Source organism: Musca domestica, unplaced genomic scaffold (genome assembly GCF_030504385.1).
Source record: "Musca domestica strain aabys unplaced genomic scaffold, Musca_domestica.polishedcontigs.V.1.1 42, whole genome shotgun sequence".
In the NCBI taxonomy this organism is placed as follows: Eukaryota; Metazoa; Arthropoda; class Insecta; order Diptera; family Muscidae; genus Musca; species Musca domestica.
Genome location: NW_026712329.1, coordinates 923 through 145,101, shown reverse-complemented (window position 1 = coordinate 145,101; position 144,179 = coordinate 923). Strand labels below are relative to the sequence as shown.

General features: G+C 34.8%; 3 protein-coding genes across 6 annotated transcripts; 2 read left to right on the top strand and 1 right to left on the bottom strand.

Annotated features, from left to right (window-relative positions):
* Nucleotides 1-43,479: 43,479 nt before the first annotated feature.
* Nucleotides 43,480-106,765, bottom strand: LOC101892572 (la-related protein 1). Of its 4 annotated transcripts, none has more exons than XM_020038158.2 (7): nucleotides 106,042-106,765; nucleotides 101,520-102,548; nucleotides 52,865-53,123; nucleotides 50,343-50,404; nucleotides 49,239-50,272; nucleotides 46,797-49,105; nucleotides 43,480-46,519 (listed from the first exon to the last, which is right to left on the bottom strand). In XM_020038158.2, the coding sequence occupies exons 2-7, from the start codon at nucleotides 102,336-102,338 to the stop codon at nucleotides 45,789-45,791; spliced, it is 5,214 nt and encodes a 1,737-aa protein (XP_019893717.1). In that variant the 5' UTR covers nucleotides 102,339-102,548; nucleotides 106,042-106,765; the 3' UTR covers nucleotides 43,480-45,788. The 4 variants fall into 4 exon arrangements, with proteins under 4 accessions (XP_019893717.1, XP_019893718.1, XP_019893719.1 ...); XM_020038159.2 differs by lacking the exon at nucleotides 106,042-106,765 and adding an exon at nucleotides 102,654-103,138; XM_020038160.2 differs by lacking the exon at nucleotides 106,042-106,765 and adding an exon at nucleotides 102,674-103,138.
* Nucleotides 106,766-110,840: 4,075 nt separating this feature from the next.
* Nucleotides 110,841-113,721, top strand: LOC101892230 (glutamine--fructose-6-phosphate aminotransferase [isomerizing] 2). The gene has a single exon (XM_005187407.4). It carries the CDS (start codon nucleotides 111,347-111,349, stop codon nucleotides 113,387-113,389), a length of 2,043 nt encoding a protein of 680 aa, XP_005187464.1. The 5' UTR covers nucleotides 110,841-111,346; the 3' UTR covers nucleotides 113,390-113,721.
* A 7,403-nt stretch (nucleotides 113,722-121,124) lies between these two features.
* Nucleotides 121,125-129,881, top strand: LOC101892402 (peptidyl-prolyl cis-trans isomerase G). Its single transcript, XM_005187408.4, has 8 exons — nucleotides 121,125-121,640; nucleotides 123,651-123,738; nucleotides 124,616-124,645; nucleotides 124,715-124,854; nucleotides 124,923-125,064; nucleotides 127,411-127,519; nucleotides 127,584-127,763; nucleotides 127,825-129,881. Exons 1-8 carry the CDS (start codon nucleotides 121,316-121,318, stop codon nucleotides 129,637-129,639), a joined length of 2,829 nt encoding a protein of 942 aa, XP_005187465.1. The 5' UTR covers nucleotides 121,125-121,315; the 3' UTR covers nucleotides 129,640-129,881.
* Nucleotides 129,882-144,179: the final 14,298 nt, after the last annotated feature.

The window sequence follows — 144,179 nt, the reverse complement described above, 5'->3', positions numbered from 1 at the left end:
TGCCTATTTTTTCAAACTTGGGGTATTTCAAACACTTCATGCAGACCAGATTCACTGTTAAAATGGAATATAGTGGTCCATTCATTGAGGTACCTTTTCCACAAATAATAAAGCTTTGAAGCATATTAACACTTCATAATATTTGTGTAACAGGTTTAAAAATGGATAATATCGTCCCATACATTCAAGTACCTCCTACATAAATGAGTTGTCAGTCTCTTAAACTTTCCCTCTTCACGATCTGTCAAGCAGTCGCTCTATAGGTCAAAATTATAGATCGACGGAATCATCATAATTTTCAGTAGGGCCAGAGTTTAGGACGGGGAAGAAGTCTACCATTTTGGATGGTTATTGGTTAATATCTAGCGAGGGAAATGGACCATAATAGTTGAAGGAAAAAATTAATGGGAAATTTCCATTCATTCACGAATATTTTAATAACTGAAAGTACATAAAAGTGACACACCTGGGCCTCAATTCTTATTCTATGAAAATGTAAAATGAAAACTTTTATAAAGGAAAGAAATGTCAAATGAAAAATTTTACAAAGAAAATATTTTTCATTTAAAAATATTTCCTTTATAAAATTTTTCATTTGACATTTCTTTCCTTTATAAAAGTTTTCATTTCATATTTTCATAGAACAAGAATTGAGGCCCTGGCCTCTACATTGATGCCGATTTCGTTGTTTTATACAGTCACATATCGGATATATAGCAAAAAATATAAAGAAATGAACATTTTCAAATAAAATGAAAGAGGGCGTTAATATTGGGCATTTGCAAAGAAATATAGCATAGTCTCGTCACTCCGCGGATAAAAACATCCGATATTTGAATTTTATTTTTAATTACACTATGTAAATTCATACTAAAAGAGTACAAAAAAGGTACTTACAATTGAATGATTAATGGTAAATGTACTAAAAATTGAATGATTTGTTTTGGACAAAAGAAATGAGTTGACATTTGAAATGAGAGTCACTACTGATGAAGTGCAGGATAGATGTACCAAAGAGTTAGAAATTCGAACTTTAAGCATTACATTCCAAGCAGGGGAGGAACCGCACCCAAGCAGGGAGGAATCCCGCACCTCCGAGCACAAACATCGTAATTCCTGATAGCGGTCAAGCCACCAACAACCTACGACCGCTTTATCTTCAAATCGTCACCCGAACGCAAAATCGTGATTCCCCATTTTTCTGACGAATCCACATCCGACGGCCATCCGCGAGTACCCAATCACCTCCAGATCGTCGGCTAATCATACGTCACATCAACCACCCGAGTACCCAGTGTGAACAACCCGACATCATCGTTCCCGATCTACTATTCGTTCAATTTCCTCTTACATCGTTAACGTCAAATTCCCGATCATCGATTAAGCCACACTACCTTTAATTCCCGATATGTAGATTATTTTGGATACCAAAGTCCATTTGTCATCCTATATTCGATATTCATCTTATCGTATTTCAAGCCGAGTATATTGTAATTTAATATTAAAAATCAATAAATCACCAGATGTTTCACCCCAGCAGAGGGAGAAATCTACTCTTATTATTTCATAAGGTTTACTGGGTCCTTATGGAGACCCTGGGTACAGATGAGCTTACTTCGGCCGACGAGAAAACCACGTTACATGGTCCAGCATTTGGAACAAATTGGTAAGGGTGACCGGATGAAGCTGAAATTTTGAAATTATTTATTGGTCGTAGGGTTGTGATAGAGAGGTGGTTTTAGAGTACTATATTTGGTATTGGGAGAACAGATAGCACTTGAGATCTGAAATTTGTTATTAGAGTTCATGTGCAGCCTGGACATAGGGGGGTGGTTTCGGAAATTTGTACTATAATTGTACGAAAAGTACTAAATTTGGTATTGGGCGAAGGAATAGAGCTGAAATCCTGAAAATTTATATTTAGATAACTGTTGGTATTTGAGGTTCCGATTTGAGAAGTTCAAGAAGTACTTAATTGCACTAATTTTGGATCACTATTGGTGTCTAAGATATAGAGAGATAGAAAATTTTGGATATGCGTACTAAATGTTACTAAATTTGGTATTGGGCGAAAGGATAAGGATGAAATTCTGAAACTTGATTTAGACTACTGTTGGTATCTGGAATTGATATATGGATATGGAATAGTTTTTGGAAATTGCACTATATTTGTATGAAGAGTACAAAGTTTGGTATAGGTTGAAAAATTGGCCTGGAATCCTAACATTTGATATTAAGGTCTCTGTTTGTGTCGAGGGTTGAGATTTGGAACGGTTTTGGAAATTAGTACTAAAACTACAAAAAAATAACTAAATGGTACTTATTTTGGTGTCTCATTCTTGGATATGCGTACTAAATGTAACTAAATTTGGTATTGGGTATAAGGTTAGGGATGAAATTCTGAAATTTTATTGTGGGGTCACTATTGATCCCTAGGGGTTTCTTATGGATATGTTGAAATAGTTTTGAACAAAAAAATGAACGTGGATCCCTTGTGCAATGGTTTTACAAATGTACTTCTCGGTAAACTTTGAAATAAAAGATTTTGAATTTTTTAGGTTTAACGGGTTGGCATTTTTATACCCTACAACACTATGTGTTGGGGGTATTATAAGTTTGATTGGGCCAGAATTTATGTAACACCTCGAAATATTGGTTTCCCATATAGGAAAGTATATACGGATCTTCCTATCTCGCCGAGCTGAGTCGATCTAGCTATGTATGTCCGTCCGTCCGTCTGTCCATGTTAATTTGTAATCACGCTATAGGTCGCAATTATGGCCCGATCCTAACGAAATTTTGCACGAAGGTGGGGTTAGGGTCAGAATAGAACCCTATTTCTTTTGGAGATGATCGCCAAACGTTTAGGGGTTAAAATGGACCAAATATTGAAAAAATGTCGGATTTTGAAGTAGCTATACAGGTCGCAATTATAGACCAATCGACGCGGAACTTCGCATGTAGCTAGAGTTTAGGGCGGGGAAGAAGCCTATCAATTTGTTTGGTCGTCGGATAATATTTAGCGGGTAAAATAGACCATATCTTTTGTGTTGAAAAAAATTCAAAATTTTTCGTTAAACCGCGAATATTATAAATCCCGGCGAAATCACAAAGCCATGACAAGGTTACTTCTGATCTTTACATTGATGTTAACATCCAACAAATCGGATATATAGCAAAATATGTGCGATATATATGTCTATCAAAGAAGATATGCTTGAAAGATCTCTTATATGCCGAGAACGGCTGAACTGATTTTGACACTTCTCATTAATTCAGAATGGCCTCTTGGCAGGAAAGAAAAAACGTCTAAAAAAATCGCATAAAAATATCTCTCAAAAGATGAAAATATTGATTTTGTAAAATTTTCTCATATTTTTTCAATTTTGTCATATTTTTGGCATATTTTCATTTTGAATTAAACATTTGGTAATATTGCTACAGCTAACACAACTAAGTAGTTAGGATATCAGGATATCATATACAGATCGATTCTCACGAAATTTTGCATGGGGACAAGATGAGGGTTAGAATAGAAGCCTACTCTTCTTGGAGATGATCGCCATATATTTAAGGGTTGAAATGGAACAAAAACTGCAAAATTGTCGGCAGGTCGTAATTATCGCCCGATCCTCACGCACATTTGAATGGGGGTTACCGGTCATTGCAAAAGCCAAGCAGTTTCGGATGGCCATCCAAAAATATTCAATGTGTGAAATAGTTTGCCAACTTTTGTAGACAAAATACGAAAATGTCCATTCCAGTGACTTTTTGGAGAATTCACAAATACAGGAAAGACGCACTTCTGACTATTTCGTTAACGCTGATTTCGTTGAAGAATATAGTCAAATGTCTGTATCTTATATAGAAGCGTTTCAGTCAAAAACCAATAATAAATGTTAATCTTTTGCCACTTCTGAGAGATTACAGGTCTTTGGGAAATATTGGTTCCAGATCTAGAAAGACCATTTAAGTGCAACATCTACCAATAAATAGAAAATGAGCAAATTGGTTTAAGTTGCCTTTATTCGAAAATTAGAGAACGAAACCTGATGGTTTTCTTTTATTATTTGTCACAGTATCTTGTGGAATTCTTTCGAGTATCTCGCCTATATCAACTGTATCGTTTATTGTAGTGTTGTAGGGTATTCAACGGTCGGCCCCGCTCGACTGTAGCCTTTGCTTACTTGTTTACTATTATTTTTTTCGAAAAAGGAAAAGCTTGAATAATTATAAATTTTTAACAGTCTCAAAATTAAGCAATTTGGCGAATATTCTGTACTTAAAAGGCATAACAGGAACTATTGGAACCATCTAAAATTTAAAAGTGGACTTTTCGATGACGAGGTAAGGGGTGCATGCTAGGATAGGATATACCAAGAAGTTTACTAAAATCAAATTTTCTGCAGTGTGGAGTTCTATATTTCCTCCTAGTAGAAATTTGCCAAAAAATAAAGTAGAACAATAACTAGAATTTTACAAAACTAACTTTAATTTTTATCCCACTGTCACGCTAATGCTGCCTCATGGTTAAAGGTAGCAACAGCGAACAGAAACCGTTGTACGTGTTGTACCTTGCAAGTATTAAAAGGCTACCACAAAATCAGAGCCATATTTTAATACGCTAGCATGGCTGAAACACTCTTAACATCGAACACTTGATGCTCGCAGCGGCCCTGTAATTAGTTTCTCTCATTTATTAATATAAACAAATACATTAACATCTATCTGCGTACATCGACCGTCCATGTACTGCCACTTTTATTTAATAACGTTCCCATTTGCTACTTTCGGCCAAATCCTTTGTTGTCTCAACCGAACCACAGATATATGTTTATATTGTGGTGCGTGCGTGTGTATGTTAAACATAGGCTACTTATATTAATGTTAGCATGTGTGAACTGTCTGAGGTTAAGTGTATGTATGAGCTAGCCAGGAGCAGAAGCGTAAAATTTTCCAGACTTATTGCGTGGACACCAATCCAGCTGTCATTTGTCATTTTGGATTTAACTCCGTTATGGTCATTAGTTACCTCAGCTGTGTACCTCCTGTGTGAGTGTGAGTTGTCTGTCTTCCGTTGTCTATTATATTTACCTATTCAGACTTTTATAATTGTGCCTTTAAGTCGTATTTGTGTGTTTGTTCCCACAAAAACTCAAAATTTTCGAAAAATAGCTCACTAAAGTTACGGGTGGCACTGGTTTAAAAAGTTCGTGTACATTTCGTGTTTTGTTTCACTGTCAAACATCTTCAGTGTTGTTTATAATTTAACCATGAATCTTATTCAAACAAACAACTCATACAAATCATTGACTTCTATTATCAAAATGCGTGCTCTGTTAAGAAAGTTCTGCCTCAATGTATACAAAAAAAAACGAATAAAAAAACATTAAGTTCGTCCGGGCCAAACTTTTAATAAATTCACCTTAGGGTAAAGGAAACATTAGAACCCATTATGACCCACAAATACCAATTTTTAGACATATTCATGGAAAAACGTGGCAAAAATCATGAAAATACCGAATATCTGGAGGTATACAAAAAACTTGGACCTATGCATACAATGTTTCTCTACCAGAGCTAGAACCCATTCTGACCAACAAGTACCAGATTTTAAACAAATCCGTGAAAAAATGTGATATAAACCATCAAAATACCGAATATCGGGAAGTACCGTTATATGGGGCTATACCAAATCGTGGACCTATCAATACAATGTTTCGCCACTGGAGCTAGAACCCATTATGACCAGCAAATACCAATTTTTAGACAATTCCGTTATAAGGTGTGGCAAAAATCATCAAAATACGGAATACCAAAATGTGGGCCGATAAATCATTTCCAATACCAACCATCCAAAATTAGTTCTGCTATTTTTTTTACGCTCTGCGTCAAATAATGTAAGCTATATCGTAATTTCAACAGAGAGACGGAAAGACAGACATCGTTAAATCGACTTAGAATTTTATGCTGATTATGAAAATATATACTTTATAAGGTCTACGACGAATATTTAGGGATGTTACAAACGGAATGGCAAAGTTACTTTACACTCCATTCCGAGATGGAGGGTATACAAACAGAATTGTCGATTTTGGAGTGAAGATCAGCCAGAAGCAGCGCAAAAGCTGCCAATAAATCCAGAAAAATTCACTGTTTAGTCCAGTTTATGGACTGGCCTGTACTTCTTCAAAGATGCTGGGAATCGTAACGTAACTGCAGTGGCGAGCACAATAGGGAGACCCCCTAATATAGTATTATCATAGATGTCAGCCTTCGGAAATCGCTCCAGCTTCGGAACAAAATGAGGTAGGTTGACAAAATTTTATTAAAATGTGTGTAAGGTCAGCAGGACTTTTAGTATTGAAAATGGGCTTAATAGGTCAACGTTTTTGTATAGCCGTACCGAGAGATTTAAGGTTTTTTGAGTTTCAGTCACAATTTTAACCCGAATTTGCTGTAAACTGCAGCATTATATAAGAAACGTCATGCATAGTACTGTCAATGGTCCCCATATAACGGTACATCCCTACATTCGTTATTTTGATGATTTTGTATCAAATATCGAATTTTCCTAAAATAAAACTAAAAGACTAAAAATTGCCTATGCAGGCCACGTCTTAGTATTTGAAGTTCGGTATCTGTTCTACACCCTATGAAAAAAAATTACTTAGAAGAACCACCTCTTCGTATATCCACCATATAAGGGGTTTAATTTTTTCCTTTTTTTTTAATTTTTTCAAGTTCCTTCAAATTTGTGGAGGGCATTAATGGTTGGTCCCGGCCGAACTTAACTGCTTTTTTACTTCTTTTGGTTTTATTTGCGTTAACAAAGAAATCTATCTGTAGGTTCAGCTGACCATGAGGAAAATCAGGACCAACAAAGATTGACCAAATTTTTTTTTAGTCCAAATTCCGCCACACTTTCCCAAATTTTATATATGGGAGCTACATCTAACTATGCACAATATAATTTTCATATTAATTTTGGAACCAAATTTCGTTACACATTCAAATTTTCTTTAAAATTGGAGATAGGTGTTTGGTGCCGAGTATGGCAGCTATATCGAAATCTGAACCGATTTTAATATAATTTGGTAAATTTATTGTTGTTCCATATTTTGTCACTCATTCCGCATTTCATTGGATTCCAAATTTGTTGCAATCGAATATAGATATTGTGTAATCGAATATAGATATCGTGTCCGCCGTTCGCTGAAGCATAAGTGAATGCTACTGGAAGCGTCCACGGATTGCGGACAGTGTAACACCCGATAGATATATCGGGTAGCTGCGAATTAAAAAAGCAGTCGGGGAAAGTTCTGCAGTTTCCGGGGGAAGAGTCTCGGACTAAATACCAGAGACTCGACGAGGCGAAGCTACTGACGCCCCCTAACTATCCAGTCGACGGACCAGCAATGGACTCCCTAACGCTGGGATGTTACATAAACGGTGTCCATCAGCGTTCCAAGGTTTGCAGTCAGGGTACCGACTGTATTCGAACGGTTGCTTCGTCGATACCTGGCCGTCTCGACGAGTAGACCAAGTTTAGTTGTCAAGTCCTTACTATGGTAGGGAGGCTATGTCATGGTGGACATCGTCACCTTCACAATCCAAAAGTTTTATGGAGAACCATAGACAAAAAAAAAACAAAAGCAACAAAACCAAATCCAGGCACAGTTTAAACCGCCTCGTTGAAGGCATTAACCCAGGACACGGCCACGGACATGATTATAAATGGGGTTGGGTATTCGACTCAACGTACGTATGTGAGAACATTCAAAGACTTGAAAGAATCAGAATCCTGAGGTTTAGCCACATGAGGAGCTCGACGTCACTGTCATACCCTCATCTCAGATTAATCAACCCAAATCGTTAATCATTTATCGTGCTGAGCCGGGGGAAAACGGGGAAACTCGGTGGATGTTCATTGAGAACCGTCTGAGGTCCCAAGAGGTGTCAGTTCGGCAGCGCCACCCTCTTTAAAGGAATGAAGGTCATCTGCAGCGAAAACGAGGAGTCCAGAAACTTCCTTGTAACCGCAGTAGCTGGCTTTCACGGACTTTGGGAGGGGAGCGCGATAGCAGCTTCATCCCTGAAGAAAATACCCTGTAGAAAGGTATTATCAGCATGGGTGCCTCTAACTCTACCTCCAACAGAGAAAAGATTAGAACGTGTATCGTCGCTAAAAAAGAATTTAAACTTAATCTTCCTTAAAAATTTCAGCTGTGGAGACGCCACGGGGGTTAGACTGGAGACACGATCTCTCTAAAAATATGTTTACCCTGTTAAACGAGACGAGACTTTTCAAAAAAAAATCTTTACAAACATGGATGAATCTCTCGTACTGAATTGGAGGGTTTCCACCGAATGCTCCTGCTCGGATCATCGGAGGATTACATATCAAATCTCAGTAGAGGGATGCATTAGAAACCTCATAGGAATCGTAGAAAGGCCCATCGAGCCAAACCAGAAAGAGTGGACCGACAGATATCGACCACACCGGAAAACAAATTTTGGAATGGGTGGAATTTGAAGTAAATTGGAATCTTATTTCGTATTTAATGAGTGATAAAATTATTATGAGAGATAAAAATATAAAAATTGTAAGGAAGGTATCAGAAGGAGCCAATCTTTACAGCGAATCTTGTGTTAGTAGAAATATTAGGCTGTGTGAAATTTGAAGAGAACCGAATGCTTATTCTGCAATTTATGAGAGTTTTTACTATTCAAAATGGTATGGATGGTAGCAGAAAGAACGGGGAAGTACTAGAAATAATGGACCGATATTTCCCATCTCCAAACTCGATCTAAGTTTGATAGTTTGGACCATATTGGATACTTCCTTCGGTAGTTATGTTGCACTGTAGACAGACAGATACACGGAAGGACCCCCTTAGATCTACTTTGGATTGAATTTGATCCAAAGAGACCTAGGGTCTAAAGCCGTTATTGCAATGAGGCACATTTTGACCATATCAAGTTATATATACCCTCTGTAGTCATATGGCTGAGGGTATAATAAAGTGTTCATTTTACTAGATGTAAGCAGTAAAGAATTTTGACAAAATTCCAAAAACAATTCTATTCCAAAGAGAACATATGTGTTCGAAAACTGAAGTATGTCATCAGCAATTTCCACCTTTAGGATTTGTTAATATATTTAACGAGTATCTATTGTGTACATAGCCGAAAACAAGTTGTAAAATATGTACCTGGAGGCAGTACCACATTTTGTGAAATCTTTTAGTTGTTATTTGCTGTCGATGTTATTTTTGCTGCCACCCTCAGGAAAAGTAGAATACATAATTTTAGAGTGACCCTTTACGGATTTTATAGATTACATTAAACTAAGAGCAATTTAAATACAATTCAGTTGTTCTTAGACAACAGAGGTGGTATATGATTGTCAGACACCTTATATCAGCACTCTACCATTGCACCCAAATGGAAGAAAAGCTCCGTTTATGGGCATAAAAATGAACCAACCCCAATTTCAAATCTTATTTCACATATTGAAAAGTTTCGGTTGGACTGGCAACCCCAATTTAATGTTCTATTTGTATTTTTCGCCTTTTCAAATATTTACATTTTTACCGAAATTTTAGCTATTTTATTTGCATGCGTTCTATTGGTATTGCCTCCACTACTGTTGTTGTCGTTGTTGCTATTGTCGCTGTCGTTCCTCCGCCGGCCGTTCGGTCATTTGATTATGATGTTGTTTATAAAGCCAAACGATTGCCTCAAGGATTATTTGTTGGATTTTTAATTACAAATAGCATTTATGGCAAATTACGCGGCCGGGCGCTGTGGCATGTTTAATTCATAATCTATTGAAAAATTTACCAAAATACAAAGGCCATTTCCAAAATGCGCTACAAAAACTAAACCAAATAGAAAGCAGCGTAAATTTCAAATTCTAGAATTTTTAAAGTAAGTACATTAAGAGTGAAATTTAAATTTAATGCATATTTCAAAGCGACAAAAAATTAATTCCAAACCAAAAATTAAAAATATGGAAAAATAATTGTTAACAACATTAGAGAAAAGTGCTGAATGTTCACATATTTTACCAATTTTCTTCTCATTTAGAAATCTGCTGACTTTCATAGTTCAAAATACATTTTTTATACCCTCCACCATAAGCTATATCATATTGATTCTGTTTTCGATACCTCGAAATATTCGTCGAGGACCTCAAAATGTGAGATAAAAAACTGCAAAAAAGTCAAACGCCATAATTTTATTGAATGAAAATGTCGGATATAGCATCAAGTTTTAGAATTAGTTTAGATTTGTTCGAATTGGTCACCATTGGCAAGAATTATGGCCTTCAAAGGTCAATGAAACCGTCACACGCTGCTCAAACGCTAGCTTGAGGTGATCGAGAAACCTCATTGTGACCAGTCTTAGGTGGCGCGTCCTGTTGGAATGTCCAAGGTCTGCCGCCAAATTGTTTTTCTGTATTTCAAAAATTTTAGTCACAATTACCAACCAAATCAGCTGCAACTTAACATTTGGGGTTCTCCCTGCAGAGATCCATTAATTGCCGTAGCTCCATACAACATTAACTCCCAATTTTCGGTATTTTAAAGGTTTCTGTCACAATTTGCACAAAAATTAGATGGTAATATGGGTTTCGGGTTATATACCCCCAGTCGTAGACCTACAGAGGGAATATATAATTTTATAGGCCAAAACCTCATCGATATAACGGTTTTATACCCTAGGTCTCTTTGAATCAAATCCGTTTCAGGGCATTTGGAGTCGATCTAGGGCTGTTAGTCCGTGTGCATGATAACTGTCGAAGGGAGTATCCGATTTGGTCCAAACTTAGTACATCGTAATATAATTATGAAACTTAGATCGAGTTCAAAAATGGACAACATCGGACCACTTCTTTTGGTACGTCCCCCACTCATAGATCCTTCAATTTTGTTCACACTTTGGACATACTAATATTCGTATTAGCTCTAGATCCTTTGCGAAAATGGACAATATCGATCCACTCCATCATATACCTCACCCAAAACGGATTGAAATATGAATAATTATATCTCATAATAAAATGCAGAAAAAGCATCTGATTTATTCTAAACTGCAAACATCCCAATATTTCTACAAATGCAAGATCTGTTTAGAAGCTGGTAGATATTGGCCCACTCCTTCTGGTACCTCGCCCACTAAGGGGTCAAGATTTTAAATAACAAAACACTCATAAAAGCGAAATAAACATTTCCCATATTCCAATATTTCTACTAACACAGGATTTGGTGTGAAGTTGATAGATATCGGCTCTCCACCTCTGGTACCTCCATCACTAAGGGTCACAATTGTCAGTATTTTTATCTCTCATTGGTAAAAGTCAACGATTCAAACTTAGTATTTGTAAATATCTCTCAATTTATTCGCATAAAATTGGAAATAAATTTTCTATTTTCTTTCAATTTTGCTCTTACCAATATTTGTATCAGAATTAGATGAAGTGGAATACTTCGGTCCGTTATATTTGGTACCTCACGTATATTTCAACATTTTATAAAAATTATCACATTTCTTAAATAAAATGTCAACGAAAGAGTTAATATAGTCCAAATCTGGAATTGTCTGAGAAAAGAGTTCCTTTGAGTACTTAACCCCCTGGGAGAGAATTGTCTATATAGGTCCCCGATATATTGTCGCCATTCAACCATACCCCCGATATTCGGTATTTTAATTATTTAAGGACATTATCCACGGGAATTGTTTCAAATTTCGTATTTAGAGGCCCCAGACCCAATAAGATTTTAACCAAATTTTTAGGGGATTCCAAATTCGTTTCAAATGGTGGAGGGTATAAAAAGTTCGACCTGGCCGAACTTTGCTGTTTTTATTCCCTACAACACTATGTGTTTTTAACACCTCGAAATATTGGTTTCCCACATAGGAAAGGATATATGGATCATCCTATCTCACCGAGCTGATTCGATCTAGCTATGTATATCCGTCCATCTGTCCATGTTAATTTGTAATCACGCTACAGGTCGCGTGATCGTGACCATGTCGCTACAATCGCATAAAAAGATGCGAATAATGATGATAATATAGATTTTGTAGAATTTTGAAATATTTTTTATTTTGTTTCATATTTTTTATCGCATGCGATTTTTTCAATTTGACTTATAATATTGAAGTGTACATTTTGTAATATTTATAATAACCCAAACCTGTGTTGGGCTTTGCAATTATCGTCCGAACCTCAGGCTCAGAAGGGCTAAGCCTATTGTTTTCAAAGATGTCCCCAATATATTTAGGGGTTGAAATGAACGTTATAAAGGTCACAAATAGAAACCAAAGGACACGAAATCTCACATGATGTTAGAGTTTAGGATAGCGGATAGAATAGACCACTACTGTGAAAAAATACCAACAACCCCATTCTACAGAAACGCTGATAATAACTTACAGGCGAGATTCAAAATACCCAAAAGGCGAACTTCTGGCATTTATATGCTGATTACGTTGACGAATATAGATGGGTCTAAATTTGGAGATACACAGGAACCTCTTGCATTTGGAGATGATCGCAAAATATTTAGGGGTACAAATGAACTAAAAACAGAAAAAATTTCCTGATCACACAATTGAAACCAATCGACACGGAATTTTGCATGAGAAGAGCATCATATTTTAGAATAAGTTTTGATTTTGGCACGAATTATGGCCTTAAAACGGCCAATGAAACCCTCACACGCAGCCCGAATGTTGCTCTGCTGTATGCCAACCTTACTTTCCAAAATACTCCAGACCCAAAAGTCCAACGGATTGGTATCCGGAGATTTTGGTAGTCATTTTGCGCTGGAAATGAACCGAAGAACCTCATTTTGTAACCATTCTTGGGTGGTGCGTGATGAGTGCGGTCTGCGGCCCAAATGTTTGCGTGCCCGAGGCTTTAATACTCCCTCCATTTATTCTGATGCCACGGTCGATGAATACGGGCGGAGAGCGACCGTCGGATGTTACGGCGGCCTACACCATCACCATGGCCGACGCTTGAGTTCTGGTGGACAACCAAAGGTAAAACCAAATTCGGCAGTTTACCACTTTCGGCCAAGCGAAGCAACTCTTTAGCTCGTTTTAGTCTATTTTCTTTCTGTTGCGGTGTAAGTTCGTGCACTTTTTGGAATTTCAATGGCTTTACCTCGAGCTCATTTTTCAATGTTTTCCGAATGGAATATTGCCATATGTTTAGCTCACGAGCCATTTTTCGGCCACTACGACGCGGGTTTCGATCAAGTCGCTTCTGTACTTTTCGAACCATTTCTGCTGATGTTGCTGTTTTAATCCGTACACTTTCTTGACGTCGGGCTACGCTACCAGTATCACGGTAACGAGAGATGGTACGAGACACAAAAGATTTATTCACATTTAAATGCTGGAGTGCTCTAACGATAGCCACTTGCGGTTTTCCAGCCAAATATAAAGAAATCACAGCATAACGCTTGAATTCCATGAAGAATATTTTTTTTTTTTTTTTTTTTTTTGGAAAATTCTCACCATAATGCTTTTATACGCTTGTAAACAATATAATGAGCTGTCACTGGATTAATTTTAACAGCTGTCGGACGAGTCGTTTAGAAATGACAACAATCTGAAGTTGTAGTTTGCAGTTTTTTCATCTCACCTTGTACTTTTAATAACGTTTAAATTACGATAATCTTCCCTTAAGGAGTGAGAACGCTTCTTGGCATGCTCATATTTCAAAATAGATGAATGTAACATGTGTTTCTACTTGCCCGATTCTATGGCGGTGATAACTTATCTTTTCATTTCTAAGGATTCGTTAGCATCGAGTGCTGTCATTTGCTTCCTTATTGAAGGTTTAGGTAAGAATACATTACTGATCATTTTGTCCATTCGATCATTATTATTATTAAGACAATCCATTTCCAAGCCATCCTTTAGGGAATAAATAGCTGAATCGCCTTCAAAATTATTACTTTTCCGTGCTGTTCTAAATTCCAAATTATTGAAAAGTGTGTGGAACAAAGAACGAATTTGTTCTCGCTAAATATTTTATTGTCGAATTAGCAAAGTATGGATTGTAAACAATAAAGCAATCGATTATTGTTATAAATTATTGTGTGATTCCATGAATTGCAAAAATAATATTTCTAATGTTTTTACATACATCGATAGAATGTATGTCAGTGTATGTATGTTCGTGAGTATTGGCATTACCGCTGCAACTATCCCAAAATAGTTGTTGACAACAATAATACTAGTTTTGGCACCGACACCTCAAAACGTAGAATGTTCGTATCACAAATGTAAAAATATGCACATTTCCTCCCCCCTCCCTTGCCATTCATTCATGCCATTCCGATATTGAATCTATTCGATAAATATCGAAATATTCATATTCCGAGGTAAACCAAGGTATTCATTGGCAAAGGTATGCATGTTCGTATATAGTTTTTATACCCTACACCACTAGGTGGTCAGGGTATTATGTCTTTGTGCATTTGTTTGTAACAGGCAAAAGGAAACGAGATAGACCCACAGTTCCTTTTGATGATCTGCATAGAATCACATTCTGAGTCGATTTATGCATGTCCGTCCGTCCGTCCGTCTGTCCGTCCGTCCGTCCGTCTGTCCGTCTGTCCATGTATTTTTGTAAACAAAGTACAGTTCGCATTTATTGCCCTATCCAGATGAAATTTTGCACAAATCATTTGTTTGGCCCAAGGACGAACCCTATTGAAATTGGAGATAATCGGTAAAAATTTAGATATAGCTCCCATATATATCTTCGTCCGATTTGCCTTTTATTGTGCACCAAACGTGTAATATCAGCCCGAATAGTATGGAATTTTGCACATACAACCAAATTAGGCCTGAAAATAAGTATGCCAAATTTTATCGAAATCGGTTCAGATATAGCTATAGCTCCCATATATATTGTTCATCCGATTTGTTATTTTTGTCCTCCGCAGCCGTAATATGCACTCTGTAACAACAATATTTGGGGAAATATATCAAATGCAGCTCAGAAATACCTTTGCTAAATTTTATCGAGATCGGTTCAGATTTGGATATAGCTCCCATATATAACTTCGTCCGATTTACCTTTTATTGTGCACCAAACGTCTAATATTTGTCCAAATGGAATGGAATTTGGCACTTACTACTGAATTGAGTCTAGAAGCTAGTATGTCAAATTTGGTGAAGATCGGTTCAGATATAGCTATAGCTCCCATATATATTGTTCATCCGATTTGTTATATTTGTTACCCACAGCCGTAATATGCACTCCGTAACAACGATATTCAGGGAAATATATCAAATATAGCTCAGAAATATCTTTGCCAAATTTTATCAAGATCGGTTCAGATTTGGATATAGTTTCCATATATATTTTTATCCGATTTCAAATTAATTTCGCACCAAATGGACAATACAAGTCCGAATTTAAAAGATACAAATGCTTCGGCATATTTAGTCCTTTGAATTTTAAATTATAATTATAATCATAGGATGTATGATTGAATTCTCCCATAAAAACTTTTAATTATTAAGTGGAGCTCAACTAAATTAGCAAAGTGGTGTAGGGTATCATAAAATCGGCCCCGCCCGACTTTAGGACTTTCTTTACTGGTTTTGCATTGCTTTTCTGTGGGATCGGTATGGCATAGATGATTGTGCAATGTTTATGAATTATTTAATTTAATTGCTTCAAAAATGCATTGAGCTTATAATTGGGGTTAGCTCTGTTACAGCGAACACATGGCGAACGGTGAGATTGACCATTGATATTAGGATTTATTAGGGGTGGTTATATTTTGTTATGCCCTCAGCTGTATGACAATGGAGGGTAAATGAATGGATTTGATCTAAAAGGGGCTCATTCAAGACAAGGGGCTCGTTCAAGACTGTAGAGTCCAGCAACACACGGAAGACCCTTCATCTGACTGATGTACAGAATAAATATCCATGGTTGTATCTGAATTGGTCCAAACATTACACCAGGGTAGCAGAGTTGAGGACGAATGCTATTTAATTTTGTGGTATTCGTGCGAGATTTATATAAGCCATACATGCCCAAATTAGATGCATTTTTGTAGATAAAAACAATTTCATCCTGGAAGAAAATATGTCAAAACTGAAAATCGGTTCAGATACCGCTATATCTCCCATATATTTGTTAAACCCGATTTGATACATATTGTGTATATATCAGTATAGGAAACAGCCTAGGTATACCGTTCTAAAGGAACATGGAAACAGCTCACAAGTTCACGGTGAGACGAAAAACTGCAACCAACTTCAGACTGCTGTCGTTTCTATGCCACTCGTCCGACAGCTGTTAAAATTATTTCAGTGACACCTCATTATATTGTTTACAAGCATACAAAAGCATTTTGGTGAGAATTTTCCAGAACAAAAGTTTGTCGTGATGGGTTTCAAGCGTGATAGTGTAATTTCTTTATATTTGGCTGGAAACCACAATTGGCTATCGTTAGAGCACTCCAGCGTTTAAATGTGAATAAATCTTTTGTGTATCGTACCATCGCACGTTACCGTGAAAGTGGCAGCGTAGCCCGACGTCAAGGAAGTGGACGGAAGAAAACAGCAACATAAGCAGAAATGGTTCGAAAAGTAAAGAAGCGACTTGATTGAAACCCGCGTCGCAGTGGCCGAAAAATGACTTGTGAGCTGAACATATCGCAATATTCCATTCGGCAAATATTAAAAAATGAGCTCGGGGTAAAGCCATTGAAATTCCAAAAAGTGCAAGAACTTATACCGCAACGGAAAGAAAATAGACCATAAAGAGCTAAAGAGTTGCTTCGCTTGGCCGAAAGTGGTGAACTGCCGAATTTGGTTTTCTCTGATGAGAAAATATTCGTTGTCCAGCAATTTGTAAGCATTCGAAAAAAATTATCGTGTTTACTTGCCAAAGGGGTCAGCTGAAAATGTGCATTTTCGGTTCGCCACCAGAACTTAAGCACCGGCTATGCTGATGGTGTGGGTCGCCATAACAGCCGATGGTTGCTCTCCGCTCGTATTAATCGGCCTTGGCATCAGAATAAATGCCAAATATTATTGCGAAAATATCCTGGTGTATTAAAGCCTTGGGCACGCAAACATTTTGGCTCAAACCTTGGACATTATAACAGAACTCAGCGCCATTGCACGCACAACCCAAGAATGGCTAAAAAATTAGGTTCCTCGCTTCATTTCCAGCGCACAATGGCCACCAAAATCTCCGGATACCAATCCGTCCGTTGGACTATTGTGTCTGGAATATTTCGGAAAGCAAGGTTGGCACTAAAAAATACGAAAGTGTCGATCAAGCAAGCGCTTCGCCGGGAATGGGCCAAAATACGGCAGAGTAACATTCGGGCAGCGTGTGACGGTTTCATAGGCGGTTTGAAGGCCAATGGTGACCAATTCGAACTAACTTATTCTAAAATTTGATGCTATTTCGATATTTTTGCTTTCATTCAAAAAGTTTAAAAAAGTAAAAGTTATTGCGTTTGACTTTGACTTTGTTGCAGTTTTTTTTTATCTCACCCTGTATATACCTCTTTTTCAATCCCAAAACGCCTGCAGACCAAACGCACATCTGAGTAAAAATTTTATTAATCTACTTCAATTCGATCGGAATCTAGAGTGATTTCCACAGACGGACAAACTGTCGGACATCGTTAAATCGACATTGAATTTTATGCTGAACAAGAATATAGTTTGTGAGGCCTAAAATGTATATTTCGAGGTGTTACAGACGGAATAAACAAACTTAATATTCCCTCCATACCATGGTGGAGGGTATAAAAACATTTCCTTAAACAATTCAAAATAACATACCCTAATGTTCATTCTTATGTCCGTTTATTTTGGAACACATAACCAAATTCTATACAGTAGCCCAACAAATCGATTTATGTTTCATTTGGTTTTTGGGGCTAGGTTTGCAGCTATTCAATACGGATGACACAGAATAGATTCCGACCGACCATCGTTGATGGGTTCAGAGGCAACACATTTAAGTGGAGTGTCAAGAGCAATTGTAACAAAACCATTATTGGCAAATTTGGTAATAGTTGAAAATAAGGTTTTCATTCTGAGGTTTATTCATAGCAACGATAAATAACAAATACCAATGGTCATCACAGTTAACAATTTAAAGGGGTTAGGGTATGTTTGTGTGTGTGTGTGCGTGTAGTATCTAGTAGTTTGGTGTTCAAGCATAACACTCCAATGAAGTGTTGTTCAATTTCGTTATTTTATTAACATTTTTTTCAAATCTATCCAAATGTAGGTTAATTAATCAGGTATGGCGTATTTACAGTCTCTTGGGCAGCTTCGATAAGTTTCAATCTCATATCACCTTATATTAATAATAATTTCCTATTTCAAAGATTCTAAAGTAACCCCCTTCGGAACTTCCTGTAGCATAGCGCCACATTTCTGCTGGAATTTGTTAAAGGAGAATCTATATATTTTTTTCTGATTTTCGATAAGGGCCTCGTTTCAGAATTGTATGTAAGACATGCAATTGCCCGCTACTTCGTCAGCGAAAAATCCATCTTAAAATTTTGATTCATTCCAAGAGTTCGTGTCAGGACTTTTTAGTACTCCAAATGCATAATATTTTGTATCTAATTTAGTATCATTTAGTACACTTTAGTACAAATTTCCATAACTATCTATCATTTAAAATTCAGGATTTCAACTCTACCGACTTACCCAAAATTTAAATTGTACTAAATTTAGTAACATTTAGTACACATAAGTACGACTTTCCAAAACTACCTACATACCTCAGTCCTACATTGCAATAGTTATATCAATTCAAAATTTCAGGATTCCAAACTCTATGGGTCCTCCCAAAATTTAAATTGGACCAAATTTAGTACAATTTAGTACACACAAGTACGAATTTCCAAAACTACTAACATACCGTAGACCTACAATGCAATAGTAACCTTATTTCCAAATTTCAGGATTCCAACGCCATTGGTTCTCCCAAAATTTAAATTGTGCCAAATTTAGTACCATAAGTACGAATTTCCAAAACTACTTACATTCCTCAATCCTAGAATGCAATGTTATTCTAGTTCCTAAATCTCACAATCCCATCTCCATCGGTTCGCCCAAGTCGAAATTGTGCCAAATTTAGTACCATGATGACCTGATGCAAACTTCAAACAATTTTTATACTCTCCATTATGGTATGGATATTCAGTTTGTCACTCCGTTTGCAAGACCTCAAAATGTCGATTTAGCGATATCCGTCTGTGGAAATATCTCCAGGTTAAATCTCCCGGTTTCAGATCTATCCCTTCACCCAGTACCAAATTTAGTACTTCTCGTACAAATATAAGACGCGTTTTCAAACCACCGCCAAATCTCAACAGTTTTCTAAATCTCAAATTACAGAATTTTATATCTATCCCATGGTAAAATTAAGAAGGTAAATTCTTTTCAAATGAGCATTTTCTGTAATTTACCTTGTCAAATGTCACTGCATAAAAAATAAGTTCTCACCTATGATTTATGTATTTAAATTGCACCATGATCAATGTCAATGATTGTACCATGATCAGCCAATACCAAATCCACCTCCTTCTCTCAATCCTAGACATCAACAGTTATCGCGGAATATAATTTACGGTTTCAGCCCTATCCCAAACTCATCTTCAAATCTAATCCTCAGATACTAAAAGTTATTTAAATATTAAATTTCAGAGATTTATCACTATCCCTTCACTTAATATCAAATATAGTACCATTCAGTACTTTTCGTACTATCATAGTACACATTTCCGAAACCACCTCCTCCACTAAATTTCAGATTTCAAGTAGTATCTGTTCATCTAATACCAAATTGTACCAAATATAGTACAATTTAGAATTTTTTTCCAAACAACTCTCTCTTTATCACAAACCAAGCCCCAAGAGGGAACCCAATACAAATTTTCAAAATTCCAGCCTCATTCGTTCACATTTTCAAAACCACATTAATATATTAAACTTACTTTACATACCAATTTCAAGTTCCAGCTCTGTCCTTATACATAATACCAAATAGTACTATTTTAGAAGTTAAGTACCATTTAGCACTTTTCATAACGTTAGAATTTCCAAAACCCCTTTTGTACAGCTATTCTGCACTGCATTAAATTTAGAATTCCAGCTCATTTCTTTTGTCCAATAGAAAGTATTACATTTTTAGTACTTTTCGTTCCCTTTTAGTATATATTTCCAAAAAATATTCTAACAATTTTTTTATCGTTAAAGCTGTAAGGAAAGGTCAATAGTCGGGTGGGCCAACTATATGATACCCTGCACCACCATCCGAATTTAGAAGAGGTCGCGTAACAAGTAGATCATACTTCGATAAAGATTATATTAAAAATATTTATTGGAGCAATAGGTATACCAGACCGAGTTTCATTAAATGCTAAAATTCGGTTGAATATGAAAAAATCTATTCATTTTGGGCTGATATAACATATATGGTGAGCAATAACCATAAAATCGGATGAAGATGTATATCGAAGCTGTATAAAAATCTACACCGATCTCGATAACATTTGGGAGAGGTATTTTCAAGCAGTATCTGATGCCCGATATCAACTGTCATTGTTGTGGAGTTCAAATTAAGCATGTGAGGAACTTAGACACCTAAATCGGATGAAACATATGTATGGGAGCTATAGCTATATCTGGACCGATTTTCTAAAAATTTGAAGTACTTGCTTTTAGGCTGAATTCCGTCGAAATTGCCAAAATTCAGTTCATTTGCTTTGATATTAGCCAATATGATATTTGGTGCACAAAAAAACTGAAATCGGATAAGGATATATATGGGAGCTATATACAAATCTAAACCGATCTTGACAAAATGTAAAACATTTATTCCAGCTCCATCTGTTGCTCCAAATTTAAATTGTACTAAATTTAGTACCATTTAGTACTTTTCGTATACATAAGTACACACTTCCGATCTCCTTACATCGACTCTACTCCTCATCCGTGATTCCCATTCCAGATTTGACATTTTATGTTCTAACCATGTTAGCGATGCGAAATGGTACCAAATATAGTTCATTTTAGTTATTTTCGTACACTTATAGTGCAAATTTCTCTGATACATCCACCATACACTCCATCAGTGACCCTCATTCCATATAGAAAGGGTATTATATTTTATACTTTTTAATACTTTTCGTACCGTTACAGTACGCATTTCAAAAAAATGCTGCCTTATCTGACCCATTCGAACCAAGAGGAACTCTCACCCAAATAATTAAAATACAGCGCGAGTTGAAAAAACTGCAACCAACTTCAGACTATTGTCATTTCTAATCCACTCTTCCGACAGCTGTTAAAATTATTCCAGTGACAGCTCATTATATTGTTTACAAGCATACAAAAGCATTTTTTTTGAGAATGTTCCAGAAATTCGTGATGGAATTCAAGCGTGATAGTGTGGTTTCTTTAAAACTGGCTATCGTTAGAGCATTCCAGCATTTAAATGTGAATAAAGAAAATAGACTCGAAAGAGCTAAAGAGTTGCTTCGCTTGGCCGAAAGTGGTGAACTGCCGAATTTGGTTTTCTCCGAAGAGAACACATTCGTTGTCCAGCAGTTTGTAAGCAAACAAAATTATCGTGTTTACTTGCCAGCTGAAAATGTGCAACTTCGGTTGGCCTCCAGAACTCAAGTTACGGCCATGGTGATGGTGTGGGCCGCCATAACAGAGGATGATCGCTCTCCGTTTATATTATTCGACCGTGGCTTAAGAATAAATGCCGAATATTATCGCGAAAACATTCTGGAGGGTGTATTAAATCCTTGGGCACGCAAACATTTTGGCCGCAGACCTTGGACATTCCAACAGGACTCAGCACGCGCCACCCAAGAATGGTTACAAAATAAGGTTCCTCGCTTCATTTCCAGTGCACCGCACAATGGCCACCAAAATCTCCGAATACCAATCCGTTGGACTATCGTGTCTGGAGCAAGGTTGGAAAGCAAGGTTAGCATTAACAAATACCTAAGTGTTGATCACCTCAAGCAAGCGGTTCGCCGGGAATGGTCAAAATACCGCAGAGCAACATTCGGGCAGCGTGTGACGGTTTCACTGGCCGTTTGAAGGCCAAAGGTGACCAATTCGAACAAATCTAAGCTTATTCCAAAATTTGATGCTATTTCCGACATTTTTTGCTTTCATTCAATATAATTTAAAACAAGTAAGCAAAGGCTATAGTCGTGCGGGGCCGACCATGTGATGACCTACAACACTGCAATATGTTAGAAGCCCCTTATGTCCAAATCCATTTTAAAAGGCTTCGCTTTTCAAATTATGTCACTGAGCACTACCCATATTAACGAATTCTGTCGCTCTCTTAGTTGTTGTGGTCCATTTTACAGATAAATATAATCCAATGGTCATCCAAATTGCTAGAATTCTTCCCTGTTCATAACGCTCTTTTCAGGCATGTCGATTGGCTTCAATTGTGTGATCAGGAATTTTTTTTTCTGTTTTTGGTTCAATTGAACCCCTAAATATTTTGCGATGATCTCCAAAAATTTTGCGATCATCTCCATTTTATGAGATTTCTTTTAGATATTATTTTTTTATGCCATAAGGGCATTCTGAATTGACAAAATTTGTCAAAATCGGTTCAGCCATTCTTGAGATATAAGCATTCTAGCTAACAACCCCTTCCTTTCTATATAAACATTGTATATATTTCGCTATATATATCCGATATATTTACTATTAGTATCTACGTAATGGTCAGAATTGACCTGTTCGTCTATTTGTGATTTCGCTGGGATTAATAATATTCGCGGTTTAATGGAAAATTTGGCCTATTTCACCCACTAAATATTACCCGATGACCATAAAAATTGGAAGGCTGCTGCCCAGCCCTAAGCTCTAGCTCCATGCTAACTTCCGCGTCGATTGGTCTATAATTGCGACCTGTAGAGCAACTGCAAAATCAGGAAAATTTTCAGTTTTTGTTTTATTTCAACCTATAATGCGATCATCTCCAAAAACAATAGGGTTCTATTCTGACCCTATCGCCACCTCCATTTTTAATTTCGTGATGATCGGGCCATAATTGCGACCTGTAGAGTGATTACAAATTAACATGGACAGACGGACGGACGGACATACATAGCTAGATCGATTCTGCTCGGCGAGATAGGAAGATCCATATATACTTTCCTATGTGGGAAACAAATATTTCGAGGTGTTACATACTTTTTGGTCAATTAAACTTATAATACCCCCAACACATAGTGTTCTAGGGTATAAAAAATGTAAAATTATGGCGTTTGATTTTGTTGCAGTTTTTTTTATCTCACCCTGTATATGTTTCCTCCGAATAGGTGTTTGAGTCTTTCACTTTCGTATAAATTCCCATTATGCACGTTTATTTCTTACGGATAGCTTTACTAAATATGCATAGTCTTGCGGGCATCATACATATAGTCGGCCATGTCCGACTTTTGACATTTCTTTACTGGTTTACTTTATGTCATCCTTTTGAGTTTAGCCTGTAATTTCACATGCAAATGATTATCCAAAAATAACTAATACACTCACACAATTTCGCTAGCAAACTCACTCAATTCAGTTTATTTGCCGTAAGTCACTTCAGCTTCCAACATTGAAAAACTTCCGTAAATAATTCCACTCAGCCAACACTAAAATGTTTTGTAATTTAATTAAGCCCCATCGTAATCTTATCAAAATTTATTAACTAATAATTCTTTGCCATGGACAGCGCTGGCCGACCACCACCAGTTAAGTGAAAGTAAAAGAATTAACTTAATTTTCACTGACATCATTCTATTATTATTCATGTTCGTTCTTCGTCTTCTTCTCTTTGGTTCTCTGTAATCTTAATAAAGTTTATTTTGGCGACTATGCCGTAATGGTATGTCAAGGTGTGTGTACGTGAACATATACGTGTACACGGTCATAAAATTAGATATATGCATTTGGATACGTGCCCATCAGGTATATCGGCCATAATGAAATTGAAGGCATCTATTTTCCGTTAACAGTGGCAAATTATCATCATAATCATCAAAACAATCATATCCATAACAACAACAATGAGGATGTCGCTGACGATGATGGCGATGGTGACAACAGCAACACACGCACCAACATCGCATAACCACTAACCCTAGAAGAACTATCGCCGCCACAATTTCAAAACCGTTGTCATTATCGAAATCCTTAAATATCGTGTACGAACATGTCCGAACGTCCAAAAATCTATATTCCATCTCACATTTGGTAAATTGAGTTGTTCAATTAGTCGGTGTGTTGAAGTGGCATAGGTAGGTAGATGTTATATAGGGTATATGAACTTTATCAATTACACTCAAACGATTGCGAACTGTTCGAATATAACGGTGAAACAAGTAAGAAGTAAACAAGTAAAAAGCAGCTAAGTTCGGCAGGACCGAATTTTTATACCCGTCACCATTTGGAAGGAACTTAAAAAATGTCAAAAAACTTCCGGAAACTACCACTTAAATGAAAACTGTTATATGACGACTATACGAAGACGTGGACCTGCTTACAAAATTGTTTGTCATAGTAAATAATGTCACTTGAATCATAAAAATACCGAATATCGGGAGGTACCATTATATGGGGGCTATAAGAAGACGTGTGAGCATGGTAATGCGGCTAGGACCTTTAGAAAATTTCGAAACCATGACCTACATTCATAATTTTCAAATATCAAATTACGACACCCTCATGAGACCCGAGCAGATACTGTCAAAATGATAGCACCATATATATTGTAATTTTTTATACCACCACATAGTGGCATGTAATATGGAGAAGGAAGCGAGATAGACCCATACTTACTTTTGACCCATACGTCTGTCCGTCCGTCTATCCATGTTTTTTGTGAACAAAATGCAGTTCCCATATGTTATCCGATTGAGATGAAATTTTCTATACAATATTTGTTTGGCACAAGGAGATCCCCAATTGAAATAAGTGAGAATCGGTTCAAATTTTGATTTAGCTCCCCTATCTTCAATTGATTTCGGGTTAATTGTGCACCAAATGACCAATATCAGTCCAAATATCCTGAGTTTTGGCACATCCGACCGAATTCAGTCTAGAAGCAAGTATATCAAATTTGGAGAAAAACGGTTCAGATAAAGCTATAGCTCCCATTTAGGGTGAGATAAAAACAAGTAAAAAACTGTAAGTTCGGCCGAGACGAACTTTGAATACCCTCCACCATTTGGAACGAATTTTGCAATTCTCAAAAACAATAAAGTTCGTTAAAAATTCTGTTAAATTAATTAATTAAATAAAAAAAATCTGTTAAATTAATTAATATATATACGACGACATGGACCAGCATAAGTAACTTTTGTCAATATTCAAATGCGAAACTTAAATAAAAACGGGGAGTAATGGAACTAAAATCAGCAAATACGGAATATCGGGAGGTACTGTTATATGGGGGCTATACGAACACGTGGACCTGCACTGACAATTTTCTATCTGAGAGTGTAGTATCCGTTTCGACCATCAAATACCAAATTTGATGATTTTAGCGACATTATTCACCGAAATTGTTTCAAAAAACCGGGGAGTATTTGATGGTTGAAATGGATACTACAGCCTATGACAGAAAATTGTCTGTGCAGGTTCACGTCTTTGTATAGCCCCCATATAACGGTACCTCCCGATATTCGGTATTTTGACGTTTTTAGCTACATTATTCACCGATTTTTTTTTAGTTTCGCCATTGACTTGTTTTTTTTTAATTTTATTAAATGAATGCAAGAAATGTCAGAAATAGCATCAAATTTTAGAATAAGTTTAGATTTGTTCGAATTGGTCACCTTTAGCACGAATTATGGCCTTCAAACGGCCAATGAAACCGTCACACGCTGCCCAAATGTTGCTCTGCGGTATTTCGGCCCATTCCAGGCGAAGCGCTTACTTGATGTTATTGACACTTTGGTATTTTTTAGTGCCAACCTCGCTTTTCAAAATATTCCAGGCACAATAATTCAACGGATTGGTATCCGGAGATTTTGGTGGCCATTGTGCGCTGGAAATGAGGCGAGGAACCTCATTTTGTAATTCTAATAATAATAATAATAATAATAATAATAATAATAATAATAATAATAATAATAATAATAATAATAATAATAATACGGAGGCCACAGTCGATTAATACGAGCGGAGAGCGACCATCGGCTGTTATGGCAGTCCACACCATCACCATTGCCAGCGCTTGAGTTCCCGTGGCCAACGAAAGTGCACATTTTCAGCTGAACCAAAACCAAATTCGGCTGTTCACCACTTTCGACCAAGCGGAGCAACTCTATTGCTTTCTGTTGCGGTGTAAGTTCTTGCACTTTTTGGAATTTCAATGGCTTTATCCCGAGCTCATTTTTCAATAATTGCTGAATGGAATATTGCGATATGTTCAGCTTCAGAGCCATTTTTCGTCCACTGCAACGTGGGTTTCGATTATGTCGCTTCTTTACTTTTCGAACCATTTCTGCTGATGTTGCTGTCTTCTTCCATCCACTTCCTTAATGTCGGGCTACCAGTACCACGCTAACGAGCGATGGTACGATACACAACGATTTTTTCACATTTAAATACTGGAGTACTCTAACGATAGCCACTTGTGGTTTTCCAGCCAAATATAAAGAAATCACATTATCACGCTTGAATTCCATCACTAGTAACTTTTTTCTGGAAAATTCTAACCAAAATGCTTTTTTCCGCTTGTAAACAGCTGTCGGAGTGGCTTAGAAATGACAGCAGTCTTAAGTTGGTTGCAGTTTTTTTCATCTCACCCTGTATATGGGAGCTATATTCAAATCTGAAGCGATTTTAATATAATTTGGTAAATTTATTTTTGTTTCAATTTCCGTTACGCATTCCAAATTTGAACAATGCATCTGCAATCGATCAATAGAAATGTGCATATAAAATTTAAATTTTTGGGAGGTACCTCCGATTCTGATGCCATATCTCCAGTTACAAAGGGAATTTCAAAAATGTGTATAGCCTATGTTACTTTCAGGCGATGTTGTAGCATACCTGGAAACTTTCAGGAAAATCTGTTCAGCGGTTTTCGAGTACATAAATTACAAACAAACATATTCCTCTTTTATAGATATAGATTTCAAAAAGTCCTGCAGACCTAAAACACATTTGAGTAAAATTTTATCCATCTACGTTATTTTGTTCGGAAGCTAGAGTGATTGCTACATACGTATAGAAATATTGTTTTGAAGATCTTGATCTTTTGTGGAAGAGAGATTTTTTCTTGAGTTTAAAAACTCAAACACCGCCCTGTATAAACAAGAGAAAACGCATTTGGATGAGCGCGCTATATATGCGTGTATGTGTTTAGGCATTTGCGTGTGCTACCTGATGTATAATTGATATTAATTAATGACGATTCCTCTTTTCGATGTACTTTGCATTTTCAATCGAAAATTAAAGATGCTCCAAAATCATGTTTCCGAATATCACAAGTGTATTTCCACTTAAATGGCCATAATCAGCCGTGGTGCCCGCCCGCTCGTGGTTAGCCTGTCATAATCATCAGCATCGTCGATGTCATCAATGGCATAACTCTAACATCATTGATGGCATGGCAAGGCAGGGATCAAATAAAGAACATTTTCATTAAAATTTCTTTTGCTGCTACGGTGTAATGTGAACGAACAGTGAATGCATTCTGATTAGATGAAATGTTTACCTGAGGAAATTTCCGGAAACCGATGCAATACACACGCGCACATTCGAACTAATTAACAGATTATTAGGATATCATTAACAGTTGCATTTGAAAGGCCTCTCTATATATTCTAACTAGACGCAAGGGAATTGGTTTACGACCATAACTGAAGGTATCTGCAAAATTGTGTTGAACACCATTAGGATGAAGATCGTCATTTCCCATTCCAATTCTTAATAGTAATTCTCATATATCACAGCATATAATCTTTTTCAATTCAATGCCATCGATAAGGCAAATAAATATCAAAACACAACTAAATTACCACACCGCTTCAAATGCTGTCCATGTCCACAAAGCCCAAAAAAACTATTTATAAGGAAGAACTAATCCAAAGAATATGTACACACAAAAATCCTGTTACAATAACAGAATGTTAAAATATCAATAAATTATCCGAGGACAATTTGTCAAACAGATGATTCCTTGGCAATTATAGGCACAATAAAAACAACAAGCTAAGCATTGTACACCGAGGAAAAAATAGGTTACTCTATTTTTGATGACGACATACATTTCTCTTTTCAAAGAGAGATAAAGAGAGAGAACAAAAATGCATTGAGTACTCCACAATATTTCTTATACTCTGGATGGGGTCTCAAATATATTACAGGGTGAGATAAAAAACTGCAACAAAGTAATTTTTATACCCACCACCATACTATGGAGAATTCATTTTGTCATTCCGTTTGTAACTCATCGAAATAATGATCTTAGACCCAACAAAGTATATACATTCTTGATCAGCGTGAAATTCTAAGACGATTTAGCCATGTTCGTCTGTCTGTCCGTCTGTCTGTTGTAATCACGCTATCTTTCGAACGAATTGAGATAGAAGGCTAAAATCTTGCACACATGTCTATTTTGCCAGTAGGCAGGTTAAGTTCGTAAATGGGCCATGTAGGTCCACGTTTTCATATAGCCCCCATATAACGGTACTTCCCAATATTCGGTATTTTGATGATTTTAGCGTCATTATTCACCGTATTAGTTTCAAATTACGTATTTAGAGTTCGTAATGGGAACTACAATCCGTGAAAGAAAATTGCCTCTGCAGGTCCAGGCCTTCGTATAGGCCCCATATATCAGTACCTCCTTATATTCGGTATTTTGACGATTTTAGGTACAATACTCACCGAAATTGTTTGAAATGTCGTATTTGAAGTTCGTATTTGATGCTGTCTATGCAGGCCCAGGTCTTCGTATAGCTCCTATATAACGGTACCTCCCAATGTACGGTATTTTAATGATTTTGGCTACATTATTCACCGTTTATTTCAAGTTTCGAATTTGAATATGGTAATGGCTTGTGACAAACAATGCCTATGTAGCTGCAAGTCGTACAGGCCCTAACGGCTATATTAACTATATGTTAACTGAATTTTTGGCGAATGTTATCTTTTTCGAAAATTTTCAAATTCGTTCTAAATGATGGAGGGAATTCAAAGTTACTGCTTTTTTACTTGTTTTAAATTTTATTGAATGAAAACAAAAATGTCGGAAATAGCATCAAATTTTAGAATAAGTTTAGATTTCTTCGAATTGGTCACCTTTGGCACCAATTATAGCCAACAAAACGGCCAACTTTGGTATTTTTTAGTGCCAACCTTGTTTTCCAAAATACTCCAGACTCAATAGTCCAACGGATTGGTATCCGGAGATTCTGGTGGCCATTGTGCGCTGGAAATGAAGAGAGGAACCTCATTTTGTAACCATTCTTGGGTGGCGCGTGCTGAGTCCTGTTGGAATGTCAAAGGCCAAAATGTTTGCGTGAGCCCAAGGCTTTAATACATTCTCCAGAATATTTTCGCGATAATATTTGGCATTTATTCTGATGCCACGGTCGATTAATACGAGCGGAAAGTGCACATTTTCAGCTGACCTCTTTGGCAAGTAAACGCGATCACTTTGTTTGTTTACAAACTTCTGGACATCGAATGTTTTTTCATCGGAGAAAACCAAACTCGACAGTTCACCACTTTCGGCCAAGCGAAGCAACTCTTTGGCTCTTTTGACTCTATTTTCTTTCTGTTGCGGTGTAAGTTCTTGCACTTTTTAGAATTTCAATGGCTTTACCCCGAGCTCAGTTTTTAATATTTGCCGAATGGAATATTGCGATATGTTCAGATCACGAGCAATTTTTCGGCCACTACGACTTGGGTTTCGATCAAGTCGCTTCTTTACTTTTCGAAACAATTCTGCTGATGTTGTTGTTTTTTTTTTTCGTCCTTGACGTCGGGCTAAGCTGCCAGTAACACGGTAACGAGTGATGGTACGAGACACAAAAGATTTATTCAGATTTAAATGCTGGAGTGCTCTAACGATAGCCATGGTTTTCCAGCCAAACATAAAGAAATCACACCAGTACGCTTGAATTCCATCACGAATAAATTTTTTTCTGGAAAATTCTTACCAAAATGCTTTTGAAGGCTTGTAAACAATATACTGAGCTGTCACTGGAATAATTTTTATAGCTGTCGGACGAGTGGCTTAGAAACGACAGCAGTCTGAAGTTGGTGGCAGTTTTTTCATATCACCCTGTATTTCTTACACTCTGAATGAGGTGTCAAATATAATATATGGACGAATTTAATGTTGATAAATTCCTGGCTCATAAAATCTTCCTGATTGTTACATATTTCTCCAAGTGTACTAAAACACCTCCCCCCATTGCCATTACTGGACAACAGCAACACGTTTCCGTTTATTGTTACTCCCCCGCCCACTACCAAACATAATTTATCTTAAGAGGTTGGACAGGAAATAGAGGCCGCCACGGAGGAGCAGAAATAAAAATGCCAACGTCGCAAATCATGGTCAATTGATACATTATTTATTGGCTAGCTGGCTGGCTGGCTGACTAATGTTGGTGGGAGTTCATTTATGGACTCCGAAAAGAAAAACACCGGACTAGTCAATAGTGGATAAATACTTAAATAAATAATTGTCAGAGGGCGAGAAAATGTGTAATTGTTAAAGAGGTGAGTAGAACTTAAAAAACAACTCCCAATAAAGTTACCCATAAAGGAAACTCTATGAGCCGAATAAGTCATTACAAGGTAATGTAAAAATAACCTATTTTTGCATAACACATACGTTGAAAATTATTGGTTATTACTTAAAAAAAAAAACAAATTATATTCTTTACTCGCAACCAAGTAATAAGTGTACCGAAGTTTGTGAATTTGAGACAAGTAACAAAGAAGCTAAGTTCTGCCAAACCGAACATTTAATATCCTCCACCATTAGAAAGGCACAAAACAAAACAAGTAAGCAAAGGATATAGTCGTGCGGATCCGACAATGTGATATCCTACAACACTTCAATATGTTGGAAGCCGCCTTATGTCCAAATCTATTTTGGAAGATTTCGTTTTTGTACTATGGTTAATTTTACACGCTAAATACTGTCCGATGACCTTCCAAATTGGTAGGCTTCTGCTCAGCTCTAAACTCTAACTCCATGCCAAATTTCGATCGATTGGTCTATAATTTTGGCATGTAGAGCAACTGTAAAATCAAGATTTTTTCAGTTTTTGGAAATTTACATGGAGTTAGAGTTCTGGCCTACCAATTTGGGCGGCCATCGGACAATATTTTGTGGGTAAAATAGACCCTAACTTTTATGTTAGAAAATAGGAAAATTTTCACTAAACCGCGAATATTTTTAATCCCAGCCAAATCACAAATACATTAAAAGATCACTTGTGACCATTAAAGTGATGCTGATAGCCAAGAAATCAGATATATAGCAAATTAGGAACAATATATATGTAAAAGGAACAGATCTTATTTATTCTGCTTATAAGTCAAGAACCGCTGGACCGATTTTCACAATTCCCATCAACTCGGAATGTTCTCTGGCCAGAAAAGTATAAAATCTAAGATAATCGCGGAAAAATATACCAATAAAATAGTGAATATCTTTTGTTCATTTTTTCAATTTTTGTCATATTCTTTATCGCCTGCGAATTTTCCAATTTCACTTACAATTTTGAATTGTAAATTTTCTAATTTTGAACACCCCGCACCATTACGTTTTGAGGGTATTATATGCCAGTATCGTCCGATTCTCACGAAATTTTGCATGGGTGTAGGATTAGTGTCAGAATTAAAGCCTACTGTTCTTAATATTTACATTTAGAGGTTCAAATGGACAAAAAAAATTGAAAAGTAATCGCTACGGAATTTCGCATCAGAAGAGAGTTAAGGACAGGGAAGAAGTCTAGCATTTTGGATGATTATTGGATTATATTTAACTATAAAATGGACCAAAACTTTCGTATGGAATAGTTTTGAATACATCACAACGGAGTGCGTAAATATTGGGCAAATTCTCCGGGTTAAAAACCTAAGGGTAACATCTGAGCAGGGATCTTTGACATTGTTTCAAAAACGAAAACTTCCAAAATAGATTTGGATGTAAGGAGACTTCGAACATATTGTAGTGCTGTAGGGTATCACATGGTCGGCCCCGCACGATTATAGCCTTTGCTTACTTGTTTGGTTTTTATTTTTCTATCAGACGCATAGTACCTATTCTCAATTGCAAATATTGTATTTGTTCTGCAGGACTTTTGGTATTGAAAATAGACTATATAGGTCTAGGTTTTGGTATAACCCCCATATAACGGTACCTCCCATTATTCGGTATTCTGATGATTTTAGCTACATTATTCACCAGAATTTTTTTTAAATTTGGCATTTTTAAGTTCCTAGTGGGTACTGCATCATATAACAGAAATTTGACTATGCAGGGGCTGGATTCTTGTTCTATGAAAATATGAAATGACATTTCTTTCCTTCATAAAAGTTTTCTTTTCACCTTTTCACAGAACAAGAATTGAGGACCAGGTCCACATCTTCGTATAGCCCCCATATAACGGTACCTTCCTAATATGATTTTAGCGGCATTATACATCGGATTTGTTTCGAATTTCGTATCTGCAGTTCGTAATAGGAACTACAGCCTCTGATTTTTTCTATGCAAGACCAGGTGTTCGTATAGCACCACCTTCTAATCGGTATTTTGATGATTTTAGCGAGATTCTTCACCGGAATTGCTTTAAACTCCGTAATCCGATAATTCGTAATGGGTACTTTAGCCTGTGACAGAAAATTGACTTTGCAGGTTCACGTCTTTGTATAGCACCCATATTCGGTATTTTGATGATTTTAGCGCCATTATTTATTGGAATTGTTTCAAATTTCGTATTTGAAATTCGTAATGGATACTACAGCTCGTGACAGAAAACTGCGTATGCAGTATCACGTCTTCGTATAACCCCCATATAATATTTTATAGCATATAGCATTTTCCAACTTTTTTTTTAGTTTCCAAATTCCTTCTAAATAATGGAGGGCATTCAAAATTCCGCCCGAACTTACTGATTTTTTGCTTATTTAAAATATGGTTAAAAACTTCCTTTAAACTGGTCCTTTTAGGCTTAAAGACGTACTTTATGTGAGTTTGTGCATATTTATTTAAAACAATTATTTGCATCAATGTTCGCAAAAAAATCTGAAAATGTTCCCTAATTTTTGATCAAATTTTCCTGGGAATTTTTACGAATTGACACCTGAAAGTGACATAAATTTGCGTTTTAGGTGAAAAGCTACAAAAGAATAATTATTTTAGACAAAATGTCACTATAAATCTAATCTCATAAATCTCTTTTTCCCAATTCACTGAAAATATTCTTATAATTTCACTTGCCAGTCTGGGTTACGGAAAAATTCCAAATGGACTTGATAGATCAAATCCAAAAGGAGTTCTGGGATCTTAGTCCAAAGGCTAAGGTTTTTACGTATATAATGGTACCCCAACATTTTGACATATATTTCGTAATATTTAAGATAGAGCATTGAAATTTTTCAAAGATCTTTGGATTACACCCAGAATCATTGGTACTGAAAATGGTTCACTTTTTGGAACAGCCCCCTCGTGGGGGTAACTCCAATTCCAAATATATTTTTTTATGTATTGGTAACATTTTCCATTTTATTTTGCAAAATATTGGCATTTTGAGTTCTTATTATGTAGAAACGTTATTTAAAACCAATTTAAAAGGTACATGTCGGTTTTGCCGACAGACATATACCCTCAGCCTATGTACATTTAGTAAAATATAATTTGTTATATTTTATAATTATTTAAAATGTTGACCCTTTATAGCGGAGTGTGAGCCAATATTGTCTATTTCGCATCTAACCTTAGTCATTTATAAGTATTGCAACGTATCAGATTTGAACTGTAATGACTACTTCCTTCACTTTACATGATTCACTTTTTTGAGCGTTTTGTTTTCCAAACTCTTGAACCCTATGTGGGGGAGGTACCAGAAGGAACGGCGCTATCTCTACCATCTTTATAAAAGATCTTGTGTTGATGGAAATATTAGGATGTACCAAGACTGAATTGAATCTTTGTTTTATGAGCTTCGAGTTTTATGAGCTTCATGGATAGGTTTGTTAGTTTTGAACCTTTGTGGGGGAGGAGTGAACCGATAATTTCCATCTTCACAGCAGATCTTGTGCTAGTAGACATAATGGGATGTGTGAAATATGAAGCGAACTGGATGCGTATTTCAGATTTTATATTCGTATTTGGCTATTTGTGCTACTGTGATAAACAATGATTTGGCCAATTGTGTGGAAGGTACCAGAAGGAGTGGGCCGATCTACACCATTTTCATATCAGACCTAGAGATGGTAGGATTATTCAGATATAACAAATGTAACAAATTATTCGAAATTTTGACCCTTTATGGGAGAGGTTCCACGAGCATTTGACAGATATTGAATTAAATTAAATTTTAGGTTGAGAGTTTTAACTGTATTTAGATATTCAATGCATAAAAAGTAAAAAAGCAGTAAGTTCGGCCGGACCTCCACCATTTGAGACGAATTTGAAAATGTTCAAAAAAATATCATTCGCAAAAAATTCTGTTAAAATCTTAAAAATACCAAATATAGCCTTTATATTGGGGTCCATACGAAGACGTGGACCTGCATAGGCAACTTTTGTCATAAGCCACTACAATATTGAAATACGAAACATGAAAAAATCCGAAATATATAATATATAAATATAAATACCGAATATAGGGAGGTACTGATATATAGGGCTATACGAAGACGTGGACCTGCATAAGCAATTTCTGTCATAGACATTACGAATTCTAGGTACAAAATTTGAAACACCACCGGTGAATAACGTCCCTAAATTCGCAAAATATCGAATATTGGGGGTACCGATGTATGTTGGCGATACGATATCGTGGACCTATATAGATATTTCTCTTCCAGGGAGTAAAGTTCATGAAAAGAACTTCTAGTACGGATTTTTAGTCATCCGTAGAAAAATGTTGCTAAAATCATCAAAATACCGAATATAGGGAGGTACCGTTATATTAGGAATATACGATACCGTGGACCTATATAGACAATAATCTTCCAGGGGATGAAGTACTCAAAAGGAAATTCTTATGAGGATTTTCAGACAATTTTATTAAACGATATTGATATCGTAGACATATATAGACAGTTCTCATACAGGGGCAAAGTACTCAGAAAGAACTCCTTGTGTGGATTTTTGACTATTCCATTGGAAATGTGGCTAAAATCATCAAAATATTGTGGCTAAAATCATCAAAATAGGCTGTAGTATCCATTTTGGACTCCAAATACCAAATTTGAAACATTTCCGGTAAATAGTGTCGTTTAAATCACCAAAATACCGAAAATAGGTAGGTGCCATTATATGTGGGCTATATTAAAAAGTGGACCTACATGGCCCACTTAAGAACTTTACCTGCCTACTGGTAAACTATGCATGTATGCCAAATTTTAGCCTTCTATCTCAATTCGTTCAAAAGATAGCGTGATTACAACAGACAGACAGACGGACATCATATCTCCCGATACTCGTCATTATTTACCGGAATTGTAACAAATTTTGTATTTAAAGTTCACAATGGGTACTACAGCCTGTGACAAAAAATTTCGTATGCAGGTTCACATTTTCGTATATTCCCCATCTAATTGTACCTCCCGATATTCGATATTTTAATGATTTTGGGGACATTATTCACTGGAACTGTTTCAAGTTTCGTATTTGAAGTTCAAAATGGGTACTATCGCATGTGACAAAAAAATCGTAAGCAGGTTAACATTTTCGTATAGTCCCCATATAGCGGTTTTCAATTAAGTGGATTTTCGGATTTTTTTTTAATTCAAGTTCCTTCCAAATGTTTGTACTTTTCTACTTGTTTGTTTCTCAAAACGTCTGTTTGACGGGTACGACTTTTTCGTCAAACCTAAAATTAACAAACGGAAAGATATTATTTAATTATTTGCTTCTTTTATCTAATGATTCATTTTGGGATTTACACTCTTATTTTTTAATATATTTATTTTTCGAACAGTGTTTGGCTTGCTTGTTTGGGATACCATAGTATTTTGTTGTTGCAAAATCGTCAGGCTAAATCCCATTATTGTTGTTTTTATAAAAACAACGTTTGTTTATGAGTGGAGAACGATGGTAATGTTTACCAGGGGGTAAGGCAGGGAATACCTAGGTTTCGGAAAGAGCCACCAATCCTCATCAGTTCCCTTGTTTCTTGTCTGGGATATTCTCCCCAGAAGTTATTTAAAAAATAACTTCTATGACAAAAAACATTTTTTACCCAAGTGACGAGATCGTAAGCTCAATAGAAGAGGAACAAAAGAAACATTACCATCGTTCTCCACTCATAAACAAACGTTGTTTTTATAAAAACAACAATAATGGGATTTAGCCTGACGATTTTGCAACAACAAAATACTATGGTATCCCAAACAAGCAAGCCAAACACTGTTCTATTAATAGACACAGGCACGGTCGACGAAGGGGTTTTTGTTGTAACAGACAAAACAAACTTACATGGTTATGTTACTTCGTTCAGGTTGAACGAAAGCATAACAAGTGGAGAAAGATGTAAATGTTTATAAGTGCGGTTGTAAGATTTAGAAGATTTTCCAAAAGAATTTTAGTTTTATGTAATTCTTTTGTTCCTCTTCTATTGAGCTTACGATCTCGTCACTTGGGTAAAAAATGTTTTTTGTCATAGAAGTTATTTTTTAAATAACTTCTGGGGAGAATATCCCAGACAAGAAACAAGGGAACTGATGAGGATTGGTGGCTCTTTCCGAAACCTAGGCATTCCCTGCCTTACCCCCTGGTAAACATTACCATCGTTCTCCACTCATAAACAAACGTTGTTTTTATAAAAACAACAATAATGGGATTTAGCCTGACGATTTTGCAACAACAAAAAAATTTATTTTTCTATTATTTTTTTATTAATTTATTTAACAACAAAATAATGTCCCATCTTTATTTATCTCATATCTTCGGTCTTTTTAGTTTGAATAAAAATCCTCCACTATATCAAAATGAAGACACAAAAGCGACACCTTGTGTTGTATAGTTATAAATAAGGTCAAACAATAGGTTATTGTCTACATTAGCACAGCAAATGTCTTAATACTACCAGACATGTACAACGAGTGATGTAGATGGCGTAGCTCTTAATACACGAAAACTTAAATTGGAGACATTGATATTTGTGGAGAGAATGATTCAATACGAAAATCCACTTAATGATGGACAAACGGTTGAATGAGCTGCAAAATGTATTGTTTGTACCATCCTTTTTATACCCTCCGCCACCTCGAAATATGGATGATGATGATGAGAGAGGAAGAGGGAGAGAGAGGAAAAGGGAGAGATAGGAAAAGGGAGAGATAGGAAAAGGGACAGAGAAGGAGAAAAGGTCAATGACTTCTTGAGATGGGGTCCATGACCTCTTGACCTGGGGTCACCTGGGGAAAGAAGTAGAGGGAGAGAGAGAAAGAGGAAATATGAAGGGAGAGAAGAAGAGACCCATTGACATGAGGGGTCACTGACCTTTCGACCTGGGATCACCTGGGAAAGAAGTAGAGAGAGAGGAACAAGGAGGAACAGAGAAAGTGAAACAGAAAGAGGGAGAGTGAGAGAGGAAGAGAGGAGAAGAGGGAGAGAAGAAGAGAGAGGAAGACGGATAGAGAAAGAGGTATAGTGAGAGGGAAAAAGAGAGAGAAAGAGAGAGAGAAAGGGTCAATGATCTCTTGACCGGGGGGTCAATGACCCCTTGACCTGGGGGCCAACGACCCCTTGACCTGGGGGCCAACGACCCCTTGACCTGGGGGACAACGACCCCTTGACCTGGGGGCCAACGACCCCTTGACCTGGGGGCCAATGACCCCTTGACCTGGGGGGCCAATGACCCCTTGACCTGGGGGCCAATGACCCCTTGACCTGGGGGTCAATGACCCTTTGACCCGTGGTCATTGACCTTTTTTCTCTCTCTCCCACCCCCTCTCTCTCCCACCCCCTCTCTCTCCCTCCCTCTCTTTCTCCGTCCATCTATCACCGTCTTCCTCTCCCTCTTCCGCTCTCGCTCTCCCTTTTTCCTCTCCCCTTTCCTCTCTCTCTCCCTCCTTTTCTGCTCACTCTCTCTTCCTCTTTGTCTCTCTCTCCCGCCCTCCTTTTCTCTCTTTCCCTCTCCTCTCACTCACTTCCTTCCTCTCGCTGAGGAATGACCCCTTGACCTGGGGTCAATGACCTCTTGACCTGGGGTCACCTGGGGAGAGAAGTAGAAAGAAGAAGAAGAGGGGGAGAAGAAGAGAGAGAAAATGGGAGAGAAGAAGAGAGAGGAAGTGGGAGAGAAGAAGAGAGAGGAAGTGGGAGAGAAGAAGAGAGAGGAAGTGGGAGAGAAGAAGAGAGAGGAAGTGGGAGAGAAGAAGAGAGAGGAAGTGGGAGAGAGAGGAAGTGGGAGAGAGAGGAAGTGGGAGAGAGAGGAAGTGGGAGAGAGGAAGTGGGAGAGAGGAAGTGGGAGAGAGAGGAAGTGGGAGAGATAGAAAAAAGGCCATGACTCCAGGTCATTGTCCCTCTATCACCGTCTTCCTCGCTCTCTCTCTCTCTTGGTAATAGAATTTTTTGCTGGATACTCACCTATGTTTGCAGTTGTAATAACGCACTAATAAAGTAAAGCATACAAAAATGTATTTAAATATTTTTTTTCTGTAATTTATTTCTTCTTACATAAATATTCGTTTTTTTAGTTTCATCCATCATTTTCATATTTATCTCTTTTCGTTAAATCTAAAGCAATAAGTATTTCAATAATAAAAAAGAAACGATTTCATTTAACTTTTATAATTAGTAATATTGTATTGGTTTATGCATAGATTTACTCTTTGATTAATTATTATTTTTGTTCATATTTGTTTTAATTTTTTATTTTAGCCTGCTGCATTGTCGTCATCTTAGGTGTTTTATTAAAAACTCTACAAATATTTGTATTTTGGTATACTTAATTGTTTTTCTTTTGCTTTACTGTATGTATAAAAATAATATATAAATAGTTAATGAGAAAGTCTTTTTTTTAAGTTAAATATTTTTAATTTTTTTATTATTATTATTATTTTGGGAGAGAGAGAAAGTATTTTTTTACGATCCAAGTTGAATCGAATAAGAAAGGCAGATCAGTGAAGAGATAGTCATTAAGTAATACTTGCTGCAACTTCGTAATGATATATCTTCATTGACCTTGCACATCCTTAGGAGAAGTACTCTTATTCGATTCAAAATTCGCAGTAGCTTCTGTGGATAATATTTCATAGGTCCCATAAATCACTTGTATAGTCTGCCACTGTCTATACAACCAATTTAAGGAAATGTAGGTAATTTGTTTTTTTTTTTTATTAGGTTGTGGATATTTTGATCAACGGTTTAGAATTCATTTAAAAAATGGAGTAACTTTTAATTAGTTTAGAATGTAAAGAAAAATCAATGAATATTTCCTGATTATATTTTATTTTTTAAACTAAACTATAATAAAAATTAACTTAAAATAGTATGTAGTTTATTTTTAATGTTGGTCAATTCACTCCTAAAAGTATGCAACATGTCGGTTGTTATATGGCCTAGGTTTTATACGGAAATTTTGTTCTTTGCTGTTGGACTTATTTTTTATATTTCTACAAGTCCAAATTTAGACAGAGGTGAAATTATTAGCATAGGCTGGCATTTCGTTAAATTTTTTGGAGTGTAAAGATGGCTGCAAAAGTCCAAGCGCGTACATTAAAGCAGGGAATTCCCTATATTTGTTTTCTCTACTTTCATGTTCTTCAGACGACATTGAGATATTTGCCCAGGTGGCTAATTCTACGGTCATGACGACGGATCTTATCATATATGTCATACAGGGTGAGATGAAAAAACTGCAATCAACTTCAGACTGTTTTCATTTCTAAGCCACTCGTCCGAGAGCTGTTAAAATTATTCCAGTGACAGCTCATTATATTGTTTACATGTGTACAAGCATTTTGGTGAGAATTTTCCGGTGTGATTTCTTTATATTTGGCTGGCAACCCAAAAGTGGCTATCGTTAGAGTACTCCAGCATTTAAATGTGGATATTTTTTTGTGTCTCATACCATCGCTCCTTACCGTGATACTGGTAGCGTAGCCCGACGTCAAGGTCGTGGACGGAAGGAAACAGCAACATCAGCAGAAATGGAAAGTAACATCAGCATAAATGGAAAGTAAAGAAGCGACTTGATCGAAACCCGCGTCGCAGTGCCCGAAAAATGGCTCGTGAGCTGAACATATCGCAATATTCCATTCGGCAAATACATATTGAAAAATGAGCTCGGGATAAAGCCATTGATATTTCAAAAAGTGCAAGAACTTACACCGCAACAAAAAGAAAATTGACTCCAAAGATCTAAAAAGTTGCTACGCTTGGCCGAAAGTGTTGAAATGCCGAGTTTGGTTTTCTCCGATGAGAAAACATTCGTTGGCCAGCAGTTTCTAAACAAACAAAATGATCGTGTTTACTTGCAAAAAAGGTCAGCTGAAAAAACCTTCGGTTGGCTACCAGAACTCAAGCGCCGGCCATGGTGATGGTGTGGGCCGCCATAAAAGCCGATGGTCGCCCTCCGCGCGTATTAATCGACCGTGACATCAGAATAAATGCCGAATATTATCGCGAAAATATTCTGGAAGGTGTATTAAAGCCTTGGGCACGCAAACATTTTCGACACAGACCTTGGACATTCCAACTGGACTCAGCACCATCGCACTCAGCACGCGCCACCCAAGAATGGTTTCAAAATGAGGTTCCTCGCTTAATTGCCAGCGCAAAATGGCCACCAAGATCTCCGGATACCAATCCGTTAGACTGTTGTGTCTGGAGTATTTTGGAAAGCAAGGTTGGCACTAAAAATACCAAAGTGTCGATCACCTCAAGCAAGCGCTTGGCCGGGAATGGGTCAAAATACCGCAGAGCAACATTCGGACAGCTTGTGACGTTTGAAGGTCATAGTTCGTGCCACAGGTGACTAATTCGAATAAATCTAAACTTGTTCTAAAATTTGATGCTATTTCGAAATTTTTTGATTTAATTCAATAAAATTTTAAAAAAATGTAAAAATTATGACGTTTGACTTTCTTAGAGTTTTTTTATCTCACCCTGTATGTGAAATATGTAGATGTGGAGCATGGCAGAAGAATACAGGTAGATGCATCAACGCTTGGGAGCATTGATATGTCAAAAAATTTTAAATGTTTTTTCAAATATAAGTAGATTTTTATATGTTTTCTTATACTACGTCCTTCGGAGGCTATTATAATTCGCGTTTTTTAACAATTTTTACAAATTTAAATAATTTTTCATTCAACATTTTCAATTCCAAAATTGGTTTGACAGTTCATTGTCCCAGCAGCTGTGTCGACGCGTCTACCTATATTCTTCTACCATGATGTGGAGCATGCATACGCATGACAACTAATTAGGAACCTCCATCTGAATTAGGCAACTAATATTATAAAAATAGCTTGCACATTGAACCGATAAAAATCAGCGAATTGAACCAATAAAAATCATAACATATAATTTCTACTACCAGCGCCATCTATTGAATCAAAACAACAATGGAATGTCCCATCTTAATATATTAAATGCCTCTGTTTGTACGCTCAACATATTTCACTAGCACTCATTGCATGTAATTCAATTCATGTGGTGGAAATCGCAACAACAAAAACAAGTAAGCAGAGGCTATAGCCGTGCGGGGCCGACCATGTGATACCCTACAACAACAACAATATGTTAGAAGCCAATAATTTCTAAATCCACTTGGGAATATTTTGCTTTTTAAATTATGTCATGGAGCCCAGATTTTACCCTTAGCATTTTGACCAGGGACGTTTACCCACTTTAATATTATAAGTCAAATTGAAAAAATCGCATGCGATAAAAAATGTCACAAAATACTACAAAATCTATATTAATATCATTATTGGCATCTTTTTATGCGAGTTTTTTTAGATTTTATACTTTTATGTCAAGAGAGTATTCTGAATTGACAAAATTTGTCAAAATCGGTCCAGCCATTCTTGAGATATAAGCATTCAAGCTAACATTCCCTTCTTCCTTTGTATACACACATTGTACATATTTCGCTATATATATCCGACATATTTAATATCGGCGTCAACGTAACGGTCAGAATTGACCTGTTCGTCTATTTGTGATTTTGCCGTGATTAAAAATATTCGCGGTTTAATAGAAAATTTGAAATTTTATTTTACACAAATGTTATGGTCTATTTCACCCACTAAATAGAAATCCATCAAAATAGGAAGACTTCTGCCCAGCCCTAAGCTCTAGCCACATGCTTACTTCCGCTTCGATTGGTCTATAGTTGCGACCTGTAGAGCAACTGCAAAATCAGGAAATTTTTCTTGGCCCAATCAAACTTTTAATTCCACCAACACATAGTGTTTTGGGGGTAAAAATATGTGTGAAGATATAAAGACAAATAAGGAAACTCAAAGTTCACTCAAAAAATAATATCGATAATAATGAAACAAATAATGTCAGGGAAACTTGTGTGGAGATTATGGTAGGGGTAAATAAAAAAATATTTTCGTAGGTAAAATAAAAAAATAACAAAAGCGATATTCAGAAAAAAATACTGGAGCAAATATAAACTAAAAATAAAAAATAGCGATGGTTTTGTTTGTTTTTTAAATCGGAATGAACATTGTTCCGATATATGATAGATTTTTTATTAATTTAAAGTTATAACCTTAATGCACTAATAACAAAAATTCAAAATAAATTTAAAGTTTTCATATATATGTTTCTCTTTTTTGTTTAAGCATATTTCATAATCATTAGATATAGTTGGGGTTATAGTTGATTTAGGTTAGTTTCAAAAAAATGTGTTTTTTGCTTTAACTAAAAACAAACAAAAAAAATTATTTTAAAAATAAAATATTTACAAGAAAAAAACAATTCAAATGATTTTTTCTTTACATTCGTGGTGTGGAAAAAATATTGTTATATATATATGTGTGTATGTTGTTTTACTGCTGTGTCACATTGTATTTTGTCAAGAATATTGTAACGAAGCTTTTTTGTTGATTGGCACTGGGGCTACAGTTTTTTGTTTTTTTTTTCTTTTGGTAATTTCTATGTCCATTATTTTCGTTTTTAATTTCAGAGTTCACATCATGGTTTCTTGTGTTTTACATATTTTATAGTGTGTGTGTGTTAGTGTAATATTTTTGTTTTTTTTTGCAATAATTTTTGTCATATTTCTTCTTGTTTCATTTAGGATATTTTTCTTTTTTTTATATCTGTAATTCAATGTTGATATTTGTTTTGCTAAAGCTAAATAAAAAAAAAAAACAAAAAATATATAAATTTATTTAATATATATATTTTTTTTAAATTAATTAAAATAATAGGAAAAATAAATGTTAATAAAAATAATGTAGCTAAACAAGAAATTAAAGCGGGAACCACCTAATAAAAATGATGCCATGTAAGCAAATATAAGGGCAAAGCAGTACATTAAAAACAAAAGAAAGGGAGAATGTTTACCATAACAAAATTAGAGTTTAAATTTGTTTCCCCTTTTTTTGAATTAAATTTTCTTTTCAGTGAGATCTTAAATTTTAACTATGGGTGTTAAATTTTTTATCATTTCGAGCAGTTTTAAATGTTTTAACAAAAAGTAATTAAAAATTGACAAAATTATTTGATAATTAATAGGATTTTCTAAGACTCTGTTTTGGTAGATTTCTTAAAATATTCAAGAAAGCAAAAAAAAAATTTTTTTTAATTTTTTAGAAATGTTCTAATTGGTAGGAATAATTAAAAATATGTATGCGTTCTTTAAAAAAAAATGGTATATATTTTGTTTTGATCCATCGAATTTTTGTATCTGACACTCTAAGAAAGCAAATAAATTTCTTATTCTTTTTTCATTTTTTGAAAAAATTTTTTAGAAATGTTCCAATTGGTAGGAAGAATTAAAAACACGTTATTTTGAAAAAATGCTATATATTCAAAATTTTTAAATTTTGAATAAACATTTTGTTTAAATTTTGTGAAAATGCTTTGTTTAAGTTTTAGAAAACTATAAATCCTTGATTTATAAAAGAAAACTTTATTGAAAAAAAAAAAAAAATAGATTTTAGGTTTATGTTTTTAGAATAAAACAAATCAATAAACATTTTTTAAATGGGTCACAAATGATTTCAATATTTAATTAAAATTTTAGTGGTTATTTAAAAATATTTTGGATTTTTTCTTTTATTAAATGTTTATTTAATAGTTAATATCCATTTAAAATTAAACGTATCTTTATAATTTTGTCGCAATGATTATTTCTTCGAAATGTTTAAAACACCTCCCCACTAGAAACATTATTAACTTTATTTCATTTCTTTAATTTCCCAATGAATTTGTTACAAATATTTTATTTAGTTTTTTTTTTCATTTGATTTTAATTTAAAAAATTGCTAATTTGGTATTTTTCTGTGGGTTTTAGACAATTTCTCCCCTTTATAAAGAATAAATATGCAATTGTAACTGCTTTTCTCCCTTTACGAGAACTTACAAAAATGGCCCATACGAGAATTATTTTGGAGGCCCATAATTTCTCGTACGAAAAAAACATATATTTCAAATCCAGTTTGTTTTTGTTTTTTTTTCTTCTCGGTCCCTGGTAGCTTTGCCATGGCTTTTATTAATATTTAATATATTTTAAATTTATACAAAAAAAGAAATTAAATATAAAGTCACTTTTAAGCAAATATAATTTTAAAAAATATAATATTTTTGGAGAGTTTTTGTTTTCAGGTTTGTGTGTGTGTTTTTTATAACATCAATAATGGTTCGAAAAAAAAATAATAGTTGTAATAAAAATATAAAGAAAAAAAAATCAACAAAGTTTTAGTTTTTAATGATCTGGGTTTTGAGCATTTTCAAATTTTGGGCTGAAAGGACAAGTAGGTTTTTTTTTTTGTTTCAAAAGAAAAGATATTAACAATAAATAATAATAGTTATAAACAGAAAGTAAGTAAGAAGAGAAGAGAAAAAATTACAAAAATTATTAGTACAAGAAGTTCTTTCAATTTTGGGTGTTGGGATTTTTGTTTAAGAAAAAATATCGTTTCTGCAAAAAATATTCTATTTTTTGTTTACTTCTTTTTCGTTTATCAAATGGACAAATGTAAGCCTACAATCTAATAAAGAAATTTATTCATTTATCATTATTTTTGTATTTTTTTTTTTGTGATTTTAAAATTTTATAAATTTTTTTGGTAGGATTTTTTTAATTTCTTCACATTTTTTTATTTGGTTTTTTTGTTTTGCTTTCTTGAAAATACCCAAAATAGAAATTATTTTTATTTGAAGAAAAAAAAATGTTTAAAAAATATTTTTTTTAGAATATAAACTAGTGTTGGTTTTTGCTTTATATAGAAAATAGCACTTAATATAGAATAAAGGAAAGAAATAAAATTATTGTTTAATAAAAATTAAAAATAATAATAAAAATAGCAGACGTAAAAACAAATGAATTTTATTTATCCGCCGCTACAGACGCTGTCGTTGATTTTTTATTGGCTGGTTGTTGTTGTTGTTGTTCCGAGGATGATGTTGATGGTGCTGCTGCTGCCGAAGCTTGTTGTTTATTGGTAGAAGCCGCAGCAGCTGCATCTTTTTGTTGTTGCTGTTGTTTCTGTTTTTGCTGTTGTTGCAATTGCTGTTGCTGTTGACGTTGGTTACGATTTAGACCGGAATTACTGCCACTGCCACCACCGCTGCGCCTTAGCTCATTGGGAGAGCCATAGTGATAATTGCGATTGGCAATTTGAGGTTTATTACCCAGTGAACCACTGCGTACACGTACAGTGGTACTGCCAAAGGAACCAGTGCGTCTACGATTATTACCGCCTTGGTTGTGTTGCTGTTGTTGATGCTGTTGTTGTTGTTGTTGCTGTTGTACTCTATTGCCCACATAATCGCTACGATTGGTAATTGTGGTATTGGGCCGACGATTATTACCACCGGCCACAATGACTTTGGTACCATCACTTTCCGATACACTACGATGTCTTTGGAAATTACGGCCACGATTCAAACTGCCCACACCCTGTAACATTTCATTAATTTCGGGTTCGACAACACGGAAATCTTCAATAGTTTTGAAACGTTTCAAATATTCCTTCAATGTGGGTTGTACTTCCAATTTATCGGCATTTTTATAGTATTTAAGGAAAGCCCAGAATTTCTCGAGACCATAGAGTTGTCCTGCAATGAAAGTTAAAAAAAAAAAGTACATCAAATATTATTGCCAATTCTATATCACTTTTTTTTCAATTTTCAAAATATTTTCTAAAAGACTTCTAATAACCAAAATAGCCAAGACATACATTTTTATAAAAATTGCCAAATAAAATGGAAAACTAACTGTCAATAGTTAAGATGTTATTTTAATTGTAATTTAAATTTAAACCTCTAAACCTTATAACTAATCTAACTAAACCCGCCCCCTTATCATTCAATATTTCATTTGTCAAATGCTTACCAATCTCATAATCGGCTATTGTTTCTTCCTGGAAGTCTTCATAGATATGAGGACGGAATTTCTTTTCCAAACCGTACGAATAGAAACGGAACAGACATTCCAAACCATAACGGAAACCGTTGCTAGCATCTTCCAAGGCCAAGGAGCGGAATTCATTGTACATGGTCTTATTGAAATTTTCACGCAAAAAGAATGACCAGAAACGATACAATGTGTTCATCTCTTGCGATTGGCCATAACCCAGACGACGTCTCTCTTTAAGGCAACGTGAATGATACTTATGATATGCTTGCTGCGTGAAATTGTTCTCCTTGAGTAGGGCATGTGATGGATGCTGGAAGACGGGCAACGATTGAGGTACTGATGAACCATACGACGATGTTGTGGGCGACGTACCCGCCGACGAACCCATCGATGTGGTACGTGGCCTGTGTTCAACGGTGTCGAGCAACCAACCAACGTGAGCCTCTACCGGTGGATTGGATGAATGGCGGGTCTTGCGTTTACGTGGTGTACGCAAGTCGAGCGAATGATTATTGGGCGCGGCATAGAAACGGGCTCTACGCGACTTAATTGTGGAATTCAGTGTGGAGTTCAGTGTGGTATTCAATGTCGAGTCTTCATCGTCATAGGCGGGTGGAGGTGGTGGCGGCGGTTGTTGGTTACGTTGTGATCTACCAGCATTGCCGGCCAATTTTTCAAAATCTTCTTGGGATATCAAATTTACAGTGCGATAATCCTTGGCCGTGTTTGAGGTAATCCACAAGTCTTCTTCGTAATTGACCAGACCATCGTTAATCACATTCTCCAAGTCCTGAGTAATTTTAGTTCTCGATGTGTAGTCGGCAGTGCGATCGTAACCCTCATGTTTGGGAGCCCTGTGTACTTGGGAGACAATCAGCAGTTTGTTAATATCACGGTCGGCAAATTCGTAATCGGATTCATCATCGTCGGAATAGTGGTCGGTGAAGTTGTTGACGCGTCCAGAGGCAGGTATAGGATCCATAAGCTCTTCATCAAACTGGAAGTCTAATTCTTCCTTCTCGACAGGCTGGTGGCCACCGCTGGTGGTTGTGGTGATTGCAGAGAATGCAGCTGTTTTGGAGGAGGTAGAGGAGGATTTGATGGTAGTGGCGGTGGAATTGGTGGTGGAGGAAGTGGAGTTGTTGTTGTTGACAGAGGAAGCATTTGATGTAGTGACATTGGAGGATGTTTTGTTTGTGGAAATCAGGGAGTTGGTAGGAGTGGTTTTTGTATTGGTGGTCATGGTGGCGGATTGGTTTGATGTGGATGCGGAAGAGGTGTTGGCGAGTGGCAATTGTGATGATGACGATTGTGTCGAGTTGGTGGTAGCTGATTTAGTATCTTTATAAGCATTTGATTTTGAGCGTCTCTTTACCTCTTTCCACATGCCATCGGCAGCTTCGCCAGCACTCGCGGTTGAATCAGCACTCTCAGAGGTAGCAGCTGGTGCTTTGCCTTCAGTCGTTGCTGGGGTCGCTGTCTTCTTCTTTTCCGGAGTCGATGTGGAGTTTGGAGCTTTCACAGCCGTTGTCACACTCTCAGCCAAACCACTCAAATGATCCGCCAACTGAGCCACAGCTCCACCCGTTGCCGTTTGCTGTTCAGCTGCCGCGGCAGCTTCCACCTTTTTGGTGAGAGCACTGATGGCATTCAATGCAGGGGTGGCAGGTGTTTGTCTCTCTTGTTGCATCAAAATGGTGGGTAGCAGATTTTGCGAATTACGTGGCACCGGTGGTGGTGGTATACAACTCAAAGGCTTTGTAGCCATGGGTGAGGTTAAAATCGGTGGCAGAGGCACTTCGGGAACATAGATAATATTTGGTGAGGTATTGTTATTTGCAGGAGTAGCAGTAGTATCAGTGCTTGTAGCTTCTTGAGCAGCAGGTTTAGCATTAGCTTGACTCGTTACATTATCTTGAGTTTGGGAAGTGGTGGTAGCAGCAGCAGTAGTAGTGGAGGTGGTGGTGGACGCTTCGGGCGTACTTCCAGCAGCAGCACCACTTGCAGCTGCAGTTGCCGCCAATTTAAGTGGGTTACTAACTGTATCCACAGCTTCCTTAATGGGCCATATGGTGGGATTTGTCTTTGTGCGCACCTTATAGCCCTCCAAAAGTTCAATTTTATCGGATTCCTTAATGGCTGTAATGATTAGAGCCACATCTGTGGTTAGAGCTAGAACCCGATGGAACGAAGCGATTAAGGTGACAGGGATGCAGCCTTCGTCATCCATTTTGCGGCGCAAATAGAAATCGCCGGTAAGGTTTTCTTCGCTAAAATAATATTCACTGTAAACAGGATAGAAGAGGGGAGAAAGAGAGAAATTAATTATAATGAAGCAATTTTAATGGCTACACACAAAACCACAGGGTAAACAGAGAACACACATTTTATAGACGCATTACAGGCATGGATACTTACACTTGTTTTTTAATAGCTTCTTTGACGCTTTGTGCATCCATTTCAATATATGCAGCAGGCATGGGACCATAATAATGGGTACCCATAAGAACAAATGAGGGATCTGCACCGGCGGCATCCGCCGGTAGGTAACTTGCGTACTCGCCATTGGCTAACAGATGGCGTGGTATGCGATTTGCCGTACGACCTGGTCCCGATCTTGAGAATCCGCCACCACCCCGGCCTTGGCGCCCGCCCCTGTAGGCCGTGCGGTACCGCCGTTGGCTGCGGGCTGGTCGTTGTTCGTATTCACCGTCACGTTCATGCCGATTGGTGCCGCTGCCGCTACGCCAGGAATCAATGCGTTCACCCACATTGCCAGATTTTGTTTTGTTGTTGACAGCATTGTTGTGGCGTTCACCGCCACGTTGAGACTCTGCATTGTTGGCAGAGCTGCTGCTGTTGTTGTTGGCTGAGCGTCTTTCAGCGTTAGCTTCGTGGCCGCCGACAGTAGTTTGGGCTGAGCGATTGTTGCCACCGCTGCGATCTTGGTAGCGTGATTGGGAATTGATACCTCTTCTGGTGGGACGACCAATTGATTTGGAACGACTAGATTTTGCCAAATCGATTTGTAGAGGTCTCCATTTTTGCTTGGGTATCTTCTTGTTGATGCCATTTGCTGTGTTTGTGGTGGCATTATTTCCATTTCCGGCATTACTGGAAGATGCTTCATTGTTGTTTGCTGTTCCGCTAGTTGTTGCTTTGGGATCTTGGTTTTCTTTGGCAGCACTTGAACTAGTGCTGGATGCTGATGACGATGTGGTTGCAGCTACCTTATCGTTAGTGTTGCTGCTACTGTTAGCAGTTGTCGATGACGATTGTTGCTGTTGTTGACTATCAACTAAGTTTTGGCCTTCGGTAGTTTTTACCGTGGCAGCGTTTTCTTCTTTGTGAGCGTTGGAACGTTGTTTTCTGTTTGAACGTTTTGTTTCGGTACCGGCTGGTTTACCACCAATTAACATTGGCCAATCACCAACGTTACTAAAATCACTAGCCTGCAAGAGGAGGAATAGAATGTTTAGAAATTATGGAAAAAAGGGTATTTTTATGATATGATCTTCTTACTTTTTGGTTAACCTTCTTTTTGTCCTTTACCACGGCAGCATTCGCATCACTTTTCGAGACGACTGTAAAGAAGAAAGACAACGTTTAAGATAATTTTGTTAAATTAAAAAAATAACAGTATTTATGTATAGAAGTTTTTGGAGCTGTTCCTGGCCCTATGGGCTAGGATACTGCACAAATTGAAATAAAAAATAAGAGAAACGGAAAAAAGTGCATATAATAGGTTTTTGAATTTACATTAAATCTATCAGGTATGTTAAAGTTCTTTTTAGTTGTATGTAATATATATATGCTTTGGTATCTGGAATGAAATATTTTTTGCTTTTTTTACTATCCTTACACCAAATGGTACCAATTTTTGAAAATTGTGGAGAAACCAATATTCATTTTAAAAGAACAAGATATTTACATGAAAAATATGAACAACCTTCTCTGGCTGCAGTGGAATTGCTATTAATCGAATTTTAAATTATATTTCATATTTTATGTTTCTTCTTTTTCTTTGGAATACAATTTTTACAAAAATCTAGATTACAAACATGAGGTTATCTAGGTGTCAAACTATTTATAAAAGGCAGGCATTCTGGATTACAATTTAATTTCCAGTCATAACTGGACATCTCTTTGTGTTCGAAAAAAAGTCCATTCCGATGCAAAATAAGTTCATTTTTTGTAATCTTCTAAGCTAATCATCACATGTGTCTAGAGGAAAAGATTACAATTTTATTTTCATTTCTTACATGAGCTACCTCGCCACCCCCAACCCCTTCAAATTGTCATACCCCCTCACAAATGATTGTGACTCTGGCTACATAACAACAAAGATGTGGGGTTTAAAAGCTTATCATTTTTAAAAGCTTATAGTTTTATTTTGTTCAAGTATTGGTAGAAGCACAAAACTATGTGTGTGTGTGTGCTTTTCGAAAACCCCAAAGCAGAAAGAAGAAGGAGAAGAAGAAGAAAAGATCATGCCATTTTTATTTTAATTATCGAAGAATAAACATAAACTGTTTCGTTTATTTATAGAAGAGAATACACCATAACACACTTCAACTGCCAACCAGATACATATAGGATGACGACGATACAGGCATGTTTTCATGACACGCGTCATTTGTTTTTTCAAAATAACACAAAATTTGAGTTACACAAATGTACAGTGGGGGGATACCCAATAGGAAGGTGACTTATAATTTGGGAGCTTTTTCCCAAGGTGTATGGGAAACTCAGGTCCGCAAAGTCAGAAAATCAAACTATTATTGTGAAACGTTTAAAAAGTTTTCAAATTCAATCCCTCCCTCTACCCTTTGAACATTTTATACCCACGTCACCCCAAATTTAATTAAATCTTGTTATGATCTTGAAAATACGAAACCATTTGAAGAATGGGGAGATTTAAATCCCACTGTTAGAAATATTTTAATTTGTTTGCCTTCATCATCATTGGTGGGGAAAGTCGATCTACATATATTTTTATTTGTTTGCATAAAACAAATTTTGGAATTTCACAAATTATTGGTCATGTTTATAATTCAATAATTAATATGGCAAAAGTCAATTCTATACCTCAAAACAAAAAAAAAAAAAAACACCTTGCTCTATAATATTTAAACAACGCAGTTTAAAATTCCACACATAATGGCTGGATATCAGCACAAAATGCCGGAGCAATAAACAAAACAGAACAACAAAAAAAAAACAAAGTTCTTTTATGATGGGAATTTAAAAATAAAATACAACTTGAAGAAGAAAAAAGAAACAAAAAACAAATAATAATGGCTAAGCACGAACAAAGCTAAATCAGTTTCTATACTAAAAGGCCAACTCCCCCCTTAGCTCCTTATAAGCAATTTGCCAAAATGTTTATGGCACTCATAAAGAACTCGTAGATATTGAGTTGAATATGTGAGTTTAAGAAACTCCCTACTTGGAATTGTCGCTGGAGTATTTTGGAAAGCAAGGTTGGCACTAAAAAATACCAAAGTGTCCAGATACCAATCTGTTGGATTATTGTGTCTGTAGTATTTGGGAAAGCAGGATGGCACTAAAAAAATACCAAAGTGTCGATCACTTCAAGCAAGCGCTTTGCCGCGATTGGGCCAAAATGTAGCAGAGCAACATTCGGGCAGCGTGTGAAGGTTTCATTGGCCGTCTGAAGGCCTCAGTTCCTGCCAAAGGATGTAAATCCTCCGAAGTGAAAGAAGGAATTTTTCTATAGGAAAAAATCGCCAGTAATCAAAGTTGGGATCGTTTTTTATATCCCCGCCACATGCCACTCCTTATGGTACCTCACCCAGGAGATGGGCAACATCGGCCCACTCCTTCTAGTAGCTTCCCACAAAAGGTCCAAATTTGAACATATCTAAAGTTATTCTAAAATTTGATGCTATTTCCGACATTTTTACATTCAAGCAATAAAATTTAACAAGAAATGTAAAAATGATGGTGTTTGACTTCGATGCAGTTTTTTTAGCTCACCCTGTATATTTATTGTTTTTCATTTATTTGGTTGCCACACTTACCTATGGTTGTAGACTCAACTTTATTGGCCTGTGTCTTATTTGGATTCTCTGCGTTTGTGTTCGCTGTAGTATTGGAACTGCTGGTATTGTTTTGGTTGGTAGTATCGCTAGTTGCCGGTTGTTGTTTTTCGTTTTGATTCTGTGCTTGCTGTTGTTGTTGTTGCGGTTGTTTCTGCTGTTTAGGCTGTTTGGGTTGCAAGACACGTTTGTCCAATGGCGAAGAACTTGTTTTGGGACTTGAAGCTTGTTGTTTTGATATCTGAAAAAGTAAAGAAAGAGCAAAACATTAGTATTTTTGTTTTTCAATTATTATGGACATATATAAAAACTAATACATATACAAATATATATGTAAAAATTAATGACTAAAATGCTTAGAACCCTTATAGGGGATATTTTATGGGTGTCAACAACACCAGAAGTTGGAATTTTAATCAACCACTAGGGAAGAGAAAAATTATTAAAAAGCATAGCGTATTTCAAGTACAAGTCCTAAAAATTAAATCTGACTTCGATTAGCGAGTATTGCAACATGGAAGAAAATGAGAGAATCTAGAAACAGCACACTGTTCCAGAGCTATGGGTTTGTTTCTACATTTCCCTTTCGGGTCGGGTTTAAGATTAGAAATTAACCAATTATATTGTGTTAAAATTGGATATTTCTGTCCATTCCATCATGATATTGACGATTTGAGTATCGAACCCATAATTTCCATTTACAACATTTTCACTTAAATATGAAAAAACAGACATATCATCCCTTGCACGAAATAATAAAAGTTTCATCAGATGTTTCATCAGAATTTTCTGTATTAGGAACAGGTTTGCCGACCCACACCAAGAGCTGCGCCCTCCTGGGCGCCGTGTTGAATGTATACGATGTTAGTTGCAAATACTTTGCGTGTGATGAAATTTTCTTTTAGAGAATATATCATAGAATGCGTCATGGTTACAATTTTGCATGGTATACTCAAAATGCTATGGCGAGGGTGAGTATAGTATGGCGTGCTTTTTTTTGGTGACTAAGTCGTTTTATCCTTTCTTTTTGGTATATTTTTCATAACAATGCACCAGTGATTTCATTGGTCAATAAAAGCATGGGAATATGACCTTCAGGGAGAAAGAGAGGAGCTCAACAAGAGAGAGAACTAAAGGAACTGTTGTGACATGTTTTGCCATAACTCTCTTTATGGCTATTTTGCGAGAGTTGTGTTATGTTGTTGAAAAGAGAGATGGCCTGGGAAACATATGTACCTATGACAGTGTATTTTCATATTTTGTTTTGAAGAAAATTTAGGACAAAGACATGGAGAGGTATTGAAAGTATTTTTAACATTTTTGCTCGTCTGATTTTTCAATAAAAAAAACAAATCTAAATTAATATTTTCCGGTTTACAGTATTTGTTGAAAACATTTTGTTTTCAAGGATAACTAAAAATTTGATAGCAGATTTACGATATGTGTAATATAGAATAGCAATTTTTAATATAACTTCTCAATCATAAAATTTGTGGTAATGAAAAATTAAAAATTTTTGAATCTTGGATCCAAAAAAAAAATCATTGAATGTTAGAATATGGGAATTATATTTGAGATTTTTGTGACTGTTTTCAACCCTAATGAGAATATGAAACTTGAATTTGTTAATATTTAAATTTCTATTAATTGTTTCCATTTTCTGGAACCTAAAACCGACACCTTCCTAAGAAAATGTGTTTTTTTTTTTTTTTTTTCTAAAAACGTATAACGAAATTTCCTCATGAGATATTTTAAATGTGTCTCGTGAGGACTAACGAAAAGAAAACGGTTGTCAAAAAAACTAAACATAATATTAAATGATGTCAAAAGAAACCCTAAAAGTAACCTCACCCACACCCACCCAGATGTGGCGTCGTACTTGGGAGTGTGTGTGTGGTTATGACTGACATTTTTTTTCTTTTTTTCTGTGACACACTACCAATTAGAGATAATTTGTGAAAAAAATTGAATTTTCTAAAATTTAAAAAAATTAATTTTCTAACATTTGTGTCAAGAAAATTTGGATTTCCGATTCACACCAAGTCATCATCGATCATATTAAATGCACAAAATAAAAAAAAAACCAAAACACATGTGGGGGGTCGGTCATCTGTTAGGTTTCATTCAAAAGACCTCTAAACTTATGTTGCTTGGGAGATTAGTTCTTCCTATAGTTGATTAGTTGTTGTATTTTGTCAGATCGATAATTTGAGTATTCTTTTGTGGACTTTCAGTATATCTTTTGGTTTATTGGTCAATTAGTTTTATGTGTTCATAGAACATGTTTTTTAAATGCCGGGGAAAAGTAAAAAAAATACCCTCCACCATTTGGAACGAATTTCACAATTTTTCAAAAAACAAAAAATAAATAAATAAAATCCGTTAAAAATTCTGTTAACATCTTAAAAATACCGAATGTAGCCAGGACCTGCATAAACCATTACAATGTCATAAACCATTACAATATTCAAATGCAAAACTTGAATAAAAAAATTCTGTGAATAATGTAGCTAAAATAATAATATTACGGGTTTTCGAAGACGTGGACCAGAACAGACATAATTCTCTCATAGGCTGTAGTATCGATTACGAACTTCAAACACCAAATTTGATAAAATTCCGGTGAATAATGTCGCTAAAACCAACAAAATACCGAATATCGGTAGGTACCGTTATATGGGGAATATACGAAGACGTGGAACTGCACAGACAATTTTCTGTCATAGGGCTGTAGCATCCGTTAAGAACTTCAAATACCAAACTTGAAACAATTTCGGTGAATAATGTCGCTAAAATCATGAAAATACCGAATATGGGGGGCTATACGAACAAATTTTCAATTTTTGAAATATATTATATAAAATGGAGATTGGTCATACCTCTTTGTGATGAAGCTAATAGTTCGTCGTTCATATACTCTATGGGGCTCGGATGGCTGGATGGATGGCTCTTTTCATTTAACGACAACAGAGTCCAACAATTGGCGTTTATTTCACACACACGTAAAATAAATTAACGAAAAATGTTCAATCAAAATTGATAATAAAATAATTGAAAATCAACACAAAATGTAAACCCAAAAAAAAGTTTTTATGTTGAATATTTTTTCCATAGGATGGGTTGTTGGTTGGTGATGGTTTGCTTGTAGCTGATTTTTCTTATAGAACAATACCACATTGATGTTGTTGTTGTTGGGTGTGTGATGATTTCACTTCACTCTCGACTTGTTTTATTTTCTTTTCTATTTTCATTCAATTCTTCAGACTAAATTGTGTCCAAAAAACATTGTCTTATCTTCACTTTATGAAATTTTCGAGTGTTATTGATATTTGTTTTATTAATCTTATCATTTATTGAAATGATAATAATGTTTTTATTTTTCATTTAAACACAATGTTCTGGGATTTGAATTCAAGAAGAAAATACTCCTCCTCTTCTTCGTTGACAGTAAATTATAAATAAAAACGACCCCAAGTCGTTTTTTTACGAAAAAAGAAAAGATCACTCAATGCCGTTTTTTATTTGTTTAAAAAAAACGACCTATTTTTCTTTCTTTAGAATTTTATCTGAGGTTAGATATTTGTTTTATGCTTCTTCACTTGTTTTATATTTTTTTTTCTTCTCTATTAAGAATAGAATACAGAATTTTTGGTTTTCTGTGATATTCCGCGTTTGAAATTTTTAAGCGAGCGTCTTGTACGACCGTTCAAGATGTTCTGATTTCATTTGGTTTGGCGCAGTGTCTGATTATGAATTTTTACATTGCCGGTTGGGTGGGAAGGTTCATTTAAATTGAGAGATGTATTTATCTCATTACTAATGTAGAGAAAGAGAGAGCCCGAGAGAGCGTCGCAAAACCAAAACAAAAACCATGTATACGTGACATGGCCGCAATACACTATGGAAACCTGTATTGTGTGACAATCCAATAATAATATCAAGGAGAGAGAGCAGAGCACGAGAGAGTACGCATCACACAACAGTGACATGGTAGCCATACTATGTACAGAGGTTTGTTGTTTGGTTATTGACTGGCAATAAACAGTGATAAAAACAACAACGACATCCATCCGCGTCCACCACACCACATGCAAGATTATTGGCCCCAAGGTAAAAAACAATGTCGAAATTTATCTGTTTTTAAAAACGTTAACATAGCAATGAATTAAGGAACGATAGATTATCAAGCATTTGTATGCAATGTGTTTTTATATTTGCCGCGATTGAAATGTTGACCTGCTTTTGTTGTTGATGTTTTGTTTACCCGCACATCATTTGGGAATGATGATGCATCACTCGAAAAAGAATGAATGAATCCTTATTGTTGTCACCACATGTGTTAAATGTAAAATGCATTTTAATCACTGCGCACTTGTCGATTTCTACAAAATCAATTACGCTTGAAGTGGATGCGGGAGGATGTCCCATATCATATTTCATTGGTGTCCTTTATGTTACACTGTGGTTTATCAAGGGAAAATATGAAGAAAAGCCATTTGCTATTTTATTTTTAAATGGTTTAAAGAATATTCCAATATTCGATCTTAGACCTTAAAATACAATTTAAATTTGAATGGAAATTGTCCTGATTTTCGGTATTTTGTTGTAACATCCTGATTTTCGGTATATTGTTGTAAATTGATATTTCGATTTTTTTTGTTGCTAATTGAAATCTTCTCACAAAATATTCAATAAAAACTCCATATTTTTGGAATTTTGACGTCATTTTTACTTGTTCAAAATTGAAAGATCAAAATATCCAAATTAGTTTTGGCTTCATTTAAAAGTAGTGATTTTGGGATTATTTGCAGGTATTGTGAGTGGCCCGGACTATACAAAAAAGTGGATTTCGGACTGTTGTATGTTCTGGTCATTTCTCGGGAACTAAACTTAAAAGAGAGGTTATTTTGACACAAGAGCTAAAAATGCTCAATAACGTCTGTTAAATAACATGCTATGTTCAATTACAGAATAGGAAGTAGAAATATAACTCGATAACATCCTTCAGTCCTTGCGATTTGTTTACTTATAAGGGTTAACTCTCCGATTTTTGTGCCAACGATCCTCTTACACTACTTAGTTTGCAATATATCAAGTTTCCCATCTCGCCGAGTTGAGTTGGTCCAGTTATGTGTCCGTACGTCTGTCTTTCCACGTTAATTTTCACTCTATATATAAGTCGTAATTATGGCCCTCACAATTTTTTTTGGCAATTGTAGCAAAAACCATTATTTTTAGAAGACTTGTCATCCAAAATCAAACAGAAACAAATAAAAAAGTGGAGGGTATAAAAGTATGTTTGTATGTTTACAGAAAATCCATTACCAAATGTGTTTCCTAAGTTATAATTTTTTTTTTGGCAATTATAGCTAAAACAGCTAATCCACTATTTTTAGAAGGGCTTGTCATCCAAAATAAACCGAAAAAAGATTGTGTTTTTGTTAATGCGCACACTGTGTACTTACGGTACTCTTTACTTGGCAATGGGAAAAGTAAGTATGCGAACTAACATACGGTAGTTTGTTTATGCTACCTTTTAATGGGTGATTGGCATAATAACCGTTTATATGTTTACGGTAAATAATTTTAATGGCAAGAAGACATTACAAAACTGACTATTTCGAGCGTCCTTGCAAAACATTGCTTTTTCGCAAATCCGGTTTAAAAATGTTTTCAAAAATGTATTCAAAGCTAAATTAATCGCTAAAGTGGCAACATTTCACTTGACAAGCAAAGCCATATTTACATTTCAACTCAAACAAGCAGAGAGCTGCAGAAAGAAAATATCAGAGAAACAGAGCAGCAACACATTTTAATTGTTTTTTATTTGCATTTTTTTTATTATTTTTGGTTTGGCTGTACGAATTGAAAATAATAATGGCTGCCGCCGCTTAAATTGCAATTACGCATCTACATTTCTATATGGAGAGCAAAAAGCAGACAAACCAACACAATTATGCTTGAGCCGCATTAGAGTACGATGTGTGTATTTGTCATACCCAAAAAGAAATAAAACTACCTCTATCCGGTTATTGCAATTTCTCTTTCTACCCTTCACCGAAAAAAAAAACAACAAACGATGAGCAAAAAAGACCGTAGGTTAAGCCATTTGCAAATTGAAGGTGGAAAGCTTTAGTGAATTAATTGGACTTAAAAACCAAAAAAAAAAGTAGTTCAAAGGGCTTATGTCAGGTCTTTAAAGGTAAGCCCCCTTCACTTTCTGGGGAAAACATACATTGCTAATTTGTTCTTGGCAAATAAGAAAAACATATTAACGCGAATTAATCTTGTAAGGTAAGTAATCAAGTTTTCCAGGTAAGAAAAATTGGGATTTATAAGGTGAACGTCTCTTCCCTTTTCTTACTAAAGCACAATAAAAATATGTAATCGAGAGCGAAATTTGACTCTTAGGAAATAGTCGACTCTTAGACTTAACGATTGTGTCTAATTAGCTTAATATATACTTAATGATTTCTATAAAGTACTTATTATAAATTTGGGAAAGCTTAAAACAAAATCAAAAGACACATATACAGGGTGAGATAAAAAACTGCAACAAAGTCAAAAGTCATATTTTTTACATTTTTTCTTAAAATTTTATTGAATGAAAGCAAAAATGTTGCTCGGCGGTATTTTGGCCCATTCCCGGTGAAGCACTTGATTGAAATGATCGACACTTTGGTCATTTCTAGTGCCAACCTTGCTTTCCAAAATACTCCAGACACAATAGTCCAACGGATTGGTATCCGGAGATTTTGGTGGCCATTGTGCGCTGGAAATGAAGCGAGGAACCTCATTTTGCAATCATTCTTGGGTGGCGCGTGCTGGGTGCGATGGGGCTGAGTCCTGTTGGAATGCGGCCAAAATGTTTGCGTGCCCAAGGCTTTAGTACAGCCTCCAGAATATTTTCGCGATAATATTCGGCATTAATTCTGATGCCACGGTCGCTTAATACGAGCGGGGACCGACCATCGGCTGTTATGGCGGACCACACTATCACCATGACCGGCGCTTGAGTTCTGGTGGCCAAACGAAGGTGCACATTTTCAGCTAACCTCTTTGGCAAGTAAACACGATCATTTTGTTTGTTTACAAACTGCTGGACAACGAATGTTTTCTCATCGGAGAAAACCAAATTCGGCAGTTCACCACTTTCGGCCAAGCGAAGCAACTCTTTAGCTCTTTTGAATATATTTTCTTTCTGATGCTGTGTAAGTTTTTGCACTTTTTCAATGGCTTTACCCCGAGCTCATTTTTTAATATTTGCCGAATGGAATATTGTGATATGTTCAGCTCACGAGCCATTTTTCGGTCACTGCGACGCGGGTTTCGATCAAGTCGCTTCTTTACTTTTGTTGCTGTTTTCTTCCGTCCACTTCCTTGACGTCGGGCTACGCTATCCAGTATCACGGTAACAAGCGATGGTACGAGACACAAAAGATTTATTCACGTTTAAACGCTGGAGTGCTCTAACGATAGCCACTTGTCGATTTCCAGCCAAATATAAAGAAATCCCACTATCACGCTTGAATTCCATCACGAATAACTTTTTTCCGAAAAATTGTCACCAAAATGCTATTGTACGCTTGTAAACAATATAATGAGCTGTCACTGGAACAATAATAACAGCTGTCGGACGAGTGGCTAAGAAATGATAGCAGTCTGAAGTTAGTTGCAGTTTTTTCATCTCACCCTGTATATTAAAGTCAACATTTGTTGAATGATACAAAATGCACCCAAATTGGACAAATATAGGTGGATAATTTTCTTCAAAACGGAGGGAAATATAGGGTGATACATAAAACTGAACCAATTTTGACAATATTTGGAACCAGTATATATGTATATATTGCTGTATGTATGTGTATATATATTGTATGTATGTATATATATTGTAGGTAATACGATTTTTATCGAGTGACTTTGAGAGATTATTGTCAGCAATCTTAGTTTCGGTAATTCTTCATTCCAATACTCACATTCTAATACAGATAAAGATAATTTACTCTTTTTTTGACAGCGATTTTGTTGTCTGTCTTCTTATGGCAATGACAATAATTAATGTTTATTATTATTTATTTTGGGCATCTACAGCAATAGCCTTGCCCTTTTAGAATAGTTTTAAGGCCACATATAGATTCTTATGCACCACAATCAAATAAACAACAATAATTTATTTCATGTACTTAAAGAATTTTTGAGAATAAACACAAATATTTTCAAACACTTGACCATTCCGCTCCGCTTCTTAAATTGCCCCCCATTTAATTAAGGCAATTCCCCACCCACCCAACAAAAAAACATATATAAATCATTTAAAAAGTTGTGAAATTTTTGTTTTGTTTTGAAATGGAGAGTATTCGAAATTCGTTCGAAACAACAAAATATGTATATTTGTCACGATGTAAGAAAGAAACAAACAACCGGCCAACAACAAAACAATAACAACCACAACCGGCCTTATTATGAACAAAAGTTGTTTTTCTTGTTTGAAGATTTTTGGTTTTGTTTTGTGTTCTTTTTTGGCTTATTTGAGAAAAGTATCTGATGTTTTCGAATATGTATGTACATGTACATGTGTACATATATGTACATGTAGTACATGTTTACCTGACTACCTACGTACCAAAAAAATGATATTAATTAGTAGTTGAAAACTGCGTCACAAATTTGAACTCCACACTATTACAGTTGAGATTAGAAGCACCGATGTGTTGCATTGTATGTATATCCCGCATAATGGCTAAAATGACGTTTGGTGCCATGTAACTATTATTTGGCATTAGCCCCGATATAGAAACAAATTTTGCGGAATCGAGTACAAATAATAAAAACACAGCGGACAGGTTTAAAAATGTAAAAAATGGAATATGTACAGTAACACCTTCAAAATCAAAGCTTTTTAGAAGCTTTAAATTACTCCCAATTTCCATCTGAAATTGTGCTGACTTTCAAAAAGGATTACGTCAAAACGTGTACCTAAATAGACAATTGTTTGTATATTTATACAACTTATATTTTAAGAACATACACACTACAAATTGGGATAGAAATTTTGGAAACCCCAAAAATATCCAAAATCAAGACGCACAGCTTCTTTGAGGAGGCTTTATAAAAAACTCTTTGAAAAATTTAATGACCAATTTACAGCTAATTTTTTTGGCAAAATGCACCGGAAACATTTAATTTTTTTAAGGTTAACGGTAAACCTAAAGATGCATAAAAATTTACGAAATTTTGGAAAGTAAAAAAACAGAAATTCGAATTTCAATGTTCCAAAATATTTATACAAATGGATGGGCAAAATAAGACCAAAAGCATTACCGTCCTCATTCAAGTTAACAATTGAAATAGTCCTAAATTGTAGGTTTTCTATGGAGTAAGTGCCGAAGGAATGGGCCATTATTGTTAATTTCGTATCGGAACTAAATAAATACATGGTGAGATGAAAAACTGCAAGCAACTTCAGACTGCTGTAATTTCAAAGCTACTCATTCGACTCCAGCATTTAAATGTGAATAAATCTTTTGTGCCTCGTACCATCGCTCTTTACCGTGATACTGGAAGCGTAGCCCGACGTCAAAGAAGTGGACGGAAGAAAACAGCCACATCAGCAGAAATTGTTCGAAAAGTAAATAAGCGACTTGGTCGAAACCCGTGTCGCAGTGGCCGAAAAATGGCTAGTGAGCTGAACATTTCGCAATATTCCATTCGGCAAATATTGGTAAAGCCATTGAAATTCCAAAAAGTGCAAGAACTTACAACGCAACAGAAAGAAAATAGACTCAAAAGAGCTCAAGAGTTGCTTCGCTTGGCCGAAACTGGTGAATTGCCGAATTTGGTTTTCTCCGATGAGAAAACATTCGTTGTCCAGCAGTTAGTAAACAAACAAAATGATCGTGTACTTGCCAAATAGGTCAGCTGAAAATGTGAACCTTCGGTTGGCCACCAGAACTCAAGCAACAAAAATTATTGTTGTGGTGTGCATATTTCGCATGTGAGAGAGTTTAATGCCAAGACGGATAGCTTATATCTGAATATATTGTCTCCAATTTTGATACACTTGCTTCTAGGCTGAATTCTGCTGTATGTTCCTAAAACCATTCAATTTGGGCTGATATTAACCATTTGGTGCAGAACAAACGTGGAGTCGAATAAAGACATATATATAGGATCTTATCCGATCCAGATAAAATTAAGCAAACGTATTTCTGATATAATGTACCAAATATCGTGCATATAATCTTTTCTTAACGATTTTTTAAATATTCCTGACAATATATTCGAAGCTAATATAAGTTTATTTTCACCTTTTTTATTATAATTCTAACTTATTTGTGTTTCAGTTTTGAAAAGTTCGGACTACAATAACATATAGGAGCACTTATTCTATAAATACCATTTTAATCCTCTATGCTTCTATATCTTGGAAGTACCATTTAGTACTAATACTACTTAGTTCTTCGTACAAGTGGGCTGTGCATAGCTCAGATTTTTATTTCAAAACAAATAACAAAATCAAAACAAAACGAAAAATGCTAAGAAAAAAAGCAAAACAGTGTCCCAGAGTTTAATGAAGCATGACATCATTATCCGAAGTAAATGTAATTATTATGAACATAATCATTATCTTCAGTGGTAGCCCAGACGGTTGTCGCCACATGTTTCTTTCGTTTATTTTGTTTTGCTAGACAGTTTCATCGTTATGATGATGGTTTGCCCCCCCATTCTCAGTCTCCATTCCAAATGGAGGCGATGGCAATACATGAAAATATAGTATTTAAATATCTACTTCATTATTACAATGTAATGTAAATTACAACGAGCAGGAAAGAGAGCGAGAGAGGGAAGATAGAAAAAAAAACTTGAAATATACGAACATGGAAATGAAGGCAACAAACACGAGAAGAAAAACATAGCATGCCAAATGGCACGTAGGCCACCACAACAAAACATGCGACGAAATTTTTCCCTTGTTGCTTTCTTGTTTTGGTTGGTTGTTGGTTGATTGTGCTTCGAAAGGGAAACCCACCTAATGAACAACGTTCAATACATTAACGCACAATAGCCGTTGTTGTGCCATTGTTGCTCTCATCATATCACAGCCGTGAGATAGATGTAAGTCGGTGTTGTGAGACGAGGAAGAGAATAATAAAACTTGACGCATAATGTTTTTTTCCCATTTTAATCTCTTACTCTCTGTGCGTTGTTTGTTGGGTATTCTGTGAGCAAATTATGTACCCCCGAAAAAACATATGCTGTGTGTTGGATCTCTTTGGAAAATTCGTTAATGGTGGTGGTGGCAGCAATCAAGAACACACAATACCTAGTAATTTCCAGCAGTATATGGCCGTTGGTGGCATTGACTATAAAATAACTGCGTAATTTCTAAACTCTAAACTAGGACATGGTGCTCTCACGTGGGTTCTTTTGCATTCGAGGTTTTTCTTTGCCTCATCATTTGAAAAGCATGAGTCAATGAGTTTTAATTCTTTGAAAATTTTGGCTTACGTGCCATTTTCCCCATCCTTTCGAATGAGCTGCCTGCAACATGAAGCCGCGAGATTACCCGAGAAATTTTTCTTTATAAAATAGGAATTCTTCGTTGATAGAAATCAATAGGTTTCTAAAATAAATTTATTTTAAATTAAGTATTTTTAAAGTTTTAATAATAATAGATCTGAAAGTTTCCATACTAAAATTCTTTCCTTTGATACACAATAACCCTTATTAATAGAGTAACTGTTCCTAAGTGCGGTATGCCCTAGTAGTAGTCGGCATTATTTATATTTATCCTCAAATATATTAGAATTTTTATAGCTTAATGTGAAATTAAATTTATATTAGCTTTGAAGATGTGGTGGCTATCTTTGTCGAGAACTGATGATTAATTTTATTGAAATTTAGAATATATCAGTGGGGGTCCTTTAGAACGGGCGAGAGAATGCATATTTTTAAGAAAACATTAGTGGCGATGTCAAATTTAAAGAACTCGTAACAATTTAAAAACTAAAACATTTTTCTAAAATAAATAACATATTCAGTCTACCTGGAACCACCAGCATATAGTAAATGTGCCAATATATATTCATACCAAAGAAAAACAAGTACAAAAGCTGTAAGTTCGGCCGGACCGAACTCTGAATACCCTCCCTAAAATCTTAAAAATAACGAATACAGGGAGGCACAGTTATATGGGAGATATACGAAGACGTGGACCTGCACAGACAATCTTCTGCATCCATCACGAACTTCAAATATTAAATTTGGAACAATTCCGATAAATAATGTCGCTTAACATCATCAAAATACCGACTATTGGGAGAGGACTATAGGCCGTAGTATCCATTACGAACTTCAAATACCAAATTTGTAACAATTCTGGTATATAATGTCGATTAAAATCATCAAAATACCGAATATCGGGAGGTACCGTTATATAGAGGCTATACGAAGACTTGGACCTGCATACAAAATTTTTGTCATAGGCTGTAGTACCAATTACGAATTTCAAATACGAAATTCTAAATATTTCCGGGAAATAATGTCGCTAAAATCATGAAAATACCGAATATCGGGAGGTAGCGTTATATGGGGGCTATACGAAGACGTGGACCTGAACAGCAAATTTTTTTCTTAGACTGTAGCATCCATTACGAACTTTGAATACCAAATTTGAAACAATTCCGGTAAATAATGTCGCTAAAATTATTAAAATACGGAATATCGGGAGGTACCGTTATATGGTGGAGGGTATATACTATAGGGTATAATAAATGTCAGATAAATGGTGTGGTTGAACCATGGTAAAATTAAGAAGATAAATTCATTTTAAATAAGCATTCCCATCTCTGCATTTTCTGTAATTTACCCTCTCAAATTTCACTGCTTATAAAACAGGATCCCATCTCTGATTTGTGTATGTACAATGGATTTACAAATAAACATTTTGACAATGAGATGTTGTCAAATGAATGAATGACTTTACCTTCTTGTTCTTTTCATTTTTCTAAAATAAATTGTCAGAAAAGTTTCGAGATTTTTAAAAATGCCAATAATAACACCCCTTATCACCCTCTCTCTTTCTCTCTCTCTCTCTCTCTTGGATGTCACGACATCTCTCTTATGCTTTAATGGATTTTATAATGCCGACTTAGGTATATCTAGAAAGCCTAACTAGTGTTGGTTTTTATCGCTATTTTCTTATTTTAGTCCAAATTTCTAAAATTATAAGCCAAAGAAAAATAAATTTCAGATAGATCATGCGGTTTGATCAAACAACAAAAATTGTTTCAAAATACAAAATACATTTTAGTAAAGAAAAATTTCGGAATCTTAAAAAAAACAATAATAACACTCCCTCAGCACTCTCTCTTGGATAACTCATGTCACTTGATTGAGTATAGCCGCCTCAAGGACTAACGCCTCACTATTTTGCCATTATCTCCAAACTTGTGACTAATCTAGAGGTCATTTCAAAAATGTTTGGTCTCTGATGTGTTAATATCAATTATCAAAATGTAATAAAATTTCATACTTTTTTCACGCAAATAAATGAATAATCTTATCAATTCATATCATTATTTTTGTTTATTTTGTAAAAAAATATAGTTTTGTGCGTGTGTGTTTATTTATTTCGAGAAACTTCTGACTACTTGACCTTAAACTGAGGTGCACACCAACCAAAAACACAACAATTCTAAAAATAAAACATAAACATATTTCATAACAACAATATTTATGTTTGTTTACAACGTAAACAACAAATTACAAATAGTCTCATCATAATTGCTGTAGTAATTTATAGAATGTAAGTATGTATGTACGATTGTGAGTGATCTGAGATATATAAACAAGTGGGTTGGTTTTGAAGGGTTTAGTTTAATGGGAACTGAAAAGTGTCACATTTTCAAGGACTATTGGATCTTTTTAAAGAATATTTTCTCAAAAAACTATTAAATGGATGGATTTTTAAAGGCATTCTTTTAAGGACTATTAGCAAGTGGATATTTTTGAAGACTAATCTTCAAGGACTATTGGAGTGTGGATATTTTTAAGAACAAATTATGAGGATTTTAAGCATTGATTTTTATAAAATATTTTTGTATTTAAAGAATATTTTTACAAGGACTATTGAAGAGTGTAATTTTAAAGATTACTTTTTCAAGGACCCTCGGCAGACCGAGATATTTTTTTCTTTTAAATTTTTTAAAGAATAATTTAAGAACCATTAGAGCGTACTTTGTTTTAAAAATATTTTCGAGGGACTATTAGAAAGTATTTATTTAAAATGGATACAAGACTTTTGTTCGAAAACCTTTTCAAGGGACGTAAATGTTTTACAAAATAATACTTTTAAAGAACATTTTTTGAGAATATTTTTAGGGACCTCAAATCGACATATATTTTTTAAAAGAATATTTTTGAAGGACTATTAATCCAGGTTTATTAGACCGTGGACTTTTAAAAAAGAAAATATATTATTACTAGGACTATTAAAGCGTGAATTTTTCTAAAAAATATTTTCAAGGACTTTCAGATATGGAATTTAAATAAAAGTTTTTAACGAATTTAGGAAATATTTTGTATAGGAATGTCTCAGAATTAGAGTATTTTTTTTCTAGAATATGGTCTTTAATTTAATTTAAAAAGAAATAAAAAAATATTCAAGGACTATAGAAATATAGAAATAAGAAATGGAATTTAAATAAAAGTTTTAAAGGAATTTAGGAAATATTTTGTTAAGTAAGGTGACACAGAATTTAGAGTATTTTCTTTTTTTGTACATAATCGCGATTTTAGAAAAAAAAATTGTCAAGGACTATAGAAAATATAAATTTAAGAAAATATTTTTGAATGACTATTGGTAGTAGCAAATTTTTATTAATAACATTCAAAGAATATTTTTAGGGCAACCTATCGTTTCTTTTTAGAGATAATTTTTTGAAAACTTCTGTAATTTCGGAACGATTATGGATAGTAGCTCGGAAAGATTTAGAGAATAGTAGTATGTGTCATAGAAAACTCCAAGATTCTTCATATAGTTTTTCCTTTTTCGAAAAGAATAACAGGAAAATGTTTACACCAAAAAGTCTTTAATTTTGAAATCCAATTTTTTGGTTCCAAACTCTTTCAACGTCTTCATATGTAAACCCTAGAAAACAAAAGTGACCCCAATATCAAATTTCAAAATTTGAGTTCTATCCTTTCACCCAATAACAAATTTAGTAACATTTAGTACTCATATCCAGAACAATCTTCATCTCCCCATCCTAGACACCAGCAGTGATCCAAAATTTCAGAGTGAGATGAAAAAACTGCAACCAACTTCGGAATGCCACTCATCCGACAGCTGGTAAAATTACTTCAGTGACAGCTCATTACATTGTTTACAAGCGTACAAAAGCACTTTCCAGAAAAAAAGTTATTCGTGATGGAATTCAAGCGTGATTGTGTGATTTCTTTATATTTGGTGGGAAAGGCACAAGTGGCTATCGTTAAAGCACTCCAGCATTTAAATGTGAATAAATCTTTTGATACTGACGTCAAGGAAGTGGACGGAAGAACACAGCAGAAATGTTTTGAAAAGTAAAGAAGCGACTTGATCGAAACCCGCGTCGCAGTAGCCGAAATATGGCTCGTGAGCTGAACTTATCGCAATATTCCATTCGGCAAATATTGAAAAATGAGCTCGGGGTAAATCCATTGAAATTTCAAAGGGTGCAAGAACTTACACCACAACAGCAACAGAAAGAAAATAGACTCAAAAAGGCTAAAGAGTTGCGCTTCGTTTGACCGAAATTGGTGAACTGTCGAATTTGGAATCAGAATAAATGATATTCGGATATGAAAATATTCTGCAGGGTGTATTTAAGCCTTGGGCACGCAAAAATTTTGGCCGCAGGCCTTGGACATTCCAACAGGACTCAGCACCATCGCACTCAGCACTCGCCACCCAAGAATGGTTATAAAATGAAGTTCAGCGCACAATGGTCACCAAAATCTTTGGATACCAATCCGTTAGACTATTGTGTCTGGAGTATTTTGAAAAGCAAGTTTGGCACTAAAAAATACCAAAGTGTCGATCACTTGAAGCTAGCGCTTCGCCAGGAATAGGCCAAAATACCGTAGAGCAACAATCGGAAAGCGCGTGACGGTTTCATTGGCCGTTTGAAGGCCATAATTCGTGCCAAAGGTGACCAATTCGAACAAATCTAAACTTATTCTAAAAATTGATGTAATTTCGGATATTTTTTGCTTTCATTCAATGAAATTTAAAAAAGAAAAATGTTGTTGAAGTTTTATTTTATCTCACCCTGTAGATATATATTAAGGACTATTGTAAATTGCATACGACATTGAAGAGTTATAGTATTTTGAGATTTGTTAATATCGGACAATATTTTTATGAAACACAATTATAAACTTTAGAGAATATTTTGTTGAAGAAAGTCATTGATTTAACTGAAAATATTTTTGAGGCACGATGATATTTGAAGGTATTTAAGAGAATTATTTTCGAAGCACAATCGTAGATTTGAAGAATATTTCCTTGAAGAATAATCATCGATCTTAGGGAATATATTTGCGAGCCACAATGGCTTTTTATAATTTTTTTTTTACTTTTTAAATATCGTTCTATATTCTGTCCAGAAAGTTACAAGAACATAAATGTACTCCCTTTGGGACAATTAGTTGAGAAATTCCAAATCAATTGTTGTCATTAAAAACTTTCCATCCAAAGATAAAAGCTACTCCAATAACAACAAATCTCAAAGCAAATGCTTCCCCTAAAATATATTCTTATATTATAAAACAAACACATTTTATCGCACATTTTAAACATCTAATCTAAGAACAAAACAAACAACAACATAGAAATAAAAGAAAACAACAAAAATTTTACAATCATTTAAGACCAGCAGTTACACTGAGAACAAAAAATCAGATTATTATACAATTGTCACGTAGCCACTACTACGGTCGGCTCACGAGACACGAGACGAACTAACGAAAAAGGTCTTTCTACCTGTATCGGAGGTGCTGCGGGAGCAAGTTGGTAGTGGGTTGTTTGGCTGGTTACAAAACCATTTTTGTTGTTATTTGAAAAGTGTTCTAGAGATTATAAATTTTACAACTGTTACCGTTTTTGTTGTTGTTGTGTGGTGATTGTTGACAATTACAACAAACTGTAACAACACACAACACTGCCAAAACAGCAAACAAGTAAATATTAGTTTCACATTTAAATAGCAAAACAAACAAATTTATCTATCGATGTTTGCGTAAGGAGAAACCAAACAGAGGATAAGAGACCGAGAAATGTTGACGAATAAATTATACAATCAAAATTTATCACGTTTCATCTATCATGATGAGAAATACTAAGTGTCACTTGATGTTTTCTTAAGAGAGTGTATCGATATATCGGCGTATGCAAGGAATCTTTATGTGAATAAGTTGAAATGCAGTTTTCGAAAAAAAAACAATTACTCACCGAAGTTTTATTACCAAACTTACCACTTGTTTTAAAAAGAGGAAAAAGGTTCAAAAAGGCCAAAAGAAGTAATAGCATTGGAATTTTCATCTCATCTCTGTTTGCCCATAGTGGGTTTGAACATGGTGTCTTTACATTTTGAAGGGTAAAAACACTCGAAATTGGTACAAACAAGTAAAAAAGCTGTAAGGTCGGTCGGGCCGAACTTTGAATAGCCTCCACGATTTGGATCGAATTTAACCATTTTCAAAAAAAAAATGCGTTAAAAATTCTTTCAAAATCTTAAAAATACCGAATGTAGCCGTCATACGACGACGTGGACCTGCATAGGTAACTTTTGTCATAAGCCATTATAGCAATATAGCAAAAATCATCAAAATACCAAATATATAGGGAGGTACGGCTATATGGGGTCTATACCAAAATGCACACCTGCACAGACAACTGTCCGTCTTAGGCTGTAGTATCCATTACAAACTTCAAATATCAAATTTGAAACAATCCCGGTGAATAATGTCGCTAAAATCATCAAAATACCGAAAATATGGAGGTACCATTATTTGGGGGCCATACGAAGGCGTGGACTTGCACAGACAATTTTCTGTCATAGGCTGTAGCATCCGTTACGAACTTCAAATACCAGATTTGAAACAATTCCGGTAAATAATGCCGCCAAAATCATGAAAATACCGAATATCAGAAGGTACCGTTATGTGAGGGCTATACGAAGGCGTGGACTTGCACAGACAATTTTCTGTCATAGGCTGTAGCATCCATTACGAACTTCAAATACCAGATTTGAAACAATTCCGGTAAATAATGCCGCTAAAATCATGAAAATACCGAATATAGGGAGGTACCGTTATGTGAGGGCTATACGAAGACGTGGACCTGCACTGACAATTTTCTGTCTTAAACTGTAGTATCCATTACGAACTTCAAATACAAAATTTGAAACAATTCTGGTAAATAATGCCGCTAAAATCATGAAAATACCGAATATCGGGAGGTACCGTTATGTGAGGGCTATACGAAGACGTGGACCTGCACTGACAATTTTCTGTCTTAAACTGTATTTTCCATTACGAACTTCAAATACTAAATTTGAAACAATTCCGGTGAATAATGGCTAAACTCATCAAAATACCGAATATCGGGAGTTACCGTTATATGGGGGCTATACGAAGACGTGGACCTCTGTAGACAATTTTCTGGCATAGGCTGTAGTATCCATTTCGAACTTCAAATACCAAATTTGAAACAATTCCTGTGAATAATGTCGCTAAAATCATCAAAATACCGAATATCGGGAGGTACCATTATATGGGGGCTATACCAAAACGTGGGTCTACATAACTCATTTTCAATACCAAAAGTCCCACAGACATAATGCACATTTGAGTTAAATTTTATCAACCTACTTTACTTTGTTCAAAAGCTTGAGTGATTTTCACAGAAGAACAGCCAGATAGACGGACGGACATCGCTAAATCGACATAGAATTCTATGCTGTTACAAACGGAATGACAAACTTAATATACCCTCCATGCTATGGTGAGGGGTATAAGAAGTAAAGATGAGGACTTATTGTACCATTGCAATAAAAATATATAAAAAGCATAGTTCACATGTACAAGAGTGAATTTACATAAGTGTACTTTTGACTGTTCGAAATTTTCAACACTGGAGTGTTCGGAGTAAATTTTTGACATCACTAGGCCCAAATTACCATAAAAGAGTAGTTTTTTTACAAAAACAAATATAAAAATTAAATCTCGGAACGAAACGGGTTAATAAACCCACAACTTGGTAATGAGATTTTTTCTAAGTTTGTTTTGAAAATCTTTAAATTTCTCTCGGGATCACTCTGTCTCTCTCTTTAAGCCTTTTTCTAAACCCGAGTAAATTGATATTCATGGACATGATTGTATATTAGTATATGTTTAAGATAACTTGTTTTTTAAGTGGACATCCTCTCAGCAAACGAAATTCTCTTTACAACACAATCAGAACCATTGCAAAAGAACATGTAATTAGAGAGTAACAAAATTGGGAGATGATAAAAGTGCGGCCATCGCCCGACTCCTCTATATACTACTCTTAGTGTGTAAAATTTTTGAAAGAATTTTAGGAATTCGAAAAATATATCACGATTTGTGATATAGAAAAATACAATCTTTAAACGTCCTACACTTTCAAAGTATCTTAATATGATTTTCTGCCATAGAAATATTGATCATCTCAATCCTCACCCAAATAGGGTTCTTCCGTTAGCATGATTCGTATTTCCTGGGTAATCAATTTTTAAAATTCACATTTTTAAAGTAGAGATGCACATAAAAATTGAGAAGTGCCTTCATTGTTGCTGAAAAGGAAATGACAACAACAATGCCCATTGTTTTCTTTTAATTGCAATACGCCCCCCTTGGCGAGTTATTTTTAGCACAAAATAAACAAATAACTTATTATTTCAAATAGACAAGCAACTTTTTTGTTGTTTTTTTCTAAAAACAAATAAAAAAAAATCAACTATAAATTTGTAATGCACTTAAATGCATTAAGAAAAAATCGTTTTTAATTTTCTTTTATAAGAATGGCGCCATAAATTTGCAAGATTATAATTATTTGCAACGGAGAAAACAAGTTGCCATTTTTATCGCTGGGCTGCTACGCCAAAAAGTCAATAAAGTCAGATGTGTTATAAAACACATATATGACAGCTTGTCAGGGGGCCGCCTTTGGAACACGTAATGCATGAAAAAAATGAAAATGGAAAACCGACTAAACAAATGGCCCATTGATCGAAAGCGACAGTGCAGATCTAATATTTTGAATGTGCGCCAAGGGAAGTGGATAAGACCAAGTTCCCCTATTGATAACATTTTGTTGATAAACCTCCAATATAGCTATATCTCGTGAAAAGGGCAGTAATTTTGCTATTTCAATTCATTTGCAATTCAATTGATTGTCGTACGATTCTTGGGAGGGGAGGCGAGTAGGATGGTGGGGTGACAAACAAGATTAGTCGACGACATGCATTTCATCTCGTGCATACCCATTGAGATTAGAATCTTTCATTACAAACCGGTGGCTGACTATCCGTCTGTCCTCTATGTGTGTGGGTAAGAAAAAAGTGGAGGTCATTTATTGAAACAATTTGAGTTGAATATTTATTTTTAGCTTTAAAAAGGCAACAGCAAAAACAACCACGCCATTGCATGCCACGATGCTGTCATTGTCGTTGTTGTTGTTTACAACAACTCATATATTGTTGAGAATTTTGTTTGTAATTGTTCACAGATTTTGATTATTGATGAAAAAACTGAATACAAATCAACAATCAACCACACATTGGGCCTGAAGTGGTTTCATCGATTCACCCAATTTTTTTTATAGAATTAAATTAAATGAGTCGTAGTATTTTGAAATGATAATAAAAATGGACTATTTTTAGCGACATGTTTTATAAAATACTTAAATATGGTCAGTGGGATTTAATTATGAAAGTTTTGCTAAAAAGATAGCCGGGCTTTTATATATAAATTGATTTTTTATTTACTTTTTTTTCTTTGAATGCGTGGCATGGAAAGGGCAATGAGTGTATCTTTTCAATATAGAAAACCAGCTGTATGGAGACATCTGTATTTATATAATAAATTTAAATAAAAGTGTTAAGTGATATGGAAATACAAGTGCGTATGATAATTGAAATACACAGAAAAAAATTATGTATATTTCACACATACTAGGGACACAAAGTGTCCAAAGGAGGACACGTGCTAAGTCCGACGGAGCCTAATTTTTTTAAATTTGTGATATCTGTGAAAATTTAACGAGGTACCATTATATGGGGGATGTATTACAATGTGGACTTATATTAACGGTTTTTATACCCTCCACCATAGTATAAAGGGTATATTTCGTTTTTCATTCCATTTGTAACATCTCGAAATATACATTTTAGACCCCACAAAGTATATACATGTATTTTTGGTCAGCATAAAATTCTATGTCGATTTAACGATGACAATCTCTCTATCCCACCATTCGTCTGTGAAAATCACTGTAGCTTCCAATATATTTTTCTTTTTTGAACATTTTCGAACACCGTTTGAAACAAATTTAGCAATTTTCTGAAAAATAACATCCGTTAAAAATTCTGTTTAAATCTAATATATATTGGGGTCTAAACGACAACGTGGACCTGCATAGGCAACTTTTGCCATAAGTCATCACAATATTCAAATACGAATCTTGAAAAAAAAAAAAGAATCCGGGGAATAATGTAGCTAAAATCATAAATATATATGGGGGCTATACCAAAATGTGCACCTGCACAGACAATTTTCTGCCTTAGGTTGCAGTATCCACTACGAACTTCAAATACCAAATTTGAAACAATTCCGATGACTAATGTCGCTAAAATCATCAAAATACCGAATATGGGAGGGTACCGTTATATGGGGGCTATACGAAGACGTGGACCTGCACAGACAATTTTCTGTCATAGGCAGTAGTATTCATTACGAACTTAAAATACCAAATTTAAAACGATTCCGGAGAATAATGTCGATAAAGTCATTAAAATACCGAATATCGGGAGGTACCGATACCGATGGGGGCTATACGAAGACGTGGACCTGCACAGACAATTTTCTGACTTAGGCTGTAGTATTCATTACGAACTTAAAACACGAAATTTGAAACAATTCCGGAGAATAATATCGCTAAAGTCATCAAAATACCGAATATCGGGAGGTACCGTTTTATGGGGACTATACGAAGACTTGGAACTGCACAGACAATTTTCTGTCATAGGCTGTAGTATTCATTACGAACTTTAAAAACCAAATTTAAAAACAATTCCAGATAATAATGTCGTTAGAATCATCAAAATACTGAATATCGGGAGGTACCGTTATATGAGGGCTATACGAAGACTTGGACCTGCACAGACAATTTTCTGTCATAGGCAGTAGTATTCATTACGAACTTAAAATACCAAATTTGAAACAATTTCGGAGAATAATGTCGATAAAGTCATTAAAATACCGAATATCGGGAGGTACCGTTCTATGGGGGCTATACGAAGACGTGGACCTGCACAGACAATTTTCCGACTTAGGCTGTAGTATTCATTACGAACTTAAAACACGGAATTTGAAACAATTCCGGAGAATAATATCGCTAAAGTCATCAAAATACCGAATATCGGGAGGTACCGTTCTATGGGGGCTATAAGAAGACACGACAATCTCCTGCCATAGGCTGTAGTACCCATTACGAACTTCAAATACCAAATTTGAAACAATTTCGGTGAATAATGTCGCTAAAAACATCTAAATACCGAATATTGGGAGGTACCGTTATATGGGGGCTATAAGAAGACGTGGACCTGCACAAACTATTTTCTGTCTTAGGCTGTAGTACCCATTACGAACTTCAAATACCAAACTTGAAATAATTCTGGCCAATAATGTCGCTATACGAGGCCGTGGATCTGCACAGACAATTTCTGTCTCAGGCTGTAGTATCCATTTCCTACTTCAAATACCAAATTTGAAAGAATTCCGGTGAATAGTGTCGCTAAAATCATCTAAATACCAAATATCGTGAGGTACCATTATATGGGGGCTATAAGACTTGGACCTACATGGCCCATTTTCTGTTTTGGGCTGTAGTATCCATTACAAACATCAAATACCAACTTTGAAACAATTCCGGTAAATAATGTCGCTAAAACATCAAAATACCGTATATCTGAATACCGAAGCTGTGGACCTACATGGCCCATTTTCAATACCAAAAGTCCTGCAGACATAATATACATTTGAGTAAAATGTTATCAAAAGATCGAGTGTTGTAATGATCAAAGATTGGGGCTTCAGGTCACATTCTGCTTTTTTCGAATCATTTTGTTTTTCAATACCTCAAAATTCAAAACATCCTCCTGATCCCATAAAGATTCATCTACGGTCCAATATAATTCTCGCCTCAATTGGTTGCTTGATCAGGCTTCACATCTGACTTTTCGCCCATGAGGTTATCGTAATGTATCCAGTTTTTATCACCCTATACGAATTATACAAATTGTTGTGGCCAATCAATGGTGGTAGTGTGTGTAAAATCGGTTGATAGTGTCAGATTAATAAGTATTTTGTATTTTTTTTTATTTCGCTGCATTTGATTTCAATAAATTATTCCTGATGGAAAATTACGGAAATTGAAATTCCTGTACAGTTTAGAATGCATCAATGTGATACGGCATTTTATAACAGAATTCCATAACGATTTTACAAATAAAAGTAATAAAATCGAAAAATTATTTCAAGTGGTTCAATTGAGCATGCATTGGAAAACGTGACAAAATACAAGTATGTGAATCCACAAGGGTATGATTTTTTACAAAAATAGTTTTTAATACTTTGCAGGCTTACAATAAAAACAATATACTATCTTTTTTTAGATTAAAACAAAAATTAAAAAACAAGGTTTAATTACTATTAAAACAAGAAGAATCATTATATATGAAAGTGATAATGATAAGGGAATATGGTTTAAATTATGAGTCAAACTCGCCAAAGTCTTATCACTACTAATTGCAGCCCAATATACCACTAAAATTCAATATTTTTTATTAAAACCTCCTAATCTATCGATACTGCAAAACAAATTAAAAAAAAAAAACAAATATGTCAAAACCCAATCAAACGCTTTCAAATAGAACAAAAAGACAGAAACCAAATAAAACAAAAAAATCGCAAATAAAATGTCCATGATTTGTTGGCGTGATTTGCATCAATATTAAATTACAAGCTGTTGAACTATAAATAACCGCTATATTGTACAACATTTTTGTTTTTTTTTACACAACGCTTATGCAAAACCATCAACATAGAATGTGTTGTGTGATGTTTTGTTTATTGTAGTTTTTTTTTTTTTTTTTTTGTTCTTACCACAATAGAATATTCAATGTAAAACATTCAACTTTAAATGCAATTGCATTAATATTTTTTTGTAATCTTAAATAATGTGCATTAAAAACGTTTCTAAGGTTAACCTGTTGTTTAGACACTGTTTACTTTCAAACTGATTTGAACTAAATTTTTCAGAAATATTTAAAACAATTATTACAATTATAAATACCAAAGAATATATGAACATCCAACAAAAGGAAAATATGAAAATATCCTACAGTCAGCATTTAAGATTTGTTTTTTGGAGAGATTGCTTATATCAGAGAGTAATATGTTGGAAACTCTATTTGTACCTTCTGTGCATTACCAGAAGGTACGTCTAGCATTGCTTGATCAATCTTTAATATTTATTTAAATTGTGCTGTTTTATCCCTTCTGCAGCATTAATTCATTCATATGAAACTCTTCCAAATAGCTATAAAAAATGGAAGTATAGGTGGCGCTAGCCATTTTAAAGATATATACATATCAAAATCTAATCTAAATATAGAGCACCAATATTCTGTTGCTTTAAAATATTCAATGCAGAAAAACATTATTTGGAAATTAAATCTATTATTATATCGAAACAACATGTCCTTGCTTTAGGTATAGATGACATCCAACATATCATACAGCGAAGTAATAATGATCTTGGAAACGTCACTTGTTTTTAATACCTCCAACGCATGTTTAGGAGGAAAGTCTTGTCATCGTTTGACTAATATTTGAGATCTCATCTAATTATTAATTCTTGTTACAAAATGATTATTAATAATCCCTGCAGCAGAATTAACCCGTTTACTAAAAATATTCAATAAATTCAAATATAGATGGCGCTCGCCATTTTAATGATACATTCTTATTAATTTTAGAACAAAAAACCTAGCATTAAACGAACCAATATTTCTTTGTTTTAAAAGATCCAACACAAGAAAAACTTTATTGAAACCGTGAAATGTTACTGATCCCAAGCTTGATCATCGCCAGTATGTGCTTCACTCGCGAGTAAAAAAAGATCAAATCAGAGCTGTGGTATAAAGTACTTTATTCCATCATTATTTAGTAATAGGCTTGAATTTTTCATTATTTTGTTAGAAACCAGTAGTCTGGTACTACAATATGCGGTAGCATTTTTAGCATCTAAAATTATGCACATACGAACATTTCTTTGTTACAACTAAACCTTATCAATGCAAATTTGAAATATATATGCCGTTTATTATAATATATAATTAATAAAATTATAAGATCTTTTAATTTATTCAAAATTTCAAGATCCCACCTTTAATCGATACAGGGTGAGATGAAAAAACCACAACCATCTTCAGACTGCTGTCATTTTTCGACAACTGTTAAAATTATTCCAGTGACAGCTTATTATAATGTTTACAAGGGTACAAAGAAGAATTTTCCAGAAAAAAGTTATTCGTGATAAAATTCAAGCATGATAGTGTGATTTCTTTATATTTGGCTGGAAAACCACAAGTGAGCACTCCAGCATTTAAATGTGAATAAATCTTTTGTGTCTCATACCATCGCTCGTTACCGTGATACTGGTAGCGTAGCCCGACGTCAAGGAAGTGGACGGAAGAAAACAGCAACATCAGCAGAAATGGTTCGAAAAGTAAAGAAGAGACTTGATCGAAACCCGTGTCGCAGTGGACGAAAAATGGCTCGTGAGCTGAACATATCGCAATATTCCATTCGCCAAATAAATGAAAAATGAGTTCGGAGTAAAGCCATTGATATTCCAAAAAGTGCAAGAACTTGCACCGCAACAGAAAGAAAATAGATTCAAAAGAGTTAAAGAATTGCTTTGCTTGGCCGAAAGTGGTGAACTGCCGAATTTAGTTTTCTCCGATGAGAAAACATTCTTTGTTCCGCAGTTTGTAAACAAACAAAATGATCGTGTTTGCTTGCCAAAGAGTTCAGCTAAAAATGTTCACCTTTGGTTGGTCACCAGAACTCAAGCGCCGGCAATTGTGATGGGTGTGGGCCGCCATAACAGCCGATGGTCGCTCTCTACTCGTATTAATGGACCGTGGCATCAGAATAAATGCCGAATATTATCGCGAAAATATTCTGGAGGGTGTATTAAAGCCTTGGGCACACAAGCATTTTGGCCGCAGACCTTTAACATTCCAACAAGATTCAGCACCATCGCACTCAGCACACGCCACCCAAGAATGGTTACAATATGAGGTTCCTCGCTTCATTTCCAGCGCACAATGGCCACCAAAATCTCCGGACACCAATCCGTTGGACTATTGTGTCTGGAGTATTTTGGTAAGCAATTTTGGCACTAAAAAATACCAAAGTGTCGATCACTTCAAGCAAGTACTTCGACGGAAATGGGCCAGAATACCGCAGAGCATATTTGGGCAGCGTGTCACGGTTTCATTGGCCGTTTGAAGGCCATAATTCGCGCCAAAGGTGACAAATTCGAACAAATCTGAATTTATTTTAAAATTTGATGCTATTCCGACATTTTCTGCTTTCAATCCATAAAATTAAAAAAAAACAAATGTAAAAATTATGGCGTTTGACTTTACTGCAGTTATTTTATTTCACCCTGTATAATAATTGACATTCACTTTACATACAACTGATTTTTTTTAAATTGTGGAGCTCCGATTATATTGAAGAAAAATTGGTTGTTCTCTAAAAATGTATGAAAATGAGAGCATACTTTTGTGCGCGACAATTAAATTTCGGAAATTTAAAAAAATAGTATTCCAAACAACTGAATCAAAATGACTTAAAAGGAGCAGAAAGACGAATAAAGTTTACATTAAGCCAAGAGTTTAGATTAATTTCCATTGACATTTATAATTAGTTGAAAATTCTCTGAGCTGCTAAAGTCATTTAATATTGGTAACAAAATGATTTTAAGTGTACTGAAGACACCCTAATTATTTAGTACAGGACCTCTGTAAAAAGAAGAACTTCTGGCAACACATGATCTGCAAAATGTGTTCAAAATATAGAAGTCTTATTTTGGTCTTCTATAAGACTTGGACTAATAAAAAACATCTAAAGGCATTTTATGAATAAAATACGTTCTGCAGTTCTTCTCTGATTAGAAACATACCTCTTACAGATTTTCTCTACATAAACATACCTCTTACATATTTTCTCTAATTCTCTAATTAAAATCATAAAAAAATGGATTTTTTTCAATCTTTATATAAGAATTTTTGTAACATACTTTTATTTAATTGTGCCATAATTATTTAAATTTATACTCAAATATAAGGCTTTTGTCGGAAGCGCCTAACTTCTTGCTAAAGAAATGCTGGTTAAAATCGATGGTTGTTATAATATCGTTACAACAGAGATAAATCAATTTGGGCCTCAATTCTTGTTCTACGAAAATGTGAAATGAAAACTTTTATAAAGGGAAGGAAGGTCAAATGAAAAAATTGTATGGAGTAAATATTTCTCATTTCGTATTTTCATAGAACAAGATTCCACAGCCCCCGATGTCAATGTTTTGACTCTATAATGCCCTTCTTCTATATAATTCAATGTCTGCAAAACATTCAAAAACCATTCCTAGCTGCCCTGAGCATATATTTAATGATGACTAATTAATAAATTAAATAATTTTCTTTGATATTCAAGATCACCCAGGAAGGATATTTGATGTGAATGGCGGCGAACAATGATCTCATGTATTATACCTTGAACTAGATTTGTTTAATATTGACACATCCATTGACACATAAGTCTCTATTTCAGAGAAAAATACTTTTTGAATAAATGCCAATTCAGGTGTCAAAATTTTATGGAAACATCATTATAGTTGGGGTGGGGAAAGATGGGATTTTTCTACATCCTTCAATATTTTAATTAGAAATTTATCATTCTGAGAAATTTATGGCTATTCCGTGAAAACAATTAGGGTATTTTTATGGTTGTTGTTGTTGTTGCCGTCTGTGATTTTCCCAAACGAGGTAATGATGCTGATGACATTATCATCATAAAGATGCACAGATAGATTCATACATACATTACGTCCATAGATACAAAACAAAAGAGCGAAAGAAAGCTAAGGAAAGCCGGAAGACTTGTGAAAGCAAAAAAGCTCATCCACCAATGACAGAAAATATATATAAACAGTATTCTTTGTATGCAGAACACTTTGCACACATATCATAATATATAATTTATAAACAAAAAACAATGGTGAAAATTAAAACAAAAAAAATCAATTAACAAAAGAAAACAGAAACACACACTGAGTATGTATGTAAACATTGAAATTGTAAATATTTTGCATTTACTTATAAAAAGTTTTATTTATTCAGAATATTTAATTAAGGTCAGGGCCAATGACCAGCAAAAGAAAGCAAATTTTGTGTTTGATTTCTCTTTCGAGACAAAGATAATATGCTTAGATAATTGCTGTTGTTCTTAGCATAAAATTCAAAGCAACTATCAAAAACGGTTTTGATGAAAAAAGTGCTATAGAAAATATCTCCATTATAAAATAACTGCAGAAAGTAGTCTTACTTGGAAGTCCTTAAGAAAACGTCCTATAGAAGGTCTCTTATTTATAAAAGTTGCATAGAAGAGTTGATGAACAGGAAACACCTAACTGTACAAAATATTATGATTGAAGAAAATTTTATTGAAAGAATAATCTATACAGGGTGAGATAAAAAAAACTGCTACAAAGTCAAACGCCATAATTTTTACATTTTTTTTTTTTTAATTTTATTGAATGAAACCCAAAATTTCGGAAATAGCATCAAATTTTAGAATAAGTTTAGATTTGTTCGAATTGGTCACTTTTGGCACGAATTATGGCCTTCAAACGACCAATGAAACCGTCACACACTGGCCGAATCTTGCTGGCGAAGCGCTTGCTTGAGGTGATCGACAGTTTGGTATTTTTTAGTGCCAACATTGCTTTCCAAAATTCTTCAGACATAATAGTCCAACGGATTGTTATCCGGAGATTTTGGTGGTCATTGTGCGCTGGAAATGAAGCGAGGGACCTCATTTTGTAACCATTCTTGGGTGGCGGGTGTGAGTCCTATTGGAATGTCCAAGGTCTGCGGCCAAAATGTTTGTGTGCCAAAGGCTTTAATACACAATCCAGAATATTTTCGCGATAATCTTCGGCATTGATTCTGATTCACAGTCGATTAATAAGAGCGGAGAGCGACCATCGGCTGTTATGGCGGCCCACACCATCACCATGGCCGGCACTTGAGTTCTGGTGGCCAACCGAAGCTGCACATTTTCAGTAAACACGATCATTTTGTTTGTTTACAAACTGCTGGGCAACGAATGTTTTCTCATCGGAGAAAACGAAATTCGGCAGTTCAGTTCGAAGCAACTCTTTGGGTCTTTTGAGTCTATATTCTTTCTGTTGCGGTGTAAGTTCTTGCACTTTTTGGAATTTCTATGGCTTTACCCCGAACCCATTGTTCAATATTTGCCGAATGAAATATTGCGATATGTTCAGCTCAGGAGCCAATTTTTGGCCTCTGCGAAGCGGGTTTCGATCAAGTCGCTTCTTTAATTTTCGAACCATTTCTTCTTTCCACTTCCTTTACATATGTCGGGCTACGCTACCAGTATCACGGTAACGAGCGATGGTACGAGACACAAAATATTTATTCACATTTAAATGCTGGAGTGATCTAACGATAACCACTTGTGGTTTTCCAGCCAAATATAGAGAAATCACACAATCACGCTTGAATTCCATCACTAATAACTTTTTTTCTGGAAAATTCCCACCAAAATGCTTTTGTACACTTGTAAACAATATAATGAGCTATCACTGGAATAATTTTAACAGCTGTCGGACGAGTGGCTTAGAAATGACAGCAGTCTGAAATTGGTTGCAGTTTTTCATCTCAACCTGTATTGTCATTATAAAATTACTGCAGAAAGTGGTCTTACTTTGAAGTCCTTTAGAAGAGGTCCTGTAGAAGGTCTTATATTTTTTTAAGACGTACAGAAGAGTTGATGAACAGGAATCACGTAATTTTGCAAAATACTATGATTATGGAAAATTTATTTAGCTTATCTATATAATAGCTATAGAAAGACCTGGAAAACCGATACACCGGCGTAGTCAGGTGTGTCTTTCCAAACCGTTTCAGGGGGGCTAACTGACAAAAAATTTATATTTGTCAAGCAAAATGTTATAAAAAGCTGACCCCCCGGTCCGTCCCAAAGCCACTCCACTGACCACGTCGGTGCATGGGCTCCCCATCTAATTCAGTGATGTGATGTTAATTACTAAATGCGTAATATAATACAGCACAATAAAAATAATATATCGATCAAATTATTATTTTCAACCTTGAATTCTTGTCAAATTCGGTGTTCATTCCGTATTTGTAAACAAATCCTTACCAAAAAAAATGAAACTTGCAATGTTATCATCAACTTGTTATTTTTGTGCATTTTAATTTGTCATTGAAAACAATAATAAACAATATTTTTGGTAAAACGCAAAATTCAAACTGAAATACAATGAAAAAAAGTATGTGGGGTTTTCAGAGGAGCGGTCAGAGACAACAGAAAATTCTACACTTATTTTGTAAGAGAAGTGATAAGATGGTTGGTGCATTCTTAATCACATTTTGTTTTGTTCACGGCGTAAAAAACCGGTTTATTGATATTATTTTTAGAGTTTTTTAATCATTTAAATTAAGTAACCGTAACACACATACCCCGAAGGTGTGGAGTTACATTTCTGTAGGTACGTAAGTAGGTTAGTAGTAAATATATTTGATATCCTTAAAAAACCACGGCAAGTGGAAAGTGAGAATTTAGTTGGAAAATGTATATACCCTATTGAAAACACTCCTAAATGTCAATGAATAAAATGCTCTGAAAAGGTACTCAATTCTACAGACCTTGAATTACACGAATATACTTTTGGCATTTCTTCTAAATTTTACAACCGCACTTATAAATATTTTCAACTTCTGGGGAGAATATACCCAGACAGAAACCAAGGGAACTGATGAGGATTGGTTCCTATTTCCGAAACCATGGTATTCCCTGCCAAATCCAAATCCCCCTGGTAAGCATTATTATCTATAACCACTAATAAACAAACGTTGTTTTTATAGAAATAACAATTACGGGATTAAACCCAACCAGTTTGCAATAACAAAATAAATGCCAACCGAACCAAAATGGCAACCCTATTATATAATATAGTATCTGTAGATTGTAAATAGTTACAAGAGTGATTTTTTCTCTATAAGACGATGGGGCTAATTTACCCATTATATTGGAGTCACATCTGAAGTGAATTTTTGAGTTTTAAAGTTCTATTGAATACTTTTGTGGCCTTCAAAATTATTCAAAATTATATAAACTATATGAAACAAGTAAAAAAAGTAAAGTTAAAAAATCCGTCAAAAAGTTCTGTTAAAATTTTAAAAATACCGAATGTAGCTATTATTTTAGGGTGTATACGATGACGTGGACCTACATAGGCAACTTTTGTCATAAACCATTATAATATTCAAATGCGAGACTTGAAAAATCAGTGAATAATGTCGCTAAAATCATCAAAATACCGAATATCGGGAGGTACCGTTATAGGGGGGATATACGAAGACGTGGACCTGCACAGACAAATTTCTGTCTTAGGCTGTAGTATCCATTTCGAACTTCGAATACCAAATTTGAAACAATTTCGGTGAATAATGTTGATGAAATCATCAAAATACCGATTATCGGGAGGTATCGTTATATGGGGGCTATATGAAATCGTGGACCTATATGGCCCATTTACAAACTTAACCTGCATGTGCAACATGTGTGCACATGTCTGACATGAGTATTTCGAGGAGTTAACAAAGTTAATATACCCTCCATAGTATGGTGGAGATTATAAAAAGTGCAAGAACTTACACCGCAACAGAAAGAAAATAGACTCAAAAGAGCTAACGAGTTGCTTCGCTTGGCCGAAAGTGGTGAAATGCCGAATTTGGTTTTCTCCGATAAAAAAAAAATTTCGTTGTCCAGCAGTTTGTAAACAAACAAAATTATCGTGTTTACTTGCCAAAGAGGTCAGCTGAAAAAGTGCAACTTCGGTTGGCCACCAAAACTCAAGCGCCGGCAATGGTGATGGTGTTGGTGTGGCCATAACAACCGATGGCCCCTCTCCGCTCGTATTATAAATGCCGAATATTATCGCGAAAATATTCTGGAGGGTGTATTAAAGCCTTGGACACGCAAACGTTTTGGCCGCAGACCTTCGACATTCCAACAGGACTCAGCACCATCGCACTCAACACGCGCCACCCAAGAATAGTCACAATGGGCACCAAAATCTCCGGATGCATCTGGAGTATTCTGAAAAGCAAGGTTGGCACAAAAAAAAAATACCATAGTGTCGATCACCTAAAGCAAGCGCTTCGCCGGGAATGGGCCAAAGTACCGCAGAGCAACATTCGGTCAGCGTTTGACGGTTTCATTGGCCGTTTGAAGGTCATAATTCGTGCCAAAGGTGACCAATTCGAACAAATCTAAACTTATTCTAAAATTTGCTATTTCGGAATTTTTTTGCTTTCATTCAATAAAATTTAAAAAAAGGGTAAAAATTATGGCGTTTAACAATGTTGCAATTTTTCATATCTCACCATGTATATACTTTATGGGATCTACGACAAAGTTAATATGCCCTCCTTTTCAAGGTGGAGGGTATAAAAATGCTAAAAATAAATTTGATAATATATGACTATAGCATGATGTGAAACCAAAATTGACTGTTTTTAATGAGAAAGAAGATATTATAAAAAACCCATTTCTTATCAGGAAGTCTTAATAAAATATTACCGATCTCAATAGTAAAGATCTTCTACAACTTGTCCATAGACAGAATACATTTCATAATGCTAAATAATAAAAGTTAATTTTTGATATCCAATTTGTAGAAGCGCCTTAAAATATATTATAAAATGGCAAACTAAAATGTGCAAGTCACTTCACACATGACTATAACATAATGTGTAAACTAAACTTCATAGGTCTTAAGTGGAGAGAAGACATTATATTGAACATAACACATTTTACAGGTTCTGTGGATATATATTATTTCCAAAAGAACTTATTACATCTTCAATATATTGAAATATTTTTAAGTTTTAAGGGCCGTATTATGGACATCCATGAATATAAGCCATTCGGCCAATCTCCTACGAATGGAAAAACATATACATGTCTTCTGTGAATAAATTCTATTCTGTGGGCAAAAGCCTTTTGTATGGGTTGTAGCTCTTCTATTGAAGTTCTCAATATCTATGCGCTTTAATAGGTTCTCTTCATATATATACATATATATATATACAATAATTCATACAGGTCTGCTTTTGCTGGAGCTTCTTTAAATGATTTTCTGCAGCTTTTACGGAAAGGTTATTTATCATCTGTATATCATATTGATATTCACATTCATTGACTTAAGCTGTTTGTCGTTTTAGCTAGCAACCTTCTTTAATACAATAAAAGAGAGAGACAACTATCTCCACTAAATACAAACTAAATAAAACGGATCAGTACATACACACTATTATAAAAATATATAATAAATTTAATTGTGTAGGTGGCGAACGACAAGCGTGCACACACTAACACACAAAGAGAAAATATGATTATCACCATAACAAATAATAATAAATGTCGGTGGTGTGAAAATATTTGCAAAAGGCAAAAATAAATAAAAATAGTAAGAGCAATGAACGCCAACCAGAAGCAAATTTAATCTTTATACAAAAGGGAACAAATCTGTGTGACAATTAGTTGAACATACAAATGCACATGTGTACATAATATTTTGTACAGTAGAGTTCAGTAGAAACAACAGCATATAACAGGCGGCTGGCTTAAGCAGATTTTGAAGTTGAGGTGATATTCTTAATATAAAGTCTAATCCACAGAAAGAATATACAAAATACAAAAAAATGATTTGTTGGTCTACCACGTGTGTGTGATATCGAAATTGAGATGATAGCTCAAGCATGGGGCGATTGAATTCATTCTCTTCCCTGAAGGGTTTTCAGATGGCGAATAATTGATGCAGATGATTTCACGACATTTCCTGGTAAATAGTTGAGCCTTTTTAATGTAATTTCAGGTCATTCAAACCAAAACGGACCACATTCCGGCAGCCAACGAAACTACTGATCCAAGACGCGGAATATTTTAACCGACAATTTGTCGAGCACCCCGAGAGCGATAGGGCGAAGCGAAGAGTACTACGTCGTATCAGATCTCTTCCCGCCGAGGAGGAACCACCACAGTTTACGATGGGTGATGTTGCAAATGTCATCCGTAACGCTAAGTCATCCAAAGCGTTGGGCCCGGACGGAATCTCAATGGTGAAGTTGAAGCAGCTGGATACGCCGGGAGTCGAGTACTTAACGAAAGTTCTCAATTTGTCGCTAGCCACCCACATAGTGCCCGAAACCTGGAAAATGGGCCAGGTGGTCCCGCTACTGAAGCCAGCAAGGATGCCAGTAAAGACGAATCGTACAGGCCGATTTCGCTTTTGTCGCCAGTAGCAAAGACTCTTGAGGCTTTACTCCTCCTCAGCATTAGAGGAAGCTATACAGTTGCCAACCACCAGCACGGATTCCGTCCACAACATAGTACCACAACAGTGTTACACGCCATTTCCACACATATTAGTAGAGGACTGAACCAGAACAGGCCGTGTGACAGAACTGTGTTGGTAGCCCTTGACCTATCAAAGGCATTTGATACGGTCAATCATGCCACACTGTTTGAGGACGTACAGAGAACTACCCTCCGGCCAAGTTTGAAACGTTGGATAATCAACTATATTTGTGGACGCCAGTCGTACGTGGAATTCCGGAACAAGAAGTCCAAAGCCCGTAGAGTGAAACAGGGAGTTCCCCAAGACGGGGTGATATCTCCGGAACTGTTTAACCTCTACCTTTCCGGAATTCCTCGCCCTCCAGACGGCATTGAGATCGTAACGTATGCGGATGATTGTACGATCATGGCGTCGGGTCCAGTGGTCGATGACATATGCGAAAGGTTGAACCCCTATCTCGCGGAGCAGTTATAAAGTGAATGCCGTCCTCGGAGTCCACCCCCCATCCATTGCAGCCGAAGAACATCAGCTGCCTAGACAAACCAGGGTAGTTTTGGCGCAATTACGTTCAGGATGGTGTAGTCGTCTCAATTCGTATTGGGCACGAATTGATGAAGATGTGCGTGACGCCTGCCCGGCGTGCGATACAGGCCCGCACAATACGCTACACCTTTTTAATTGCTCAGCCAATCCTACCCAACTCACACCAGAAGATCTCTGGTTACAGCCCGTTAAAGTAGCCGAATTTCTAAACCTGGAACTGGAACCAGATTAGCAGAACACAAACACATACATGTACTACTGCTACAACAACAACTACAACTGATCCAAGAACACGAACATGTATATGCTTGTTAACCTTGTTGTCCTCTTACAACTCGATAGGCCGGTCTGTGGTCAACTATGCAGCTCCGGTGTGGTCCGCCAATGTTAGTGCTACGCAGTGGAAAAATATTCAGTCCTGCCAGAATGCCGCCCTTAGAACCGCAACGGGGTGCCTCCTCATGACACCTGCCGATCACCTACATGAGGAGGCGAAGGTCTTACCGGTGCGACATCATAACAAAATGATGTCAATGCAATACCTGCTTGGGTGTTATAGATAAAGCCATCCGAATCACCATCTTGTTAATAGACAACCTCCGCCCAGGCACATAATGAAAGGCCTTCATGATCTAGAGAGAACTGTGCAGAGGTATAAGAGAGAGGCTCTAGATCAACAGGCCTATCAAGCGGCACTAAATAGTATTTACTCTAACGCGGTCTCAAAAGTCATTGAAGGATATAGAGTGAATACTGTACTAGGAGACCATCCCCCTCACGTCGCAGCTAAAGAACGAGATCTGTCCCGACAAACCCGAGTAGTTTTGGTTCAATTACCATCCGGATGGTGAAACCGCCTAAATTCCTACTGGGCCCGGATTAACAGCGATGTGCAGAACATCTGCCTAGCTTGTGGCACAGGCCCATATGACACGCTGCACCTCTTTCGCTATCCAGCCAAGCCTACTCTCCTAACTCCAGTCTCGTTATGGACACAAACCATACAGGTTGCATTTATTTTTAAGACTGGACATAGAGGCATAACCAGATTGAATGGTGCCAAAAAGTGGAAACAGAACGAACACAGCTGTATGAGCTGCTACAACAACAACTACTGACCCAAGAACTAGGGGACTGACATTGAAGGTCAACAAGTAGAAGGACATAAGTGGATAAATATCGAATCCATTATAAATAATTTAGAGCTACAGGAAAAGGATGCTAGGATCTCGGTAAACATTCCAAAATTGTGACTGATATACAGGAGTCGAGTGTTTCTCAAAAGTCGTGAAACTATCGTTAACAACTCACATCGTTCCCGATGCCTGGAAAATTACCGGACAACCCGCTACTGAAGCCAGCCAGGCAAAGATGCCCACAAAGTTTAGTCATGCATATCGATTTTGCCTTTGTCGCCTTAAGCGAGCACTTTTCTGGAGGTCTCAACCAGAACAGGTCAAGCTATAGAACAGTGTTGGTAGCTCTTAATTTGCCAAAGGCACTTGGTACAAACAATTAAGCAACACCTTTTAAGGAAGTCGAGCGAACTAACCTTTGGCCAATTTGCATGGATGGCCAATGTAAGTTGATATATCTGTTTACCTTTCTGGTAATTTCACGCCCTCTAGACGGTTCTAACTCCCACCTGAATTTGTCGTCTTCTTCCAAAGTAATCGATGGTTACATTTATATTAAAAATCGTCCTGAGAACTGCAACAGAGGCATCATGACATGACATCATTGGACCATCTACATGATTTTATCGTGAGAGTCATCCAAACGACCAAATGGTGTATTGAACTACAGCTCCTTACAATGCCATGAACGTTCTACACAATCTATATATACAATTCCCATGATAAAACAAAAATCAATAGATCTTGGAAAATTTATAATGATACAGTCGCTGATATAATAAGACAATTCAGTATGAATGCCTTCCCCAAAGTCCATTACCAAGACTGAAGACGCGGACTGCCTAGAAAAGCCAGAGAATATTAAGTCCAGCTTCGTTATGAATAGCACAGTCCTCTCAATTCTTATCGAATTAGCTGAATTTATACACAGGGAGTTAGAGCTAAAAAAAGATTAACAAATAAAAACACATATCGATACCGACATCAATCAATTCTGCGATGAGGTCGTTAAGTGGATTCCATGTACACAGCATTTGTTATTATATATTTGCTTGTCAAACTAGCATTCTCCTGTTCCCCCATTTGGACTCCATCGAAGTCCATCGTTGTATCACAAGAATATGAGATTGGTTCTCTAAACCTGTATAAGTCTAGGTTAAGATTTTTGCTCTGTCAGGTTCTAATGAGGAAGATAATATAAAGAACAAGGCAAGCCCAAAAACGTTGAGGGACCACAAGTCCCATATATTTGTGTTGGGTATTTGACACTTCAATCACATAAAACCACCACTAAATAAAAAAAATCGCATAAAACTTTCGTCCATTGAAAAAAATTTAACAAGAATAAATTAGTTAACTACATCCCGGATTGTCGTCACAATGTTGTGCCATTTATGGGAGCAGTTATAATTTATTTTTAAAAAATGAAAGTCAATCAGTGAATCTTGGAAATTATTGTTATTATTATTTTATTTTTTTTTTTTTTTTTGAAAAACGCTACGTCAATTGAATAATTAGGGAGGACGACAAAAAATAAAAATTCGCACACGAAAACAAAATTACTAAGCAGCAAAGGCCATAAAAAGGTCATTTTGTATCACATGCTAACAAACAAGGCAGATTTGTTATTTTCGGACTTAGTATTATCATAAATTGTTTTTGCTTATTATTCATTATCAAAATAAGTCAAACTGGATGAAAATTGCAATAAAATAAGCTGGAACTTGTATTCTAATGTATAACATTTGCTAAATCGAAATTTTTGTTTTATTTTATCGGAGAATAAGCAAAAATTATTTTTTTTGGAATCTTGTTGGCAATACAGATGTTCTATATATTTATTAGCTTAATATAACAATAATATTTTGTACCCAATAGTCCAGAATGTCAACGTCATGACATAGTCCTTATTCAATCCTGTACTACTATGAAGGCAATAAAGATAGCTGCTATTTGTATGTGGCAAAAACCTGGCCCAGCAGGATCGTTGCGGAGTGGCTCAGAACGTGTGACCACATTTCGCGGCCGTAAAAGCATAATTTCAAGGGATATACTTAAGCGCTATATTGGAAGTAAAACATTTTGTTTCACTTTGATAGTATCCAGGTTATAGCAATGTTATGGGGAACAATCTCTAAATATAAACTAGAGACCAAATGCTGTATGAGATCCGAGAATGACACCCCAGCGAATGGCGGTATTTAGAAAAGTGTTTTACATTTTATTCTCTCTTTTCTAGCAAAAGGGGTTATTGCTCTGTACTGGCGGTGTTCGTAGAAGGCATCAATAACAATATATCCTACAAGGTGCTGGGCATTGGGCGGACTTCAATGATGGCAATGGATCGGAAGCCTCACTAAAGGCGAATCATACAAGCCGATTTCACACTCGACAGTATTTTCTTCCTATCGACCCGGCATGTATTTTGATCCAAGTCAAAATCAAAAGCAAATTTTTAGCAAATCTACAGCTGAGCCCCAACGAATGACAGGGTTAAGAAGAGTTTTACACTTCACTCGCACTTTTCAAGCAGGAGGGGTTTAAAATTAAGTGGAAGGCATCATTAACAATAAATCGAAACTTTGGGCCATGGCCAAATTTTAAAAAAATTAATAAAACCAACAAGACGATTTTTCATCCGTCAGTTTGTCTTTCCTATCAACCCCACTAGCATTCTGATCCGACCCAAAATCGAGCGCATGTTTTTTTTTTTTTTTTTTTGAAAGAGAAAGCTCTGCCTTCGGACAGTTAAGTGTCTTATGACCTATTGAAGTCTCTTCGCCAAAAAAAAAACTCTCCATCGAATTCATTCAACATATATGGATATTAAACTAGATCAGATTATGTTTGACGTGGTTAAAGAATCTTGACCTATTAAATCCGCTTGCTTACATTAAAATACATATCTCCATCAACGTTTAAAGCGGTGGATCTTATTTTCTTTGTGTAACCGTGTGAGACAATAACTCAGAAACAAGTTTCGAAAAAGTGAAATAAAATGAGTTTATCCAAAAAAAAATTGTATGGAGAATGTAAACCCTGCGCCCCACACACATTTCTAGGCTATCAAAACAAATAAGATTTGATGGCAGGATAATATAATGACTTTTGACTTGTTTAAGGCTTCTGCATAACTCAAGAGGACCGAGCTTAAAACATTGGCTGGCATTCGTGTGTGGCGAGCAGTCTCTCGCAGTGTATATAAGTTATCCCTCATAGATGTTTACCTTATATTTTTGTAAACTCCACACTCTCAGAATGGCATAAAATCAGAAATTTAATTGAAAGCTGTTGCAATTTTTCTTATCCGATCCAACATAATTTGATAAAGTCTCTCTAAAGAATAATAATGGTGATATAATGATTCCATGAGCTTTGGATGCAGACCCCCAGATGGGGGCTTCTCTCTAAAATAGGGTCCGAAGGCTATTTCCTTATTGAAAGAGACATCTGTGTAACATTCGTTTGCTATTCATTTGTTGGGCCACTAATAGAATGTGAAGTTTAAGAACAAGTAGCGCATAACACGTAGAGAACAAAAGTTAATCCTCAGATGTGTTACACACCTTATAAACTCCACGTTCTGCACTGACATTAAAATCAAACATTGAATTTATAAATTATTGGAAATTTCGCAACAAATTCAAAGTAGTCTGACTAATGTCAATTGAAGAAAAGCATCTTCAGCAAAAGGTCTATCGCCAGAATTAGTTCTTTATGCGTCCCAAAATTCAATACAAAAATCAGGCTCAAGAACATCAGGAGAAAAACAAGTTACGGCATTTTTCTGAATCTTGATGGTGTATTCCCTATTGTATCACGGATTTGTTACACACATTTTCCGTTAATAGGATTCGCAATTATCCAGATTTTACAACTAAAATATCAAAAGGAAAAAATTTAGTTTTGGTAATTACTGTTAAATTGTAAAATTACTTACAGTCTTTCCTCATTCACTGATGTTCCCCAGGCCAATGTTCGGCTAAATATTTCAAGCATCAAAACTAATTAACTTGTGGCCTCCATAGATTAGGTAGAAAATTAGGTGGATTATTATTTTTTTTATCAATATATAGCCTTAAAATATTATCAAACTTTTATAATCTTTTTTATTATCAAAAAATTGAATTGTTCAACGTACGGTAGCACGCATTGTGTATTATTTACCGAGGAAATAATTGTTATTATTCCGGTTGGACAAATTTATTGATATATGGCGTTATCGATATCGCAATGGATCAACTTTGTATATTATTTTTGCCAAATATTCATTTATCAGGCATGTGGTTGTACCATTCGAATATACATACAAGGTGAAATGAAAAAAACAGCAACCAACTTCAGACTGCTTTCATTTCTAAGCTACTATTTGGCTGGAAAACCACAAGTGGCTATCGTTAGAGCACACCAGCATTAAAATGTGATTAATTTTTTTGTGCCTCGTACCATCGCTCGTTACCGTGATACTGGTAGCGTAGCACGACGTCAAGGAAGTGGACGGAAGAAAACATGGGGTTCCTCGCTTCTTTTCCAGCTCACAATGGCCACCAAAATCTCCGGATACCAATCCGTTAGACTATTGTGTCTGGAGTATTTTGGAAGGTAAGGTTGGCACTAAGAAATACCAAAGTGTCGATCACCTCCAGCAAGCGCTTCGTCGTGTGTGGGCCAAAATACCGCAGAGAAAATTCAGGCTGCGTGTGCCGGTTTCATTGGCCGTTTGAAGGCCATAAATTCTAAACTTATTCTAAAATTTGATGCTATTTCATTCAATAAAATTTAAAATTTAAAAAAAATAAAAATTATGGCGTTTAACTTTGTTGCAGTTTTATTCGCTCACCCTGTATAAATAAACCATTAATTTCAATCGACAAAAATAAATACCATTAGCACTAATTAAGCAAAACAATGAGATGTATACAGACATTTTCATAATTATACGTTTTAATTGAAATGCTAAATTTATTTATTTTTTTGAATATCTAACTTATGCCCAGAAACTATTTATTAAAAAACGGAATTTAAACCTTAAAATTCACTACAAATCGTTGTTTTATTCTTTTAAATTTATTTAAAAAAACACTTGTTTGCTGATATATTTTTTGCATTTATCGAGACACAAACTGACCGTAAATATTTAAAATATATTGAGGTTATGTTAATGTTTTTATTTTCGTGTGAACACATCTGACTACATAAAAGAACATATTGGCAAAATAAAACAATACAAAACAATCATAGAGAAAAAAGCAAAAAATCAAAAAATCAAGGTAGCACTTCAATTTGTGTATCAAAATTCTAGACTAAGAGGGTGATAAAAACACACACCAAAGACAAAATAACAACATAAACAATATACGTACGTACATATTTATGTTGTTTTTTTTTTTTTTTTTTTTTCATTAAATTTATGCCCCACGACAACACGTTATTTTCTATACTCAATATTATCGCACATTTCTGATTGTACACTTTCTTGGTACTTGTGATCTTCCATCAAACATACGTCACCTTGCTTTTTGTTGACAATTTCACTTTTGTTTTAAGAATAATAAAACTACGCACTTAAAAAAAAACAAATTTTGAACAACTAGTTGCCAACAAAAACCATGGGTTTTTTAAACAATGTTTTTGCCTTTTCATTACATGTTATTGGCGCATTTGGCGAAATAGGTTCTGATCAATAGTGTCATGCTCTTTAAAACACGCCTAGGAGCAAATGTTTATTCCAGGTCATTAAATCCACTGGTGTTTTGGAAATCCCTGGAAATCTACGAACCCATAATTAATTTTTGTTGGGGTCCAGACTATAGTTATTTTTTGGGAACAAAGCAGCAGATGAACTGTATGATAAAAAAAAAGCTTAATTAGACCGCATATATGACTTTTCAAAAACAAACGTAGTTATCTACCTAGAACTATGGGCAATATTCCCTGTAATGTACTGGCCATAATGTCACATAATGGCTTATAGAGAGATTATAATTTCTTGGGAACAAAGTAGCAGATGAACTGTATGATAAAATAGCTTAATTAGATTGCGTATAGGACTTTAGTTTTCTATCTAGACCTTTGGGCAATATTGAAATTCCCTATAATGTACTGGCCATAATGAACTAGATTAACGTGGTTAAAGAAGCATGACCTATAGAAGCCTCGTGTTTCTATTGAAAATATATATCTATCAACGTTTAAAACGGTAGACCTTATTTTCTTTGTGTAATCGTATAAGACAAATTCTCAGAAACAAGTTTCGAAAAAGTGAAATAGAATAAAGTTTCCATGTGTCTTTGCATAAGGAACCAAAAAATGAGTCTATTCAATACAAAAATTGTATGAAGAATGTAAAACCTCCGGCCCACACACATTTCTAGGCTATTAAACCAAATAAGATTTGATGGCAGGATAGCATGTCTTTTGACTTGTTGAAGGCTTCTGCATAACTCAAGAGGATCGAGCTTAAAACATTGGCTGGCATTCGTGTGTGTGGAGATGATGATGTGAATGCTGCAGGGTCTAGTAGCGCAAAGAGGTGATGGACATGACCGACCACTTGCTATCGCTCTATTTGGTCTTTTCTTAGACAAATGGTAGTGCAAAAATTCAAGGTCATGCCTTCCTTATTAGTCATCTATCCAGTGGCCAGAAAATGTCAGTGGCTAGAACTATACGAAAACGTCCTTGCAAACAGAAATAAATTTCACATGTCAGTAAATGCACCTTTCTGGAACTGGAGTCACCTCTACCTTTGCTCTCTTCTTCCTAATCAAACTTAGAAAAAAGGAAAATTCCCTGGTTAAAAGTTCGATTGATGCAATGGACTGGAAGATATTCGAGTAAAGAAGTTCTGTCCTCTAAGTACAGGGTGAGATGAAAAAACTGCAACCAACTTCAGACTGCTGTCATTTCTAAGCCACTCGTCCCACAGCTGTTAAAATAATTCCAGTTACAGCTCATTATTTTGTTTACAAGCGTACAAAAGCATCCAAGCGTGATAGTGTGATTTCTTTATACTTGGCTGGAAAACCACAAGTGGCTATCGTTAGAGCACTTCAGCATTTAAATCTAAATAAATCGTTTGTGTCTCGTACCATCGCTCTTTACCGTGATACTGGTAGCGTAGCCCGAAGTCAAGGAAATGGACGGAAGAAAACAGCAATATCAGCAGAAATGGTTCGAAAAGTGAGAAGCGCGTCGCAGTGGCCGAAAAATGACTCGTGAGCTGAACATATCGCAATATTCCATTCGGCAAATATTAAAAATGAGCTCGGTGTAAAGCCATTGAAATTCCAAAAATTGCAAGAACTTACACCGCAATATAATGAAAATAGACTCAAAAGAGCTACAGAGTTGCTTCGCTTGGAAGAAAGTCAGCACGCGCCAACTAAGAATGGTTACAAAATGAGGTTCCTCGCTTCATTTCCAGCGCACAATGGCCCCCAAAATCTTGGGTGTCTGGAGTATTTTGGAAAGCAAGGTTGGCATTAAAAAATACCAAAGTGTCGATCACCTCAAGCAAGCGCTTTGCCGGGAATGGGCCAAAATACCGCAGAGCAACATTCGTGACGGTTTCATTAGCCGTTTGAAGACCATAATTCGTGCCAAATGTGACCAATTCGAACAAACCTAAGCTTATTCCTAATTTTGATGCTACTTCCGACATTTTTTGGTTTCATTGAATAAAATTTAAAAAAAAAGTACAAATTATGGGGTTTGATTTAATTCATTTTTTTATCTCACCCTGTAGTTATCTATGCGAATGAATCAGAGTTTTGACTATGAATTTTACCAAATTATAAAAATATTCACTACCAGAACGACTGCTAAGATTAGTATGTAGCTGTGCAGGTCGAGGGAATGATGAGATCAATAACTTCCCCAAGATCTTAGGTGTAAAGCATAGTTATGCTGTCTGTGAAAGCAATAAATAGGGTGCTTAAGTAGTAAGCCGGCATCTCTTGGAGTAAAGGAGGGCTTGCTGGCCTTTAATACATATGTGGTAAACTATAGGACGCGAGTGTGGTCTGTATAGAACAGTGGTTCAACTACCAGACACAAAACATTTTAGCATCCTGCTTTGTTGCTGACGAATTTGAATACATAGTTCAGAATAAAGGTAAATAACAGCACAATTTATTAGTTTAGTTTCATCCGAGGTTCTTAAGCCGCCTTGAAGTACTATCAAAATATTTTTTTTTCTATTTTATTTCACACATTTTTGGTAGGCAGAATCTTCAAAATAGTTAATAGTTGTAAACTTTATGTGTTTATACAAGCACATGATTTCCCCTAAAACGTTTCGATTAGCGGAAGCGTTTAAAATATCATACTGTATTTATACAATACAATAATGAAGTCATTAGTTTTGACTATGAATTTTACCAAATATTCATAAATACGCCAACTCCAAGCCGAATAAAAACTGACTTTACACACTAAACTAATTTGTATGTTAAATTATTTATTAATTTAGTTGAATGTTTGTGTATTTCTAAGCACAGAAAAAATAGTATTCAAAACCAAAATACAAATATTTGTAATTCAGTTAGGATAATCAATTTTGTGGGAGCACATATTAATAATAAATATATTAATGTGATAATTTAGGACGATAAATTGAAACTAATTTTGAAAATTGTTCATATGGTAGGTGACTTCGTGCAAGAGAGCAAAAAGCTGAAGAAGTCCTCCTTGTTTAAAATTACCTACAATGGTTCCCATATTGATACGATACCGTATCATTATGTATTACAGCAAATGAAGAGCTTTCGACATGAGAAACGTCTTTCTATTAAATACTCGGATATGCTTCTTATTATTATCTTAATAAGGAAGACCACAATGCCAAAGACATAGAAGTGTAAAGATAAGGCTAGACAGAGTCAAAATTTGGCAAACCCTGTGAAAATACCTTTGTTGGTACGATATCATAAGAACATAGTTTCCACTGTTAATTGATTTAAGCCGCTAAAAAAATGTCAATCTTCTCTTAATACATCTGCAGTTGCGACTTGTGTATCAATGCACCAAATCTTTTATAAGTTCATGTGAAACTAAGCCAATAATCAATATTCGGCTGACCATTTGATGACAAATCATGATCCAGTCATAAACTGCGTTTTAAAAAAAACAAGACTTTCGAAAAGCGAAACAAAAAATGAATAAAAATAACGACGCAGACAAAAATACGAAACAAAACAAACCAGCAGAATAAAGAGAAAACCGAAAATTGTATTACAATTAAAAACTGTTCCCAACACGTTTTTTGAGAGAAGGGGTTTCAAAATTATCTTTGTCTGTGTGCGCGATTTGAAAAACAGCACACAGTTGTTGTTATTATTTTAATGTGTTGTTATTGTATTTTTTATTATTTTGTATTTTGTTTATACAGAGCACGTGTTGTTGCTGTTTTCGCCCATAAACAAATGGGTAAAGTTAAATGGTATTTGAACAAAAAAAAAAAAAAAACAAAAAAAAAAAAAAAAAACAAAATCTGAGGCCATTTTAATTCGTTTTAGAGATGAATTGGAAAAATAACGTCACTAAATTTATCTTAAGATACTCGTAGCTCTCACACCCTCATCCAATTGCATCATTCGATTATTGGGCGTGAAATAGAAATATTTCCTTATAGGTAATACGTTTTAAAAAATTATGCAATACCCATATAGATATGAGATGTATTTATCTTGTTGCTTCAGAAAGCCAAGCGAATTTTGCAAGCATATAGGGAGTGGTAATGGGTTTTAGAAGATGTCTGAGTTCATGTTCAGCATTAAAAAAAAAAAAAAAAAAAATAATAATTGAAGAAAGATTCACGTTAAAAACTTTTGATAGATTCATGTTAACATCTTTTGGTTATATTAATTCGATATAGAAAAGAAGGAGGGCCAAATATGCCCAATGGCCAGTATCTTGTCTCCAGCCATAGGCGGACCAAGAAGAAACACTGTGGAAGATTAGTATAAAAAACCTTTCCACCAAATGAAACCCATATTTTATTTTTTATAGTAACTTCAGCAGCGCAAATATTATTAATATGTAGAAAACTTGGTAGCGTTCATGACCATGCTCTTAGCAGAATCGGAGTTTATAGTGAAACCAAGTGTTTCTTTAACACGGGACAATATTAAAGGGAATCGTATGCCGTAAAATATACTCTTATCATATGTCTTCATAACAACACAACTAATGGTTCCCCTATAAGGGGGGAAGGACACAACGCGACTACCCTTCTATTGCAACAATTCTATAACAAGCGCCATCTATTGATTGAACGTTTTTATGATACACAGGCTGAGATGAAAAAACCGCCGTCAAGGAAATGGACGGAAGAAAGCAACAACATCAGCAGAAATGGTTCGAAAAGCAAGGAAACGACTTGATCGAAACCCGTTTCACAGTTGCCGAAAAATGGCTCGTGAGCTGAACAGATCGCAATATTCCATTCGGCGAATATTGAAAAACGAGCTCGGGGTAAAGCCATTGAAATTTCAAAAAGTGCAAGAACTTACACCGCAACAGAGGTAAAGAGTTGCTTCGCTTGGTCGAAAGTGGTGAACTGCCTAATTTGGTTTTCTCCGATGAGAAAACATTCGTTGTCCAGCAGTTTGTACACAAACAAAATGATCGTGTTTACTTGCCAAGGAGGTCAGAACTAAAGCGTCGGCCATGGTGATGGTATGGGCCGCCATAATAGCCCATGGTCGCTCTCCGCTCGTATTAATCGGTCGTGGCATCAGAATAAATGTCGAATATTATCGCGAAAATATTCTGGAGGTATATTAAAGCCTTGGGCACGCAAACTTTTTGGCCGCATTCCAACAGGACTCAGAACCATCGCACTCAGCACGCGCCACCCAAGAATGGTTACAAAATGAGGTTCCTCGCTTTATTTCCAGCGCACAATTGCCACCAAAATCTCCGGAGTATTTTGGAAAGGTTGGCACTAAGAATACCAAATTGTCGAACACCTCAAGCAAGCGCTTCGCCGGGAATGGGCCAAAATACCGCAGAGCAACATTCAGGCAGCGTGTGACGCTTTCATTGGCCGTTTGAAGGCTATGTTCTACACAGGAGCCAAATTCTGTCAGTCGATATCGAAAAAGTTTCGATTTAAATGCATTTTTATGTATCAGTTTTAGCTTTGTTTAATTAAAATTTTGGTAGAAAATACTAAATATCGAACGTTATAGTCAAAATCAGGTTTTTCTATGAAAAATTGAAATATTTTCAATCTAAAATGATAATACAAAAGTTCATTTCGATTGAAATTTTTTCGATGTCGATATGTTGCTAGAATTTGGACCCAGAAAAGGTAGAAAGAGATTATAACTCAATACTTATAATGACCGAACACTATTGTAGCAATCTTTTTGGTCAGTATTGAAGCCAGCACCTTCGGGATGCTTTTCTCGTTCAAATTTCAAATGTGTTGATCTCTTCTACTCTGATAAAAGTAAAAAATAAATAACATTTTCATAACAAATGGTCATAAGATGTTAAAACGAGATGGATTTCCTTGTAGGGTTTAGGGAAAAATGAACTTGATAATACTACAGATAGCCGTTACTTAGGGAATGTCCTCTGATAGTCTCTTTCTAAGCAGAGATATATTCAAATTTTACACGCCGTTAGCGAATATAAAATTTGCTGCAACAACGCTATCTTAGTGTCAGTCATATCACATATTATTTGTCTTAATTGAGCAGATTTTTAATTAACAACCCACTCACAAATCTGTTGGTTAAATCAACTTTTTGGTAGCTTATATAAACCACAGTTCTGCACAAATAATGCCATTCTCCTATACATATAATTTGCCAGTTACTATTAACAACCGACAGTGCATAATTCTATCTTACTTTTCAAACTTCAAATACTTCAAATATCCACTTACCTTCCATGCATTAACCTTTGGTGGAGGAGCAGCAACAAACTTTTTGGGCTGTGGATTAGGATTGGCGGCAGCAGCATTGCCACCGGCGGCATTGTTTTGAGCTTGAGTTTCACCGTCTCCGGTCTTGGCTTCATTACCACTGCTAGCATTTTCAGCACTAGCACTGGGTGAAGCATCTTTGCGTGGTTCCTTCTGGCCTCCCTTGGGGCCACCATTTGATTTGCGTGGACTGCCATTTCGTTGACGTTGTCTTTGGGGATATTTTCGTTCACCATCTTTGTCAGTGTTGGCATTACCAGCGCCACCACCAGTACCACCATTGCCACCACGTTGACGTGGTCCAGATTTTGGACCACCCTGACCTTGACCCTGATTGCCAGTAACATTGCGGCCATCACGTGAGGGTTTTTCTTTGCGAGCCTTTTTGCGATCACGACGAGAATTAGAAACAACAGGAACAAAATCTCCATTGTCATCAATTTCGGAAGAGTTTTCTGCTGCCGTATCGGTGTTGACGGCAGCACGTTTTTCACCAGCTACTGTGGCAGGACTCAAAACGACTTCCTGTTCAACATCATCACACCAGGACTTATTTGTTTTAAGTTCCGGCTGATTTTCTTTTTCGTCACGATTATTGGTTGTCGCGACAGCCTTATCCTCGGCTACTGGTGCCGGAGCAGCAGCTGCAGCAGCAACAGCCTTTTTGGCATCGACATTTTGCAAAACATTTGCATACGAGAAACCGGTGGCACTGCCACCAGTAGCAGCAGTGGTAGCCGGAGCTACCGCTGCTGTTGAAGTTTCTTCCTTGGATGACATAATAGGTTTGGGAGGGTGTTGTTTACCCTATGCGGCTTCCAGAGTGCAATAACGACGTCAAGCGTTATTTACTCCAGAATGCAAGGTGAGCAGACGCGGAAACTCTTTGATGCTTCCTTGCCCACTCCAACAACGACAAATGTTGTGTACTTCCTTCCTTTTCTGTTTGGTGGACACACACTCCAAAGGACTAGTACTAGCAAATCCAAACTAAAGTGAGGTTGGTGGTAAGAATGAAATGAAAAAGAAGAAACATAGATTAGTTTTTGAAAAAAAAGCGTAATGTAATAATATTATATATAGCACAACACATACAACAATGGGGACAACACCACCTGGCTAGCTGAGTCAACAGCAAGGCAACAACAGCAAAAGGACCGGTTGTTAGACTGCCCTGTAGTGTTTGTTCCTTATTAAGGAATGACAATATTTCCCCTCTCTCTGTTTTTCGGTTATATCTACATGGATTTCGTCATTTTTGAACGCTTGTTTTGTAATCCTTCATAAAGTTCCTTGTGGCTTTGTTTTGTTGGATCTTCAATTGGATATCTTTGATTGAACTTCTTGAATAATCTCAATTCGATTCTTATTGAATGTGGTCCGTCGATAGACAGGTAGGTGGTCGAAGTGGTTATACTCTTCAATGAGGTATTGGGATAAAATATTCCTTGCTATGCTCTCTAAACAGACATTGTACTACAGTTTATCACAATTATTGTCAGATCACTGGGCAAATAGTATTGAACTAAAATTTAGGAAACTTTCTTTGATTTTTTTCTCGTTCTGCAAAAAGAGGAAAATTCCCATTTGACTTTTACAAAGTTGTTTAACGTAATATTTGTACGTACGATGGAAAGAAAAAATACTCTGCTTCTTCTTCTTCTGCCTGCCTTACTTTGGTTTGATGTGAGTTCTTCATACGATGAGAGCTGAGTGTTTGTTTGTTGGTGTGTTTATGTGAGAAGAAGAACAAGATGTGAGGTTAGATTTGAGATTTTCTTTCAATGTTGTTCTCTGCCCCACCAGAGCAATAGGCCCAACGAAAGCAACACACCAAAAGCAGCGTTGAAGAAGAAAAAAAAACATCTAAACATATGTCTGAATCAGCTGTTGTTGTGAATTTTCAAAGTAGGAGAGGAAATAAAACAAACGATGGCAATAAATCAGGGTTGTATTTTCATAACGGTTTTCATGAGAAAATAATCTTAACCCATATATGGCATATAGGACGAATCGGTATGGATGTGTGAATTATTAGTCGAAACATAATTTTAGGATAGTAAAAGGTGGGCATTGACAGAAATAACAAGGTAGTCCTAATTGCCACATCTGTAATGGCAACCTACTGGAACTCTTCTAACGTTTAGAATATGAACTTATGAATTATTTTTTAAAAGTAAAAAAAATAAAGCCCCCGAATTTTTCCCGCTGATTGAATGGAACAATTCTTCGTTATAATTTGTATTTATAACATGTAGAATCGTGGAATTTTACACCATAAACAATATTATATGTTTTGGCATAGAACCAAGTTGTGCGTACATTACGAGGGAAGAAGTTCTCGTTTTTAATTTTGATAGTCGGATGTTGTCAATGAAATATTGTAAATAGTTGTATATTATATGTTAAAATAAAATGAGATAACATTATATAAATTTTACCATGTGGCTAGTTTTTATTTTCACACAAATTTGGATCTTTTTGCCGGAATAAGAACTTTTATTCGACTTTATGCCAGCCAGATGAGTCGATCAAGCCATGCTATATTGGGTAAAACCCACAAAATATGAATGAAATATTGGGGTTTCTCCACAAAATTGAATAAAAGATAGAGGGACAATGTTGTTTCATCCCAAAATAACACATTTTGATGGCCGTTAACGTGAAAAACATGCATGCATCTAAATTTGGAATAATTTCAATGTTTTTCACTTTAATTCAAAACAATATAAAAACTCATATGAAGACTGTGTATATGTTTTGAAAGAATAGGGGCACCAAAAAAAATGTATTTAGGGGGTAGCTTTGTTCTACCTTCTGTAATTGTATCATGGATCTAGCTATGTGTATCCAAATTACAGGTCGAAACTATGGCCTAATACCGCGAATATTGTTAAGACTGACGAAATACATGAAAACTCCACTTCTGACCTTTGTATTTATGCAACCAACTTCAGACTGCCGTCATTACTAAGCCACTCGTCCGACAGCTGTTAAAATTATTCCAGTGACAGCTAATTATATTGTTTACAAGCGTACAAAAGCGTTTTTGATTTTTCAGAAAAAAAATTATTCGTGATGAAATTCAAGCGTGATAGTGTAATTTCATTATATTTTACGGGAAATCCACAAGTGGCTATCGTTAGGGCACTCCAACATTTAAATGTGAATAAATCTTTTGTGTCTCATACCATTCGGCAAATATTGAAAAATGTGTTCGGAATAAAACAATGGAAACTCCAAAAAGTGCAAGAACTTACACCGCAACAAAAAGAAAATAGAATCAAAAGAGTTAAGAGTTGCTTCGCTTGGCCGAAAGTGGTAAACTGCCGATGAGAAAAAATTCGTTGTCCAGCGCTTCGTCGGGAATGGGCCAAAATACCGCAGAGCAACATTCGGGCAGCGTGTGTTTCATTGGCCCTTTGAAGGCCATAATTCGTGCAATTCGAAAAAATCTAAACTTACTCTAAAATTTGATGCTATTTTCGAAATTTTTTGGTTTCATTCAATAAAATTTATAAAAATAAATAAAAATTCTTGCGCTTGACTTTGTTGCAGTTTTTTATCTCACCCTGTATATGCTCATATACATATGGGATCTTTTTGCAAATATGAACCGATTATAACTAACATCAAAAGATTTCATTTTGACTTCAAAATTTTTATCTCAATTGAATTATAAAGGCGAATTGTACTTTGCGGACCTGCATGAATCAAATCAGAAAATTATTTCAGTATATCATCACAGGAAGCAATGGGTCTATATTGTCTCCTTCTTTAACTTTTGTAAATTTTTACTCGAAACGTGTTCATTTACACAAAAGTGTGGCACAATTTCAAGGGGCGACGAGATTACCCTCTACTATTTCAGCAAAGTTTCCCCTTTAGAAAAGTAAAGGAAAAATGGAATATTTGCGTTGTAAAACACTTCTAATAACCATAAAAATATACCCCAAATTGGCGTCTAATAAATAAACTGGACTGGATTTCAAACCAGATGTTCATATCATTGTATTTTTTGGAAAAGTCCACACTGAACAGTTTTCTTTCTACACCATATTTGTTTCAACATTTCTGTCTTTGCATTAAGTTTTCACAGTTCCAACGATTTTGTTTATGTTCTTTCTGTACAGTAACGAAATGTTTTTACTACCAAATATGGGTTAACATAAATAAAGTTCCGTTTCCTTAACAGATTTGCACACTTCTCCTACTATACGGTGCAACGATGCAAGTGCAGAAAAAGCAACGCTGCAACACTCCAAACAGCTGACATAAAAAAACTCAAAAAGCGGGGTAGTCTAATGGAATTCGAAGTTCTCCAATTGAAAATCAACTAAAACAAAACTTCGAAACAGAAAGAGAGAAAAAAGCACAAAACGAAAAACAACTTTAAACCATTCAACACAAACAAAAGCCTGTACTTCCTCTTCGACAACAACGTTGTTGTGAAATCTCCAAAACAAAAACAAATTTTACTCACCAACAACAAATCTGGAACTATGAGATGTATGGATAAATTAAAACGACGTAGTAACAAGAATTATTTAAATTTCTGTTTTTCGAAAATAGTTTTTTTCACGGCCTTTTTTGGCAATATCTGTCGAATTAGAATATTCTTTTCTCTGTTATTTTATTGTGTTTTGATTTAGTTTCGTTATTTTACGTTTTCTTATTCTTTTTTTGCGCGCACACACTCACTCACACTTAGGTTTCTCCTTTTTTCCGTGGTCTTGTCTCCTTTCGGACACTTCAAGAGCAAGGGAGAGAGGGCACAACAAACGTCGGGTAAAGTTTACACAAATATTGTTGTTATTGCGGAGGGGAAACTCGATTGAAAACGCATACGACGAACGAACGTATCAAAACGTAGTATGGCGAAACAATACGTAATTTGACAACTCGAAGAATGTCAATAGCAAACGTAAACGACGACAAGAGTAAACGAATACTCGTGTGCAAGGAAATGACAAAATCTTCTTCTTGCGTTTGTCAATTGGGAAAAATCTTTCAAGTGATTTTTTGAACTTTCTGTCACGATTTAGCACTAATCCTTTACCAAAAACTGTGGATGCTTTGTTCAGTTGTCACTTGGGTACACTTTCACAACACTTTTCACCATATTTCAGTGTAAATTTTTAAAAAATCTCGTGCGACCGAGAAGACATGTGGTTTTTGCCGTTGGGTAGAAACTTCGAAAAGAGCGATGACATTTCGACAAGCTCACTGGAGGGGTAAAGCATGAAGAGCAGAGCGGGGACCATATGACAACCGCATGTTTACAACAATAACATGACCGTGTGTGTCTCTCTGTATTTGGTGGTCGTTCTGCTCTCATAAACAAACCATAAAAAAACATGTTTTTTTTCGAATCAAAAATGTAATTTCTAAAAATATAAATTGAATTAAAATGTATGTTTATTCAAAAGAAATTAATTTTATTAAATAAATTATAAAAATAACCTGCAAATAATTGGGTGGTTCAGATAAACACTTTTTTGCAAACATATCGAAAATATGCAGCACTGTACATTTCGAAATTAAAGTGGAAGAAATAAATACCGTTAAATTTGAAGTATTCGTTTATTTAGTTTTAAGAAATTTTATATTGCACCGATAATAAACGACATTAGACAGACTGAATTAGACTTGAACTCTAGAAAGTAATATGAATAAATCTTAAAATATATATTTAATATAAGATATTTGTAGTAGTTTGTTTAAATGTTTAATGGAATTCTTTTAATATTGGAATTTGAAGCTTTCATAATGCATATTACTGAAGCAAATAATTGATTAATTAATAAAATAGATATAAAAAATCAAATAGAAGCAGGCAGGCTTTGGCGCTCTTTTTCTTTATTATACCAAAAATAGGTGGGCGAAACAACATACCATGGCAAAATTATATAAGGTAATAGGTGTGTCTGGTTACCCTAAAATTTGTAACAATTGTTACAAATTGTTACTGGAAGTCGTCTGTTAACCCGAAAGTTCTGCAAAAGAGAGCGGTTGGAGAGAGAAATTTTGACAGTTCTTTCAGTGAGAGTTTGCAAATTCTTGCTGGACAAATTTCTTCTTGCAATCTCTTGCAACTCTTCTTCTTCTCATTCATCGACATTCAATCAGAAGTTTTCTATTGTTTATTTATTTCTTTTTGTGATTTTAATTTGAAAATATTGTTTTGGAATTAGCAATACTAATTGTTTTTGGAGAACAACTTTACAAAATGTGAAAAACATAAATATTAATATGTTATAAGAAAATGAAAGACTATTTCCAACATTTTTAGACAAATGCCATTAGCAACATGTTTAAAGGATTCCGCAGAATACATCAAATCTATCTTCCTTTTATTGCTCATATTTTTATTTTATTGTCAATTTCCTTTTTATTTATAAAACTTGTGAAATTTGTGGTGGTTCCTTTCGTTTAATTCTTTTAATGGAGAACAAATTGGTTTGTTTTGACAAATCAGCTGATTTGTTGGTATTCTGCAGGAATACCGTCTGTTTACTTTTCGCAATTTCCTTACAAAAGAGAATAAAAGTACCTTACTCTCTCAGAAAGATGTTGATGGACAATTCCTTCAGGAAAAGTAACCAGACACACCTAATATCACTCAAATAAATTATACAAAATTTTTTCATAAATCGAATTCAATATTTAATATGTAAAACGAAAATTTTCTTCTTCGAAATGCTTGCACAAATGAAAATTGTAAAAAATACAATTTAAGCTCTGTTCCAGAACCGCAAGAATGTAATTTTCTTGTTTCTTTTCCAGAATTTAGAATGTAGTAACATTTTTACAAAAAATAGGACTCTTCATGAGTATTTGGTTTTAGCTCTACGGTACTTTGGCCCATTCCCGGCAAAGCGCTTGCTTGAGGTGATCGACACTTTGGTATTTTTTAGAGTCAACCTTGCTTTCTAAAATACTCCAGACACAATAGTCCAACGGATTGGTATCCGGTGATTTTGGTGGCCATTGTGCGCTGGAAATGAATCGAGGAACCTCATTTTGTAACCATACTTGGGTGGCGCGTGCTGAGTCCTGTTGGAATGTCCAAAATCTGCGGCCAGAATGTTTGCGTGTCCAAGGCTTTAATACACCCTCCAGAATAATTTCGAGATAATTGTCGGCATTATTCTGATGCCACGGTCGATTAATACGAGCGGAGAGCGACCATCGGCTGTTATGGCGGCCCACACCATCACCGTGGCCGGCGCATGAGTTCTGGTGGCCAACCGAAGGTGCACACAGATGACCTCTTTGGCAAGTAAACACAATCATTGGACAACGAATGTTTTCTCATCGGAGAAAACCAAATTCGGCAGTTCACCACTTTCTGCCAAGCGAAACAACTCTTTAGCTTTTTTGAGTCTATTTTCATTTTGTTGCGGTGTAAGCTCTTGCACTTTTTGGAATTTCAAAGGCTTTATCGCGAGCTAATTTTTCAATATTTGCCGAATGGAATATTGCGATATGTTCTGCTCACGAGCCATTTTTCGGCCACTGCGAAGCGGGTTTCGATCAAGTCGCTTCTTCACTTTTCGAACCATTTCTGCTGATGTTGCTGTTTTCTTCCGTCCACATCCCACTTCCTTCACGTCGGGCTACGCTATCAGTAACACGGTAACGAGCAATGGTACGAGACACAAAAGATTTATTCACATTTAAATGCTGAGGTGCTCTAACGATAGCCACTTGTCGTTTTCCAGCCAAATATAAAGAAATCACACTATCACGCTTGAATTCCATCACGAATAACTTTTTTCTCACCAAAATGCTTCTGTGCGCTAGTAAACAATATAATGAGCTGTCACTGGAATAATTTTAACAGCTATCGGACGAGTGGCTTAGAAATGACAGCATCCTGACTTTGGTTGCAGTTTTTCATCTCACCCTGTGTTATGCTAAGAAAATAAAAAAATAGAATCATATGGCATCATAGCCCTAGCTTGATTTTTTTTTTTTGTACCATGGTTCCATCCATAACAAATGAGACCACTTTTGTTGTGGCGTTATCTGGAAATTGGCCAAGTTTCAACTTTCTAAAACCAAAAACATGAGACCATTTATCGAAAAAATAACTATGACATTTGAAAATAAAGTAGAAAAATGTAACGGAATTTAAATGTTAAACGGTATATGTGCATTCGGATGAAAAACATTTTTGTTCTCTATATAATACGCATCTCGTCCATAACGTCAATTATGCACACAATTCTAGAAACAGATATGTAAAAAAACTAAACGTCAAGAAAATTTCGTCGAAACGAAAACCCTTATATGGGGGATACACGAAGACAAGGATCTGCATACACAATTGTTTGTCATAGGCGGTAAAATCCATTAGGTTAAATACAAAATACAAGTATTTATTACGAACGAAATTTGAAACAATTCCAGTGAGTAATGTCTTTAATATCATCTAAATAACGATCTCGGGAGGTATTGTTATATGGTGTCCATGGTAGAAGAATATAGGTAGACGCGTCGACACCGCTGCTGGGACAATGAACAATTCCAAACCAATTTTGGAATTGAAAATGTTGAATGAAAAATTATTTAAATTTGCAAAAATTTTTGAAAAAACGCGGATTATAATAACCTCCGAAAAAAATCTACTTATATTTGAAAAAACATTTACAATTTTTTGACATATTAATACTGCCAGGTATACAATGGATGTATAAATATAAACTTTGACTATGAAATGTTGTCAAATGAATCATTTTGAAAAAAAAATTTGAAAACATATTAATGCATGACTTTACCTTAATTTTACCATGCCTTCTCCCAGTATTCAATATATGTGTAAAATCACGCCACGGCCAAGAAGACTATTTTTTACATCAGTTTGACAATATACTTAATCATTTTTACACAATTGTGATTTGAAACTCTTGGAATTTCAAATTACAATATGTCTTTAACAGCAAACTTAGTTGTCAGATGAGCTTACTGGCCGACCTAATGTACGTCATGTAAAAGGCTAAAAAAATCATACCAAAATAAAAGCCGAGTTACAAATTAAAAACTAATTAATTTTACCAACTGCGGCAACCATGCACAGCACGCCACCGCCGCCTATTGTTTTATATATGATATACCGCCGCCAACCAAGCAACTAGTTTCGCGGCTCATGGTGATTGCGTTTTCCTCATGTCACATTCGTAAACAAAAGAGGCCCCTCGTGGATTTTGCTTTCTCTTCATTTTTATCGTTCATATCTTTTCATTTGCTTATTTGTTTCGTTGGGGACGTCTTTCATTTTGGTTTCTCGCGCGCCATGTCAGATTTAGGAATGATAAAGAATGTAAAGAATATAAAGAATAAAAAATTAAAAATATAAAAAAAAATAAAATACGTTTAAAAAATCCCCGCTCTGACGGAGTATTCAAATTCAAGTGCATATCAGTTCCCAATTTTGTGTGGAACCCACGTCACATACAAACACAAACAAGGGCAATAATGTTTGAATGAATGACGACAGAGAATCGCCCAATCCGATTTTTCCAAATAAGAACTTTGCACGCATACACCGGCATTGTTTACGTTCGTTTTAGAGTAGCAAAAGAGAAATTGTTACTACACCACCAGGGATTGACAGGCTGATAGGCAGGCAAAGTGAAGAAGAGGAAAGGCGCAAGTAGCGAAAAAGGGTGGTGGTATTTTTTCGCTTTATCAAATCACAAGTGCAGTACATTTGAAATAAGATAAAAGGCTGAACAATACCAAAAACACAACGTCGCTGAGAGTATAGAAATTTCAATAGGAAAATGTGTGGAATATTTGCTTATCTCAATTACTTGACCCCAAAAACACGTCACGAAGTCCTAGATTTGTTGGTGAATGGCCTGAAACGTTTGGAATATCGTGGATACGACTCCACAGGTGTGGCCATAGATGCTCCAGGAGAGCACAATGACATATTGATGGTCAAACGCAGTGGTAAAGTCAAAGTCTTGGAAGATGCCATACACCAACTATGTGCCAGTGAAGAATACACGGAGCCTTTAAGGACACATGTGGGTATAGCCCACACTCGTTGGGCAACGCACGGTGTTCCCTCGGAATTGAATTCGCATCCACAAAGATCTGATTTGGACAACAGCTTTGTGGTGGTCCACAATGGCATTATAACAAATTATAAAGATGTCAAAACTCTGCTGGAAAAGAGAGGCTACATATTTGAATCGGATACCGATACGGAAGTAATTGCCAAATTAGTACACCACTTGTGGACGCAACATCCCTCGTATACATTCCGTGAATTGGTGGAACAGACCATACAACAGTTGGAGGGAGCCTTTGCAGTGGCATTTAAATCACGTCACTTTCCTGGTGAGTGTGTGGCTTCTCGCCGTGGTTCACCATTGCTGGTGGGCATAAAAACTAAGACCCGCCTAGCTACCGATCACATTCCCATACTCTATGCCAAAGAACATCGTCCCCATGGCCACAGTGGTATGCAATCAATGTTGCCTGTTGCACGCACCGAATCCCATTCCGAATTTATGCCTTTGGACGATACAGAGGTAGAATATTTCTTCGCCTCCGATGCCTCAGCCATTATTGAACACACGAATCGTGTAATCTATTTGGAAGATGATGATGTGGCCGCTGTGAAGGATGGTGCATTAAGTATTCATCGTCTGAAAAGGTCATTGGATGATGCACATGCTCGAGAAATTACCACATTGAAAACAGAAATTCAGCAAATAATGAAAGGTAACTACGACTATTTTATGCTGAAGGAAATCTATGAGCAACCTGAGTCTGTGGTGAATACCATGAGAGGTCGTGTACGCTTCGATACCCAGGAAGTGGTTTTGGGAGGCATTAAGGAGTATATACCAGAAATACGCAGATGTCGACGTCTGATGTTGATAGGCTGTGGTACTTCATACCACAGTGCAGTGGCTACGAGACAACTGCTGGAAGAGCTCACTGAACTGCCAGTAATGGTGGAATTGGCATCTGACTTTTTGGATCGCAACACACCCATATTCCGCGATGATGTTTGCTTCTTTATATCTCAGTCTGGAGAAACTGCCGACACTTTACTTGCTTTGAGATACTGTAAACAAAGAGGAGCACTTATAGTGGGCATAACCAACACCGTAGGCAGTAGCATTGGCCGGGAATCTCATTGTGGAGTACACATCAATGCTGGTCCTGAGATTGGCGTTGCCTCGACAAAGGCATATACTTCCCAGTTTATCTCGTTGGTTATGTTTGCTTTGGTAATGTCTGACGATCGTTTGTCCTTACAACCGAGACGCCAGGAAATCATCAGAGGTCTGTCGAATTTGGCCGATCAGATTCGAAAGGTTTTGGATTTGGATACGAAAATAAGTGAATTGGCCAAAGAACTATACATGCACAAATCCCTATTGATTATGGGACGTGGTTACAATTTTGCCACATGCCTTGAGGGTGCCTTGAAAGTTAAAGAATTGACATACATGCACAGTGAAGGAATATTGGCGGGAGAATTGAAGCATGGACCATTAGCTTTGGTCGATGATGAAATGCCGGTTCTCATGATTGTTCTTCGTGATCCGGTGTATACAAAATGCATGAATGCCTTACAACAAGTCACCTCACGCAAAGGACGTCCCATTATTATTTGCGAAGAAGGCGATGAAGAAACCAAGTCATTCTCGTCGAGAAGTTTGGAAATTCCACGTACTGTCGATTGTCTCCAGGGTATTTTAACAGTCATTCCTATGCAATTATTATCGTATCACATTGCCGTTTTGCGTGGATGTGACGTTGATTGTCCACGTAACCTAGCCAAATCTGTTACCGTTGAATAAAATGCGTTTACAAACCAAATAGAGGACATTCTTAGCTTTGATGTTTGTAACCAAATAATAGCCGCACCTTGCATTTCCAATATTTATTTATTTTTTTTTAATTTTTCCTATCCCATATTAAAGGGGGAAACATATAATTTTTTTGTCTTATACTATATTGTGAGTGGATTTTTTAAACTTCTTTTGTTTTTGCTTTAAGTATATAATCAAAAATAGATTTGTGCAATTTATAATGTAGTTTAAAACTATATATCATATGTATAGAAATACTTAAAACGTGTTTTATATAGAATATGGACTTCAAATATATACAATTTTATGCTGATACTATATTATAAGCACTTTTTTATCAATCCAAGAAGGGCGAAAAAAATATATCGAGATTTACTAACTTTTATATCAAACCTTCATTCGAGGTCTACAAACTAAATGACAATACCTACATATTTATACCCTACAACACTATGTGTTGGGGGTATTATAAGTTTGATTGGGCCAGAATTTATGTAACACCTCGAAATATTGGTTTCCCATATAGGAAAGTATATATGGATCTTCCTAGCTCGCCGAGCTGAGTCGATCTAGCTATGTATGTCCGTCCGTCCGTCTGTCCGTCTGTCCATGTTAATTTGTAATCACTCTACAGGTCGCAATTATGGCCCGATCTTCACGAAATTTAGAATGTAGGTGGGGTTAAGGTCAGAATAGAACCCTATTTCTTTTGGAGATGATCGCATAATATTTAGGGGTTGAAATGGACCAAAAACTGAAAAATTTCCTGATTTTGCAGTTGCTCTACAGGTCGCAATTATAGACCAATCGACGCGGAATTGCGCATGTAGCTAGAGTTTAGGGCGGGGAAGAAGCCTACCAATTTGGGTGGTCATCGGATAATATTTAGCGGATAAAATAGACCATATCTTTTGTGTTGAAAAAATTCAACATTTTTCATTAAACCGCGAACATTTTAAATCCCGGCGAAATCAAAAGCCATGACAAGGTTACCTCTGATCTTTACATTGATGTTAACATCCATCAAATCGGATATATAGCAAAATATGTGCGATATATATGTCTATCAAAGAAGATATGCTTAAAAGATCTCTTATATGTCGAGAACGGCTGAACTGATTTCGACAGTTCTCATTAATTCAGAATGACCTCTTCGCAGGAAAGAAAAAACGCCTAAAAAATCGCATAAACATATCTCTCTAAAGATGAAAATATTGATTTTGTAATATTTTCTCATATTTTTTCAATTTTGTCATATTTTTGGCATATTTTCATTTTGAATTAAACATTTGGTAATATTTCTACAGCTAACAAAACTAAGTAGTTAGGATATCAGGATATCATATACAGATCGCATTTATGGCCCGATCCTTATGAAATTTTGCATGGGGATAAGATGAGGGTCAGAATAGAAGCCTGCACTTTTTGGAGATAATCGCCATATATTTATGGGTTGAAATGGACAAAAAAAACTGCAAAATAGTTTTGGATGGCCATCCAAATATATTCACTGTGTGAAATAGTTTGCCAACTTTTGTAAACAAAATACGAAAATATCCATTCCAGTGTCTTTTTGGAGAATTCACAAATACAGAAAAGACGCACTTCTGACTATTTCGTTAAGGCTGATTTCGTTGAAGAATATAGTCAAATGTCTGTATCTCACATAGATGCGTTTAAGTCAAAAACCAATAATAAATGTTAATCTTTTGTCACTTCTGAGAGATTATAGGTCTTTGGGAAATATTGGCTCCAGATCTAGGAAGACCATTTACGTGCAACATCTACCTATAAATTGGAAATGAGCAAATTAGTTCAAGTTTCTATTATTCGAAAATTAGAACGAAACCTGATGGTTTTCTTTTATTATTTGTCACAATATCTTGTGGAATTCTTTCGAGTATATGGCCTATATAAACTGTATAATTTATTATAGTGTTGTAGGGTATTCAACGGTCGGCCCCGCTCGTCTGTAGCCTTTGCTTACTTGTTTCCTAATGACAGAGTGTTTATTGAAAGTTTTTTTTTTTTTAATTTGCTACTTCTCATGGTATAATAATTACAGGTAGCAACAAACCCAGCTGATTTGACTCTATAGCAATACTAGTGACAAACTCGGTGTGACGTTTTGCGATTCAGTTCAATTCCGTAGTAGTAGGTATACACTTTTATATATAAAATTTTCTGCAGGGCAATGGGAACGACAACGGCGATTAAGGAACAGCGACACCACATTAGATAATATTCAGCCATGTCACAAAATCGTGAATTTCGTAATTCAAAATCGCTTGTTTTTGTTTTAGTATCTTCAGATTTCGTACGATTTAGTGAACTACGATTTCAGTGTAAATATTGCAACATTATATATTCAATATGGTACCATTATTGCATTATTTGTAGATTCTAGAACACAGCGATTTTAAATAAAAATATAAAAAATGTAAATTTAATTGTGTATTTGTCATTAAGACAACTTTAGTTGTGTTCCAAAACATACAAATTAGTACTAATTCTGCTACAACGCCTTTCCGTACTGCAAAAACTAGCAAAACTTGCAGCTCTCTCGAGGAAAAAATGGCGCTGAGTGGTGCACATTTCTGCTTGTTTTAGCTACATGAATTTGGCCGAAAAGAAATGTGCTTATTGTAAATTTGACATTTAATTTGCAAAAAGCAAAAAGAGAAAATATGGAGGTATTCACTTTTGGATGATTCCAGGAGTGAAGGGGACTGGCTGAATGAGGGATCAGACGAAGAAAACGTATTGGAAAACAGTGCAAAATTAGTGAAAGGTCAATTGAAAAATTAAGCTTAAAATCAAAGATGTTCGCTTATTACTGCGAACATTTTCTTTTTATTTTTTAGGTTGGCTGTCTTCCCAACTTGTGGCATTAAGTCTTCTAGCAGACTTAACATTAATTAAACCGGCGGCTCCAACCATGTTAGCTTCTCCGGGGTTTGCATTTGAGAAAACTCCAACTCTAAATACACTTCAACGCATTCTGAAGACAAAACTTTCTAAATAAACAGCATTCAAAAATATTTATTAATTTTAACTTAATTTAATACTCATTTTTTAAATGTTGGCGTCCATTTCAGTACGGTTTTAGCAGTCCGATTTAGACTGTTTTCTTTTGGAATTTGGAATGTTGATATTTTATCGCATTTCTGCTAATTTTCCGTTCCCTTATTTTTTGAGCACACCTAAATGAGAATGGCATTTCGTACTGTTCTCTCTTCTGCTAGTTTTACTACTAAAAAAGTACTGGAACACAACCAATGTTATTACTTAAAAGTGTTTTAAAGTTAGTTTCCATAAAAATACAATTTCACTTGCAAAAACAAAAATGGTTTCAAATCGAAAATATTTTGCGTTTTACGATTTGTGAAGAAGCTAAATATGAAATTAAAATAACTTTCGTACCGAATTCTCTCCTGTGACATGCCTGATAGTCGTATATGCCAGGTGTCCTAAAATCGTAGAATAGTATATGTATATATGCACATTGATTTCAATTTGAAAGGTAAGTTTCTTTTCCACGATTTTATTTATTTATTTATTCGTACAATGTCATGTATACAAAGTCCTTTGGCCTTCTATAAAAATAAGTTAAAAAACTATCAGGCATGTCACAGAAGTTTTACGAAATCGATTTATTTCACCCTTTCCAAATCGTTACGATTTGCTTTTGCTTCTTCAGCACTCGTACGTTTTGACTAATCCGGAAAAAAATCATTTCACATTTTTGAAATAAAAATATGGTAACTCCATGAAAAAAAAGTCGTAAACAAATTATTGACAATTAAAAAAGGAGTTTAAATTGTTTTTTATAATATAAACACCAAAAGTAAAAATGCCAGGGGCTTCAATACTTGCTGTAATGGATGAAGAAATAAATCAGCGGTCTACTGAAAAAATTCGTCGCCGGACATTGAGGAACGCATCAGATCCTTTATCTCACTCAAATGCAGAGTAAGGATCCACCAGCAATTAGTTATTTTCAAATATATTTTAATAATAATTTATTTCTACAGATTTATAACTTTTTATCGGCTAAATAAAGAAGCTTTTGTTTTAGTTTTGGAAAAAAATTCTCCCCACCTTAAACGTCTATTATCCAGCTTGCAACAACGCTTAGGTTTTTGGCTACGGGTGTATTTCAAGGAGTTATAGGTAGAGATGTGGAGCTAAGCCTTGGGAGAAGTACAGTTTCTACAATTATGTGGAGAGTTATTAATGCAATTGAAGCTGAAATTTGTCCACATTGGATCAAATTAAGAATGTCTTCCGAAGAAAAAAGGAAAGTCGAAATTGTACTTTTTTGAAAATTATGAAATTCCAGGAATTGTAGGATGCATTGACGGAACTCACGTTAGAATGGTTAAACCTTCCGAATTCATGGATTAGAAAAATAATAGATTTTTTTGTAAAATAAATTCCAACAAGTTAAAAAGCAGTAAGTTCGGCCGGGCCGAACTTTTAATACCCTCCACCATTTGCAACGAATTTGGAAATTTTCAAAAAATAAAATCCTTAAAAAATTCTGTTAAAATTTTAAAAATATCGAATATAGCCGTTATTTTGGGGTCTATACGACGTGGACATACATAGGCATTGTTTGTCATAAGCCATTACCATATTCAAATTCGAAAGTTGAAATAAACGGTGAATAATGTAGCTAAAATCATCAAAATACCGAATATAGGGAGGTACCGTTATATGGGGGCTATATGAAGACGTGGACCTGCACAGACAATTTTCTGCCTTAGGGTGTAGTATCCATTTTGAACTTCAAATACCAAATTTTAAACAATTCCCGTGAATAATGTCGCTAAAATCATCAAAATACCGAATATCGGGAGGTACCGTTATATGGGGGCTATACCAAGACGTGGACCTGCACGGATAATTTTCCGTCTTAGGGTGTAATTTCCATTTTGAACTTCAAATACCAAATTTGAAACAATTCCCGTGAATAATGTCGCTAAAATCATCAAAATACCGAATATAGGGAGGTACCGTTATATGGGGGCTATATGAAAACGTGGACCTTCATGGCCCATTTACGAACTTAACCTGCCTACTGGAAAAATAAACATGTGTGAAAAATTTTAGCCACCTATCTCAATTCATTCGAAAGATAGCGTGATTACAACAGACACACAGACGGACGGACAGACAGACAGACGGACAGACAGACAGACAGACAGACGGACATCGGTAAATCGACTTAGAATTTTACGCTGATCAAGAATATATATACTTTGTTGGGTCTGATATGAGTATTTCGAGGAGTTACAAACGGAATGACAAAGTTAATATACCCTCCATAGTATGGTGGAGGGTATAAAAACATGTTCATTCTAAGAGAATTTGGTTAATACAATATTTTCTGTTAAATGTATTTGTCTTCTGTTTATTTTTTACGTTAAAATCACTAAACATTTCAATTTCACCCTGCTTTTTGAACGTGATATCAAAACGCAAAATTTTTGCGTTTTCCGTTTTTTAGAGAAGCTAAAACCGTTTTCGTTTTCACTCTTGAACGATTTTACATTCTGTGACATGCCTGTATAACTAAAATATATCAGCACTGCTCAAGAAAAAATATCTCTTTCCAGTCAAATTTCTCTTTGCTTATTTAAACCATGAACAATACAGTGTTAAGTCATTATTTATACAAATATTTTTTATCCATTGCTTTATAAATTATACAAATACATTACGCGTCGCGCATGTTTAAAAACAATTAAATAGAATCGTAAAATATAAGAAAAACGGAAATTTAATTTTCACTTAAATTATCTCTTTTTCAGCTCATGTTCTAGAACATGGTTTTGAGCAGGGCTGATATATATATATATACAAATATGATATGAGAAAATTTTCTGCTTAAAGCTAAAATAATAAGCTTATATGATGAGTGATCTACTCTAAAAAAGAACATTATAAAAATTTCCTTTTTTCTAGTGATTGCTCGAAGTGGTTTACAGTTTACAACTATACATTCTGGGAATGATATGAAAGCATTAAAATTAATTACATGGTATCATGGTACAATAACAAGGCAAGGTAGAGCTACCAGCTGATTACAGTTTTTTTTGTAAGTGTGCCTGAATCCTGCCAATTTTGTGTATGTATTTATTGTTTCGAAAAAGGAAAACAAAATATTGTCAAAACCAATGATTGGAACACGTACATTACGCGTCGCGCATTAAAGCTATTAACCAGTTTAGCTATGATATTGAAAGATTGAACAGTTTGGATCATATTTTTGAGAGAAAATTCAGGCATTTCATTAATTTTCCGTGCTATTTAACTCATTCTAAAAATGAGGAAAAATATGAAAAAAGTGAAAACAAAATCTTGTATATAATTTTGAATGAGTCTGGCAGCAAGCGGGCATAGCCTCAGGGCTGTATTTCTGTAGTTTTACGAAGCTGTTCTACCTCCTTATTGTACCATGCAAGTAGCATAGTCTATAGCATGACATGCGATTTTGTGGTGTTAGTGAATATGTTCATATATGCGTCCATGGCAGAAGAATACAGGTAGATGCATTAACGCTTGGGAGCATTGATATGTCAAAAAATTGAAATGTTTTTTAAAATATAAGTAGATTTTTATATGTTTTCTTATTCTAAGTCAGATGGAGGCTACTATAATTCGCGTTTTTCAAAAATTTTTGCAAATTTAAATAATTTTTCATTCAACATTTTCAATTCCAAAATTGGTTTGAGAGTTCATTGTCCCAGCAGCTGTGTCGACGCGTCTACCTATATTCTTCTACCATGTATGCGTCACACCAACAATGCATGAAGCAAAAATTAGAATGTTTGGATTTTTCTTGTGCATGACGTTCGATTTTGACGTGTGTGCGGTCGAGGGAGAAAAAAATGTTTTTGAGTTGTTGTAAGTTTAACGGTCGTTGCTAGCACTTTGAAAAAAATGTGAAAAATATAAATATTGATGCCGAAATACCAAAAACTTAATTATAAACTAAACCAGGCTTAAGTTGCGAATACTTTAACCTCTTATTTGGCTGGCTTAAGTCATAGGTTGGCTTCTTCGGAAAAAAACAAAGAAGCCTAGGTCCAAAATCGAACTAAGTTAATCTAAAACTCGTTTTTTCTTCTACGAAGAGGCCAGCCGATGACTTAAGCCAGCCAAATAAGGGCTTTATGTATTTTCCACCTTTAGTAATTCGCCGTAAGTGAAACTATTTATTCTTAAAAAAAAATGTAAATCGCTTGCCGATGACACTCTTGATTCAACTAATAATTTTTCGAGCGCGAATTTTTTTTGTACCACTTTTTCAATTCCGATTCTGTTATTTCTCTTAAGGTGGGAATACATAAAGCGTTTATTTGGCTGGCCTAAATCAACAATCAAAATCGAACTAAGTCAACCTAAAACTCCTTTGTTCCTCTACGAAGAAGCCAGTCGATGACTTAAGACAGTCAGAAAAGCTCTTTATGTTTTCGTTTTCCTTTTCTAGCTCACGGCTAAAATCGCCAAAACTGTATCGCTCGTTATCGACATTGTCTGTACAGCACGAAATCAAAAACAAAAAAATGAATGCATGAACCATGTGAACTGAAAGCTTCATGCACACGTACACTACTTTGATGTCATGCATTTTGACCGTGTACGGTTCACTTTAGAAAAAGACAACAATAATTCTAAGTACATTTGCTATCATTTTACTTGGTTTACACAAAAGAAGAAGAGTCGCATAAAAATACTACTACGAAGGGAAAAATCAGGTCGTGAAGAAAATTGCTAAAGAAAAATTAAATTTTTTGCATAAAGAAGTGATTAAAACATATTGAAAAACATTGCAAAATAAAAGTGAACGTCTAAGAAGATAAAACGTTTAATAATTGCAAATAATTTGCCAACCATATTATCACCATGACGGTGACAAATGGAGAAGGCAATAGCGCTGGTGGTGATGGTGGCGCTGTGAGACCGCGTTGTTTCTTCGATATTGCTTTGGATAGGCTGAATATAGGTCGTATAGTTTTTGAATTGTATTCGGATGTGGCACCTAAAACCGCGGAAAACTTTCGTGCCTTGTGTACCGGCGAAAAAGGCGTAGGCATTGTTACCGAAAAGCCATTACATTACAAGAATGTCATATTTCATCGAGTGGTCAAAGATTTTATGATACAATCGGGTGATTTTTCTGCTGGCAATGGTACGGGAGGCGAATCGATTTATGGCGGAACATTTGAGGGTAAGTGTATAGTACCTATACACATTGCGAATTATATAAAATTTGTATAATATACTATGTAGATATCATGTTGAAGCAATGATAGCATATGCGGCAACAATCTTGCGACGATGCATATGTGATTAAAATGCATGTAGATGAGGGAAGAAAAAAGTACGATCCATATTTATTTAATTAATTTCGGCATCAATCCCTATTTAAAAAAATACATTGATTTATATTGAAATCTATGCGGCTTTCCCTGCTTCCAGAGATTCGTTCTTTATGGTACGTACCTATGTAGTTTTCCCATTGTCTTTAGGCCGGCAAAGATGATGTGGGTGTAATTGTGAAGCTCTGGACAGATTCCAGCAGAAGGTAGTATTACTATCTGTTTGACGTAGTCAAATTTTTAAAAATTCTCAGCATTTACAACTAACGGTGACTTTAAAGTTGAATTCCGGCAACTTACAAAAATTATAATGTTTAGAAAAACTATGGATCGCGTAGCCGGTGTTGGACATGCCCTAGAAAAGAATAATTCAAGCCCCGACTGAAGCCCGGCTATTTTAAAAAATTACAGTGTTTAGAAAAACTATGGATTGCATAGCCGATGTTGGACATATCCTAGAGGTGAAAATTTCCGGCTACTTACAAAAATTACAATGTTTAGAAAATTAATGGATCGCGTAGTCAGTGTTGGACATACCCCAGAGGAGAAAATACCAAGCCCCGGCCGAAGGTCATCTACTTACAAAGATTACAATGTTTAGAAAATTTATGGATAGCGTAGTCGGTGTTGGACATACCCCAGAGGAGAAAACACCAAGCCCCGGCCAAAGGCCAGCTACATACAAAAATTCCAATGTGTAGAAAAACTATGGATCACGTAGCCGGTGTTGGACATAACTCAGGGGAGTAAATATCAAGCGCAGTCCGAAGGCCGGCTACTTAAAAAACTTACAATGTTTGGAAAAACTATGGATCACATAGCCAGTGTTGGACATACCCTAGTGGAGAAAATCTCAATTTCATGATTTGCATTACAAATATCTTTGGAACTATAAGAGATATCAGCACATATGATACCATTTTGGAAAGGCAAGAATATAGGCTATAATGTAGATCTAATACTCCCTAATGGGTCCATTTTCGAGTTTTTAGGTGCTTTTCAAAAAATACTGGTATAAAAATACCCAATGATATCCATTTTGTAGATAACAGTTTTGTAAAACCGGATGTTGTACTCGAAATTTCGGGTCAAAAAACCGGGTAATCTACTTATGGTATTTTTTATTTATTCGAATTAGTCTTACCCCAAAATAACTCATTATGGAAGTCAACAAAATAGTTCAATATATAGCTAACACGTATCAATCATTACAAAATGGTCAGTAAATTGTCCAATCCCGGTAGAGTTGCATTTTCCAAATTTAATCAATCTTACCCATTTTGTAGTTATTGTGTGTAAACCACGCGTCCTTAAGCTTCGTCTTAAAATTCTGTCGTAAGTTCAACATCTGAGCATGAACTTAACAAAATCGGAATGTAAGATTGTATAACTAATAATATTGGATCCTGAAAATGTTTTTAAACGTATGATACCATTTTGAAAATACTGCATTGTAAGCTACAAGCTAAGAACCACCAGCGAAACTGTTAAAACGATCCAACTTCTTGGGTAGCTATTTTTTGTAAGCATTAAAATATTACTGTTATTGTAAAAAAGATATTGAATTAATGCGATGAGATAGACCTTTGCGGAATTCAAGTTGAGTGCATCGCATTTTAAGCTTAACTATTAAATGATCAACGGATCTCAAATTTTGTCCACTTCATTAAAAAAAAAAATTGGAAAGATGTGAAACTTGTCAAATGTTTCCACACATAGTTTTTATATCACGACTCATATTCCCTACGATCAATTTATCAATCAATCAATTAATTAAGACTTGTTTAAAAAGTCTATCTAATTAGAATGTCTATACCATGCTAATACTATAACATTAAATACTTTCCTTTGTATTTCAGACGAAACATTTGATATAAAACATGATCGTCCTTTTTTGTTGTCCATGGCCAATCGTGGCAAAAATACCAATGGTTCACAATTCTTTATGTAAGTACAACCAATATTGAACTCGAATAATGTACAATACAGCCAAGAGAAAAATTAATATCCACTTTATTTGCAGCAAAATTTATATTTATTTATTTTTTCAATAATCATTAATTTCTTTTTGTATTTATATTGATAAAAACTAATAATACTCATCATAAAATATTTGTTGTTATTATTGTACTGTAATATTTATTGATTTGTATTAATTTAGCAAAATGATGATGACGTCATGAGCTATAGCAGGCAGGGCACTCGAACGATGTCCATAATCACAGTATGAGGATTTGCAAAAGAGTTCATTGCTGGAAAGCTCATTTAGCCAGATTGCAGAGAGGTTCTTCTTTAATCCCTGGATAAACAATAGACAATTAAGCCATGGTGTCTGTGTTTTTGCTGCAAGTTATTTTTGAATATGATTATTCTGGAAGAGGGTCCTATCCACTGTTGGAAAGGATGACTACAATTGCTTGGAAATGCATCAACAATTTGCGTATAGGCGTACAACAACATATATCAATATTTTTCCTTTGCTGTTATAACTACATGACAAGAAAGCTGTAGAGAGGATTTTCCATTTGCTTCTGGGTTCCCTTCTGCTGTTATAACCCCAACACCAGAAACATAATGAAATGACTTTTCATCAGAAGAGCTGCTTTTTCATTGGCCCTAGTTATTGCTATAATGTAGAAATTATTTTGCATTCATATCCAACACCAAAAATCCAAAATAACTAAATTTTAGAAAAACAAAAAAAAAAAAAAATATTTCTTCAGCCATTTCAATCAACACCAAATAGCCAAAAAACCTACTGATCTGTTGTAAAATATGACAAAGTGTAAAGAAACTTTTTCTCTTCTTCTGTTTTTCATTATAGTACTACACAACCTGCTCCACATTTGGACAAGTAAGTGTGCCATCGATTTATATTCCAACGAGATTTTTACTTGACCTATATTTTGTTTTCATTTTTTAGTGTCCATGTTGTTTTCGGTCACGTTGTATCGGGACAAGAATTAGTACGTCAAATTGAAGATTTGCCAGTTGATCGCAATTCAAGGCCACTGCAAGATGTCGTTGTAGCTAATTGTGGTGAATTGATTAAGCAAATAAAGAGTAAGTTGGGCAATATATGTCATTTGGTATATTATCCTGTTGTATTAAATTTTTTATTTTATATTTAGTTAAAAAAGATAAGAAGAAAAAGAAACGCGCCGCATCTTCAGATGATGACAAGTCGGCCAGTGAATCCGATGATGAGAAGTCAAGCAAGCGTAAGGACAAAAAGAAGAAAAAGAAGCGGTCCAAATCCGAGGAAAAAGATAAGTAAGTCGTAGAATGAAGTCTACTTCTTTCCATAAATGTTAGAAGCAAAACAGAATACACGTGAAACTTGTTATTTGAAAATTCAATGACAGTTTTCTCCCAAAAAGATTGGATCACTCAGTTCCTTTTTACTTCGTGTAAGAGCCTTTTTACTAACCATGCCGCTATTACGCTATCAGATAATTTATGAAACCTCTGCTATAGAGAAGGCAACCGTCTCGCCTGTTCCAATGTTGTTGTTGTAGCAGTCGTACATGTGGATGTTTGTATTCTGCTAATCTGGTTCAAGCTCCAGGTTTAAAGATCCGACTAAATTAATAGGCTGTAACCAGAATAAAGACGACAGCACCACCCTGAACGACAGCACTACCCTGGTTTGTCTAGGCAGCTGGCATTCTTCAGCTGTACTCCTATAATTGCTGATAACATCTGCAATTGATAGGCTTTTTGATGTAGAGGTTCCCTCTAATAGCGTTGGACCTCCCTCTCTAGATCATGAATATGATGGTTGGGATGACTCCCATGATAACTTCCAAACAAGTACTGCAACGAAAGCATATGATTATGCTGAGAAAAGTGAAGGACTTTTGCCTCCTCATGTAGATGGTTCATTGGTGTCATGAGGTGTCTCCTCCCCGTCATAGTTCTGGCAAGTCTGGATGTACTTCCACTGCTTAGCCCTAGTATTCGCAGATCACACTGGAGCCGCAAAGCTGACCACAGGCCGACCTGTCGCTTTATAAGAGGTCAACAAGTTGTCCTTGTCCGCAACCTAAGCCAACCGACTAGCGCCTTGAGGACCTTGTTCCTACTTTTCATCTTGTCGCAGATAGCTGTGGCTTGCGCGGACAACTTGAACATTCTGTCGAATGTGACCCCTAGAATCTTGTGGTAGTTCGTGGTATTAAATTTCCTCGACTTGCACATTCAGATGTGTTCTCATCTCCGTAGACCATGTGATATTCGTGGCGGATATTTTCATATTCCTCGCGTGGTAGTATGCGGCAAGCTCCGCGAGATAGGGGTTCAACCTTTCACATATGTCATGAACCACTGGGCCATACGCCATGATCGTACAATCATCCGAATACGTTACGATCTCTATGCCGTCTAGAGGGCGAGGAACTCCGGAATGGTATAGGTTAAACAGTTCCGAAGATATCACACTACCTTGGGAACTCTCTGTTTCACTTTACGGGCTTTGGACGTCTTGTTCCAGAATTCCACGTACGATTGGCGTCCAACATTTCAAACTTGCCCGGAGGGTAGTTCTCTGCACATCTTTAAACAGTGGGGCATGATTGACCGTATCAAATGCCTTTGATAGGTCAAAGTCTACCAACACTATTCTATCACACGGCTTGTTCTTGCTTAATCCTCTACTAATATGTGTGGAAACGTGCTGATGGTTGGACGGAATACGTTCTGATGTTTGGCAACTGCGTAGCTTCCTCTAATGCTGGGGAGGACTAAGGCCTCCAGAGCCTTAGCTACTGGCGACAAAAACGAAATAGGCCTGTACACCTTTGCTGGCATCCTTGCCTGGCTTCAGTAGCGGGACCACCAGACCCATTTTCCAGACTTCGGAAACTATTTGGGTGGCTAGCGACAGGTTGACAACGTTTGCTCAACTCCCGTCGTATCCAGTTGTTTCAGCATTACCATGGAGATTCCGTCTGGGACAAACGCTTTGGATGAAATTTGTAACATTACCCATCGTAAACTGTGGTGGTTCCTCCTCGGCATGAAGATATCTGAGTAGTACTCTTCGCTTCGCGTCGCTCTCGGTGTGCTGTATATAGCGAGCGGCTGTAGCTTTAATGATGAATCGGAAAATCCTTTCTGCTACCCGAACATTAGAATGGTTGGGCAGTTTTCTGAAGCGACGTTCTATTAGATTTCTCATGGATAAGGAAAGTGTGGCTTTCAGAGGTTATGAAATCGGCCGACCTGCTTATAAAGACTATTATCGTGAGATGGTCTGAGCCAAGAAAAATGGCGGGTGTTGCCAATGTTTTTTGTTATTAAATATCAGTTTAGAAGATAATTCATCTGCATCGAATATTTTAAGAAAACTACAGCATTTATAAACTCTTATTGCAGTTTAGAAAATCGTCAGAACAAGATGTCGTGAAGTCGATGTGAAGTATACTGTAGTGAGGAAGGTACTATCATGTGTTCAATACCTTTTTTGCTTAGAAGTTCAATATAACAAGTTGCAGTGCGAATATAAAGGCATTGTTTTGCTATGATGTCGTCAGCTTTGGTTTCTCTCAACTAAAAACCCATTCTGATATAATTCCATATTTGTTACAACTTTATTTTAATTGTTTGTTTTTATTACAGATCTATTTCTGACAAAGAAACTGAAGAAGGTGAAGCATCTGATCTTGACGAGGGTGAACTGCATCCATTGGTAACGGTTACCAAGATTGATCCATCTGAAATTCCAGAGGTATTGTATTTTCCATAAAATGTTAGAGACTTCATCTAAATTGTGTGTTATATATCTGTTTTAGGTCTCTAATAAGTTTCTACTACGTGATGATGGATCTAAACGCAATCACGATAAGGAAGATCGTCGTGGTAATTCTCGTGAACGTGCAGGAAAGGCTGAAGGACGTAATGCTTTCGGTTGGTCTAAGAAAAACGTTCCCACATCACGTAGTGGTCGTATTATCAAGGGAAGAGGAGTTTTCGTAAGAATTTTAAAATATTTAAAAAATTAAAACACGAGGTATAAACAAATATTTATTTCAGCGTTTTCGTACTCCATCACGTTCTCGTTCGCGCAGTACAACTCCACCACATTGGAAAAGAGCTCAAAACCGCACTATAAAAATGTCGGATCTTGAAAAAATTGAAGAAGAGAAGAAAATACGTGAAGAGGAAATACGACGACGAGAAATTGAGCGTAAAAAGCGGCACGAAGAAGCCGCTAAAAATCCCAAGAAATCGTTCTTTGAATTATCCCATGCCAGTTCATATGGAGGAAAAAATACCGACGATGGTTCCCCTGATCGCAGGGATGACAACCGCAGACGTCGCGATGACCGCGAACATGATGATAAGGGCAGAGATAGAGAGCGCACACGTGACCGTGAAAGAGATAGAAATCGTGATCCAGAAAGAAATCGTACCACTTCAAAGTCTAATAAAGAGGACGAAATGCCGCCACGCAGCAAAGAACGTAAGAAGTCAGTGGATTTAAATGCTTTGGACTATGAACATCAGTCTGATAGTGAAGCGGAAGGAGAAACGGGTGATGATGCCGCTGAAAGTTCGACGAAACGACCAAAATCAGCCTTGGTGGCTATTTCGCGAATCTCTCAAAATGATCGAAAGAGGGAGAGGGAAAACGAACGTGAGAAGGATCGTGAAAGAGAAAAGGAAAGGGAACGTGAGAAAGAACGGGAAAAAGAAAGAGAAAAAGAAAAAGAGCGTGAAAAGGAAAGAGAGAAAGAAAAAGAGCGTGAAAAGGAAAGGGAGAAAGAAAAAGAACGCGAGAAAGAAAAGGAAAAAGAAAAACAAAGACTTGCTGAAAAGGAAAAAGATAAAGCAAAGGAAAGAGACAATCGAAATAGACGTAACTCCCGTACCAAATCACGATCAAAATCCCGTAGCCGTACTCGTTCAAAGTCAAGATCTAGATCGAGATCGAATTCGAGACGTCGCCGCTCACCTATGCGCAATGATAGAAGGATGGTTGGTCGCCGGCAAGGTTTCAATTCACCTCAGCGCCGTAGAAATTTCAACTCCTTCAGAAACAATCCCTTCAACGACCGAAGACGTCGTTCACGCTCATTGGGTGACCGTTTCCGCAATCGTTTTCCCCTATCACCGATACGGCGTCGTTCTTCTGTAGATCGTTCACGTGATCGACGATCTCGTGATCGCCGTGACAGGTCACGCAGCCGAACCAAGTCTCGAAGCGGTTCTCCAGCACGACGTGGTCGTGATAGGCGGGACAAGGATCGTAATGAACGTGATCGTAGTCATGATCGTCAACGTAGCCGCAGCCGTAATCGTAGTCGCGATCGTCGTCATTCTAGATCAAAATCTCGTTCAGTAAGCCGACAACGTCGAAATAACAGATCATCCTCTAGATCGCCAAGACGTTCTAGATCCAACACTGATCGTCAGACAAGACGTTCGCACGATCGACAATCGCCAAAGAAAAGTATGGAAACTTCAACTTCTGGTGCCATATCGGCCCAGTCCGAAAGCAATACGGAAACTGCAGCTCGCGAAAAACAGCAAAAGCGTGCCGAGGCTTTGCTAATGTTTAAAGAGCATATGCGCAAAGAAATTGCAAAAGAAGAGGAAAAGAGAGCGGAGAAACAACGCATAGAGGATTTGGAAAAAGAGAGAACTGCACGAGAGCTCGAAGAATTGGAACGGCTAAAGGAGGAGACCCTGAAAAAACTCCAAGAACATGAAAAACTAAAAGAACTTGGAACAACGACTGATGCTAAGGCAGGTAGTGAAGATAATGATGAAAAATCCCGCGAAAAGAAGAAAAAACGTAAGAAATCCAAGAAACACACACGATCCTCAGTTTCAGACGCAGAATGAATGAACTTAGTTTCCAATCCCTTCGCCTCGTATGACATGGGTATTAAGCAGATGTATACCCCCGTTCCCCGCTTTTTGTTAGAAACTTTGAATGCATTTCTTTTGTGTGAATGTCTATTTGGATTGAATATGAGAAATTCCCATGGGATAATTAATATGTATTCTTTGAATATTTCAATTATTTACATAACGGTTTTTAATGAATAAATAAAATGGAATTTAAAATTATTACAAAAGAAAAAGGATTTTTTTTGAAAAATAAATACTAGACTTGTAAATATTTATCTCTAGATAACCTTCCAAACTGCCAGATTAATGTCGGACGGATCGACAATTCTATATATTACTATGCATATTTAGTAGAGCTATCCGTAGGAAAAAAAGGTTTATATTGAGAAATAAATAACTGATCACAAATAATAACTAATACAGCCGAAAACACAATATTTAAGAAGTTATGGCTATTTAAAATATTCCATAATTCATGCTTAAATAACTGATCACAAATAATAGCTAAAAACGCTGAAAACTCAATATTTAAGGAGTTATGGCCATTTTAAAATTCCTATTATTTCACACTTAAAAAAGTGATCACAAATAATAGCTAAAAACGCTGAAAACTCAATATTTAAGGAGTTATGGCCATTTTAAAATTCCTATTATTTTACACTTATATAGTATTCACAAATAATAGCTAAAAACGCTGAAAACTCAATATTTAAGGAGTTGTGGCCATTTTAAAATTCCTATTATTTCACACTTAAAAAAGTGATAACAAATAATAGCTAAAAACGCTGAAAACTCAATATTTAAGGAGTTATGGTCATTTTAAAATTCCTATTATTTCACACTTAAAAAAGTGGTCACAAATAATAGCTAAAAACGCTGAAAGCTCAATATTTAAGGAGTTATGGCCATTTTAAAATTCCTATTATTTCACACTTAAAAAAGTGATCACAAATAATAGCTAAAAACGCTGAAAACTCAATATTTAAGGAGTTATGGCCATTTTAAAATTCCTATTATTTCACACTTAAAAAAGTGATCACAAATAATAGCTAAAAACGCTGAAATCTCAATACTTGAGGAGTTATGGCCATTTTAAAATTCCTATTATTTCACACTTAAAAAAGTGATCACAAATAATAGCTAAAAACGCTGAAAATTCAATATTTAAGGAGTTATGGCCATTTTAAAATTCCTATTATTTCACACTTAAAAAAGTGATCACAAATAATAGCTAAAAACGCTGAAAACTCAATATTTAAGGAGTTATGGCCTTTTTAAAATTCTTACTAATTCACTCTTAAAAAGTGATCACAAATAATAGCTAAAAACGCTGAAAACTCAATATTTAAGGAGTTATGGCCATTTTAAGATCGATATTATTTCACACTTAAAAAAGTTATCACAAATAGCTAAAAACGCTGAAAACTCAATATTTAAGGAGTTATGGCCATTTTAAAATTCTTACTAATTCACACTTAAAAAAGTGATCACAAATAATAGCTATAAACGCTGATAACTCAATATTTAAGGAGTTATGGCCATTTTAAAATTCCTATTATTTCACACTTAAAAAAGTGATCACAAATAATAGCTAAAAACGCTGAAACTCAATATTTAAGGAGTTATGGCCTTTTTAAAATTCTTACTAATTCACACTTAAAAAAGTGATCACAAATAATGGCTAAAAACTCAATATTTAAGGAGTTATGGCTATTTTAAAATTCCTATTATTCCACACTTACAAAAGTTATCACAAATAATAGCTAAAAACGCTGAACATTTAATATTCAAGGAGTTATGGCCATTTTAAAATTCGTATTATTTCACACTTAAAAAAGTGATCACAAATAATAGCTAAAAACGCTGAAAACTCAATATTTAAGGAGTTATGGCCATTTTAAAATTCCTATTATTTCACACTTAAAAAAGTGATCACAAATAATAGCTAAAAACGCTGAACATTTAATATTCAAGGAGTTATGGCTATTTTAAAATTCCTATTATTTCACACTTAAAAAAGTGATCACAAATAATAGCTAAAAATGCTGAAAACTCAATGTTTAAGGAGTTATGGCCATTTTAAAATTCCTATTATTTCACACTTAAAAAAGTGATCACAAATAATTGCTAAAAACGCTGAAAACTCAATATTAAAGGAGTTATGGCTATTTTAAAATTCCTATTATTTCACACTTAAAAAAGTGATCACAAATAATAGCTAAAAACGCCGAAAACTCAATATTTATGGAGTTATGGCCATTTTAAAATTCTTACCAATTCACACTTAAAAAGGTGATCACAAATAATAGCTAAAAACGCTGAAAACTCAATATTTAAGGAGTTATGGCCATTTTAAAATTCCTATTATTTCACGCTTCAAAAAGTGATCACAAATAATAGCTAAAAACGCTGAACATTTAATATTCAAGGAGTTATGGCCATTTTAAAATTCCTATTATTTCACACTTAAAAAAGTGATCACAAATAATAGCTAAAAACGCTGAACATTTAATATTCAAGGAGTTATGGCTATTTTAAAATTCCTATTATTTCACACTTAAAAAAGTGATCACAAATAATAGCTAAAAACGCTGAAAACTCAATATTTAAGGAGTTATGGCCATTTTAAAATTCCTATTATTTCACACTTAAAAAAGTGATCACAAATAATAGCTAAAAACGCTGAAAACTCAATATTTAAGGAGTTATGGCCATTTTAAAATTCCTATTATTTCACACTTAAAAAAGTGATCACAAATAATAGCTAAAAACGCTGAAAACTCAATATTTAAGGAGTTATGGCCATTTTAAAATTCTTACCAATTCACACTTAAAAAGGTGATCACAAATAATAGCTAAAAACGCTGAAAACTCAATATTTAAGCAGTTATGGCCATTTTAAAATTCCTATTATTTCACACTTCAAAAGGTGATCACAAATAATAGCTAAAAACGCTGAACATTTAATATTCAAGGAGTTATGGCCATTTTAAAATTCCTATTATTTCACACTTAAAAAAGTGATCACAAATAATAGCTAAAAACGCTGAAAACTCAATATTTAAGGAGTTATGGCCATTTTAAAATTCTTACCAATTCACACTTAAAAAGGTGATCACAAATAATAGCTAAAAACGCTGAAAACTCAATATTTAAGGAGTTATGGCCATTTTAAAATTCCTATTATTTCACATTTAAAAAAGTGATCACAAATAATAGCTAAAAACGCTGAAAACTCAATATTTAAGCAGTTATGGCCATTTTAAAATTCCTATTATTTCACATTTAAAAAAGTGATCACAAATAATAGCTAAAAACGCTGAAAACTCAATATTTAAGGAGTTATGGCCATTTTAAAATTCTTACCAATTCACACTTAAAAAGGTGATCACAAATAACAACTAAAAAGGCTGAAAACTCAATATTTAAGTAGTTATGGCCATTTTAAAATTCCTATTATTTCACACTTAAAAAAGTGATCACAAATAATAGCTAAAAACGCTGAAAACTCAATATTTAAGGAGTTATGGCCATTTTAAAATTCCTATTATTTCACATTTAAAAAAGTGATCACAAATAATAGCTAAAAACGCTGGAACTCAATATTTAAGGAGTTATGGCCATTTTAAAATTCCTATTATTTCACACTTAAAAAAGTGATCACAAATAATAGCTAAAAACGCTGAAAACTCAATATTTAAGGAGTTATGGCCATTTTAAAATTCCTATTATTTCACACTTAAAAAAGTAATCACAAATAATAGCTAAAAACGCTGAAAACTCAATATTTATGGAGTTATGGCCATTTTAAAATACTTACCAATTCACACTTAAAAAGGTGATCACAAATAATAGCTAAAAACGCTGAAAACTCAATATTTAAGGACTTATGGCCATTTTTAAATTCTTACTAATTCACTCTTAAAAAAGTGATCACATATAATAGCTAAAAACGCTGAAAACTCAATATTTAAGGAGTTATGGCCATTTTAAAATTCCTATTATTTCACACTTAAAAAAGTTATCACAAATAATAGCTAAAAACGCTGGAACTCAATATTTAAGGAGTTATGGCCTTTTTAAAATTCTTACTAATTCACTCTTAAAAAGTGATCACAAATAATAGCTATAAACGCTGAAAACTCAATATTTAAGTTATGGCCATTTTAAAATTCTTACTAATTCACTCTTAAAAAGTGATCACAAATAATAGCTAAAAACGCTGAAAACTCAACATTTAAAGAGTTATGGCCATTTTAAAATTCCTATTATTTCACACTTCAAAAAGTGATCACAAATAATAGCTAAAAACGCTGAACATTTAATATTCAAGGAGTTATGGCCATTTTAAAATTCCTATTATTTCACACTTAAAAAAGTGATCACAAATAATAGCTGAAAACGCTGAAAACTCAATATTTAAGGAGTTATGGCCATTTTAAAATTCCTATTATTTCACACTTAAAAAAGTGATCACAAATAATAGCTAAAAACGCTGCAAACTCAATATTTAAGGAGTTATGGCCATTTTAAAATTCCTATTATTTCACACTTAAAGAAGTGATCACAAATAATAGCTAAAAACGCTGAAAAATCAATATTTAAGGAGTTATGGCCATTTTAAAATTCTTACCAATTCACACTTAAAAAGGTGATCACAAATAATAGCTAAAAACGCTGAAAACTCAATATTTAAGGAGTTATGGCCATTTTAAAATTCCTATTATTTCACACTTAAAAAAGTGATCACAAATAATAGCTAAAAACGCTGAAAACTCAATATTTAAGGAGTTATGGCCATTTTAAAATTCTTACCAATTCACACTTAAAGAGGTGATCACAAATAATAGCTAAAAACGATGAACATTTAATATTCAAGGAGTTATGGCCATTTTAAAATTCCTATTATTTCACACTTAAAAAAGTGATCACAAATAATAGCTAAAAACGATGAACATTTAATATTCAAGGAGTTATGGCCATTTTAAAATTCCTATTATTTCACACTTAAAAAAGTGATCACAAATAATAGCTAAAAACGCTGAAAACTCAATATTTAAGGAGTTATGGCCATTTTAAAATTCTTACCAATTCACACTTAAAAAGGTGATCACAAATAATAGCTAAAAACGCTGAAAACTCAATATTTAAGGAGTTATGGCCATTTTAAAATTCCTATTATTTCACATTTAAAAAAGTGATCACAAATAATAGCTAAAAACGCTGAAAACTCAATATTTAAGGAGTTATGGCCATTTTAAAATTCTTACCAATTCACACTTAAAAAGGTGATCACAAATAACAACTAAAAAGGCTGAAAACTCAATATTTAAGTAGTTATGGCCATTTTAAAATTCCTATTATTTCACACTTAAAAAAGTGATCACAAATAATAGCTAAAAACGCTGAAAACTCAATATTTAAGGAGTTATGGCCATTTTTAAATTCTTACTAATTCACTCTTAAAAAAGTGATCACATATAATAGCTAAAAACGCTGAAAACTCAATATTTAAGGAGTTATGGCCATTTTAAAATTCCTATTATTTCACACTTAAAAAAGTTATCACAAATAATAGCTAAAAACGCTGGAACTCAATATTTAAGGAGTTATGGCCTTTTTAAAATTCTTACTAATTCACTCTTAAAAAGTGATCACAAATAATAGCTAAAAACGCTGAAAACTCAATATTTAAGGAGTTATGGTCATTTTAAAATTCTTACTAATTCACACTTAAAAAAGTGATCGCAAATAATAGCTAAAAACGCTGAAAACTCAATATTTAAGTTATGGCCGTTTTAAAATTCTTACTAATTCACTCTTAAAAAGTGATCACAAATAATAGCTAAAAACGCTGAAAACTCAACATTTAAAGAGTTATGGCCATTTTAAAATTCCTATTATTTCACACTTCAAAAAGTGATCACAAATAATAGCTAAAAACGCTGAACATTTAATATTCAAGGAGTTATGGCCATTTTAAAATTCCTATTATTTCACACTTCAAAAAGTGATCACAAATAATAGCTGAAAACGCTGAAAACTCAATATTTAAGGAGTTATGGCCATTTTAAAATTCCTATTATTTCACACTTAAAAAAGTGATCACAAATAATAGCTAAAAACGCTGAAAACTCAATATTTAAGGAGTTATGGCCATTTTAAAATTCCTATTATTTCACACTTAAAGAAGTGATCACAAATAATAGCTAAAAACGCTGAAAAATCAATATTTAAGGAGTTATGGCCATTTTAAAATTCTTACCAATTCACACTTAAAAAGGTGATCACAAATAATAGCTAAAAACGCTGAAAACTCAATATTTAAGGAGTTATGGCCATTTTAAAATTCCTATTATTTCACACTTAAAAAAGTGATCACAAATAATAGCTAAAAACGCTGAAAACTCAATATTTAAGGAGTTATGGCCATTTTAAAATTCTTACCAATTCACACTTAAAGAGGTGATCACAAATAATAGCTAAAAACGATGAACATTTAATATTCAAGGAGTTATGGCCATTTTAAAATTCCTATTATTTCACACTTAAAAAAGTGATCACAAATAATAGCTAAAAACGATGAACATTTAATATTCAAGGAGTTATGGCCATTTTAAAATTCCTATTATTTCACACTTAAAAAAGTGATCACAAATAATAGCTAAAAACGCTGAAAACTCAATATTTAAGGAGTTATGGCCATTTTAAAATTCTTACTAATTCACACTTAAAGAGGTGATCACAAATAATAGCTAAAAACGATGAACATTTAATATTCAAGGAGTTATGGCCATTTTAAAATTCCTATTATTTCACACTTAAAAAAGTGATCACAAATAATAGCTAAAAACGCTGAAAACTCAATATTTAAGGAGTTATGGCCATTTTAAAATTCTTACTAATTCACACTTAAAGAGGTGATCACAAATAATAGCTAAAAACGATGAACATTTAATATTCAAGGAGTTATGGCCATTCAAAAAGTGATCACAAATAATAGCTAAAAACGCTGAAAACTCAATATTTAAGGAGTTATGGCCATTTTAAAATTCCTATTATTTCACACTTAAAAAAGTGATCACAAATAATAGCTAAAAACGCTGAAAACTCAATATTTATGGAGTTATGGCCATTTTAAAATACTTACCATTTCACACTTAAAAAGGTGATCACAAATAATAGCTAAAAACGCTGAAAACTCAATATTTAAGGAGTTATGGCCATTTTAAAATTCCTATTATTTCACACTTAAAAAAGTGATCACAAATAATAGCTAAAAACGCTGAAAACTCAATATTTAAGGAGTTATGGCCATTTTAAAATTCCTATTATTTCACACTTAAAAAGGTGATCACAAATAATAGCTAAAAACGCTGAAAACTTAATATTTAAGGAGTTATGGCCATTTTAAAATTCCTATTATTTCACACTTAAAAAAGTGATCACAAATAATAGCTAAAAACGCTGAAAACTCAATATTTATGGAGTTATTGCCATTTTAAAATACTTACCAATTCACACTTAAAAAGGTGATCACAAATAACAGCTAAAAACGCTGAAAACTCAATATTTAAGGAGTTATGGCCATTTTAAAATTCCTATTATTTCACACTTAAAAAAGTGATCACAAATAATAGCTAAAAACGCTGAAAACTCAATATTTAAGGAGTTATGGCCATTTTAAAATTCTTACCAATTCACACTTAAAAAGGTGATCACAAATAACAGCTAAAAACGCTGAAAACTCAATATTTAAGGAGTTATGGCTATTTTAAAATGATATTTAATCATTTATGGAGTTATGGCCATTTTAAAATTCTTACCAATTCACACTTAAAAAGGTGATCACAAATAATAGCTAAAAACGCTGAAAACTTAATATTTAAGGAGTTATGGCCATTTTAAAATTCCTATTATTTCACACTTAAAAAAGTGATCACAAATAATAGCTAAAAACGCTGAAAACTCAATATTTATGGAGTTATGGCCATTTTAAAATTCCTATTCTTTCACACTTAAAAAAGTGATCACAAATAATAGCTAAAAACGCTGAAAACTCAATATTTAAGGAGTTATGGCCATTTTAAAATTCGTATTATTTCACACTTAAAAAAGTGATCACAAATAATAGCTAAAAACGCTGAAAACTCAATATTTAAGGAGTTATGGCCATTTTAAAATTCTTGCCAATTCACACTTAAAAAGGTGATCACAAATAATAGCTAAAAACGCTGAAAACTCAATATTTAAGGAGTTATGGCCATTTTAAAATTCCTATTATTTCACACTTAAAAAAGTGATCACAAATAATAGCTAAAAACGCTGAAAACTCAATATTTAAGGAGTTATGGCCATTTTAAAATTGCTATTATTTCACACTTAAAAAAGTGATCACAAATAATAGCTAAAAATGCTGAAAACTCAATATTTAACGAGTTATGGTCATTTTAAAATTCTTATTAATTCACACATAAAAAAGTGATCACAAATAATAGCTAAAAACGCTGAAAACTCAATATTTAAGGAGTTGTGGCCATTTTAAAATTCCTATTATTTCACACTTAAAAAAGTGATCACAAATAATAGCTAAAAACGCTGAAAACTCAATATTTAAGGAGTTATGGTCATTTTAAAATCCTTACCAATTCACACTTAAAAAAGTGATCACAAATAATAGCTAAAAACTCAATATTTATGAAGTTATGGCCACTTTAAAATTCTTACTAATTCACACTTAAGAAAGTGATCACAAATAATAGCTAAAAACGCTGAAAACTCAATATTTAAGGAGTTATGGCCACTTTAAAATTCTTAGTAATTCACACTTAAGAAAGTGATCACAAATAATAGCTAAAAACGCTGAAAACTCAATATTTAAGGAGTTATGGCCATTTTAAAATTCCTATTATTTCACACTTAAGTGATCACAAATAATAGCTAAAAACGCTGAAAACTTAATATTTAAGGAGTTATGGTCATTTTAAAATTCTTACTAATTCACTCTTAAAAAAGTGATCACATATAATAGCTAAAAACGCTGAAAACTCAATATTTAAGGAGTTATGGCCATTTTTAAATTCTTACTAATTCACACTTAAAAAAGTGATCACATATAATAGCTAAAAACGCTGAAAACTCAATATTTAAGGAGTTATGGCCACTTTAAAATTCTTAGTAATTCACACTTAAGAAAGTGATCACAAATAATAGCTAAAAACGCTGAAAACTCAATATTTAAGGAGTTATGGCCATTTTAAAATTCCTATTATTTCACACTTAAAAAAGTGATCACAAATAATAGCTAAAAACGCTGAAAACTTAATATTTAAGGAGTTATGGTCATTTTAAAATTCTTACTAATTCACTCTTAAAAAAGTGATCACATATAATAGCTAAAAACGCTGAAAACTCAATATTTAAGGAGTTATGGCCATTTTTAAATTCTTACTAATTCACACTTAAAAAAGTGATCACATATAATAGCTAAAAACGCTGAAAACTCAATATTTAAGGAGTTATGGCCACTTTAAAATTCTTAGTAATTCACACTTAAGAAAGTGATCACAAATAATAGCTAAAAACGCTGAAAACTCAATATTTAAGGAGTTATGGCCATTTTTAAATTCTTACTAATTCACACTTAAAAAAGTGATCACATATAATAGCTAAAAACGCTGAAAACTCAATATTTAAGGAGTTATGGCCACTTTAAAATTCTTAGTAATTCACACTTAAGAAAGTGATCACAAATAATAGCTAAAAACGCTGAAAACTCAATATTTAAGGAGTTATGGCCATTTTAAAATTCCTATTATTTCACACTTAACAAAGTGATCACAAATAATAGCTAAAAACGCTGAAAACTTAATATTTAAGGAGTTATGGTCATTTTAAAATTCTTACTAATTCACTCTTAAAAAAGTGATCACATATAATAGCTAAAAACGCTGAAAACTCAATATTTAAGGAGTTATGGCCATTTTAAAATTCCTAAATAATAGCTAAAAACGCTGAAAACTCAATATTTAAGGAGTTATGGCCATTTTAAAATTCCTATTATTTCACACTTAAAAAAGTGATCACAAATAATAACTAAAAACGCTGAAAACTTAATATTTAAGGAGTTATGGTCATTTTAAAATTCTTAGTAATTCACACTTAAAAAGGTGATCACAAATAATAGCTAAAAACGCTGAAAACTCAATATTTAAGGAGTTATGGCCATTTTAAAATTCCTATTATTTCACACTTAAAAAAGTGATCACAAATAATAGCTAAAAACGCTGAAAACTTAATATTTAAGGAGTTATGGTCATTTTAAAATTCTTACTAATTCACTCTTAAAAAAGTGATCACATATAATAGCTAAAAACGCTGAAAACTCAATATTTAAGGAGTTATGGCCATTTTAAAATTCCTAAATAATAGCTAAAAACGCTGAAAACTCAATATTTAAGGAGTTATGGCCATTTTAAAATTCCTATTATTTCACACTTAAAAAGTGATCACAAATAATAACTAAAAACGCTGAAAACTTAATATTTAAGGAGTTATGGTCATTTTAAAATTCTTAGTAATTCACACTTAAAAAGGTGATCACAAATAATAGCTAAAAACGCTGAAAACTCAATATTTAAGGAGTTATGGCCATTTTAAAATTCTTATTAATTCACACATAAAAAAGTGATCACAAATAATAGCTAAAAACGCTGAAAACTCAATATTTAAGGAGTTGTGGCCATTTTAAAATTCCTATTATTTCACACTTAAAAAAGTGATCACAAATAATAGCTAAAAACGCTGAAAACTCAATATTTATGGAGTTATGGCCATTTTAAAATTCCTATTCTTTCACACTTAAAAAAGTGATCACAAATAATAGCTAAAAACGCTGAAAACTCAATATTTAAGGAGTTATGGCCATTTTAAAATTCGTATTATTTCACACTTAAAAAAGTGATCACAAATAATAGCTAAAAACGCTGAAAACTCAATATTTAAGGAGTTATGGCCATTTTAAAATTCTTGCCAATTCACACTTAAAAAGGTGATCACAAATAATAGCTAAAAACGCTGAAAACTCAATATTTAAGGAGTTATGGCCATTTTAAAATTCCTATTATTTCACACTTAAAAAAGTGATCACAAATAATAGCTAAAAACGCTGAAAACTCAATATTTAAGGAGTTATGGCCATTTTAAAATTGCTATTATTTCACACTTAAAAAAGTGATCACAAATAATGGCTAAAAACTCAATATTTAAGGAGTTATGGCTATTTTAAAATTCCTATTATTCCACACTTACAAAAGTTATCACAAATAATAGCTAAAAACGCTGAACATTTAATATTCAAGGAGTTATGGCCATTTTAAAATTCGTATTATTTCACACTTAAAAAAGTGATCACAAATAATAGCTAAAAACGCTGAAAACTCAATATTTAAGGAGTTATGGTCATTTTAAAATCCTTACCAATTCACACTTAAAAAAGTGATCACAAATAATAGCTAAAAACTCAATATTTATGAAGTTATGGCCACTTTAAAATTCTTACTAATTCACACTTAAGAAAGTGATCACAAATAATAGCTAAAAACGCTGAAAACTCAATATTTAAGGAGTTATGGCCACTTTAAAATTCTTAGTAATTCACACTTAAGAAAGTGATCACAAATAATAGCTAAAAACGCTGAAAACTCAATATTTAAGGAGTTATGGCCATTTTAAAATTCCTATTATTTCACACTTAAGTGATCACAAATAATAGCTAAAAACGCTGAAAACTTAATATTTAAGGAGTTATGGTCATTTTAAAATTCTTACTAATTCACTCTTAAAAAAGTGATCACATATAATAGCTAAAAACGCTGAAAACTCAATATTTAAGGAGTTATGGCCATTTTTAAATTCTTACTAATTCACACTTAAAAAAGTGATCACATATAATAGCTAAAAACGCTGAAAACTCAATATTTAAGGAGTTATGGCCACTTTAAAATTCTTAGTAATTCACACTTAAGAAAGTGATCACAAATAATAGCTAAAAACGCTGAAAACTCAATATTTAAGGAGTTATGGCCATTTTAAAATTCCTATTATTTCACACTTAAAAAAGTGATCACAAATAATAGCTAAAAACGCTGAAAACTTAATATTTAAGGAGTTATGGTCATTTTAAAATTCTTACTAATTCACTCTTAAAAAAGTGATCACATATAAAAGCTAAAAACGCTGAAAACTCAATATTTAAGGAGTTATGGCCATTTTTAAATTCTTACTAATTCACACTTAAAAAAGTGATCACATATAATAGCTAAAAACGCTGAAAACTCAATATTTAAGGAGTTATGGCCACTTTAAAATTCTTAGTAATTCACACTTAAGAAAGTGATCACAAATAATAGCTAAAAACGCTGAAAACTCAATATTTAAGGAGTTATGGCCATTTTAAAATTCCTATTATTTCACACTTAAAAAAGTGATCACAAATAATAGCTAAAAACGCTGAAAACTTAATATTTAAGGAGTTATGGTCATTTTAAAATTCTTACTAATTCACTCTTAAAAAAGTGATCACATATAATAGCTAAAAACGCTGAAAACTCAATATTTAAGGAGTTATGGCCATTTTAAAATTCCTAAATAATAGCTAAAAACGCTGAAAACTCAATATTTAAGGAGTTATGGCCATTTTAAAATTCCTATTATTTCACACTTAAAAAAGTGATCACAAATAATAACTAAAAACGCTGAAAACTTAATATTTAAGGAGTTATGGTCATTTTAAAATTCTTAGTAATTCACACTTAAAAAGGTGATCACAAATAATAGCTAAAAACGCTGAAAACTCAATATTTAAGGAGTTATGGCCATTTTAAAATTCCTATTATTTCACACTTAAAAAAGTGATCACAAATAATAGCTAAAAACGCTGAAAACTTAATATTTAAGGAGTTATGGTCATTTTAAAATTCTTACTAATTCACTCTTAAAAAAGTGATCACATATAATAGCTAAAAACGCTGAAAACTCAATATTTAAGGAGTTATGGCCATTTTAAAATTCCTAAATAATAGCTAAAAACGCTGAAAACTCAATATTTAAGGAGTTATGGCCATTTTAAAATTCCTATTATTTCACACTTAAAAAAGTGATCACAAATAATAACTAAAAACGCTGAAAACTTAATATTTAAGGAGTTATGGTCATTTTAAAATTCTTAGTAATTCACACTTAAAAAGGTGATCACAAATAATAGCTAAAAACGCTGAAAACTCAATATTTAAGGAGTTATGGCCATTTTAAAATTCCTATTATTTCACACTTAAAAAAGTGATCACAAATAATAGCTAAAAACGCTGAAAACTTAATATTTAAGGAGTTGTGGCCATTTTAAAATTCCTATTATTTCACACTTAAAAAAGTGATCACAAATAATAGCTAAAGACGCTGAAAACTCAATATTTAAGGAGTTATGGCCATTTTAAAATTCCTATTATTTCACACTTAAAAAAGTGATCACAAATAATAGCTAAAAACGCTGAAAACTCAATATTTAAGGAGTTATGGCCATTTTAAAATTCTTACCAATTCACACTTAAAAAGGTGATCACAAATAATAGCTAAAAACGCTGAAAACTCAATATTTAAGGAGTTATGGCCATTTTAAAATTCCTATTATTTCACACTTAAAAAAGTGATCACAAATAATAGCTAAAAACGCTGAAAACTCAATATTTAAGGAGTTATGGCCATTTTTAAATTCTTACTAACTCACTCTTAAAAAAGTGATCACATATAATAGCTTAAAACGCTGAAAACTCAATATTTAAGGAATTATGGCCATTTTAAAATTCTTACCAATTCACACTTAAAAAGGTGATCACAAATTATAGCTAAAAACGCTGAAAACTCAATATTTAAGGAGTTATGGCCATTTTAAAATGCCTATTATTTCACACTTAAAAAAGTGATCACAAATAATAGCTAAAAACGCTGAAAACTCAATATTTAAGGAGTTATGGCCATTTTAAAATTGCTATTATTTCACACTTAAAAAAGTGATCACAAATAATAGCTAAAAATGCTGAAAACTCAATATTTAAGGAGTTATGGTCATTTTAAAATTCTTATTAATTCACACATAAAAAAGTGATCACAAATAATAGCTAAAAACGCTGAAAACTCAATATTTAAGGAGTTGTGGCCATTTTAAAATTCCTATTATTTCACACTTAAAAAAGTGATCACAAATAATAGCTATAAACGCTGAAAACTCAATATTTAAGGAGTTATGGTCATTTTAAAATCCTTACCAATTCACACTTAAAAAAGTGATCACAAATAATAGCTAAAAACTCTAAAAACTCAATATTTATGAAGTTATGGCCACTTTAAAATTCTTACTAATTCACACTTAAGAAAGTGATCACAAATAATAGCTAAAAACGCTGAAAACTCAATATTTAAGGAGTTATGGCCATTTTTAAATTCTTACTAATTCACACTTAAAAAAGTGATCACAT

What these genes read in the sequence shown, in the direction of transcription:
- LOC101892230 (XM_005187407.4), top strand. Translation starts at nt 111,347, where the DNA reads ATGTGTGGAATATTTGCTTATCTCAATTACTTGACCCCAAAAACACGT.
- LOC101892402 (XM_005187408.4), top strand. Translation starts at nt 121,316, where the DNA reads ATGACGGTGACAAATGGAGAAGGCAATAGCGCTGGTGGTGATGGTGGC. An exon ending in ATTGATTAAGCAAATAAAGA is followed by an intron (nt 124,855 to 124,922) that starts GTAAGTTGGGCA and finishes TTTTATATTTAG; the next exon opens with TTAAAAAAGATAAGAAGAAA. An exon ending in AAATCCGAGGAAAAAGATAA is followed by an intron (nt 125,065 to 127,410) that starts GTAAGTCGTAGA and finishes TTTTTATTACAG; the next exon opens with ATCTATTTCTGACAAAGAAA.
- LOC101892572 (XM_020038158.2), bottom strand. Translation starts at nt 102,338, where the DNA reads ATGTCATCCAAGGAAGAAACTTCAACAGCAGCGGTAGCTCCGGCTACC. An exon ending in AGTTGAGTCTACAACCATAG is followed by an intron (nt 50,405 to 52,864) that starts GTAAGTGTGGCA and finishes TCTTCTTTACAG; the next exon opens with TCGTCTCGAAAAGTGATGCG. An exon ending in AAAAGAAGGTTAACCAAAAA is followed by an intron (nt 50,273 to 50,342) that starts GTAAGAAGATCA and finishes CTCCTCTTGCAG; the next exon opens with GCTAGTGATTTTAGTAACGT.